At 41.6% G+C, this 113,745-nt stretch overlaps 6 protein-coding genes and 1 long non-coding RNA gene across 10 annotated transcripts; 4 read left to right on the top strand and 3 right to left on the bottom strand.

The window, feature by feature from the left end:
• Nucleotides 1–29,557: 29,557 nt before the first annotated feature.
• paqr7b (progestin and adipoQ receptor family member VII, b) lies at nt 29,558–33,271 on the bottom strand. The gene is made up of 2 exons (XM_028580325.1): nt 33,106–33,271; nt 29,558–30,655 (listed from the first exon to the last, which is right to left on the bottom strand). The coding sequence occupies exon 2, from the start codon at nt 30,647–30,649 to the stop codon at nt 29,591–29,593; it is 1,059 nt and encodes a 352-aa protein (XP_028436126.1). The 5' UTR covers nt 30,650–30,655; nt 33,106–33,271; the 3' UTR covers nt 29,558–29,590.
• A 3,916-nt stretch (nt 33,272–37,187) lies between these two features.
• On the bottom strand, nt 37,188–40,832 carry stmn1b (stathmin 1b). The gene is made up of 5 exons (XM_028580632.1): nt 40,741–40,832; nt 39,558–39,604; nt 38,071–38,243; nt 37,733–37,924; nt 37,188–37,636 (listed from the first exon to the last, which is right to left on the bottom strand). The coding sequence occupies exons 2-5, from the start codon at nt 39,571–39,573 to the stop codon at nt 37,577–37,579; spliced, it is 441 nt and encodes a 146-aa protein (XP_028436433.1). The 5' UTR covers nt 39,574–39,604; nt 40,741–40,832; the 3' UTR covers nt 37,188–37,576.
• Nucleotides 40,833–40,919: 87 nt separating this feature from the next.
• On the top strand, nt 40,920–42,944 carry LOC114557247 (uncharacterized). The gene is made up of 3 exons (XR_003692774.1): nt 40,920–41,110; nt 41,749–41,893; nt 42,733–42,944. It is a non-coding gene; the product is annotated as an uncharacterized LOC114557247 (long non-coding RNA).
• Nucleotides 40,944–46,108, bottom strand: LOC114557245 (uncharacterized). Of its 2 annotated transcripts, XR_003692773.1 has the most exons (10): nt 45,967–46,108; nt 45,564–45,678; nt 45,212–45,425; nt 44,460–44,736; nt 44,142–44,319; nt 43,917–43,993; nt 43,462–43,470; nt 42,393–42,564; nt 42,211–42,299; nt 40,944–41,955 (listed from the first exon to the last, which is right to left on the bottom strand). XR_003692773.1 is itself a non-coding variant. In XM_028580630.1 (8 exons), exons 1-8 carry the CDS (start codon nt 45,973–45,975, stop codon nt 42,676–42,678), a joined length of 1,323 nt encoding a protein of 440 aa, XP_028436431.1. In that variant the 5' UTR covers nt 45,976–46,108; the 3' UTR covers nt 42,497–42,675. The 2 variants fall into 2 exon arrangements, 1 of the variants encoding a protein (XP_028436431.1); XM_028580630.1 differs by lacking the exons at nt 40,944–41,955; nt 42,211–42,299 and having other exon boundaries at nt 42,497–42,941; nt 43,284–43,470.
• A 2,841-nt stretch (nt 46,109–48,949) lies between these two features.
• serinc2l (serine incorporator 2, like) lies at nt 48,950–55,789 on the top strand. The gene is made up of 10 exons (XM_028581526.1): nt 48,950–49,168; nt 49,852–50,013; nt 50,184–50,371; nt 50,477–50,556; nt 50,708–50,845; nt 51,039–51,208; nt 51,303–51,393; nt 51,985–52,135; nt 52,229–52,438; nt 54,150–55,789. Exons 1-10 carry the CDS (start codon nt 49,130–49,132, stop codon nt 54,286–54,288), a joined length of 1,368 nt encoding a protein of 455 aa, XP_028437327.1. The 5' UTR covers nt 48,950–49,129; the 3' UTR covers nt 54,289–55,789.
• A 3,689-nt stretch (nt 55,790–59,478) lies between these two features.
• Nucleotides 59,479–100,486, top strand: hivep3b (HIVEP zinc finger 3b). Of its 3 annotated transcripts, none has more exons than XM_028581317.1 (9): nt 59,479–59,738; nt 87,697–90,055; nt 90,230–90,516; nt 91,332–93,350; nt 93,619–93,764; nt 97,686–97,861; nt 97,998–98,099; nt 98,858–99,516; nt 99,673–100,486. In XM_028581317.1, the coding sequence occupies exons 2-9, from the start codon at nt 88,048–88,050 to the stop codon at nt 100,309–100,311; spliced, it is 6,036 nt and encodes a 2,011-aa protein (XP_028437118.1). In that variant the 5' UTR covers nt 59,479–59,738; nt 87,697–88,047; the 3' UTR covers nt 100,312–100,486. The 3 variants fall into 3 exon arrangements, with proteins under 3 accessions (XP_028437118.1, XP_028437120.1, XP_028437119.1); XM_028581319.1 differs by having other exon boundaries at nt 98,861–99,516; XM_028581318.1 differs by lacking the exon at nt 59,479–59,738 and adding an exon at nt 82,065–82,111.
• A 5,357-nt stretch (nt 100,487–105,843) lies between these two features.
• On the top strand, nt 105,844–108,588 carry LOC114557364 (endothelin-2). Its single transcript, XM_028580794.1, has 5 exons — nt 105,844–105,901; nt 106,649–106,805; nt 107,457–107,570; nt 108,340–108,405; nt 108,504–108,588. The coding sequence occupies exons 1-5, from the start codon at nt 105,844–105,846 to the stop codon at nt 108,586–108,588; spliced, it is 480 nt and encodes a 159-aa protein (XP_028436595.1).
• Nucleotides 108,589–113,745: the final 5,157 nt, after the last annotated feature.

A 113,745-nucleotide genomic window follows, 5' to 3' on the forward strand; every position in this document is an offset into this window, starting at 1 on the left:
TGTTGTTTGAGGGAAAAGGAAATACATATTAAGGTTTGCCATTGAGCCAAGGATGATAAGTAAAGGATCTAGTTCTGGATTAGAGGTCATGACTTAAAATGCAGTACCAAAAGGGGGGAATTTTAGCATGCATGAAGAAATGATAGCTTCAAGAACTGGCATCTGTGACACATGGGAGAAAAGTCTGGATAATATTTTATTTAATTAAACATCCTTGTTTGAGGTTGTGTGTATGAAGGCCTTTCTCCCATAGGTCTGTGTTGTTGATAAGTCATTGGGCATGCTCAGGGATGCAATTCCATGTATACATTGCTTTTCTAGTTTGGTGGGCTGAAAGGAATACACTGCACTTAGTGTATGCACTGAAATTAAGGAATATGCCGCTCAATGCAAATGTTTGTCTCTGTCAGACAACAGTGAATATCTATGGTATGGAGTATGAGCTGTATCAGGCTTGGATACACAGAGAGTGCTTGTTAATAGGATTGTTGGTTTTGGTCTTCTCATAGGATTTGTTGATAATAATAGGATGAAAGGATGAAATAGTATCAGATTTATTCTTTAAATCTTCCAAATGAAGCTATACTCAATTCAACACAGAGGAATCAGACTCCAGCTCAGACTATAGCAGGTGGGACACAGACCACTTCTGGGAAAAGGATGACCTCTGCATTGCTATCGCAGTGCTGCAGAACGCTAACAAGAGGCACATAAATGCTTTGCAAAGAAATTATGCTAATGTATGCAAGTTGTTGTCGGGAGTAATTATGAAAGAACAAAATGAGGGCTTTGAAAGTGAAAGTATAAAAACAGAGGAGCAAAGTTAGTCTCAATATAACAGCAGTGGCAGAACTCCATTTAGATGCGAAAGAAAACCATGCTGTTATGAACTATTTAAAACCAGGTGTACGTGACTGCCCTCTGCACTCCAGCATGAGGTAAAGATGTGAATAGCAAAACAAGTCACAGATGCAGAATATGGTTGACATCTCTGGAGAAAAAAATAGTATGTGAACCTTGAGTTTTTTTGTTCATAAATATGTGAGCAAGATGAAAACTGAAGCAGATTTTCTTTTCCTGCGGCCGTACAAGACTTTCTAGATGTTGAAGTGTACCTAAAAACAAGTCTAAAAGTATTTTGCCATGCTATTAGCCTTGCAGTGCTAACATCCTGATCTTAAGCAGGTTTGATGTTTACCATGTTCACCATCTTAGTTTAACGTGTTAGCTTGCTAACATTCGCTAATTAGCACTAGTAGTACGACTGAGGCTAATGGGAGTGTCATTAGTTTTGCAGGGATTTGGGCATAAACTAAAGTATTGGACAAATAAAAAAAAGTGACAGTGTGTACCAAAAATCCATCCGATAGTTTTTGCAACACGTCCTTACACCTAAATGACAAAATAAGTTGATTGCCAATGACTCCCAAAACGACATATATGAGAGTTCTGTTTAACTTTGTGATTCGCAACACATGACCATGGTGGCAGTTTTAATCACATGACTGTTTTATTTCGCGTTACCATTGCAGTTTTAAACCTTTTAAACATTAATCACACATTGTGAAACGGACTAAGTAAGGGTTAGGAAAACATCAGGGATTGGTTTAAAAAGTTTAAAAAAGAAAAAAAAGTCACATAAAACTACTAAAATGTGGACGTAATGACGTCATGGACGTACCTACATCACAGACATGGGTCCAAAAAAGTCGGTTAATTTAAAAAAGTGACCGTGACCAACTTTTGGGTTTCAACCAGGACACAAACCCCAGTCTCCTGAGTGAAAGACCTGTGTTTGTTTGAGCCGTCCGTCACGCCAACTTGCCTCCTGATGTGGAGTTGGCGCTCTAATACTTTGTCCCTTTACTTCCATTTTTGCTCCCACTATAATTACTATGGCCACTAGAGGTCGCTGCCTAACAAAAAATAAAATAAAAAGTAAAGATGGGTCGTTCTTGCTCCTTGCACAATCAACCTATTTGGTTGTTTTCTAGGTCTGAGATTTCGGGACATTTAATTTAAAACCACAAATGCCATCCTAAGGGTGGCGCTAGAGGAAAAGTCAGGGCATCACAAAATTATTGGTTTAATAATTATCATTCATTCTCTTGGCATCATGGATGTCTGCACCAAATTTCATGGAAATCCATCTGGTAGTTGCTGTCATTTGCACTGTTTAAAGAAAGAGCAACTCACGCTCCCAAGGCTCCTTTCCACAGAAACTCCTGACCTCCAACAAAACAGTAACCAACTCCCATCCAAAACATCTCTGGGCCTGTTACTGCATCTCTCTCCAATATTAATAATAGATTTAAATGTTGTCTATTGTTGCTGTTTAGTCCCTGTATTCTATCATTGTGTGAGAGATATCAGGTTCTAGTCTTCCGTTTTGAATTTTGATGCTGAGGCTTGACTTTTGTTTACATGTGGATCATGCATTTAAGGGATCCTGTATTAAGATTTCAACCCAAGTTGCCCTGGCACTTCTCTCATGATGAATTCATATGCCCTCTTTGGGTTGAACAGCATATTATTGCATTATTCAAATAACAGAGCTCCTATACAGAAACAAAATTTGCATTCACATTCACTTCAAATATCTTTCCCCTACACTGCATATATTTCAGCTCCCACTAAAGCAGATGTTTATACAGTTGGACTTACCGTATATCGGAGTGCACTCCATGTGCTCAGTTGTGGAGCTGAGATTAGTGTACAACAAGCTGTTTACTTTTCTTCATGATGCTTTCATGTAACATCTAAACCATCCTTTTTAATGCACATTCATTAAGTAATATACAAGGTGGCAAACACAGCCGTGGATGTGAGAAAAACGAAAATACTGCACTCTCTTTCTGATGACTGAACCCAGGTTTGACCTATGCTCCCTAGGACGTGAAGAGGTTGTTCATAACATGATTGAAATGACAAATAGGACAAATTAGCATCCATATAGAACAACTTGCCTCTACAATGAATAGCTCGGGGATTTACATGTACAAGCCATTTGTAATTGTTCAAGTGCATCAAGGTTAGTGCCTTTGGTCCGGATTAAAGGGTAACTTCGTTTTTTTTTTCAACCTGGACCCTATTTTCCTATGTTTTAGTATCTAAGTGACTGATGGGAACAACAATCTTTGAAACTGGTCCAGTATTAAGCAAGACTGCTGCTGTCGACACGTGTCTAACAACATTATGGAAAGGATTTCTAAGGAGGTCGACCTTTCTGTTAAAGAGTAAGATCCTTTTTTTAAACATAAAAACATCCGCAAAAATTGCGCTTGCTAAAGCCACCATGTAAATAAGAGCATGTAAATAAACAGTAATTTTAGAATCACATTCATTACTCAAGTAGAAGTATAGATACTAGGGTTTGAAAAGACTTCTGTAGAAGTTGAAGTATAAACTCAAGCTTTTTACTCAAGTAAAAGTGTAAAAGTACTAGTTTCAAATCTACTTAAAATATAAAAATAAAAGTAATGTAAGGGGGAAAAAAATGCCATTAAGCTTAGCCCACACCCCAAAGGGGCCTATAGTGCACTACCTCACCTCCACAAAAAAAAGGAAGCACCTTGTTCAATTGTATGTATGTTCAAAAATTTAAAACAATAAAACGTTGATCTTAAAAAAAAAAGGAGCACAAGGCAACATTAAAAAGCAGCTTGTGTATTGCTAAGGCCACAGGGTCAAAATGAAATGATTTATTAAAAATGTAATAACAATAACTTATAACAATAACTTATTTCAGGCTAAGTTTGTGTTTTTCAGACAATGGCAGCTACAGTCTGGTGTTAGAATCCTCTACAGTGAAATACAGACACTTTTACACTGTTTAGCTGTCAGCATTTTAACCGTGTTTACTCCAGCTGCTAGCTAACGGTAAGCTAACGTTACCTGCTGTCGAGTGTAGTGTTAACTAGCGTCCCGCGCGGCGATGTTTCAGTTCCCTCTAACGTCCGTTTTCTGAGCATCAGAGAGAAGCGCAGGCATTTAAGTGGCACCTAAATAAGGCACAGAAATCCGCATTGCTATTTGGTCCAGTAGATAACGGTCGTTAAGGCACCAGTGCCGTATTAGCACCGGGTCTGTGCAGGTGCGATGGATCACGTACAAACCAATAGGGTGTTGGAATGGTATATGTTTGTATATATGTATATACTTCTCATCCAACTACAATCAAATTTACTGTATGGCACAATTTATCTGGATAGGTTTTTTTTGTGTGTGTGTTTTTTTGAACGATGATAAGCCGGAATGAAAACAAGCCAAACTGAAATAAGATTAACGAGGCTATTTTTAAAATGTAAAGAGTAGAAAGTACAGATAATTGCGTGAAAATGTAAGGAGTAAAAGTAAAAAGTCTGCTGTAAAATAATTATTCCAGTAAATTATAGATACCCCCAATTTCTACTTAAGTAAAGTAACAAAGTATTTGTACTACTTGACACCTCTGATTCAAGGTCAACAGAAACAAAATAAAACTATAAAAAGCCATTTTGGGTCGTCTTTCCACTTTTATAACCATCACAAGTGTTAGTGATGGTTTTGGTTAAAATAAACACATAGTTTACAGATTTACATGTGAAAATATGTTTGCTCTATACATGCTAAAAGTGTTGTGGGTCTGGTGGGTTTAGCACTAGCGATCTCAGAGCTGTTTCTGGTTAAACGAAAAGTTCTTAAATAGGTTCTCTCTGTAGGGATCCTTTCCATAATGCTGTCAGACACTTAGAATATCAATCCGAGCCTGCAAAAACAGCACTTTTAGTGAACAAAATTGTTCAATTACCAATTTCACAAGATTGCTGTTTCCATCAGTCACTTAGACACAAAAACATAGGAAAATAGGGTCCAGGTTGAAAGAAAACGTAATTACCCTTTAAATACACTGGTCATTTCCTAAAAAGTGGTTATACTTACATTCTTTTGTAAAGTACAGTGCAGTTTTAAAACTTAATTTCTTCCTCTTAAAACTAGAACAGCACCTTATATTTTAGTAAGGAAAGAGAGATATTCAAATTGCTGCCCTCCTTGTTAGTCTCCTCCTGATTCACTACAGAGGGACTAGAATCGGCGAAGCATCACTCACTAAATCATATTGATGGCTTACAACAAGTCAGCGGAGGTGTGGAAAAACAATTTACAGAGGGAGGAAGATGATGCAGATAGTTGCTCCTATCTGAAAGATAAAGCTTGGAGAGGCTTCAGAGATCATCCAAGAGGGTGAGAGAGGGAAAAAAAGACAAGATTGAATACCCAATGAACTAGAAAGATTGGACACTTTCTATTCCCCAACCTGGAGTCTAAAAACACAGACTCCCTCAGGAGGACCGAGAGGGTAAGAGGATGGTGGATCGGCTAAAGAAGACATGGCTTAAAAACCAGGTGGCGAGGCTTGGACTTGCGGGTGGGTTGTACTCGAGCACAACAGATGGTTGCAAGTGTTGAATCTTGAGAAACAGATGAAGCATTAAACTCATTAAGCCTGGCTCATGGGTCAGGAGTACCATGCCAAGAATGAGAGAGAACGCCCCCCAAAACTAAGAAATCTGTGGGGGGAAATTATTTCAAATCAGTGGGAGTTACTGAACTTCACTCTGTTACAAGATGTTCCAAACTTTGCGCTTAACCAAGTATCATTCCACAATTTGTTATAAATAACACAATTCAAGTATTGATGTATTTATGCAAGCATTACCATCAAAGTGGCATGTTTATATGTTTTCCCTCTATTTCTCTGACATTTTCTCTGGGGCCTGCACACTATTAACTATGCATTACTATGGCCCAATTTCCCAAGCATCATGAAGCTATCACAGAATCATTTGTACTTGCAGGATTCTCCATAGCAATGCCATTTATACTAATCAGAACAGAATGCAAGCTTGATCAGGGTTAATTAAGGTGGCAAAGAGCTCTGTGTTGCCAGGTCTACCAATCATATTTGCAGCGAGCTGTCTGTAAGCTTATGCAATATCAAGCAGCCATGTTGTTTGCACAACTAAAGCAACTTGTAATTGCGTGCAAATAAGAATGACCTGGGTTCAAGGTGTGAAGCAACACATTCTGATCACCACAAGGCTCTCAATGTGAGAACTAGATGCAGCACAACTATGTACTTAAAAGTGTCTTAATGAAGTGACCCCTGTTTGTGGAAACTTGTTGAAAATGCCAAAACGACTTTTGCTTCTCAGGACATTCCAAACTTTTATTAAAGTTATATGATTCATGTTTGGAGTCAATCCTGCAATCCCTCCTCTTATCGCCCATGTTTTTATCCCGAGTTCCAAAAACTTTCTTCCTCCAATCCTTCAATCCCGAGTCAGGTCTGATGTGTTGCTCTCCTCTATTCCCTTACCTCCCTCAGCCATCTGTCACAGTAGGGTCCTTGCTGCCAAGCATCTCTTTTAAAAAGCTCATACTGTCGCACACTCACCATTTTAATGGTTAAATAAACTATTTCGTGTTGTCCTCAATCAGTTCCAAAACATTTGTAGATCCTGATAATAAAGCAGTCCACACACTTATTCTCATTCAGAGTCATTCTAACATGCACTGGAGTTGACAGCGCTCGTTTTTCACTGTTGTATTCTAATGCTCCTGAAATGTCTAAATTTTTCTACAGATGATTGAATCTTAAATGCAGTATATTCAGGTAACTATCATTAATAACTTAAAAATAGTAGAACAGTAGAATATTGCCCTAAAAAACAACAAGTCCTAAAAAGGCAATCACATTAACATATTTTGCTAAAATTGAGTTAAGAATTGTAAATGTAACATAGAAATGTGTAATTTCTATGAAAATAGCTTTTTGAATTTCCAGTAACAGGTGAGCTAACAACCAAGCTAAAGCATGGGCTGTGCAGTTACTGAATGTTGGCTTTATATACAGCTGCAGTAGACTTGCTTGGTCATCTTTGGACTATAGAACCAACTATCGCACATATACTGCATCAGCCACAGAGAAACAGCTGACTAAACAACTATAGTAAGAGAGCTAGCTGTTGAGATAGCCACAGCTAACCTTAGCTAAAAACTAAATGTACTTTTTTTTTCCTTTTATCTTGAAATGAAAAATATCTATTTGATGAATGTACATATTTGTAATTTAGTTAGTTTTTCCACATAACTTAATGAGGAAGTTGCTACATCCAAACATGATGGAGAAAAGAAACGGTGGTGGTTTTGCTAAGGATATGCTAATTAGCTTAGCTCTCAGTAGCTGCCATCTCAGCATTTGACTGAATTCATGTGATTTGGTAAGATTGAGCTACCTTTAACTCACATATTTAAATATTCTAAATTTTAAAGTAATTAATTATATTGATTTATGATATAAATAAATAAATGGATTAATTCCCATGAACTGTAAATAATCTCTTTGAATCTCATGAATACTCTTCAAATGCAGAGTGCAGCTGCATTTTGTAGGTGAAGACATAACCTTTCTATCCGTTATGCTCAGCTTCAGTGGCTCGGCTGCTCTCTGTAGGGCAGACTTCACGCTATGGGTTTGTTTCGGCATTATATATTTTATCCAAACATAAACATGTTGTTGAATACAAAGTCATTTGTTTTAGTCAACATTATATTTCAAGTTTTGAAATATATATATATATATATATATATATATATATATATATATATATATATATATATATATATATTTTACATGCTTTTCAATGCAGGGGCCCTAATTTGTGACCTACTAAGAGTAAATCATTTGGATACACATTCACATTGCGATTCCAATTTTGCACTTAGCTATTACATTAGAAGTGAAACTCCAGGCTTATTCAACCGTGAATATGAGTGTTTGGGGGCTTGATGTCTGCATGATGTATTGATTCCTGTTGCACTTTCAAACTTCAGCTCTGTGTTACTGGTCATACCTTGTAAAGACTGAAAAATTATTAGCTTATGTAAAATATAAATGGTAGTGATATGGCAGTGAATAATTATTCTCATGTTGAGCATTTAATGGAGGATGGATTAACAGCATATACTTCGTTTAATGTAGTATAGAATGATGTTGATTACATTTTCCCATCATGACCTTTTTGTGTTTTTTTCCTCATGTAGTGGCTACCACTGAGAGTTAAAGTCAAAAACAGAAAGTGTTTGTTGTTTTGAAGCAATAGGGAAGCAGCCATTTATAGGAGCAACACGTAACTTACAGCCCTGTCAGTGATATATCCATATCAGAATATGCAGCTGCAAGTTTAGTTTTTATTAAGAATGTTGTGTGTATTCAGATAGCATTTTATATTCAGCTGACACTGTATTCTGGGACAACAAATGTGCCATGTTTTTGTCTATGATTATTACAAACCTCTGAAAACAGCCCCACATAGCATGCTGCTCCAGGAATAATAGTTTGTAGAAATCCTCCTTGACCTTTGCCAGAATGCTTTAAGGTAGGCCTTTAAAAGCTTTGAAATGTTATTGTCCCAGATATACAAACTAGTGCCTGATTAAATATTCTGTTTAAATTCCCCTGTGTTATCATGAATGGAACCCTACTCCTTATCACCTCGTGCCAGTCCCCTTTATAAATATTTACCCCAGAAAGTTGTGCCTGCAGAAGAATACCAATTCTATGACAGCAGACCTTCACGCCAAGGGAGAAGATGCGTGTGGCAGGCCGCTGAGTATTGGATTAACAGCGAGTAAATTAATACAGCATCTGTTCTTCCTCTCATTCACTTGGTTTTAATATGTTTATATTCTACGTATATGTGTTCCAACTGCACTCCCATCTGTGACGATATATGTTATCGTTTGAGTTTTTTGGGCAGTGGCCATTGGTTTGATGGACACAGTCAGAACTACATAATTAAAAATATTTTAAAGCATTAACCTGTAGACTTGTGACATTTGCATATCTCTTTAATCAAAAGGTATACAAGACAAAATTTGATTACAGCTGGATGAGCAAAAGTAAAACGGTATTCCACCGATTTGGTTCTACTCTTCCATATATGTGGGGGGCTTACAGTTTGAAAATCATTAAAAGTCAAAATTGAATCAACAGAGGCTGAGATATCTGAGTTGTAGTCCTTAGCTTGGGTCAAGTTCCAAAAGCACTGCATCCTACACTTCCTATAATGCAATGTGATAGCAAGTTTTGGTAGACACTTCCCGCCTGTGTTTGTAACAAGTCCAAGCTGAGATAACTGTATGACATCACTATGACATCACCCGGGGTGCAGATGAAAAACTCCCTTCAGAAATCACAGTATTGATTTTACAACTGTTTCCACAGACTGAGTAGGACTTCCCCATGACGAGTACACTGATCTTGATGTGTAAATTCTAGTTTGCCCCTTTAAAAAAGATAAAGTTGTATTTTATCTTTATTTGTTACAAATTAATGTAATTTGAAGATCATCTCACTAAAGATTCTTTCCTAATGAAAAATATGGACTATAATAACTTAACTTTTGTTTTATTGCTCCTTAAGAAAATTATGTTACATTTTACATTTAGCATTTATCACATTACATTTAAATGCATATCAAGGAAATAAAGCCAAATACATCTGTTTGCTGTATCACACATCATTAATTAGGGAGGGATAACTAAAATATGAATATACACTTTGAATAAAGAGCTGCATTAACTCAAATATGTTGTTGCCAAGTCTGGTTTCACAACAGCGAGTTTACTTATTTGCTGCTCCATATAAGTTGTCGAACCAACTGTCAACTGTAGCGCAGGGAGATGACTCACAAGTGCACGTGGGTGTGTGCGCCGCATTAAACCACAAAGAGTAGCTCTTCACACAGCTTGAAATACATCGTGGTCCCTTTCAAGGGCATATTCTTTTAGAGGACTCTTGAGTTTTCACCAAAATGCAAACCACTGTTACCTTCATTGCATAGTCGTTTATTTCAAGTGAGCATATCATCAATCTTTCATAAAAATCTACAGCCTGATTTATTTTGGACTTTAAAGTGCTGCAATACATTCTTAATAGCACTATAATTAATCTTCAAATTTACTGCAAATAGAATGCAGCCAGGCCTCAATATGCTAATGTTTCAGCAAGTACAACATTTTGTTTTCCACAGCCCCCCCAAAAACAAATATGAATGAATGTTTTTGGCATATTTTTATCATGTCTAATTAATAATTAGTCCCTTGGCAGCAGGGGCTCCTAAAAGTTATGTCTTAAAAACATGAATTGCACAAAACTGCTACTTTAGATAACTGTCCAAATTAAGCTCACAAATTAAGCACAAAATCAAGATTAACACAGATTGTATGGGAGACACATTAAATGCCCATCGGGACAGGGCTGGACTGGCCATCTGGCATACCGGGCATTTTCCCGGTGGGCCGGCGCACTTTTGGGCGAAATCGCAGATATAATTTATAGGCTTTTTTGAGGGGGGGGGCAGGGAGCGTTGGCCCATAAAGAACTGACAGCAGCCCATTGGTTAATTTTATTTATTGGCACTGGCCTGACCCAATCAAATCCAGGAACTCCCTTCCCCACTCCCGGCCGCAAAATTACGAATTCCACTATGGCCACACCAAGACCCGCCCTACAAAGCAGCTTGATTGGTTGGGGTTAGGCATTTGACCTTGAGTGGTTAAGGTTAGGTTAGCTAATTGATCAGGGGATAGGACCTGAACAAATGGGGTTACGTTACCTTGCGTAAGCATGGACGCCTGGCCAATAAATGCTATTGAAGGGCGGGTCTTGGCGTGGCCATAGTGGGATACTGTAATAGTTATGCTTATGCTGGAAGTTTCCACGTTAAAATGGACAAACGACCACCAAAGCACAAGGGAGGTGCATAGAAAAAGATTAAGAATATACAGGCGGATGCCTCATAATGTGACATTTCTCACGTGTTTGGGGCTGTAGTAGCTGCTTCAATATCAGCATTACCTCCTGTAGAGTAGAGGAAGGAGGAGAGGTGCCTGGCTATACAAAGAAGCAGAAACAACATCATGACAGGGAAGAAGCTGAGGAGGAGTAGAGTGACCATGACAGGGCCATGGGAGTGAGTGAGGAAATGATGGAAGAGAGAGTAGTTGACGACGTGGTAAGGAGTAGGACTAGGCAAATTAACAGGGACTCTCAGGAAGGGAGGCGGTTTGTGTTTGTGTGTGTGTGTGTGTGTGTGTGTGTGTGCGTGCGTGTGTGCGTGTGTGTGTGTGTGTGTGTGTGTGTCTCACGTCTTAACAACAACAAGCAGTTTGGCTGTAGTTAAGTTAGTGGCTGTCAGTTAACCTAACTGCTTCAGCTTACATTGAAAATGCTAGCGGTTGGCCTGTTGGTTAGCTGAAAAGTCTGTGTGATATAAAATTAGTGTTGATACAAGCATCAGTGTTCCTTGAATTGCTTAATTAGCTAATGTTATTCAGTAGCATTTGCAAAGCCAAAGGTGCTTTGTGGAATGCCTGTATCAGTTAAAATTAACAGTGTTTTTAAAAGTTGCTTAGCCAATATTAAGCAAAATAGTAATAATAACAATAATGGCAATACAATATCAAATATAAATAATAAAATTAAAATACAAAAGTATATATATATATATATATATATATATATATATATATATATATATATATATATATATATATATATATATATATATACACACACACACACACACACACACACACACACACACACACACACACACAAATCATAACTCTAAGAATGAATGAATTATTTAAGTGTAAGATCAACAGATAAGTCTTGAGACCCCTGTTAAAGGATCCAAAACTATCACATGAACGCAGAACACTAGGCAACTCATGTCATAGAATGCACGCATATTTTAAGAGGACTGTCTGCAGGGAATGTGTCTGACCAATCACGGTGAGTGTGGGCCGCCTGGGCCAAAAATGACAGGGAGGATTTTTTTTGTCCCAGTTCAGCCCTGCATCGGGCTAGACACTGCCGTACTCCCACAGAACTATCAGGATAATTGGGATGAGAAGAAGTTCTTCACCTCCCTCCAGCATCTCTAAAACTCTCTCTAACCAAGTTTAAAAGTACTGCTCCTTCTCATTGGAGAGGCTGGAGGAGAACCTTAATCAGAAACAGTGTGACAGTCCCAGAGTTTTTATCAGCGCTGACCCTCCTCTTTGTGATTTAGTTACTGTGCCGGCACTGTCAGCCCGAGTGCCATCTATCAGCCTGTGTCGATTCACAGAGCCGGGAGCTCCACGCCACAGCGATTGCCTCCACCTATTCCTTGTTTTTCCTCAGACACTTCTATTTAGATTTTGTCAAGATACACTCATCACATTATATGCATTGTTTCAGATTGATGGGCACAGGGGGGTTCTTTTATTTTTTTATATATCTTCACAGTCCTTTTGTTAATACTCCCAACTCACATCCTCAACAGATAAGAAAAAGGATGTGTTACACGCACACAGGGACTCAGAGGTTTGGATTATTGTGGGCCAGTTATTGTTTTGAATGAAGAAGCCAATATGGATCTGTGTACAACGCCACCTGTGGCTCCCCCTCACTGACTGTTTATTTCAGAGGGACATCACATTTAACTCTCTGATACTGATTTCTCTCTTGAGACAAGTAATGACTTCATATCGCAGTGGTAAAAAATAAACAAAAAAGCCTAAAGTAAGGCTTTGTAATTGCTACAAAATTACCCTGGATTGCAATATGAATATGGTGAAGGTAAGTGGCTGCAGATAAATGATAGGCAATTACTTCAAAATTACTCACCCCCTGCTGTCCTGCCTGAGGGAGGCTAGCATATGTAGTTTCCATAACATTACCAATTATTTCAAGTCACGTTTCTGGCTATGCAAGTCCAATATTCATTCTCCTTAAGCTCGGATTTGTTCTCCTGTGGGAAATAGCTGGCTCTCTGCTTAATGCTCCACTATGTTTAACATCTAGTATAACTTTGTCTCTGTGCTGGGCAGGTAGCATACAAAGGCTTTATCAGAGATTCAATGTGTTTATTTCCCTAAAAAAAGAAAACGATCCGGAGGTTAAAGAAAAGCCATTTTGAAAGAATATGTTTAAATTTTTGTCAGAGGCTTATGCAGCCACAATGGAGCCAGATCCATTGATAGGCATTTTGGGCGGCACATTGAATAAGGCCGATAAATGCCAATCACAGGTGGTTTCATTATTCAGCTATACTGCAGAAGTGGAAAAAGGACTCTGAACATCTTTGAGGTGTGGCTTAGAGAACTAAGCAATGTCTTACGCTTGAAAGAGTTGAAGTATTATTTTAATAAAAAAACAAGTTTGGCATCCAGTTAAGACATATGTGGACAATATTGGCCAGTGAATATTTACCAAGTGTTCTTATTAGGTGCAAACCTTTTTGTTTATCACTACCGAACCTTCTTTCAACTCTTGATAATCTTAACTGGCTATTGAATGTGTGACCCTTTTATAAAAACTAAAATAAATATTTAAAAAAAAGATGTGTTTACACCGTAAATCCTTCATCAGACCATATAGACATCTCTTTTTAAAGAAGGTAGCATTTTTTTTTTTTTTTCAATTGCCTCTGGTTGCAGTTAGCCTAGGGCATTTAAAAAAACTAAAATCTGTTTGTGGGGGGTGGGAGAGGGTTTTTGTTATTGTTCAATTTGTGTTTCTCTGTTCTGTGCACCATCTGATATTACTTGTCACACATTGTGGAATTTGTTTTGTGTGTCTGAAGGTGCTAATAAAAAGTTGATCACAAAAAAAAAATCTGTTTGGTGATGAGTCACCTGTTATCATCATTACTTTTTATATCCTTATTGCAGCCACTACACACACAATTACCCATACTTTTTTTATTTTGCTGTGACAGCCTTTTCTCCACATTTGGTGCACAACGTCTCACACAAAATCAGCCTCCCACCGGATGCTCAACTGTTGCTGCATAAGCCGTTTTAGACTGTAGAAAAGGGATCAGAGAGGGTTGCCAGTTTCAAACGGCTCTCAGTTCTTTTGCTCTTTGAAGAAGAGCAAGTCTATTCAGCAACGTTGAGCCAATATACCATATATAGTAGCACCATTTCTCTTTATCATCACTGTACCTCCCCAAAATTCAATTTAACAATTTCTGTACTAATCCTCAATGTGGATGTAATCCCTGAAAAAAGTCACACAACAATAACAGCCTATCCAATTGCGTAATCCAAGAATTACACTCAGTTACAACTGAAAACGGAAAATAGATAACTCTGTATATCTACAGTAAGAGCATTGTTCTATCTTGCTAAGGACTTTCATCATTCACTTGGAGAAAGAAGTTATTTTAACCGCTCCATCAAAAAACAACTCTTTAACGTTGACTTCCAGTATTGAATATTGTAAAGATATTAAAACTGGTGACTGTAAGCAGACTAAAATTGGCTTCTGCTTTTCTATAGCAACGAGCGTGAAAAGCTTGTTCAAACATTTCTGTCTGAAAATCGAAACCAGCGCTGCAGGTGCATGGGTAATTGAATAGTGTGTATCAAGGAACAGAGATGAGCAGAGGAAGTATATAGATAGGTCTCAACAAAAAGATCCCGAGCCATCTGGAGTCTTTTGAGAAAACTCATACTGTGGCGGAGGAGGAGGAGGAGGGAACTCTTCACCAGGTGATGGATTTTCAGAATTGGAACATAAAGACTCTTCTGTGAGGCACAATGTGAATAAGTGAATAAAGGAAAAGATACACTGGGTAAGAGGATCAGGGGCTTGACATTTTGACAAGCACATAACCATCAATACTATATTTTTTTCAATATTTGAATCAGCCATATAGATTATGCAAATCCTCTGTCCCAATTCCATACTACATACTGACTGTATACAGTATGTGCAATATAATCAGTATACTGTAAGATAGGACACAAGACATCAATGTACTTAACTGTTTTATACAAACAAGAAATTATACAATACTTGTGCTATGTCATTCAAGCTGTAACTTTAGAATGTTCCATCCATCCATCCATCTTCGTCCGCTTATCCGGTGTCGGGTCGCGGGGGGAGCAGCTCCAGCAGGGGACCCCAAACTTCCCTTTCCCGAGCAACATTAACCAGCTCCGACTGGGGATCCCGAGGCGTTCCCAGGCCAGGCCATGTTGGAGATATAATCCCTCCACCTAGTCCTGGGTCTTCCCGAGGCCTCGTCCCCAGCTGGACGTGCCTGGAACACCTCCCTAGGGAGGCGCCCAGGGGGCATCCTTACCAGATGCCCGAACCACCTCAACTGGCTCCTTTCGACGCAAAGGAGCAGCGGCTCTACTCCGAGCTCCTCACGGATGACTGAGCTTCTCACTCTATCTCTAAGGGAGACGCCAGCCACCCTCCTGAGGAAACCCATTTCGGCCGCTTGTACCCTGGATCTCGTTCTTTCGGTCATGACCCAGCCTTCATGACCATAGGTGAGGGTAGGAATGAAAACTGACCGGTAGATCGAGAGCTTTGCCTTCTGGCTCAGCTCTCTTTTCGTCCACAACGGTGCGATAGATTGAATGCAATACCGCACCCGCTGCGCCCGATTCTCCGACCAATCTCCCGCTCCATTGTCCCCTCACTCGCGAACAAAACCCCAAGGTACTTGAACTCCTTCACTTGGGGGTAAGGACTCATTCCCTACCTGGAGAAGGCATTCCATCGGTTTCCTGCTGAGAACCATGGCCTCCGATTTAGAGGTGCTGATCCTCATCCCAACCGCTTCACACTCGGTTGCGAACCGATCCAGTGAGTGCTGAAGGTCGCAGGCCGATGATGCCATCAGGACCACATCATCTGCAAAGAGCAGCGATGAGATCCCCAGCCCACCAAACTGCAACCCCTCCCCACCCCGACTACGCCTCGATATCCTGTCCATAAATATTACAAACAGGATTGGTGACAAAGCGCAGCCCTGGCGGAGGCCAACCCTCACCTGAAACGAGTCCGACTTACTACCGAGAACCCGGACACAGCTCTCACTTTGGTCATACAGAGATTGGATGGCCCTGAGTAGAGACCCCTCCCCCCATACTCCCGCAGCACCTCCCACAGTATCTCCCGGGGACCCGGTCATACGCCTTCTCCAAATCCACAAAACACATGTAGACCCGTTGGGCATACTCCCAGGCTCCCTCCAGGATCCTTGCGAGAGTGAAGAGCTGGTCCGTTGTTCCACGACCAGGACGGAATCCGCATTGTTCCTCCTCAACCCGAGGTTCGACTATCGGCCGAACCCTCCTTTCCAGCACCTTGGAGTAGACTTTACCAAGGAGGCTGAGAAGTGTGATACCCCTATAATTGGCACACACCCTCTGGTCCCCCTTTTTAAAAAGGGGAACCACCACCCCAGTCTGCCACTCCTTTGGCACCGTCCCCAGACTTCCACGCAATGTTGAAGAGGCGTGTCAACCAGGACAGCCCCTCCACACCCAGAGCCTTGAGCATTTCTGGACGGATCTCATCAATCCCGGGGCTTTGCCACTGTGTAGTTGTTTGACTACATCAGTGACTTCCGCCTGGGAAATCGGCGACAATCCCCGTTATCCTCCAGCTCTGCCTCTAACATAGAGGGCGTATTAGTCGGATTCAGGAGTTCCTCAAAGTGCTCCTTCCACCGCCCTATTACCTCCTCAGTGGAGGTCAACAGTGTCCCATCCTTACTGTACACAGCTTGGATGGTTCCCCGCTTCCCCTCCTGAGGTGGCGAACAGTTTTCCAGAAGCACTTTGGTGCCGACCGAAAGTCCTTCTCCATGTCTTCTCCAAACTTCTCCCACACCCGCTGCTTTGCCTCTTTCACGGCAGAGGCTGCAGCCCTTCGGCCCTTCCGGTACCCTGCAACTGCCTCCGGAGTCCTCCGAGATAACATATCCCGGAAGGACTCCTTCTTCAGTCGGACGGCTTCCCTGACCACTGGTGTCCACCACGGTGTTCGTGGGTTACCGCCCCTTGAGGCACCTAAGATCCTAAGACCACAGCTCCTCGCCCAGCTTCAGCAATGGAAACTTTGAACATTGTCCACTCGGGTTCAATGCCCCCAGCCTCCACAGGGATGCACGAAAAGCTCCGCCCGGAGGTGTGAGTTGAAAGTCTGTCGGACAGGGCCTCCTCCAGACGTTCCCAATTTACCGCACTACACGTTTGGGCTTACCAGGTCTGTCCAGAGTCTTCCCCACCCCTGACCCAACTCACCACCAGATGGTGATCGGTTGACAGCTCTGCCCCTCTCTTCACCCGAGTGTCCAAAACATACGGCCTCAGATCAGATGAAACGATTATGAAATCGATCATTGACCTTCGGCCTAGGGTGCTCTGGTACCAGGTACACTTATGAGCATCCCTATGTTCGAACATGGTGTTCGTTATAGACAATCCATGACTAGCACAGAAGTCCAACAACAAACAACCACTCTGGTTTAGATCAGGGAGGCCGTTCCTCCCAATCACGCCTCCAGGTGTCTCCATCATTGCCCACGTGTGCGTTGAAGTCCCCCAGCAGAACAATGGAGTCCCCCACTGGAGCCCCATGCAGGACTCCAGTCAAGGTCTCCAAGAAGGCCGAATACTCCGAACTCCTGTTTGGTGCATATGCACAAACAACAGTCAGAGTTTTCCCCCACAACCCGCAGGCGTGGGGAGGCGACCCTCTCGCCCACCGGGTAAACTCCAACACAGCGGCGCCAGCCGGGGCTTGTGAGTATCCCCACACCCGCCCGGCGCCTCACACCCTGGGCAACTCCGGAGAAGAAAAGAGTCCAACCCCTATCCAGGAGTATGGTTCCAGAACCGAGACTGTGCGTGAGAGGTAAGCCCCACCAGATCTAACCGGTAGCGCTCCACCTCCCGCACCAGTTCCGGCTCCTTCCCCCACAGAGAGGTGACGTTCCACGTCCCCAGAGCCAGCGTCTGCCGCCCGGGTTTGGTCCGTCGAGGCCCCTGACCTTCACTGCCACCCATGTGGCATCGCACCCGACCCCAACGGTTCCTCCCACAGGTGGTGGGCCCATGGGCTGGAGAGATGGGAGCCACGTAGCTTGTTCGGGCTGTGCCCGGCGGGCTCCGTGGCAAACCCGCCACCAGGCGCTCGCCCGACGAGCCCGCCGTCTGGGCCTGGCTCCAGACGGGGCCCCGGCTTCCTCCGGGCAGGGTCACTCCATCTCTACCTTGCTTCTTCATTGGGGTTTTTGAACCATTCTTTGTCTGGCCCCTCACCTGAGACCACTTTGCCTTGGGAGACCCTACCAGGAGCACAAAGCTCCAGACAACACAGCCCTCAGGTTCACAGAGACACACAAACCTCTCCACCACGATAAGGTGATGGTTCACGGAGAAGCTTTAGAATGTTACTTCCAAAAAAAAAAAAAAAAAAAAAAAAACTAAATGATTAGCCTACCAAAAGCTAACAGCTATTTTTTAGTTTTACATTTTGGAAATGCGCTTATTCACTTCCTTGCTGAGAGTTAGATGACAAGGTTGATCTCTCTCTGTAGGGTAAATTGACGCTAGAGACAGCAGGTGGTTAGCTTAGCGTAGCTTAGCACTACGACTGAAACAGCTAGCCTGTGTTAGGTTGTAAAAAGTTAAAACCATGCTTATGTTTTATGTTTTAAATAATAAATTGTATTCTGCAGTCAGGTTATGAAAATAGGAATGGAATCTAGAATGACTAGCCTAATAAGGTAAAAACAGCTGGTTATTTCTCTCCCCCTCTCTTCCTGTCTTTGGTTAAATTGATTAGGTTAAAACCAACTATTAACATATGAAGAGAAACGTCTCTTTGAGTGTCCAACCTCCTGGTGCCAAGTCTGGGTTAGAACAAAGGAAATGCAAACTCTGTAAACTTGAATATAATCAGCACTAAATGATAATCAACCTTAGTCTGTGACCTGGAGTAAACCTAAAATCAGAGGTGTGTCCTTAATCAGAGACCCACAATTCCACAAGAATATAATTCGGAAACCGAGGTGAATTCGGGACTTCAGCTTGTGACCCCGCAAGGGAAAGCTGCTGGAGTCCGCTGTTTACAGTGTATTTGTTTTGTCATGTCGCATGGCTGCTAACTGTGACCCGACAGGGGAAGCATGTTTTGCAGTCTGCTGCTGGCAGTGTTTTATGTTTGATTGTGTTTTGACTGTCGTTTTCATGTAGTTTCATTAAACCTTTTGCTTAACTTTCAATTCGACCCCAGCCTCTCCTCCTTCCTCCAGAAATCAGAATGAACACGTCTTTTAGATATTCTTAACACCTGTCTCTCACCAAGGGTAACAAAATCCATCTACCAGCACCTCTAACGCTCATAAATGAGTGAATTGTGTTTAAAAAAAAAAAAAAAAAAAAAAGTGCACAAAGGACAGTTGTTTTTTACAGGGGGTTTATGTGCCCGATTTAAACAGTTACCAAGCAACCAGCAGAGACTCCAGAAAGTTAATGTTACCGTAAAACCACAACATGTTTTTACACTACGGTTTTGCACATGCAGACACAAACAAGGTGTAATGTGTTAATTAGTGAGTTTTAAGGTTGCTGGGAGGCAGATTTTGTTACCTTTGGACAGAGACAGACTAGACGCTTCCAGTCTTTATGCTAAGCTAACCGGTTGCATACGTAGTACAGACATCTTTTTCATTGTTTCCTACAATGTCAAAATATTCCTTTTTTTCCCCAGTTATGAGCAGCATCAGCTGCTTCCTTTGTGCAATGCATTGTGGGAGAGTTACATCGACTCACTCAAAACTCAAGCGAGTACCAATAGGCTCGTTCGAGATGAACTGCAGCAGCCGGGGGCGGTGACTAAAATCCGCTGTCAAGTCGGACAGTTTCCAACCGTTTCCAGCAGCCTTCAGGCTGAACAGGAAGTGACAGAAACACTGTGGTCCAATTCTGATTTAATAAAATGTTATCAGACCCATATATCAGTTTGTAAACAGTCTCCATTTGTTTTAAAAATGCTCTACATGCGATCTGTTGCTGATTTTAATTAACACACTGTAGATGATCTGTAATCTGAACAGATTTTGTCTCTCTGACTTCTAAACATAACTATCAGCCACACGTGTTCTGTACAGAATAAGCCTTTGAATCAGACAAATAGCAACTAAAATCCCTCCAAATCAAAATCAATAAAACGTTTATATAAAACGTCATCATGTTGAGTCGATTCTGAACCAATCAGCTGTTAGATCAGCTGAGATGCCGGCATTTCCCAGCATGCCCTGGGTCCGCCTGGGTCTTGCAGTCGGTGGAGAGTGCGACTGCGACGCCTGGCTCTAAAAACTGCGGCCGCTTTGATCTCGTGAGGTTATCGTTGCCCACGTGTGCATGATGTCAGAGCAAGACGGGATCATTGGGCGGCGATCGATTCTGCGTAGTCCTGGCTCATCTCGAACAAGCCTATTATTTTCCTGTGTGAACACAGTATTGATCTGTCCACACTATAGCTTTCAAAAGACATTTAAAAGAAAGGTTTAGCATGGCTGTTAGCTCAGTTGGTGGGGCGGGCGCACATATGTAGGAGTTTATTCCTTGACGCAGAAGGTCCAGGGTTCGAGTCTGACCTGTGGCGGTTTCCTGCACGTCTTCCCTCCTCTCTCTCCCCTTTCATATCTCAGCTTTCCCATCCATTAAAGGTGCAATATGTAACTGTACGTACACACCGCCGCCGACTTGAGCTGCAAAGAAGCTCTGGACGCCCTGTCGAGGACGCTTGTCAAAAAGTCCGAGGAAGCTGTTTGACGCTTTGGCCGCTCTGACGTGGGAGCATTCTTCGATCATGTGCAACACACGATTGAAGAAAAAGCACAAGCAGCCACTGCACGGCCAATACACTGACACTAGAAACCTTTTATAAATTACATATATAAGGACATCATTTGTATTGTTTGTTGGTCACAGCGGTGTCTGTTAGCAGTTAGCCGCTGAACCGCAGCAGAATGCAGGCAGAGCGAGCAGCCGCCAGCTGTTGACCCGTGCAGGACTTCACTGTGAGCGGACTGTTTAGAGAGCATGTGACGGCACGTTAACTGGTCCCTATACGCAAACAACGTTACATCATAAATGATAGGAGAACCCAGCAACGGCGATTATGAGATTTCCCTCCAATTTCATGGAACTAATGTCTTGGTAGCAACAAAAGTTTACATCGTATGTTTCTCCAGAATCAGCCAGCGAGAAGGACGTCTATATTCCGATTGGTTGCTGCCGTTTGCCGCTGCTTGCCGCTGAACCACGTCATAGCTCATTACCATAAAGTTGACCAAAGTTCAACTTTCTGATTGACGCTCAAAACGCTCAAAACGCTCAAAACGCCCAAAACGCGACGCCGACAGTTTTGACGCTCCTTGCAGCTGAGAGAAGCCAGCTTCCATTGAAAATTAATGACTTCCGGTATCTTTAGACGCCCAAGTCGGCGGCGGTGTGTACGTACAGTAATATTGTATGTAATACTGGCAACTAGCGGTTAAAATAGTTACTGCACTACCAATTCAAAATACTGGAGAGTCGTCTCCCCCGCCCCCTCCTGCCCAGACTCAAAGTTCACGGAGGTTGCCAGGCTGAGACCGCAGCATTCACAACAATGTTGCTAGACGCTTTTCTCACATAGCCAGACATTACTCCACAGCACAGCGGAGTAGCTAACGGTAGATGCTGGCTATATTGACAGTCATAAAAGCCCGTGCTCACGCGGAGCTCTGTAACCAACTGACAGATACACTTTTTCGGCTTAAAATTACAGTATGGACTGCTAAAAACACAACAACCTCACTGTCCTCTCCACACGCCAGTCAGGCACACTTCCTCGGCTTAGAATTACAATACGAAACGCTAAAAATACCACTACCTTGCCGACGGAACACATTGGCTTAGAATTACGGCAACAATCGCTAAACACTGCAAACTCAAAGTCCTCTCTTTCCGATTTACAGCCCCCCTCTCGTGGCTTAAAATAACTCACCGTTGTCGGCTGCAGCCGCTGAACTACACGTTGTAAACAGCCATGGGCTGCTTGCCTGGTCCTCCCGGTAACGTTAGCTAGCAGTTAGCATGGCGGCGTTAGCCAGGACCAGTCGGGATCACTTTACTGGCTATGTCTCAATTGTTTTTGCGAGTAACCAACTCGGGTACTCTAGCTATATAATTCAATGTGAGTACACAAATGTTGAAATGACAAAAAATGCCCATCCCTAGTAGCTGTGATAAATTAGCCTGAAGCTAATGCTTACCTGTTCAGGAGAAAATAAGCCAACTCTGCGTCCTTTTGGGCTCTAAGCTGTCTCCATCTTTCAAATACATCTCCAATATTTACCAGGGGGTTGTTACGTCTCTGGTCACGCAACTGTTAGAAACATACTGTTTTCTTTTTTTTATGTCATGTAGAATCCATCTCCGTTGATCCTGTTCGTTTGTTTGCTGCTTTCATGGCTGTACTACCGTTACAGCTGTAGCATGCTGGGTTTACGTTTTTACAGGTATATCTGGCAACCCGGCCTGCCTGTCAAACTGGGCCGTTGATAACAACACACAGATCAAAACATAAACATAAATTCCGTCACGGAATGTAAATTTCAAAAAGAAAAAATACTGACATTAGCATTGTTGTCAGAAAAGATAGTATTTCAGTTTAACATGTTTCCTAAATATCTGATGAGGCATTGGTTTCATTTTTGGATTAATTACATTACAAATATTACATATTGGACCTTTAAAGGCGGAAATGCCCAAAAATAATCTTTAAAAAAAAGAAAGAAAAAAGGTTTAGGTTATTATTGTGAAGAAATAGTGCTTCAGAAGAATGGAGTACTGGCTGGCATGTCTCCACTTGAAGTGAGCAAAAGGTTATTTAAACAACATCATCCACAAAACATGTATATCTACCCCCCCACCCTAAGTTGCACTACCACAAGCCTGCTGGGAGTAAAACACAATGTCCAAGCTGCTTAAAGTTTCCCACTTTGTGGTTGTCTAATGTGTTGGGAGTCTGTAACCCTGCTGTATACAGAGAGGTTAAGGGGCAGGAGGAGGGAATTCATTATCCTTGAGCGGCTAGACTTTGGCGAGAGAGAGAGAGCCCTTCAGATAGGGCATACGTGCTTCCTCCTCACCTCCGCCAGTATCTCCACAACCAGCTCATGATGAATAGGCCCGATCAACGGCGAGCTGATTGGTGAAACAAGTAGCATCGAGGCTACAGCAAAGATGAAGAGGAGGTAAGAAGTGTCTCTGTTGGAACAGACTGAATCTATTACGTTTGTAGAGCTACAGTATATATCAATGCCAGCAAGGACAATGCAATGTTTGTGAGATTATAAAGACGGACGCTGATTATCTCGTGATACTTTGTAAGTAGCATTAATTAACAGACTATACAATGAGCCAGTGCCTCATTAACTTAACCACTGATATGCTGGAGCCTCACAATTTACATGTCTGATTCATCTACCCTTTTATCTATATTTCATGCTTCTATTTCTTTTAGCCTTTATTGGTCTATTGCAGAGTGTTAATCTGTTTAACAATACACAGTATGATGACTGAAACAGAAACACTGCTGTGGGACAGGCAGAATAAACCAAACACTGTTAAGTAGGCCTACCCATTTTAGTTGCTAAATGCGACTCCGGAAAACAATGGCAATCAACACAATGCTGAAAGCTAAAAATTAAAGAGAGTTGAGTGTATTGAAGTATTGAATAGCCTATAACATACAAAGTGTTTCTAATTTTAACCCAAGTATAGACATCCAAAAACTACAAAAGGTCAGGTTCCTTTTCTTAGAAATGCAAATCTGTAAATTAGAAGAAGAAGAAAATTTGAAAAAAAAAAGTTGTGAAGCTGCCATGGAATGTTTGAAAAATCCGAAACCACTCATATCTGTCAGTTAAATGTAAAACTAGAGCTAGGAAACGGTTAGCTTAGCACAGAGACTGGAAACAGGGGGAAACAGCTAGCTTGGCTCTGTCCAAAGTTTTCAAAAATTCTGCCTATGAGCACCTCGTGCTATAAGCGTTTGGACTGTTTAATCTGTACAAAAATCTAAAAAAGGAAAGTTGCGGGTTATGCACTATTTCTTGACTAAAGGCAGTGACTTCTTGCCCACCATAAACAATGCAGGTGTTATTACACTTTTGTTTTTGTACAAATTAAACAAATCATATGTAATGTGTTGATTTTTGAGCTTTAGAGATGCTGGTGGGTGTATTTTGTTTACTTAAGAACCAGTCAAACTCTTCACCTCGGTTTCCAGTCTTTATGCTATGCTAAGCTAAGCTAAGCCAACCATCTCTGGCTTCAGCTTCATATTTACCGGACAGGTATGAGAGTGGTATCGATCACAAATCATCAAACTCTTGCTAAGAAAACACATTTTCCAAAACTATCTTTTTAAGTCGTCACAAGAGTAATGGTAACAGTTTTTTCAAAACCCTCCATGACGTTAGGTGAATCGGGTGTATAGACAGCATCAAATGTTATCTGGCTTTTGTTTAGTCAACCAAACAAACATTTTAGGCCTAAATAACTAATAAACATTTCAGTCTTTTCAATACACTTCAAATAGACCATTGTCGTAATGAGAAATAAATATAAATAAATCTACTGTATCACGTAGAAAATTAGGTTTTAGGGGAAGAAATATGTAAGTGCTTTTGTTTATACTTTCACATGCACCGACTCTAACATTATTAGTTGTGAGTACATTACAGGGATTGGAGGACAGGTATTACATTTTCCATTTTGATTAATTTCTTATTTACAGTCTGATACAGCTTTGTTCAGTTCCTCATGTGATTACATCCCTCATAACACAGTGATTGTCCCAAAGCTTTTCTAGACGTAATAACAAAAGCCAGAGACCATATGAAAATGCCACAAAAACAAAGGATGTGGAAACAAAATACCTGGCAGCACAGAAGAGGTTCATCAAACAGAAAAAAAATAAATAAATGGAAACAGAAGTTGGCTGTCTGTCACCTGGCAAAAAGGGGAGGTGATGTAATAACTCTGAACAAAGCTGTTCCCTCTAGCAAGTCAACCCTTTAATTACAAAACACGATAGGGACCAAGGCCACCCAATATTACCACAGCAACCTTGATACAAATCGTAAAAGGCAAATGAAGCGTTTAAATGAAAATTTTTAAAAAAAATGTGAGGAGGAGCAATAGCTTTGCAGCACAACTTGTAGAGAGAGTGACCAAGACAGAGGGAGAGGAGCGAAGCTGAGAGCGGAGGGACGGTGAGCTGCTCAAGAAACAGGCATATGAAAATTGATGGAGTCTGGGGAAGCAATTGATAGTTAGAGGACAGGAAGCAGGCTGTAAGGCAATCATCACTATCTCTGCCATTTGATTTAGGACCGTCTGAGTGTGTAATACTGCAAATTAATCACATCCAGGGTATATTTACATCAGGACTCCATTCCTGCCTTTAATTTCAATGATTCTTCTCAATCACGGGAAAATGCACATTAGAGATATTGTATTTAGTGCTTCCACTAACTCACGGTGTGTGTGCCTGTGTGAGTGAGAGAGGCATTTATGAATGCTCCTGACAAATATTAACAAACGGAACCATTCTATGTAAACCCACACACTTCCATATATTTAGACTAATGTAGGAACAAAAAAAAAAAATACATGTAAATAAAAAGTAAGCATTAACACCCAAGCCACCCCATCCACAAATACAGAACATGCATGCGCTGTGCATACATAAACAATATGCGTGCCACCCACAAGGCTGCAGCGTGAGCAGGATGCCGCACCAACTATTGTTCCCAGAGGACCATCTGCATGAATAACATTAGATTTAATCATGTAATATTATTCTTAGTCTATTAAGCAAATGTTTACAACAATAATTAACTTTTGTTCATTTTCACTGAAGGTTTAATTCAACAAAGGAAATGGCATGTTGTTTAGTAAGTCAGGCCGCAGAAGGCTTGTAATGAATATTCTGACATGTTACAACAGCAGGGCATCACTACCAATGACATGCATTTATAAAGAACTGTCTTGATTTACCTGCAAGTTCAATTCAATTTCAATTTAAAGTGCTGTGATACAGTTTTTTTTTATATATATATATATATATATATATATATATATATATATATATATATATATATATATATATATATATATATATATATATATATATATATATATATATTTGGGATGCAGATCATTTGTGCCCCCTAATGGAAAGATTTGTTCTTGTAAACATGTTTTTTTTTTTTTTTTTTTATGGGATTAAAATAAATCTTGTAAGAGTTATTGAGCACGCCCAGAAGAACTCCAAATTATGCTACTTTTTTATTCTTTCTAGATACAATGTGGGGTTCTTTGCCCAAGAAAAAAAAAAACGTGCTTATCTATATTTGACTTATGTTCAACCGTACAGAGAAGAGAAGCCATCTGGTTTGCATTTTAGCCACTGTTACCCAAGACCGTGAGCCCAACACAATAATACATGTTTCTACGTGCAGCAGTAAACAGCCCAACAGGGTCAAGTTTGAAACATATATGCCATCTAATTTAAATATTACCATTGGTTTATCCACTGTAATTCAATGAATAATGTATGCTCGTTACTGCTACTGTTGAACTTATTAGACATCTGAAACCATTTCCTTACAGATTTACAGGATGTTATAAACAGGTTTTTTTTGTTCAACAATCAGAAGGATGCCTTTACCAAAAATGTCTCTATAATATCTTTATGTGACCAACTGCTTCTTCGTTATTAAGGCTCTTATAATTAACAGCAGTCAGTTACTCTAGCAAAACCCTTCAGACAAAACAATATAAATACTGTACATCTTTTGCATTTTATAGAATACTTTTTTTTACCTTAAAATACCTCTTCAGAGTCAGTTTTAACTGAGATGAGACAATCCTCTCAATATGCTGTAGGTTTTTCTTTGCGGATAAACTGCAAGTGTCCTACCGAACAGCAAGGCTGCCCTCTGGTGGTTTAAAAAGCATGATTAAAAGACTAACATAAGACATGTCTGAAAAACAGGTCGATTTTAGAGTAGACTTGCCTTTACTGTCTATTATTGATATTTGCCACCTTATAACCTGCCCAGGGCCATTACTCTGTCAGCTGGGTATGAGAATAAAATTAACTGCCTGTTGTACATTTTGGCGACCATATAACATTACTGGTGAGGGTACAGGTTAAAAAAAAAAAAAAAATATATATATATATATATATATATATATATATATATATATATATATATATATATATATATATATATATATATATATATATATATATATATATCTGCATTCAGAACAGTTGTATTGTCTGCAAAGTGAAAAGACAGGCCAACAAGGTCTACGTTCTCCAGTTAAGACATAAACCAATCTTGTATCTTGACACGCGTCTTTTGTGTGTTGGGAAGTAAAACTTAAAATGTAAGATTTACAATGACATACGCTTAAAATTAGCCTTCATAAACCCTCAGTCTTACCAAGATTTTAAATGTCAATTCATTTGCTAATGCTGCATTTTAAAATGACAATGTAACAAGACCAAAGTTAATTTTCTCTCTCTCTCTCTCTCTCTCTCTCTCTCTCTCTCTCTCTCTCTCTCTCTCTCTCTCTCTCTCTCTCTCTCTCTCTCTCTCTCTCTCTCTCTCTCTCTCTCTCTCTCTCTCTCTCTCTCTCTCTCTCTCTCTCTCTCTCTCTCTCTCTCTCTCTCTCTCTCTCTCTGAAAGGAGAATTTCAAGTTACCGTAACACTTTATTTTCTTAAATACAACAGAATATAAGTACAGCCAGTCACACAAATTTTTTATTTTTTAAGAGGCAGAAGACATCCTGGACTCTTTTCACCCTGCTTTCATAAAAGGGAAACCTTGGGTGGCATCAGAGGCTACGTTTACACACAAATTCACTAATACAGTAAAGAGCGCTGGCCATATTCCAGTTAACATCTTAGTCAAGTCTAATTGGCATGCAACTTAGATAATCTATGACAGAGTATCCATGTTGCGACATACAGTCTATTTAGCAAAAAATACATAATGTGTACTATCTTCCTGATTGAACAAATCCAGGTTTACTCCAATACATGGGCAATAAATTATTTATATTTTTTGGCTCTTTTAACGGTCACAAACAGGGCTGGTGAGACTCACATGCCTCATTGGACAATTGGATCTCATTAGCCTTTAACTAAGACTTTTGATGAAGTATTATATGTACAAAATTAGCATTGTGCGTGAGAGCCTCAACCAATTCATAACCATGCACAACAAGGGAGGGGTCTTGAACAGGTTCCTCCAGGTTAGGCCTAATTGGAATTTATGACATTTCCAAGAGTCAACACCAAACCAGAATAACCACATTAACAGCACAGACACCTTGCTCCATGCATGTAAACATAGCCAGTGTTGTCAGCTAGAATATATACAGTGAGGATTTCAGGCAGTGCACGATGAGACCAGGTCAGTAAGTCCACAGTTGAAAGGTTCATATTTAGGGGTGTTGAGGTTCAGTCTCACCGGTACTATATTCGCAGTCAGGTCAAGACATCATTTTTAATCAACTTCTGACAGTCTGTCTCTGAATTCATCTCTCAGTAGTACCGTCACTGAAGCAATAACAGATTCATTGGCACATTAAACACCATCATGAAGAGAGAGTGCTATAATGAATATAGATCATTTCTGACATTTAAAGACTTTGTGAGGTAAAAAAAAAAATCTAAGCAACATCATCAGTGAGCCATATCTGAGATATTTGTATAACAAAAGTTATCAAACTAAGAAAAAGAAAAATTATGTATTCATAGCCATTTAAAGTCTGATAGGCAGCAGGACAATGGACACAAAACATGCATCAACAAAGAGACATCAGTAATCTTCCATCCATAGCTCTACCAATAATGAGTGCCAGCCTCATTTTCAACATAATTCACCAGAATGTTAACACACCCCTCCAAAAAAACTCCTTTTTAAATAAGAGGTACAATATTTGGTTTTCAAATTGGGTTCTTAACCTTCCCAGAATATGTTCAAACATTAGTTTGGCACAGTGTAAATGCCTTGACACCCTAAAGAGAGGGGCAGAATCAAGTGTCAGAAAAGATATCAAGACCAGCAACTTAACTTGAATTGGTATCTGACTGAAATATACAAAGTGTCACGGGACTGTAAATTGTAAAAACAAAAACAAATGCTTGCATGATTTGAAATGCTACAATTTGATTAAGACAGATTATTCTAAATACAATTGGGTAAAAGGCATCTTAAGAAACTCATTTTTCTGCTCACCTTGACAGAGAGCGTATTTCGTGTAGGGTGAAGTAAAACCACATTCTTTTAGACAATGACTAATACCAGACTAAGAAAAAAGTCTTTGCCGTGTTTAAGTACTACCTGTAGTGCTACAGACAAATGATGAGCGTCCCTTTTCTTCATTGTAAGTAACAAAAACACACCCTTAATCACTTCTTTTTTTTTTTCTTAGATCACTGTAGTTTGGCAGATCACATTAAGAAGAAATAATAAGTCACTATCACAAACTGATAACTTTCATTAACAAAAACACTTGAATTATTTTTAAATAAATGGTCACTACAGAGTAAAATAAATGACTTTTTTTTTTTTTTTACACTCTCATGTCAACTCTTACTCCTCCTTCTCGTGCAGAGAGGCACGGACACGATTGCGCACATAAAAAGCGGTGAGAGCACTGCAGCAGGCAGTGAAGATGAAGAGTGCAACGGCATCGTGTGCGAGATCGCCGTGAAGGCGCTCGTAGAAGGGACGGCGCTCTGTGAAGTCTATTTTCAGCGCTTCGATCTGCATCAGGGTGCACACCACCACGAATATGTGAAAGATCTGGTGGCCCTGCCCGATGAAGTCACACCTCCCAGGGAACAAACTCTCTGGGTGAGGGCAGCAGAAGAAATAGGCGCTGATAAGAAAAAAGACCATGTGGTAGAAATGGTACGTCACAACTGGGTCTGAGCAGCCCTCCTGGTAGCAGCTGTAGATGCGGTGAACCACAGGGCTTATGTCTAAACAGTAAGCCAAGGCGGAGGGCACCACTTGGCAGAGCTTGAGGGATAACTTTGACAGCTCGGGGCTAGCATACTTGCCGTAGCAGCAGCCGAAGCAAGTAAGCCAGGCCAAGAATGCTGCAGCGGGTAAAAAGAGCCCTTGCACTCTAGTGTGCCACTCTTTCTCTATGGCGTAGTAGTAGTGTGCCAGGGCACTGCCATACTGGTAGACAGCCACCCCAACATAGTCGAGGAAGTAGAAGCTGTAGAAGGAGAGCTCGGACTTGGCAGAGAGCAGATGAGCGAGAGCGCTGAAGGAGAGGTAGGTGAAGGCTGCCAGGAGGACAATGAAGAGGGGCTGGGCGTGAGGGTCTCGCAAAAAATCCACCGTCTCCGAGATCTCCTGCCACTTCACCAAGATGATGAGGGCGGCCAGCAGGTGGGTCCACACATTGAGGGACTCATTGTGCCTTTGGAAGAGGGTGAGGAAGTAGTAGCGCCAGCTTTGGTCTGGCTGTCTGTAGCCGGTGAGGATATGACGCTCACGGAAAACCCAGGGAACGTCGGACACCTTCACAGTGCAAGGCAGCGTGGGGAAGGCCGACTCCAGCAGCTGAGGGATCTGACGCAGCTGCTGCGCGTTGATAAACAGGCGACCGATCTGCTCCATCACCACCGTCGCCATGGCAAACTGGAGGCAGGAGGGGTGGAAACAATGAGCGAACAGTCAGTTAGTCTCTATCTGTCTGGCTTTGAGCTACTGTCGTCTCCAGGTCCGTTTGTGTGCATCTGCACTTGTAGTTACTGTGTGTGTGTGTGTGTGTGTGTGTGTGTGTGTGTGTGTGTGTGTTCCTGCAATACTATCACAAAGCAAAGAGGAGTGCATTAGTAGTTTGGTCAATGAACAGAAATAAAAATGAATAAATAGTCAATGAATCATTTACTCAATTATCATGCAAAAAACGTTGAATTCTGGATTTTGTAAGTTCTAAACTTCTAAACAGAATATCTTTTGTTTTGTACGGTTGTTCAAACAAAACGTAATTTGAAAGAGTCACCTGTGGCTCTGGGAAATTGTAACAGGCATTTGTGCCGTTTTCTTACATTTTATAGACCAAATGATGAATCCAAAAAGGTAATCAATAACTTAACTGATCATAAAAAATAATCATTAGTTGCAACCCTAAATCAAGCTTAATAAAAACTTCTGGTCAAATGGATGGGAGTGGGATGCCCGACATCACCACCTTTTTAAGTTGTTGTGGCTGTGGCTAGAAACCGTATGTCTTTTGGTTGGATGGTTGGTGCTGGGCAGGTGGTGTACAGTGGGCTTATTGCTGAAAGGCAGGAAAGCTTGATGAGAGTGGAGGTATGTGCCAAAAAACCGGAACAATAAGCCATAGACTAAAAGGCTCTATAGAGATTAATTGCCGTGTTGAGTGATAATCCTGTTTGTTTGACACTGACGGCGACCCCATTCCCATTAGTCATTTTGGTCCATTGTTAATAACAAAAAATGCTGATAAGTGCATCTTTGACTGTTTTCATTTGAATGAGTGAATTACCCTGATGTTTTGATTATTCATACATCATGGATTCTTCTCAAATTGTAGGATATACCTTTTACAGTAACCCCCTTTCACACATGCAGTCTTTCCCTGAAACGTGCAGGGGCATTTGCTGCATGTGGTCATGTGTTAATGGGAGTAGGGGTCGATATTGAGGTGACAGTAGTTGTGGTGCTTTGTTTCTGTTTTTTTCGACTGACCGTCTGTGTCTCTGATTGTGTCCCCAAGCCTTTAGCTGCTTTACAACATGATGCATCTCTTTGAAAGACTTTTGCACGCTACAGGACGCTCAGGTGCAATAAAGCTCTGACCTTAGCTGCCCTTATAGTCATAAATTCTGCCAATGAGGTCTTTGTTTTCAATTTTCAGCATCTGATTTCAAATGGGAAATTACTTCCTGAAGACTGTAGCACTCAACATAGAGTCAATATTTCAAACAGCATCTATGTTTAAGAGGTTTAGGAAGGATTTGAAAACAGTTCTTAATACAAAAGAGAGTATTATTTTTATAGCATTACCATACACACATTACCATTACCATTAGCATTACCATACACACATATTATATGTTTATTAATAGATAAAATAACCTTTTTGGCTAATTCCTTTTAAGACACACAACAAGATATGTTGAATGTATCATATTATAAATGGTAGATAAAAGGCCCGACTTGTGCTTCCAACGCCATTTTCACTCAAAGAGTTGCAAAATTATCATAGCACTGCAAAATGAACTGCAAAATGACTCGGACCTGACCTGTGGATGATTTGGAAACAGAAAATTGTGTTTGTTGTACAAATATAATGTTGTTGTACAAATATCATTTTCTGTTTAGTAATATGAACTGTACACGCTGTATTGAATGTCTTCAGGGCTATAACCACTATGAGAGCAGTATGCACACTGGGACCAGGGTTAAAATCAGTTAGCCTGCACATACTGATTTGATTGTGCCCACTTCAGATCTTTCTCGGTTCAAGCACTTCACTTCCCAGAGATGTTGGGAAGGCAGAGACAGCAGCCTTTACATAGATCACGCTGTGTGTGATGAACACAGGCCGAGGTTCAGGAGGAAAGGCGTGGATGGAATGGGAAGAGATTACGTAACATAACCAGTTTTGACGTCCACACCCTCCGCTTCAAGCAAGGGTTGCCATCCTTTCAAATATTTATGGGTGAAGACAAATGCTGTACAATAATAAGGAAGGATGTTTCATATTGTATGTATTAAAGCCCAGGCCTACATGGGCCTGTTGCAGCGAATTCCCACAAACAAATCCGCACCTGATATACATGTCTGTTGAAATTTGAGATCCAGTGTCGGAAATTAATTTGAATTCACCTTTCCTCCGAGCCTGGAGGGCTGCTTCGATTCCCCGTGTGCATCACAAACCGGTGCCGTGTGCTGTTTAGTGTCGAATTAAGAAAATACCGCCGCACATTCATGAAAACTGACTGGCGTTCGAGGAAAATCTGAACGTATTTCACGCCGTGCCACTTTAACATTTCACCGGGAAAAAAAATGCATGGTTTTTAGAAATGAAATTAATCAAACTAATAAAGCGGACATACCTGTAGCTGGTAGAATCAATCCAAATACTTGAGTTTAGCAGTCGAAGAATGGTTTGGAGAACATAGATAACATTGTTTGAAGGGGTGAACGGAGAAAGGATGACCGTGACGGGAGCAGCGCCTGGCGGCTCTCACCGCGTAGCTGCTGGGGAGGATACATGGCTGCTTGACGAGCGGGTCTTCTAGCCAATCAGAAAACGCGGTGCTGCTCTTTCCTGCGGTCGCGCACATTGTTTGGACCAATGGCAGCTGCCGCGTGGCCGATCAGCCCACCCCCGCTCTTCACTGGAATTCTTCCACTGTCATCTGAATGTATGGCACTCCCATGAGGCATTTCTCTCATATAGGACCTCTTTATATCATGGATGTACAATAAGACCGCTTTATATACAGTCTACGATAAAGACCCGTTGGTTATCTTATAGTTGACTTATCAAACATGTATAGCTATAGCCGACCTTTTTAGAAGTCATGTAATGTTTCTAGTCATACTGAACTATATTAATACTCTACTGTACGATAGCCTTATTTTTGAATACATATTTAAATAAGTTTACTTTATATAGGCCTGCTGCTTTTTCTTGAATCATAATGCCATTAGGTGTTATTCTAGACTCAAACATGACACATTCCTGCTTCCATCTTTGCACATATGTCCATGTGGAAGAAGTAAAAGTCCTGAATTCAAAATGTTACCTCAGTAAAAGTACAGAAGTATGATCAGCAAAATATATGTATCAAAAGTAAAAGTAGTAGGCTACCTACTCATAATGCAAAATGGCATATTACAGAATATTATATTGTTCTGTTTTTATCACTGACAAATACATGTAAGAGTATTTTGATTTTGTAGTTCGTCAATGTGGAGCCAATTTTAGATACTTTGTATACTGCTATACTGAATCATATCATATAAACAAATCAAGCATTTTGTAATGTAAAATGTAAATAGTAACTGAGTGTCAAAGAAGTGTCAAATAAAAGTAGTGGAGTAAAGAATACAATATTTTCCCCTGAAATGTAGTGGAGTACAAGTATAGAGTAGCATTAAATAGAAATTCTCAAGTAAAGTAGCATGTCAAAAGTGTGCCTAAGTACAGCACTTGAGTAAATGTAGGCTACTTAGTTACATTCCACCATTGCATGTCTCACCTGAATATATGGCAGTGTGTCTATGAAAACAAAAATGTCAAATGGATTTCAAAGGTTGAAGGGGATTCCAAATGTTGCATATAGTATTCCTTTACGTGCATCATTTATACAAAAACCCTTGAGAACTAACTGGGATGTTAAGCCTGTAGAAAATGAATTGTGAATTGAACACAGTGACTTAAATGACCTATACAAATTTAAAGTCCCTATATTCAAATAAGGGTCAGATAGTACCTCATGCTTGGTATTGAAACAAAGAAGCATGCTATCATGTTCAACAACTTTCCTCTGTCAGTGTTTTGGCTTCTAAGTTAACATCAAAATTACAGTGATGACCGACTGGATCTCATTTAGTTATCAAAACAACTTAACTTGTGTGGTCAAATCAGTTTTATGGCCTCGGCCTTTCCCTTGTGTAGCGTTCAATTACAAAGTTTCCTTTGTTAGACTCAGTGTTTCTTGAAAGATCTGCATTGTTCCCTGATTCAAACCACCCTGTAGTGTATATTCCCACCAAGAGAGATGGATTCAGGATACGTCTACGATAACATTGAATATGTTTTGGCCTCCTGGGTATTTATCATAGACTGTATAAATGCATTCATCCCCTCTAGGATGATGGGTCTTAACCTGAGGCAGGGCCAACTTCAGAGAGCGAGTTTCAACGGAAGCTCAGAGCATGATTCTTATTATGGAATAGAGCTAAATTGATGCCGATAATACCTGGGTGAAGCCAGGAAAAGTCATGATCATGAGCAAGATTCCAAAAAAATCCAGCACAGGCTAAGAAAGAGATCTTGGAGTCGAGCCAGCCATTGTCTCCTGTGTTGTTGCTAAAGGAACACTGCACTATGGGACAAGCAGCTTTCTGGGCTGACAAGTCCAGCAGTTTCTTCCCAACACATGACAAAGACGGGATTGTGCAGAACTGTGTGTTTGTGTTTGTGTGTGTGCATAGCAATACAGACTCAGTCCAACCTCCACATCCAACTACTGTATGTGTAGATTTCTATAGGATACGCTTCTACGAACATTGTTATACTGTGAGCACAAAGTATTCAATCGCCAAGAAACTTGTAAAACAATCTTTTGTCAGTTGGTCAATTTTTATTTCTTATTGATGTTAGCTGAGGAAAAAACATTGATCCATGAGTGCAGCTGTGTGTGACTTACTATCTATGTGCAAACATTTCCGAGCATTTTATATTGCACTTAATGAGCCTAGATCAATTATCAGTATCTTTTAAATGACACTGGAGTTCATCTACATCAAAATCCTGAGACCATAATGACAATATAAACAGACAACGCCATATCAGTGCCTAGTTAAATGTATTAGCTAATAAAATAAATATTTTTCTGATATCCAACTTATTTTACAGTCTAGAAATGACAGTAATCAAACAAGTTGTGCAGCTTTTAGAAAAATCGCTGAGCACCTACACCCACACACACAACGGCTGTGTACTCAACAATGAACAAATGCCACTTGGCACTGAGTAGTCACTGAGAGACATTTACAACATGGGTGGCAGGATAGACACTGACTGCAAGTCTGTGCAAGATGCAAGCAAGTGTAAAGACACCTTTAAGGCAAGATTTCTGATTTATACACAAAACTTTGCAGTTCATGTGGCATGCAGGTGCCTCACATCCGTCAGAGGTCCATGGCGTCTGTGGAATGAACTGCCTTAAGGATTGATTCATAGAGTATTTGCAAAATGTCATCTCTTGTTAATCACCAAAGACTCAAATCATTTTGTGTACTCAACACGTGAAACAGATAAATGTATCTAGCTGTAAAAGAGCTAAAGAACTCTTGAGTTTGGGCCACCATGTCGTCTGCGCATTTAAGACCTTCCGGAAACATGTTCACTCCAAGAATATGTGACAATGTAATAACTCTACAACTTGTAACAGTCAGTACTGGGTCCATTTAGCTTCTTGTGCATTATTGTATCGCTGCTCACAAGTAATGTCTACTTGTGACCCACTTATTAGTTTCATATGTATGAATGTTATGAGCAGGTAAACTAACGAGTGATCTTTTCCCTGGTTTATTTAAAATGTTTTTTTTTTTACATTACAATTATTTAGTACTTCACAAGAATTAGTATGCAATGTTTTGTTGGCTTGGGCTACATTGATTATGATACTGCCAGCACAGAGATAGAATACATTCTTTTTATTTTTATGATGTACTATGATTTCCAGCCCTTTTAGTCCAAATGAAGGCTTAGCTCAACTGTCAACGCCAAACATGACAACAGCAATGGAGTCCGGCAGCACCTTTCATTCAAACATTGTCTCTTAAAAAACGTCTTTCTTCTAAAAATGTTTTTGTGTGTCATAATTAGAAGCTACTTGGGTTGTGAAGGAAGATGGAGTAATCCATATAATGCGAAAGGCACGTCATTACTAATTCTGTGTATTGAGTGCGGCTATATCTGTACAAATACAGACACAAAAAAGGTAAGGTTCTTCACCTTACCTTCTTTGTAATCAAGCACATCTCACTTCACTTTAAAAAATCCCTAATTGTACCCTTTTTGGCCTATGGCTTCACTGTAGGACATGAGTTGTGAGCAGTTTAACCTGTGATTTTGTTTCCTTCTCAAATGTATAGGCCTATCATTATTTCACAATGTATTTCTTTTCTTTCTTTTATCTGATGACCTCTCAGATTTATCTTCAGACCCCTTGAGAAGTACTGCTTTTAACACTGACAAAAGTATCACTAAGACTACCTGACTGCCACTAGGTGTCAGCAGTGTCAAAGTGTTAGGATAGGATACTATGCTCTGTAGCCCTCCTTTGATTCCAGTTATGTAAATGTCCAACTCGTGGTATAGGAAAAAAATTATTGGATCTTCAAGATTCATGAGGCACAAATGTGTTTAACACCCGACACACATCGCGACAGAAAAAGATTAAATTGTGAATATAGACTTTAATGGTTGAAACTTGGTATTGTACAGTATATTCACACATGCAACGTTACCAACAGTACAGAACAGTATTGTATGATGCATTTTAACAGTATGAAGTATAAGGACCAATTTACTACAACAGAATGCCTCTTAATGAAAAAATATAGCTTATACCAAAAAAACTAGTCTAATCAGCTGCCGATAAGAAATCTACAAGACAAAATCTACAAGACAAGCAAAGAGAAATCAGACTGTACTATATCCACACCCAATCTAACATTGTGTAACCAACTTTTTATTTAACAGCACAATCAGAACGAACACAACAAACAATACCATGAAAATCCCAGATTAAAAAATAAAGCTTATCTTTCCAGATCATGAACAAATTAATTCTCCACTTCTTTCATTGTCTCCTTGTTCTTCCTCACTTCCTCAAGCTTCTTGTCCTGTTAAGTGTTTAAAAGCAGAAGCATCACAACACTGTAGTTTTCATCATTTTAACATTAAACATGATATAGTTCCATGTGCAGTTAGGAGCTTACCTTCTCCTTGAATTTCTCATTGAGAGCTGCCATCCTTGCAGTGCGGTTCTCTTTGTTTGCCTCCATCTTTTGATTGAGTTTCTCTTTCGCCAGCTTGCTAAAGTTGCATTCTTCTTCTATGGCCTTCTGGATGACTTCCTTCTCGTGCTCTCGTTTCTCAGCCAAGTGTTTCAGCACCTCAGCCTCGTAGCTCTGACATAACCACAAAAGAGAACATTTGCAGTAAAAAAAAAAAACCTGAATCCTAAACTCACGTGCAAGGCTTTACAGCTGAGTCAGTGGTATTCACAGTGGTAGTTTGCTCACTTGTGTTAGTAATATGTTATTTCTGACAATACCTTGCGTCTCTCTTCTGCCGCTTCCAGTTTCCTTTTAATCTCATCCAGTGATGTTTCCTTTTTCTTGAGAGGGGTTAACGGAAATTCACTCTTGGCATCTGGGGTTGAGGGGCTCAGGATGACCTCAAATGCTTGACCAGAAGTACGCTTGTTCAGCTCCTTCACTTGGATGTCTGCAGATGTGTGATGATGTGAGGTCAGAGGTCATGGTCACAACACAGCAATATTTTAGTTCAATACCAATATCTAGGGTAGGGTATTGTTCAAAACATATCAATACCAGTACCAATACCGCAACTTTGATACGAGTTCCTGGCCGATAACTTTTTTCCATACCAATTTTGTAAAAATCTATTTCAACAAAAATAAATTACAACATTACACATTACAGCAATAATCTTATTTTTTTCAGCTCCTACTACGTGATCCCCGCCTCTGTGCGTAACGTAGAGCTTTTTTCCTGCGTGCCTCTACAACGTGTAACGTTAGACAGCCAATCAGCAGCATTATTAAATCTTGGTAAGAAGCATGCTGCATGCTTTTTGGCTCACGGACGCTGATGAGATGAGGTATTGAATGACAGGTCATTTTTTGATACTTAATACTAAGGAGGTAATTTGGTCGATGAAAAGTATCAAATTCATACCCAGCCCTACCAATTTCAGATAGTTTTAGTTAACGAATAACAAGCAATTAACAGATAACTTTGTCAAGTAATTCTTTGGATCAACCAATTGATCTACTACACTTCACTTCCATCCATAGATAATGCTTCCATTGAGATTCATTGTCTGACGGAGGGTAATTAAAGGAGGCCGAGCCAGCCTCCTTCTGCCTTTTTAGGGGTCACTGCTTTGTCGGAGAGGTCAGAGGAGAACAATAATCCCAGCTGTGTGGCAGCATTCTGCGTTTCCAATGAAGGGGAAATCAAAACAAGATGTGGCAAAACAAAGATTGTTTTTATGTATTGTATGAGTGCTGTTTTGCACATCTTCCTAACTGGACGAGCGAATGTCAGATTGTTTAAGTGTTTCTCAATAAGGATGTCCTAGCTTGTACCGTGCGTTAGCGAACAGGCTAAGCAGCGTGTTGCTTGTTTTAAAAAACTGCTCACCCTGGATCTATTTTTGCAAAGTTTCGAGCACTTCCTTGACCTTATTGGTCAAAATCAACTGCAGATGAAATTGCACTCCAACTATATAGAAACAAGACTGACAAAAGGTAACTTACCTTAGCAAATGTTACTAAGAGGAAACCTTATGTTATATCTACATTCACTCCTTCAATTAAGCTACTGTGACCCTCTCCATGACTGTAGTTGACTTCTGGTGAGAAGCTTTCCTGGTTTAGTGGTTATACTAACATTTTTTGTTTTAGTACCTTACATTAAAATTAAGGTGTAAAAAGGTTTTTAATTTACCTTTTTTATGTACTATTGCATACCAAGGACACTCATCTACATAACAATTTGCATAGTTTACACCTACCTCCACAGATTTCCATTTCAGCAGAAATTCTTGCTTCTTTGATACAACTAGAAGAAAACATGAATAAAGAGATTATTATCAAGCATTACATGTCTAATTGTACAAACTGGCTCAGCTTTAATTTCACTTTGGTTAAATGGTCACATATGACATAATGCTACTTTTGCAGCATGCTCATGTTTTGATAGATCATCGGTTAAGCATTCACTGCCTTTTTTTTATAAAAACAGTTAGGTTTTCGTAGTTTCCCTGCTGCTTTGACTGATAGTACCAAAACACACATTGTTTCTGGCATATTTATGTTGTTTAATTTGGTGACACATGGATGCAATTAGTCATCTTCTCTCAGTGATTTCAATTTAATACTATAAAAAAAAATTGAATTGAATTGAATATCGTTTTATAATGTCAGGTTACCAGTTGCATGACATGACTTGTCAGGCAGAACAAGCTCTCCACCTCACTGATGTTTAAACTCCAAGTACAATATTAGCAAGTGACAGTCACACAGTGGAAGGGTCTCCGGCATGGCAAGACCATGATGTGAGTTAATCACGGGTGGGGTAAAAACTGATGATTGTGGGGCCTACTGCTGGAGAGTGCACACATACATTTCTGCAACATGTGTTTTTATAAAAATGGCGGGGGCGGGGCAATAGAAATGCTGTGCATTACCTTATTAAACATACACACTTAAAATACTAAGGCGATCAAAGCCCCTAAGTAATAAAATATGATAGTGACGATAAAGAGGAGGAATAAATCAGTTACTGACTAGACCAATAGAGTTAGCTAGCTAACTAGCTAAACTTACATAATTACATGATAATGTCGACTCAAAACAGATAACGTTACAGCCAGGCAAACTTAGTGTAACGTTATAGTGCATTAATTAATCGGCTTATAACGTTAGTGTATGGTAAGAAGTTGGAACAAATTAACCCTATGGTAACGTTACAGCGTTTGAATTCATTTTAAAATACTTTTGAATTTGACATTAACGTTTGATTTAACATTACTGTACACCGGCCATTGCAAAAACAAAGTCCGCTAATTACTACCTTTAAAATTGTAAAAAAAAATACCTTCAGACTTCATAATGCTGATAACAGTGTCCAAATTGACCTTTAACTCTTTGTTTGAATGGTCTGAAAGCCTTGTTAAACATTCGCATTTTTCTCACCGTCTAGTGCCTCTCAGGTTGAAGAGCAGACCTTCTTCTTGACTTCTTCTCTGTTCAGACCGCCAACATCTGCACCTTCGCGCAAAAACCTCCTAACCCCAACCGTCACCAGAGCTCTTTGCATTCATTGGCCCAAATCCACCAATCACAGAAGTTGTTGGAACTGTAAGCGCCAGGAAGCAACACCACGCCAGAAAAAAACAAAAAAACAGACACAAAGCTGGCAGGAAACCTCGTGGCTGTGAGAGCAAAACAATCCTGACAAGATTACCTAACGTCACGTAACCGTAAATTAAGACATCCACATTAGCCCAATGTGTGATTATAGATATGCAATTCAGTAAATGGTACATTAAAAGGAACCTGGCTGGTAAGTATTAGTTTAAAAAGGTAGAGCAAAATGGGCTTTTCACTGTGCCTCGATGTATAACAGCTGCATGATTACATGAGTATTGCAAAACCAACCAATAGTTTTGCCTTAAATCCCCTTATTAAAGCCCAATATACAGATGTTTATTATTTAAAAAATAGTATAGTGTAATCAAACTGTATTACAACCAATGCTGTTCATGAAAATAAAATGTAAGATTGTATGCTGTCTTGCTTTACATTACTTCGGTGTGCTTGAAATTACAATGGTCACAACACCATTAACACCCCCAAGTTATAGTTGAATAATATTCCGAATTCAGAACATATATGTTTTAGAGTATATGTTTTTTTTTCTATCAGTAGATAGTGTGCACATTAAACATGAACTCACATAATGTGCAAATTTAACATGAACTCACATGAGGCATTTTACAGACAATGCAAAGTATGTAGTGTTATCACATTCATCAGTAGTTGCACTATGCAGTGTTGTACGGTTTTGTCACAACATGATAATAACATGATAACTCATGCATAAAAAAAATAGAAAGGGGGAGTCTCAAGGATTCACTGAACCTATAGATAGATGTTTACATCACTGAATATATTGTCCAGCCTAGTTCTTCATATCCACAGGGAGTTTCTGATCCCAAAGCAGCTCAGCATGGTTCAGACTGCCGCTTCATTGAACCGGGACACTGGCGATGACCTTCTCCGTATCTGGCCGATCATTTTGTGCACACAGGTCCTCTGGGATGGAAATCTTCAAAACCTCATCCAGGTAAGGTGACGGGTCCACAAAGACTTTCTCAAAGATGAGGTCCATTAAGTCATCCACATATCCTGTGCAATATTCCACAAACACAAAGATTGGGTTTATGTACTTTATTTTTTTCAAGGTGGGTCACAAAACAAGGACTGAAAGTGTTATGACAACTTTTAAAGAATTGATATTTTCTCTCAAGTTTATTTGTTTATTTTTACTGTTTCTATTGTGTGTTAAAAGTGTCACAAAACTAAAGTGAAATAGTAAATACAACATGTACATTACATAGGTTTTTGGGTGAAAAATAATGTGATAATAAATGGAACACTTACGGAACGTCGGCTTTGTCTTCACTGGTTTTGCACTGCATTCTGCCATCCGGTCAGCATTTTCATTGTAATAAAGGCCAGCCAGGTAGAGTCTTGAAATGCAGTAAAGACAAAATCTAAAATGTAAATAATGGCAGGGACTGCATACATTTTCACAAGTTCTGAGTAACTAAAGTTTTATATACCTGCACAGCAATCCAAGAAATGGAAACTCAATGCTTTTAGGAGCAAAACGTGGAATGGCCCGATGGAAATCCTCCAAAGATGAAGTCTGGGGGTGGGGGCTCAGTTTTGAGACATCCTTCAACATCCTCTTATTTGTCATCACCTTCTCTAGCTTGTAGAAGGCAGGAGTTCCTAAAAAAGGAGGAAAACAATGTTTATTTTACATCACAACACTATATTATTTTATGAATTAAATGAGTAGGCACAATTACAAATCTTTTATAGAATATTTGTTATTAGTAATTAAAAGAAGAGTAGTGATAAAGTTTTGGTCTTCTTTTTGTCCCTGGTTTGGCGCAGTGGATGCAGGCACTTGGGGAAAACTGGGTCCTCATGTGTGTGGATATCCAGCACATGGTTCAGGATGGAGGTCCATTTCACCACTCTCTCAGGTCCAGTGGTCGATGATGCTGCAGTCCAGTACATGTGGTTTTGGATACTCGGCATCCACTTTATTAGTTTTTCACCATCCTTCATCTTGGCGAATGCCTCCAGTTGTTTTGAAATGTCTATAAATGCAGATTAAATACATTTACTTTTAATAAATTAACCCAAAGTAGGACTTCAAGTTGAGTGATTTGTTGCTGTGTCGCATATCAAAATCAATGTGTCGTTTATGTTTACATACAATGTCTACATGTCTCAGACTGCAACTGTAAGAATGCAACATGCTTCCCATGTTACTCATACAATATGTGCAATCCTAAAGAATATTGTGCATATGTACCCAATGCATTGGATTTAGCAACTGCTGTGTGTGGATTAGACAGGTAACACTGCTCACCCATACAGTCAACACATGCTTTTGTGCGTTTTCCCTCTCATTTGCACATGAACATAAGGGAATATACCTTTCTCGATGTGCGAGACGTTATAGAAATGGGTGATGTTGCTTTCCCTCAGGAATTTCTGTACTTGTGGATGACGGTTGCGGTTGGTGACAATGCAATCCAGAGTCACACCACGTGCCTCCAACAATGTCAGGCTCCTCTTCAGACCTTCTTTTTCCATACTGTAGCTTCCACCTACCTCATTGCTCTTTCCAACAACAAAAAATAAATAAAAAAAATATATATAAATAAAATATTAAAAAGTGTTACATGGACAAACATGTAAAAAAAATAATTTATACCATGATCTGGTTGAATTCTCGAATTTTTGAATTGGCTGCAGGGTGTCTATTACGTAAGGGTTTACACCCGACACTTTTTTATGGACACCCTGCAGCCAATCAGAATTGAGTATTCACCCAGACCACGGTATAAAAAGTGATATAGGACACTTACTAAGTAGTTCCGTTGAAACTGTCTGTTTACTGTTCCCAATTAATGCGCTACATTAAAAGAAAAATCTTCTATCTGGCAGAGGCAACCGTCCTCAACTGCGCGTCAGACAGTTCTGGCCTCCACGTTGTCCATTAATTCCTAATAATGGCACCAATTTTAACCCTTAAGCATGTTAAAATTGATTTTCATCCTACTCACCTGAACCAATTGGATATCAACGACGGTGTTGGTCTTGAGGTCCATCATAGTGTAGTTACCAAACTTAGCAGAGTGCCCTGTGAATGCATTTAATCTTTGCATTACTAATTGTATGGTTATTATGCTACTTATTGATTGTAGCGTGTGGCATTTGTTTTTAATGGCATCCTTGATACAGAATCAAAAACCTGTCCAAACTTTACAATCTCAATACTATGGAAGTACCTGGTGACACAGCCTTCATGTCACCACCAACTATCACTTTGTCCTCTTCACTGAGCCGCTGTAGAATCACATCCTGTGATGTTTTCCACTTGTTCACAACAGCTGGCTCGATGAACATTTTTGCATGTCGACAAAAGGTATCATACTGGAAAATCTGCAGTTGCATTGCTTTGAAGATCTGAGGATTGATTAAAAAAAAAAAATTACAAAAAAAGGTTTATGCAGTAGAATTTCCTATTAATTTTATCCGAATCAGCTGCTACGGATTCAACAACATTACATGCTATATTCAACGACTCAGGAGTGTTCTTCATTCACCTTTTCAATTTTGAAGAAAGATGCTCCACTGACATACACTGCCGCAGAAAGCTGGAGGTTCCCGGCTGGAGTACTTCCCAGAACGGGTTGGCTATTCCAGTGTCGCGAGTACTGACAATGGGGGCACAGCTGTTCCACTGATAGGAATGTACCAATCCTTCGGGTTCGAACATCACATGCCCGCTGGCACACAGGACACACCTCAAACAGCTCCATAATGCAGGTCTCGTACACTATGTATTTCTTGATCTTATGGGTGGGACTGGCTGCTTCACCACTGTAATGGAAAAAAATAGAGCAACATGTTATGAGCTATGATATGGCTTAGGCTCTCTACGGCAATCCATCTATCTAATTACTGTATCTATCTATCCATCTATACACACACACACCTAGCTAAATCCTACCATTAAGGTAATATTGGTGGTTTTTGGAGATCTTGAACCATATTGCATTATACAGAGAGGTGTTTGTTATTTAGCCAGCTCTTATTGATATTAATGGAGTAGACAAAATAACAGAAACACCTCAATCAGTGTAATACAGTACAATTCAGCAGCACCACATACTTCATCCTTCAATGTGATCGTAAAGTTGAATCAACACCTGTCTAAAATAAAGTTTCAACAATAATTGAACATTATAACCTCCAATAGTTTTTAAGTGCAGGACTGCTGAATTAGACTGAATTTGTTCCAGATAATAAACTGGCAACTATTACACACACACTTAGGGATATTTGAGTAACTCACAGCATGTCTGTAGACTCTGTTAAAGCTGTGACCGACTCTGCAGGGTCACCGGCTGGATCCAGCTTTTCTGAATCCACCATTGGATAGATGCCCTCAATTAAATCTTCCTCTTTCTCCTCCTCCTCAATGGCCAAACGAGGTCTCTTCGACGGTCTCTTTATTGTTGTGGATGTGCCAACACCAGAGTCTTTGCAGGACACATTAGCCTGGACATCTGTAACAGATTTGTTTTTTAATTTATGAAACTAGACACAATACACATAGCAATGTTACATTAGCGCATAGCTACTTCAGGCGAACTGCTCATAGTTAAACTTTATCAAAAGTGATGGTAATATGTCAGGCTACAAACCTGTAGTTCTGTAGTGATGCCTAAGAGTCTGCAAAGACAATTGTGTACCAGCATTATCTCTCGGTGGTGGGTCGGTCTGGCAGGCAACGTCCCTCGTTGCATGTAATGTGCTGGACTGTATGCAGGAAAGAGGTTACATCGACTTTATCGTAGTGTAATGTGTAGTTATGGCAACAGTTACAATTTATTTGTGTAATCATTTTCTGTTCAGAGAAACAAATTTATTACACGGGTCATTTGACTTGGAGTGTAATTTGTGCCGTGGTTGTGACACACCAAAAACTTATACTCAATAGTCTATGAGTTCGTTGTGATGCAAAAGGCGACATTTTTTAATCCAACTTCAATAAGCTATAACCTGCAGCATAAACAGTAAAACACCAAGAAAAGTGGCTACACTTACAGCTTCCATGTTTAAATGGTCTCGGACAATCGGTATATGGCATGGATTCCGATGGATTCTAGCTGGATGGAGAACTTACTTTTCCTAGGATGGCGAAGGAATGTCCCGTCCTACTCAGCCTCTGATTGGCTTACCTTAACCTACTTCCTGGAGCTTCAGCAAGGGGAAACTCTCCAAAGGCAGCTAATAGTTAGCCAGTGTGTTGCAAGCACAGACTTTAATATTAACAGTCTATGGTTACAAGGTAGCATGTTGGGGCAGGCTACATTAAATCACACAGAGACCAAGTGTCCCAAAATGTTCCCTGTGTATACTTGCTCAGTCTGTTGCTTCTCCTGTGCAGTAGGCCTAGCAGTGAAAAGGTTGTAGGTGTAAATGTTCTAAACATTTACAGTAGGCTATGGCTTGTTTGTCAGACCTACATTAAGCACGCACAGTATTTAAATTGTACTGTAAAATTATTATTGACTGTTGATTAATCTGTTGAAATGTAAAATGTAGTTTAAGGAGCTCATTAAATTGAATGGCAGTAATTTAAAACGGTGGCTGAATGATGCAAACTGTTGGATAGAGGAATCAACATTGCACAATTTTAAAATGCACATATAGCCTACTGTATGTCTGTAATCCACATAATGTGGAAGGCAAAAGTGTCAGCAACATACATTTTTCTTTTAAGTCATACTTCTTGAGCTGGCAGGACAAAAAAATACTCTTACGTAGTAGTACTTTGGGTGCAGTAAAGTGAAAAGTTTTAATATACTTTTCTTTTCAAGAACCACTCAGCTGTGTCTGAATGATAAGAAAAGTGTAGTGTGGACTGTGGAGACAAAACCAACTTGCTAGATAATGGAGTGAGTGTCTGGCACCGACATATTTCTTGTTCCAGGTTAGATATTAAAGGGTCTATTAATAACCCAATCACTGTTGAAATCCCTGCTGTGCTGGTGCAATACGAACAGCAGGGTCTTTGAAGAAGCTTCTGTCCGCACCTGACAGTCTCTTTCTTGCTATCCAAAACGCTCAGGTTCTGAGATGCTGAGCAAGAGGACAGAGGGTAGGTTTCAAAGTCCCCACCTTTTCTGTCCTGTTATCCACTGGGCTCTGCAGACACAGTACTATTTTGGATTAGCAGAAATAAACAGTGGCACAAGACATACAACAATGTTTAACACATTAATAACACAAGGATGTGTAATCATTCCTAAAAGTGTAGCATCATTTTATTTTTCATCCTCCTCACATCTCTGGCCCAGCATAGGCTACTAGGTCTTTTATGTTGTAAAGCTTGTAATTTGAGGTAATCGTGAATACTTTTATTTTGAAAAGCAGGAATTACTTGCATTTACACACAAGAATAAGAATATTATAGGGACAATAAGTATAAAGACAGTGTTCACATTTGTACAGATGGATCAAAAGACCCACTAACAGAAGCAGGGTATGTAGTTGCTGTGCTGTGACTAGCTTTAAAGTGGGATTTAGCAAAAGAACATCTGATTTCTTGAATGTACAATTGAGTTGTTTGCTATGTTGATGGCAGTAGAATGGAGTAAACAGGTTATTTGCAGAAACGTAGCAGCTTAGTGATTCTGTGTTGGCCCTTGCAAGCAAAAAGTCAGGTACTGTTAGCTAGAGGTCATCAGGATCTTCTTTATGACGTCTTTACAAATTTGAGAATAGTTAGACAGTGGGAATATAACGTTCATTTGGGTCCCAGGGCATTCAGGTATCCTTAAAAATGAGAGAGCAGACAGGTTGGCAAATTAGGCATTCAAAAAAATTATTGTTGAAGGCAATATTAAATTATCAAAAGAGGGAAACGCGTGCAGAGAAAGGTAAATCAGCAGTAGCAAAATCATTGGAAAAACACAACAAAAGGGAGACATTTACATTCAATCCAAAAAGGAATAGGTAGGCTATGTTAAGAAGTAGATGAACAAAACAAAGAGCAAGTAACAAGGAGACTGAGAATTGGACAGACAGTAACCTAAACAGCACACATCACATTATGGGGAAGCATCCAACTGGTTTTTGTGATCATTGTAAGGTAGCAGAAACTGTAGAACGTTGCACATTTCACAACAGGAGCAGAAGTAAAGAACATACTGGAGTGTGGTGGAAGTGGACAAGACAAGCCCGAAAAAGCTACCTCTCCTTATGACCTGTCTCTCTTAGTTACGCTGTTATAGTTACGCTGTTATAGTTCTAGACTGCCGGGGGACTTCCTTCCTTCCTTTGACACACTGAGCTGCTCTCTCCTCTCCCTTTCTATTACTTTTACTATTACTATTTGTGTGTATCCAGTCCCAGAAATGCTTGTTACTAATCCTAGCTTCTGGGGAGTTTACTCCCCGGAGTCCTTATGTTTTTCCCCCCAGCGTATTTCCTTGGAGAACGTTGGCACCAAGATCCTGGTTCCAGCTGTCGCCGTGGTCCTGCTGCACTCCCTGCCGAGCTCAGCGGTGCCCTGCAATGTCATGCTTCTTCTGGCTGAACCCTGCTGCTTCCTGCTGAACCCTGCTGCTTCCTGCTGAACCCTGCTGCTTCCTGCTGAACCCTGCTGCCTCCTGCTGAACCCTGCTGCTTCCTGCTGAACCCTGCTGCTTCCTGCTGAACCCTGCAGCTTCCCGCTACATCCAGTCACTGTTCCATTATTAATGTGACTATTATTGCCACTGTTCATCACACCCCCAACCGGCCCGTCAGACACCGCCTACCAAGAGCCTGGGTCTGTCCGAGGTTTCTTCCCAAGAGGGAGTTTTTCCTCGCCACTGTCGCACTGCTTGCTCTTGAGGGAATTACTGTAATTGTTGGAATTGTTGGGGCTTTGTAAATTATAGAGTGTGGTCTGGACCTACTCTATCTGTAAAGTGTCTCGAGATAACTCTTGTTATGATTTGATACTATAAATAAAATTGAATTGAATTGAATTGACAGAAGGTGCTTGTTCAACTTCCTAATAAGAACAGGACAGAAGAGGAGGAGCTAGCTAACTAACTCCAGAAGATGGCAGTATAGTGCAACATTAAGTACGCAAGCTGCCGAAAAGAAGAACGAGAAGAAGGAACAACTCTCAACTGTTTGTTTTGGTGTATAAGCTATTGACATATATAAAAAGGCTACCGTACACCAACAATTATTTCAACATTTTAATGTAAAGATGGGGGCTTGTCTGGCATTGTGCTCTTTAGCCAGCTGTGTAAGTATCTAATTTCAATACGTATATTAACTTAGATACTAATGGAAGGCTTTATCTCACTCTCGTTGTCCTAACGTTAGCCAAGGAATTAACGTTAGCTACGTGACAGTCTACCACTGTCCGCGCTTATTAACCTTAATCACTTTACGTTAAATACTAGCTAACCGTTAGCTAGCTGTACTAGACATAACGCTTCAAATTTCAAGGAACTTAGCTAGCTACCTTAGCAAGATAACGTAGCGAATGAGCAGAGCCATTGGGGGATCGAGGAAGTGTCAGAACCGCTGAGAACAGGCCATTTGCACTAAAGTTAACGTTACAAACATTTAACCAAGATAGGTTAGTTTGCTAGCTAGCCAGAGACCGAGTTATTGACACATACAAATTTAACTAGCTCATATGCTATGGCCAGTTCTATTCTAGGACAACAGCTCCTGGTCTGGCCGATACAACACTTAAAAACTTAAATAGGCTTATCCACTTGGATCCAATAGTGGAAATTCACTATCACTTTAAATAATTTACCAGCCCAGTATTTCCTCTAATGGAACAAAACTTGGTATTCTGCCAAAAGAAGTTGCCTACATTCATTTGACTTATATCTGATTTGAAAAGCTATCCTGCCCAAAGCTTTTAACTCTTGATTTCCTCCCACTCCTTTGTCATCCTCTATCATTTAACAGGCCTCCTGTCTGTGTGGCTCAGCACCATGCCTTCTGTGTGGCTGCTGTCCCTCCTCCAATAACTCCACCATCACACGGCTGGTTTTCTCCTTCTTTTTGCTGCTAGGGACATTGGTGTCTGTCATCATGATCCTTCCTGGGATGGAGACACACCTCCGTAAAGTAAGATCACTGTTCCTTTTAATGTGATTGCTTGACAGTGTTCAGGGTTGTATTGAATTAAAATGTGTCGCTACATGCTGTTACTTCAGATGAAGTATTGATATTCTCTCTAGTAAATACTTTCTGGATAAGCTTAATTACATGTCTTCTGACCTTCTGCTGTTTTGCAGATCCCCGGATTTTGCCAAGGAGGAAGTGCTATACCTGGTTACGAAAACCAGGTTAATTGTGATGTCATTGTGGGCTACAAGTCTGTGTACCGCATGTGCTTCGCCATGACTTGCTTCTTCTTTCTGTTTTTCGCCATCATGATTCGTGTCCGTAGCAGCAAAGACCCACGTGCAGCTATTCAAAATGGGTTAGTGCTTTATTGGGTTTCTATGGAATACATGTATTGAGGGATGTTGGGATGTGCTACTTCTGTCTGTCTGCTGTACTGATGGCGAGTTTGTGAATTTTTCAGGTTCTGGTTCTTTAAATTTCTGATCCTGATTGGGATTACAGTGGGTGCATTCTTCATCCCTGATGGAACCTTTCATACTGGTACTTACGTGCTCTGTTGAATTACTATAATCAGTAAATTGTATCTCTTTCTGGAGCAGACACTGACTTTGTGATTTATCAGTAGCTCAGGTATACAGTAGAAGAAATATCTAGGAAGCTGTATCAGCTGTGTTTCCTTTCCACTTCACAGTGTGGTTTTATTTCGGAGTAGTGGGATCCTTCATCTTCATCCTAATCCAACTTATTCTTCTCATCGACTTCGCCCATTCCTGGAACAAGGTGTGGGTAGAAAATGCTGAAAATGGTGACAACAAATGCTGGTTTGCAGGTACAGGATTCACTTAAAAGAGGTGTTTCTTGCCATGATATTCTATATCTTTGTCAAATGATAAATTATACACTTGACATAATATTTGAATAGATAAGAGAGATCTGCTCTGCTGTCTAAGTCAGTAGCACACTTTTATATTTGTTGTTTTAATCCATTTGTGTAAATGTACGTATGTCCATGTAATTTCCAGGCCTGCTGTCTTTCACCGTCCTCTACTACGCTCTGGCTATCACCGCTGTGGTGCTGTTCTACGTTTACTACACACAGCCTGACGACTGCACGGAGCACAAGGTCTTCATCAGCCTCAACCTTATCTTGTGCATCATCATCTCTGTTGTCTCCATCCTGCCCAAGATACAGGTACCGTGTGGACCAGTCTAAAGCCATGTCCATCCATACTAATGCGGATACATTTGAAAATACATTTAGGGTATGTTTGTCCTGTTTGTTACAGGAAGCTCAGCCACACTCTGGTTTGCTCCAGGCTTCACTCATTTCCCTCTACACCATGTATGTCACTTGGTCTGCAATGACCAACAATCCAAGTGAGTCTCCTCTTGAAATACAGTTGCAACTCTTTTCAGTAGCTTTTGGTTACATGCTCAGTTGTGATTATACTCGTTTGTTTTTAATACACAAATCTGCTGATTATCTGCTGCAGCATTTTGGTCATACTGGTGAGTTTCCCTGACATGCTATAAGAACAAAGAGCTGCTTTTTCCTAATAGTTAGCACACCTTCCCTGTCTCATGTCTTGTGATCTGCCTTTCCCAAGTGAATGGCAACAACTGGCAAGCTTTCGGTAACTGTAGGGTTAGTTTTAAGCGTACGTAGGCATTTGAGATCCATTTCCAAAATGCATCTCGACAACCCACATATAATTTAATTAAACCTTTCTTTTTAAAAAATGGTCATAATTTGTGTCATTCTGGAGAACTATCTCTTTTGCGGTTCAATGATGTTGTAGTCTCGCATTGCCAGAACTATCTCCACAGTGCTGTTTCAGTGCTGTAGTATGTTCTAGCTGCTCAACTTGATATGTTACGGTATAGGGGGAAAAAAAGGCTCTGGGTAGTTTGTATTTCTTCAAACTAATCAATCGTCTTGTCTAATGTGTGTTTGCTCTGATGTCTTAGATCGCAAGTGTAACCCCAGCCTGTTGAGTCTAGTGTCAAACGTCAGCACCACTGAACCATCTGCTGACGGTGCCCCAGGACAGGTGCAGTGGTGGGACGCTCAGGGCATTGTTGGTTTGATCATTTTCCTCTTCTGCACTCTCTATGCCAGGTGGGTTTAAAACTATTCCAAATTCCATTTTATGTTCAGTTTTGTATTATTTATATTTTTGTAAAACTGTCTTTCTCTCTGTCTCTTCTCTAGTATCCGTTCGTCCAGTAACACCCAGGTAAACAAGCTGATGCAGACAGAGGAGGGCGGAGGTTCAGGTGGAGAGGGTGTGGTGGGAGAGGGCGGCATACGCAGAGCCGTCGACAATGAGGAGGAGAAAGTCTCTTACAGCTACTCCTTTTTCCACTTCCACCTCTGTCTGGCCTCTCTGTACATCATGATGACTCTGACCAACTGGTACCAGTAAGTCTCTCTCGCCTACAGAGTTAAACATGTAACGCAAGAGACCTAAACGTTAGAGACTAGGCCTTTTTACAGCAGACCTTATGTGCACAGGTATGTATAATAATATGAAAAATAACTGCATTCCACTTAGTTCCAGGATCCTGGTAATGTGCATGCTTACCAGGACACTTAATTGAAATGATCCCTCATTGACAAAATTAGCTTTTTTTAAATGTCTGCTGTGAAAATTGGACGAGACCGGTATCATAACTCTTCTTTGCTTCGGTCAGCTTTGTTTGGCGCAACTCCGTGCTGCCTTCAGGGAAACGGGACGTCAGAGCATCATCTTAAATGAGCTCTGTACCACGTGAAGTTGCGTTCAGATTTAAAAAAAATTAAATAAATAAAAGCAATCGCCCCGACGTCCTGTTCTATTCTTTACCCCCCCACACACACGCACACACACACACACCTAATGTAGCACAACTTTATATTATATTTATATCGTCAGATCGTTTGTAGAACACAACGTTTCCTACTGGACCTGAAGGCAGCTTAATTTCACGAGAGAGAAAGAAAAGCGACGTGCGAGATATATCGACTGTGCTTTGTTGTTTGGCAAACATTTAGCTGTTCCCCAAACTCCCGGCCAGTTCAGGGCTTGTGTTTGGTGTTTTAAAACTTTCTTATGGAAGCGATAGAGGCAGTGATGTCACCGTTTACTGTACGGGACTCTCACACCTCCACAAAACACAGCGCGATGTGGGGTTGCGTTTCTCCAAACGTTTTTTTCTGCTATTTACTCGTAACACAGGCGATAGCACACCTAGACTCTTCTAACCTAGACTCTTCTAACCTAGACTATTCAAAGCATCAAAAAAGGGCTCTCACTAACTTTCAAAGGTTGTAAACTTATTTCCATTCGGCAGTAGGTGTCGTTCTTCAAGTCGTTTGTCATCGTGTGTGTGTGTGTGTTATTCTTCTGCTTTTACCCCTTGATAAGTGCCAGCTTGTTTTCTGTTGGAACATTTAGATTTGAATGACAAATATATTTGAATTGCTAAGCTGTTTCTGATTGGCTACTGTAAAAACCTGTAAATATATAAAAATTTCTATTTACATGGCTTTTTTGATACCTGGGAAACTAATACATGTGTTTGTCATTCAATTATTTGATTTTTTTAATTATTTTTGATAACAATAGTAACAACAATAATAGGCCTATATCAGGGCGTAATCATTAATATTCGGGGCAATTAGCCTACATAATATTTGATGGGGGGCATTAGGGACCTGGATAATGGATAGGGGGGCGCTGGCACAAAAAAGGTTGAGAACCACTGGTCTAAACATTGTTTTACGAGGAAAAAAGTGCATATATATTTAAACGCACAATTCTTTGAATATGTCAATGACAAAATGATCCGTTTTGAGACAAACGCACATCTGTTTGATGCTTCTGAGATGCCCAAATGTTCTGAAATCTGTAGCTTTCAGTAGTTGTTGCACAGGCATTGTAGTCCTCCAGTACGTCCACCAGAGGGCACATTACTTCACCTGAAAGTTAGCCCTTCCTTTAACACAGTTTGAATGCCACTTTCTCAATCAGCCCGATTTAGGAAAAGAAAAAAAACATGTAATCGCTCCTACAGTGCAGTTTTTGTCAGTACTCGTGTTATGTTGAGTTGATTTGACTAACTTGTACTTTTCCCTGTGTGCCCTCTCTCAGGCCAGACACCACTACCCAGGCCATGCAGAGCAGCATGCCAGCTGTGTGGGTGAAGATGAGCTCCAGCTGGCTGGGCCTGGGGCTCTACCTCTGGACCCTCATCGCCCCTCTCATCTTCCCTGACAGGGATTTCAACTGAGTACGCCTTGTCTTCTAGCTGTATTTGGTTGTTTTGTTTTCTTGCCCAGTGCATTAGGCAGTGTGAAGGATGCTATGCTATGAAGAACTGTAAGGATGTTATAAAGGAAATTTTTTTGTATTCCTCTTTCAAGTAATTGCCTCTGCTGTTATTGTGATGTGTTGTTTTACTTCTCTCAGTATGATTATTTAGCGTGGCAGTCACTACAGATATTTGAAGTTATTTTCTTTGCCAATGACTCACCTTCTTTGGCAGCGCCCTACCTTCCACATGCAGTCCGACCTATCACAAAGACTCAACAACAAGGCACTTTCTCAATACCTCAGACATTTCAGAAACTGATTCCCTTTTAAGGGCCTGTGAGATCTGACTTCTCTGATTGCCCAGGTCTGGAATCCCTGATTAGCTGGACTCTTTAAGTGCTGGGGGCAACAAGGGGAACCCTCCTTCTGAGCCCCAGAGTGAGTTGAGTGTGAGAGTCAGATAAGACTAATATGACACGCCCTACAGATCATAACAGGGCTTCCCTTTTGCTGCAGGGCTGTATGCAAATTCCACGTCATTACTCCTTATGCCAGAGAGTTTTAATAGACCAAAAGTCTAATCGCAGCTCTTCCTCGTCTACTCCAACATAGAGTAATTTGTCTCTGGTGCTACGCCTTTCCATGTCTGACTGTGTTTGGCCTTGTACAACCACAGGCAACAATCTGTACCTGTATAGCAGTCTGTTTGCAGCAGGGAGACATGTATTGATCCATAGCAGTCAGCATCATGCGATGTGCAGTGGTACGCTTCAGGAGGTGATGGCGTGAACCCCTCAATATTTCCAGAATGTTGGAGAGCATGTTATTGAGTTGGTGGTGGGGGGGATTTATCAATTGTTACAGTGTAAGAAACAATAACGGCGCATTTCAGAAATGATCAATTGCTGTTTAATGGTATTGATTTCTTAGTATGTTGATGGTTGTGATGGTGGTACAATCATTTTATGCATTATGCAGTAGTTACCTCAATTTCAATAGGAATGGAATAACTTAAAATAAGTCTAGTATGTTTTGTACTTGTGAAAAATTGTTGGTACAATCCTGGAACAGTTATCGTTTGGCTGTTATTTCCTTTTCAAACATTTCAGTGCCCACGCATATGAGTTTCTCTGGCAGCATATGAGTATTATGAATGGAGTTTTTTAAAATGTTTTTTTTTTTTATTAATTTTCTTCAAACATTTCAAATGTTTTGTACATTTCACCATTATCGCACTACTGTATTATTTAGGCAGAACAGGTCATAACATGTAATATTTCGAAACCCTATTAAGTGCCTTTTTGTAGTCTTCATTTAAAAAAAAATTAACACTAATGCTGACGTATGCTTATTACGCCTTGCCTTGCATTGTGCTGAGTCAGTAATTACACTCAAATAAGGCATAGCCCTATGACATGAATTAATATTGTAATTAATGTATACACACTTTTTAATAAAGATGGAAATGCTATAACTCACTCTTTGTCTTGATGGAGCCTCAATAGAAGCCTTGCATTTGTGCCCCATGAAAAATGTCAGATACATAAGTAAAATGATCCTCATCAGTACGCTTTATAGATGGAGAAAATATTTGATAAACGCACTTGATTACCTTTGATTTACTTTGGTCCAATAATACCTGGTAAGGTAATTAACATGATACAAACATGAACATTTAGGGGGATTCAGGTGCCCCATGGATGTTACGTAACATCTCCCTATCTCTAATGTGTCACCAGGGTGCAGATAGTGTGTATCAGAGCTGGGTACAAAGGAGGGGCTGACAGACGCTTCACATCATGTTCTGTACTCTGGGTGAAGCATCATGTCTAAATGACATTTCAAAACAAGCAAATCATACCCTATGCTTCTGCAGATACTTTATGTCTGATGGATTCTCTCTCACTCCCTAACACACACACACACACACCAGCCTTTAATTTCTTGCCCCTTAACGGAGTGTTTTCTCTGCCAGTTAGCTTCCTGTGACAGAGGTCCAAAGCTAAATTTAAATATATGTGTATCCAGTAAATAATTAAAGCTCCGACCAGATTTTTGCCCCTCTTACCTTACTGTAAATTGCATCAGTAAATGTGTCTGACGTGACCCTTGTTCTGGTACAGAGACAGAGGAGTGTGTGCCATTGCTTGCAGCCTCTGCTGTGTTATTTCCTTCTCGCCTGGCTGGCAGACAAGGCCTGTTGGTTTTGGCTGCTACAGTCACTCACACCAGTTGGCACTTTCTGGAACTGTTCAGGACACACTACCTCCTGTCGACTTCCACCCTCCCACAGCGCCACCCCCCTCGCTCAGCCTATCCTGACAATCCTGAGTTAATGGATTGTGTCACAGTTAAGTTGTGAGAATGAATTCTCATTTCCTTTGCATGTAGTGGAGGAAACGAAGACTCTCCTGACAACTGTAGGATTGTATTTGCAATTTGGCTGGAGATTGAGAACAAAAAAAAAAAAGCATTGGTGCAAATGTGCAAAAACTAAAGCAACAAACATCATGAAAACACTCTTGTTTCAGCGCTGAAAGTAGTACATTTTTTGTGTAAACTCGCTGTCCGTCTCAGTGTTCCTGCACTGGACTTGTCTTGAAGCTGGAACACTGCACGTTGCATGAATGTTTTGCAGAGTGGAAGTTCTGGCGTGCATCTCTTTGTAGCAGTGCACTGCACACTGGCCTGACACATGGCTTCACCTCATGGGTCAGACGAACGGGTCTGACGAGTCTTGCGCGATCATCATCGTCAAACGGCACAGACGCCGTTGTAAACCGATGATGTCCCTCCTCTAACAGAAACAGACCAAATCTTTGGCGTTTTGATCTTAATTGTTTTAGTTTTTATTGCTCTGGCCAATCGTAACACAATCACGCTTTACTCTTTAAAGAACTGCCCTCACTCTTGTAAACTTACCACTTGCTTTTTAATTTCTCTGTCAGTGATTGAAGCATTTATAGAAGCACCAGACAGAGTTTCACGAGACTAAAGAACTCTTTGCACTATACTCTTCCATTAGTCCCATCTGAAATTTAACAGCCTCTGAACACAGCCAACAGCATCTGAGAACAAATTAGCTAAGTGTCATAAACCTCACTTTTATTTCCCCTGTTATCATCAGGTGTACAAATGTGAACTCGTTTTTTCCTCCTAGGACAGATTTAAGAGGCTCTCTGTCTTTGGCCATTGGCTCCAGTGTCATAAATCCCACCTTCATTTCCTCTGTTATCATCAGATGCAATTTGTCTCTGTAATAAGAGATCAGAGGCTGTAATGTGCTGATTATGAACCACTTAGTGTAGCTCTGCAGCCATGCTTGGTTAGACATCCTGGGATTTTTAATTGCAGATTGACTGAAACAATGGCTATCGCTTGCAATGTCATCCCTGACCTTAATCTTTGCTTCCCTTTTCCCACATTAGTCTGCAAATGTCAGCTTTAAGCTGCATTTTGCATTCACTTGTTAAAAAGAAGGTCACTCTCTACGGTGAAACACACAGATAATTGCACTGTTTTAGCTTGGTTCCTGATGTTGATTTGGATAAGCATTGTTTTGTAAGTGTGCATCCCTGACCACCTCTTTGACAGAATGACTGGAAATGCCTGTCTAAGGTGTAATTGGGTTTTAAGAGTGGGATCCATGCCCATTAAATGATGTGCTGCATGCAGGGGAGCTAATTGAGTTTGAGCCCTGCTGGCATACTGCATGTGCACTGGAAACATTTACCCAACATTAAACCCCGATTAGGCTTATCAGGATGGGAAACCTGTTGCTGGATGAAGGGAAGTGAACATGCTGATGCCTGTCACACTCATTGTGTAGTTTCTCTCCAGCGAGCAAAATGTGGGAACTAATAGATCTGCTTGTTTCTAATACATTTTTGAACTTTCAGCGTTTTACTCTCATTTTGTTCAATCGCTTCTATTCTCTCACTCTGGCCACAGTGCAATGCAGTCACTAAGCTGGAAAGTCTGAGTGTGTTTAAGTGTGTGTAGGGCTCTCCTGTGCGCATGCTCCCCCTCAGCTCAGAGGAGCAGTTAATGCGGTTATATAAGAGTCAGTGCAGCCGGCGTCTGCTGTGAGCCAAATGCCAGGCCAGTCTGGTTACATAAGCCTGTCAGAGTCATATTGTAGCAGTACGGAGAACTCACACCACAGCGAGTCCCTGCACTCCCTCCGATCGTCTCCTGCTCTGTCTCTCACTTCCCTCTACTGTCTTTCTTTGTTCTCCTCTCCTCTTTTTTAGACACCTCTCCCCACCTTCCCTCCCTCCCACCTTTCCTCTACTTTCCTTCCCTTTCCTCTTTGCTGCGGAGCTGTTCTCAACACCGGGAACAAAGAGTTAGCGTGCTGGATGTAGATAGCTCTGAAAATATGAGACAGAAAAGAGTGGGGCTAACTGTACAATAACTGTATTCTACAACAGTTCCCCCTCCACTAGACATCATAAAACATATCACTATTGTCCTTCTATGTATTTTATTTCTACTTATTATTTATTACCTGTGCACCGTGACAGTGATGTGATGCCAATCCCCACCACCTTTGAGCTCTGATGTCCACTGGACTTTAGAGCACCATTTGATCTCAAGGATACCAATGCATGCAGCACATTTACCAGGACTGCTTCTCTCTGTGGCCTTTACTGGATCGGACCCGCATCACTCCCAGACTCTTCTGTGCCTCAGGTATGAAGAGATCAGGTCAGTCAGAAAAAGAGTCATCAGATCAGCAGGAAATTCACTCAGCTGTTTGCAAAACACCACCTGTGACCCTTCAACGGTTCACACAGTCATCCAGGAGCAGTTCATTGATTTGTGGCCCCAGATCCTGACCTCCATTAAATAGCCTATATCTCCTGTGTGTGATGCAATGTCAGCATCTCTTTAGGTAGGCTATTCATTCTTGTGGTGTAGCAGGATCGTTTGTGTGGCGGTATGAGTCGGTGGGGATGAAATATTGCTGCAGAATCAGAGAGAAATCTGAAGTAAACCAGCTCAGAGCATGAGGTTGCCTGGCTAGTTAGAATTAATAGCATTAACCAGGAAACGGCTCCTTTCAACCAATGGCTGCCTCTGCCACCTCATGATTATTCACGCAGCGGGCTCGACGCGCCAGCCCACTGGTGGAGGCTGAGAGGGGGGCGGCGCCCATCGGATCTGCCGTGCGGGGTGGTGCGGAGCCGCCGAGTGAGTTTTGCGTAGGGCGAGATGTTGTTTTGCTGTGGCGATCAGCTGAATGTGGCATCGCTGTCAGGTCTGACACAACAGTGGGAAGCACCCCGAGCCCATCCGGCTCTCCCTTCCCAGAAACGCGGGCACGGAGAGCAGCTCTATCCAGCATCGCATTCCAGGAAATGCGGACTTCTGGTCCTTTCGCTACGGGATAAATGGCTGCAGCGCCCGTACTGTAGCAAGCTGGTAAATATTAACCGTAATATTATTGCCTGTTTATTGCTTAGTTTCCGCTGTGTTGCTGCGGTTGTCAAGTTGAGGAGTGATATGGTGTGAAGTTGCGCGCAGGATCCTACCCGTGTTTTACAGTAAGAGTGTGTCATGAAGTTGAGTTGCCTCGTAATGTGTTATGATGATATGTGATGGAAAAAGGCGAAGATGAGCTGCATGCAGCGGACCACAGCAGCAGCAGTCAGTTCAGAGGGATTTTGGAGACTCTAAACTAGTGTGTGTGTGTGTGTGTGTGTGTGTGTGTGTGTGTGTGTGTGTGTGTGTGTGTGTGTGTGTGTGTGTGTGTGTGTGTGTGTGTGTGTGTGTGTGTGTGTGTGTGTGTGTGTGTGTGTGTGAAGTAGCGGCAGAGGCGCTGCACACACAGTTGACAGCATATGCATCATACCTTCATTCAACCCGTTTGTCCTTAATAGCATATATCGGTTGAGGAGAGCAACAGTGCGGACTGTCACACAGATTCCCGAATCAGGCCTTTAAACTTTGTAGGCCTACTTTATTTGTAATGGGCTATAGACTTATTGCCAATTTTTGAAGGGATGACATCATGCTTTTGTACTCAGCTGTAATATGATAGATGTGTGAAGTTAACCAACGTTAAGTCCCTCTGTTATTTTGACTTTTTATAGTCAGACTTCCCACACAGTGTTCACCTTTACAGTCATAGTTACGTATAATGGCAATAATATTGCAGTAGGACTTTTGCATCCAGGCACAATGAGTGACTGTGTGATTATTGTCTGACATGTTTATTATGCTAAATAGTGTCCTCACAACCCATTCCCCATCTACTGTAGCAACATGCCCAACAGAGTATGAAAGTCACATTGAGTATTTAGCAGTAGTTTTAACCTTTCATCTATCTATCTATCTATCTATCTATCTGTTGATCCATCTATCTAATTATCAACTGCTCTTAACTGTCAGTAGCTTGAGTCCCTAAGCATGACTGTGAGTATATTGATATAACATATATTACATATCACATATACTGTAGATATTACATCAGGTGAAGAAATCAGGAAACTAAGAAGTTTGTCATGAAGCAAAGTCATTTAACTTTTTGTGTCTCTAATGCCAGTTTGACAGGAAGTGAGGTAGCCTAAGTATAGCACTTGAAGAGTGATGCTTTCTGCAGATGAAGACCACAGTCGTTACGCAGCTGTCTGCCCTAAAGCCGGGTGCTGCTGAGAAATGTGGTTTTATATCAGTGGAGGTTCAATATCTCCTCAATGCAACTCCACATCCAGTCCAAAGGAATGTGGATGGTAAACAATAACAATAGCAGCAATGCTGCAGTGTCCTTCCCCGAGCTCTGGCTCTCTACTGTAACAGCACAGGAATACAGTAAAGTGTCAGACCATGGTGGTGAAGGTAGATGAGTGGAGAGAGGCCAATATGCAATTATTTCTTATTGAATCAGCACAAAGTGGCAGCCTTACAGTACTCCACTGGCTTGTATCAAGATCACTTGTGGTGCTTGCTGAAGAAAGGTGCTAGCTCAGCAGGCACCCAAGGAGAGCGCTGCTCCATTTCCTTGCACATTTCCAAGATTGTTTGACATTGTGAAGCATTTTATTCATTGAAAAGAATCTGGGCTTTGGGGATTACTGCCATTTATGGTTTAAACATGGACGGGGATGAAAGCTAGTCAGCGCTACTTTGATGTTTTTATACCATTGTAACTTGGCTGAAATCTTAGAAGGGGGCTTGTAAAGAGTAATTACTACTTTTTGAAGCTGGAAGTGAATGTGAGTATCTGTATAGCTGTACAACCTGTGTTCATACTTAGCAGTGCCAATTCATTACAAAAAGCTCTGGTATTCAGAATCGCATAGCTGTAGACGTGCAGTGAGATTGTTCAGGTTCAATAAAAGCCAAACATCTCTCTCAGCACTAACACTGATTAGTGAAGACCTCAGTAAGTTAGTCAGGCAGGTTTGTGTGTGTGTGTGTGTGTGTGTGTGTGTGTGTGTGTGTGTGTGTGTGTGCGTGTGTGTCTCTTCCTGGCACAAGCAACACACTACATGGAAAAAGACAGTTTTCTGCCAATTAACACAGAAGCACTCAACACCTCATACAGAATCCCTACTTTCACTCACGTTGCATAGCCACTCCACTTCTCCATCTCTCACACTGAGTCAGCCATGCAGGTGGCGACGTGTTGATCTAAATGCATGAGATGCCATCGGCAGCGAGGCGGACGTGTGGAGTTCCCGCTCAGACCTTCAGACACACCTCATGCAGATAACAAGGTCTGATAACCACGGCCACACTGGAGCAAAGGATCAGGCAATGATCTATAGTATTTTTTATTTTTTTCACAAGTAAAAGCGACAGTTTAGTCTGAACCCTTGATGTGAAATTCTTAGGTGTTACACGGATAGTGTGACCCTGAAGAAAAAGTGAACAAGTGTGTCAGTTTGCAGACTGTTCTGCTTCACGCATGACTGGCTTGACAGATTACTAGGGTTGGGTACCGAAAAGCCATAAACGGTACTAACGAGACCGAATTTTCGGTGCCTGACTTTATTTGTTTTCAGAAGCATCGCTGCACGGGACGCTACGTTACCGTTAGCTAGTAGCTGGATTAAACACAATGGTTAAAATGCTGACAGTTTACGTTAAGCGGTGTAAAGTGTGACTGTATTTCCCTGTAGAGGATTCCAACACCGGGACGTTAACAGTCCGCACTGCAGCTGCTGTTGTTGGAAAAACAACACATAAGGTGCATTTACTTGAAACTCGCCAGCCTCGTGGTGCATTCAAAGTTATTGTAAAATACCTTTTTCCCATCTGGTACTTGTTTTTGTCATTTACCAGCAATTTACTGGTGAAATAAGTCATTGTAAGTTATTGTTATTACATTATTAATCAATCATTTAATTTTGACCATATGGCCTTAGCAATAAACAATCTGTTCTTTAATGTCGGCAACTGTCGTTTTGTGCTCCTTTTTTATATTTTATATTATATACATCATAAATATATTATATATGTATTTCGGTTCAGGCACCGTTTAGGCACCGGCACTGTTTTAAAAGTATCGTTTTAGCACCGGTATCGGAAAAAACCCAAACAATACCCAACCCTACAGATTACACATAGTATTAAATGGCATGTGTGAGCATGTTTAAAGTTTTGTTTTCTCTGCGTGAGCATGCAAGAAGGATGGCATTATCAGTCTCCTACAAGAAAAAATAAACACACGCACACAGAGTGAAGGCTGTAAAATCCTGGTGGCTGGTGGACACAACCTTTTCACGTCCCTGCTGATGGTCATTAATTCTGTTCTCTGAAGCACCCAAGAAGAATAGACCCACTGTAGTGCTGGGAGACCGGAGTGAACCAGGAACAAGACCTTTAGATACACACTTGTACAAACACACGCGCACACACACGCACACACACACACACACACACACACACACACACACACACACACACACACACACACACACACAAAATGCAAAATGGAGGCCAGGAGTGCCAGTCTGGCAACTTCACAAATGCCCTACTAGCCTACTATTTTTATTGCACGCAATCAGTTGCATTTTAATGTATTCTGAATAGATGTCTTTTAGTCCTGTAATCAGTGGTTTTGCTTTTTTGTCATTTGGTCAGTGTGTGTGTGTTTTTGTGTGTCGGTGGTGCAGATGTCTGTCAGCGTCTGGCCTCGACTCAACCTCTTGCCCAGGCCATTGTGTTGGCTGCCCCTTTAAATGCAGATAGAATTTCCTCGTGTTTGCCAGAGAGCAATAGTCTGGACTGTATAGGTGTGTTTGTGTGCCTGCCTGGTCCAGGTCATGTAATGATATATGTGGACGGTGATGTACAGGTGGCACAGGTTTTGACAGGGAGAGGACGCACAGCAGAGAGGTTTCTCGTTCAAACACTCCTCTTCGTAAGAGTTAATCATTAGCTACTTTGGCACAGTTGGTAGCCAACTGGAATGTCAAGGGGTAATCCTGCCCTCAAAATAGGCCACAAGTTTATTACATCACTTACACAACTTTTTACTTGGCCGTAATGTGTCACTCTGACTAGATTTGCATTTTCTATTGTTCTCTTCTGTATATCTTATAGGCCTAATCAGTTTTCTTCTTGTATCAACATTGAGGGCATTTTTGTGCAGGTGTTCACTTTCCACAGTGGCCAGTGTTGTGCAATAGTGATTGTAAGCTTCTGCGCTGCTTACCACAGGTATGTCTGTGAAGGGCTCAGCCAGGGTCTCATTGGTAAGGCTTGTGTAACGCTTGGGCCCTCCCAAGCGTTACACAAGCCTCTTGGGACTGCTTGGGACTGCCCAGAGAAGTGATAACACACGTAGTAGCTTCTCAATTACTGGATATTTATATTTGAATGAAGAAATTAAACCTCGCCCTCAGGAGGTCAGGCATGTAGCTCTCTAGTAAGGGTTCTGTGTTGCCTTGACGGATTAGCTATAGATACATGCCCCAGTGTGCGCATTGATCGTTGATGCAGGCGAGGAATCATATTTCACAACTAGATATCTCAGCCTCTTCCAAATCTCTCTCCGGGTCCCATGATACCCGTCTGACCACACCCCTCAGCACACACTGCATCTGCACAGATCACAGTCTCCAGGTGTCTATTCACCACACTCATCTGTGTTGATTAACTAACACCTCTAAAGTAAACTTTTGGTTACCAGTGTAATCCCCGGTTCTCTGATAACCGAGTGGTGTCTCACTGCACTTACACCTCCAAAGATAATTGTTTATCAGATGCCATATTGATATTATATATATATATATATATATATATATATATATATATATATATATATATATATATATATATATATATATATATATATATATATATATATGTATATGTGTGTGTGTGTGTGTGTGTGTGTGTGTGTGTGTGTGTGTGTCTGAGAGGATGAAGGAGAAGAAGAGAGACAATAAAGTAAACTTTTCTTTATGTCCTATACTGGCTTCATTTTTTATTTTACCTCTTTAGAGTCCTCTCCTCTCCTCTCCTCTCCTCTCCTCTCCTCTCCTCTCCTCTCCTCTCCTCCAGTTCCTTTTCCTCTCCTATCCTTTTGTCTGTCTCATTTCTTCTTGCTTCTTTTCCAGTCCTCTCCTTTTCTCTCCTCTCTTCTGCTCTTGTTTCTCTTCTCGTTTCTTCTGCTTCTCTCCTCTCGTTTCTTTTCCTCTGCTGTCCTTTTCTCTCCTCTCTTCTACTCTTGTTTCTTTTCCTGTCCTCTCTTTACATTCGCTCTCCTCCTCTGTTGTTACTTTTTCTCTCCTCTCCTCCTCCTCTGGAGTCCTTTGTCTCAGCGTGTACAGCGTCCCTGCAGTAAGTGCGAGTGAGGATTGGAGGGGATTTCTGCTCTGTAAGGGGGGAGGGGGAGGTGTTTGGGAGGAAAATCCTTCCAACTCAGCCGCGGATCTGCCGAGCAAATCAAGGCAGCAGGCGATGCTCCAGCACAATCCTCCCTGGCCATGTCACTGTCACTGAAGCAGAGTGGTTGAACTAACACCTGGACCCCCTCCTTTAGCAGCACTCTTTATAAAGCTCTGTGAAATCTATGGAACAGCCTTCAGTAGAATCCAGATGTGTTTTGTCTCTCTCACAGTGCTGTCAGTCTGCGTTGTGCCATGTTCAGCCTTGAGGAACGCTCTCGTACCTGGCGTGCCTTCATGCAATGAGATGTGTTGGCTTGCGGGGAGCTCTGAGGCATGCTCCTTTTGATATTCTATGCCAAGATCCATAATCTGACATACGAAATATATGAAACAAGTTGGCCTGTATGTGTGCTGTGCAGTGGCACACACGCATGTGCATGTGTTGTTATTTACCACCTAGTCCCTGTAGGCAAACTGTGCGCTGACATTGTCAGGTAAGGTCATATAAAGAACTGATTTTAGATGCTGTTAATTATGCAGCATTGTGGTCCACTGCCATCACTTGGGAAGGTCATTTGCTCATCATCCCATTAAAGGGCACAAAACTCTACAGATTTTGGTCTGTGTGTGTTGCAATGGGGTAAGATTTTTCATTTTTGTTGAGGTTTTGCAAAGCTACTGATGCTGTGCTGACATCCTGTTTGAGGTTAAAACTAACTTTAAAAGGGTACAGGTTTCGCAGTTGTCTTCCATTTGATGTCACACTGCAAAAAAAAGTGTATTTACACAAGACGTGTTTGTGTACACTGTGTAGGTATGTCTCTGCATGTTTATGTATATTCTGTGACTGTTTATGTGTACGAGGTTTTTGCTGATGCTTCCATATTGCAGCACCTAAGCGAGGGCGTCTGTTTCACCTAATTGAAGGACAATATTTGCATGAGCATTCCTACAGACAACTTTCCTAGCTTGGTCTAGACAGAACACAGGCTACCACTGTACTTCAATAAAATCAGAGTGCCTGTCATATTCTAGTCTAGCACTGCCAAACCTATCTCTCTACACTACGGTACATTTGTACTGTGCCAAAGTGGTGGAAGGGTCTTTTATAGCCGGCTATTATCCTGCATAAGATGGGGAAAAAGCAGTTTGATTTTGTGAAACCAATCAGAATCACCAAGTGTAGGCCTAAACTTTGCAAAGCACACTGGTTCTATGGCTAAATACTACTGAGGATTGGGGAATGATTCTGAGAAACACGGCACATGGCTAATTAAATTCAGCAAACATGTGGGGGTTTCCCTATTTGATATTTTCTTATCGAGACAGCAACAGTGACAGGAAGAGAGTAAAGACAGGGAATATAATGCAGTCTGTTAATGCCAAAGGCTTATTCCTGATCTTTTGAATCAGATTGGTCTGTGAGTAACTTGAGTCTAGAGCTGAAACGATTAGTCGATTAATCAATCAGTCAATCGACAGACAAACAATTAGTATTTTGAAAATTCATTGGGATTGTTTAAGTCATTTTTCAAGCAAAAATTATGGGGGCGGGGGGGGGGGGGAGATGCTACATATTCCCTGGTTCAAACTTCTCAAATGATAGGATTTGTTGCTTCTCTTTGCCGTATAAATAATAGGACTTTTGGTCAGACAAGTTATGTTACGTTTTTGACATTTCATAGACCAAACGAATCATCGTCCGATTAATCAACACTAAAAATAAACGTTGTTGCAGCCCTATTGGCGCTACTGTCTGTCGCATCAAGTTAACAGACTGTACTGTCCCGGCAGTAGGAAAATAGCAAATAAACAGAGGCCCAATTAAAGGATTGTTTCAGTAGTTTTTCCATGTTTTGCTCATTTACTACAAATTACTTATACTTTGCATTACAACTAACCATTCTGCTAACCATGCTACTCTGTTTTAGAAATGTTAATATTGTTAACTATTCTCAGCATTTACAATATGATATGTTAGCAGAGTGTTAAAACATGCTTGAGTTGTGTCATTCATCATTGTGAATATCAAGTCTGCATTCATTTTAAACTTGGTAATTCATTTTGGTATTTTGGTCAGAGGTGAACAGAAACCAGCTGTATAATACATCCAAACATTTAAAACTGCATAGCATTCAAAAACAGTCATCAAAAATATATTAAGTACATATGATTATTAGTAAACAGAAAACTGCAATTTGTTACAACTTAGTTTCATTTTTGTAGCTCTGGTCATTGCTTCTATAATTTATGATAACATTATACCCACTTGTGTAATTGCTGAGATCTCAGAATCCAGCGAAATCGCTAAGCATAGGTCCAGCTGAGCAACCGCAGTCTACTGTACTACTGATCTTAATGTTAGTCTAAGATTAACCTGTATTTGCTTATTTATATGTCTGTCTCAAAACCCTAATAATCCTTGATGAGACAGAGTTTATCCACCAGCCTCATAGTCAAATTAAAGGCATGACAGCAGGTGAATCACCTCGGGCAGGATTAAGCTCCACAATGCACTGCAGCCTCAGTGAAGTAATCCCGTGTCACATTTGTCACTCTATCACGGTGGATTAACAGATGAAGACTATTGGTCAGGGGATGGTGCTGCTCAGCATGAATCGCTCTGTTAAAGGAACTTGTGAATGGAAGGCTTGGAAAACGGTTTGTTTGATATTGTAGATGGTCTGTCACACAGAGCTACAGACACAGATTTGCACCGGGGTAATTGTGAAAATAAACAGATGTTGAAAAGAAAAGAAAAAAAGCAAGTGCCGCTCGTCACAGGGCTAAAGCCAAGGTTCTCAACACTTTTCGGGGGGAGCAAGATTCAGATTCAGATTCACTTTATTAGCCATTTGCAGTGTAACCTGCATTGGAAAAAATGTGCAAGTAGCTCAAAGTGCAAAGTCAACACAACATAAAAACAGACAAACAAAGCCACATGAAGCCTCAATATTAAAAATGCTCAATATAAAAATGCTGTACAATGAAATCCATACATAAATTTAAAGTGCCTAGTTTAAGATGCTTTGTTCAAAGCAATCACAGCTTGTGGAAAGAAACTGTGTAAATGGCGATCAGTAGAACATTTGGCAGAACGATACCTTCTCCCTGAGGGAAGCATCTCAAAGAAAGCCCCTGCTGGATGGCCTGAGGCATCATTAGCCAGTTGTAAAGCTCAATTCAATAGTCTAGCTTTATATGTGAACTCCAGGAGCGGAAAAGTGCAGCCAATAATTCTGCTGGCTGAGCAAACCACTTTATTCAAAGCCTTCTTCTCTTTTTGAGTGAGATTACCAAACCACACAGTAATACAACTGGTTAGGACACTCTCAATTACACAATTGTAAAAATTCAATAAAATCGTAGTATTTTGAGTAAACTCTCGAAGCCTACGTAAAAAGAAAAGGCGCTGTCTCGCTTTCTTAGCAATATTAGTCGTATTAGAGCTCCAATTCAAATCATGAGAAAGAGTCACACCCAAAAATTTACATTTCTCAAAAAATCTGCACATCAGAATCATGAATAGTAATAGGCAACTGAATCCTATTGTGACAAAAATCAATAACAAGTTCACACGTTTTTGAAGTGTTCAAAAGCAAGTTGTTTTCATTACTCCATTGAACAACATTCTCCACCTCCTCGCGATAATGAGATTCATCGTTTGAGCTGATCAGCCCAATGATAGTTGTATCATCGGTGTATTTGATTATGACATTATTATCATGAGATGCTGCGAGGTCATGAGTATACAATGTAAACAGCAGGGGGCTCAGAATACACCCCTGCGGTGAACCAGTGCTAACATACAGCTCATCTGAGATACAACCATTGATTTTGACCCTTTGTGGTCGACAAGTCAAAACATTTTACATCATCAAGTCCAATACATTTCAATTTATGAATGAGCTTTGTTGGGACCATTGAGTTAAAAGCTGAACTGTAGTCTATAAATACCATTCTAGCATATGATTTATGTGCATCTAGATGCTTATAGACAGAGTTTAAAGCAAAAGAAATGGCGTCCTCAACACTTCTGTTTTTCCTGTATGCAAATTGTAGTGGGTCCACAGACACAGGGATTTGATCTCTGATAAAATCCAACACCAACCGCTCAAAGGTTTTCATCAGGACAGATGTGAGTCATTCATACACGTCACAGGTGTCTTCTTGGGCACTGGAATTATAATTGATCTTTTAAAGCTAGCTGGAACAGTGCACTTCTTCAGTGACATGTTGAAAAGATCTGTCAGAACAGGAGCAAGTTGCTCGGAGCACAGTTTAAGGACACGAGGAGGAATACAATCCGGTCCAGGTGCCTTCCTAACCTTCGTCCTGGCCAAAACCCTCTGGACATCCTCTTGAATGATGTTAAAACTCTGCTCATTACAAGCAGGAAAAACAACAGGTTCAACATTTCCGATTTCAAAACGACAATAAAACTCATTTAGTTCGTTTGGCAAGGATGGATCAACATTAGTGATAGATCCTCTTTTAGGTTTCCAAGCAGTGATAGAATTTAACCCTTGCCACATACATCGTGGGTCCCCCTCCATGAAATGACCCTCTATCTTAGCTCCATAAGGTCGTTTAGCAGCTTTTATGGACCGCTCCAAAGAATATCTGGACAGCTTATAAGCAGCGGCGTTACCAGATTTAAAAGCCACGGCCCGCTGTTGCATTTTCCTATTCACATCCGCATTGTACCACAGGTTCTGACTAGCATGCCGTTTTATTACCTTTCTTGGAACACAGCAATCAATGCAAAAGTCAATGTACCCAGTCACTGCATCACAATACTCATCCAAGTTTTCTGAATGGAACACAGACCAATCAGTAGCATCAAAGCATCCTTGTAGTTTCACTTCACTCTCCTTCGTCCAGCACTGAACAATACATGACAAGGGTTTGATTGTTTACTCCTCTGTATACATGTAGGAAGAAGTAACACAGAGGAGTGATCGGATTTTCCAAAGGCTGGTCTGAGACTGGATTTATAAGCAGATTTTACATTACTGTAACAGTGATCCAGGATGTGCGCTCCCCTACTTGGATGTTTAACATGCTGATAGTAGTTGGGAAAGGCAATTTTAAAATTACATTTGTTAAAATCACCAGCTACTATAGCCACAGCATTAACCTTGGAATTCTCAGAATGGATGGCTTGTGGGTGAAGCCGAGGAAAGAAGCGAAATGAAGGCAAATAGTTGAGGCTAACACATTAAAGTCCCACATATCCATCAATCCATTTTCTATACTGTACCCTCTTATCTTGGATCTGCAGCATATTCTGGCACATACTGGACTAGAGGCACATAACAATAAAGTTAAACTAATAAGATATTATACATTTTATATGAATAAGGATTTACAGCCACAACTGAGACAAAAGCTTTGACTTTGAAATGCTTGGTGGCATATGTTTTGAGGAAAAGGACAGAGAATGCTGTAGGAAGCTCTTCCTACGTTGGCGATGTTACAGTGATTTCTATTATGTAATCCTCGTCCTCAACAACCTCAAACAGTCAGCAGTCCAGTGTTTGCACCCAGGTAGTCCTCCTCCCCTTTCTTCCCTGCTTTGCACCGTCAGCACAGTGCTAGGGAGCAACCCCAGTTTAGTCACTGCAGACTTTGATTTTTCATCAACACTCTGCAACTGTAATATGCTTAATGGCACTGCGCTCGCCCTCTTAGGGACCCTGTCTTGCCCCGAAGTCATCTGATTGACAGCTTGCCGGGCCAGTTAAGAAGCTAGGGGGAGGGAGAAGGAGGTTGTGGTAGGTTGGGCACATGGTGCTTCTGGTGCATCTCTGGCCCCAGGGTGAACGACATATTTCACTCTGACACCCGCGCCCACAAGGAGACCAGGAGTTGCACGGCTTGAAAGCATGTGACCAGCTGAGGTTCAGCTCCCTCGACTCCTCTTCTTCCTTGTTCTCCAGGACTCTCTTTCTCTTTCTTTGTCTCACTACTAAAGCTGGAGTAGTGTTTATGTAGCTATCTGATAAGCTGATCAAGAGTCTTTGAGAGCACAGTAGCTGGAGCAGCGGGGCTGGGTTCCCACTCTCTGCCCCTGAGTAGGGTGTCCATTACTGTGGGAGTGCCTAAATTACACAGACGAGAGAGCTCAGGAGAAACCCTAGTGAGAGTTTTGGAGAGAGAGGAGGGGGAGTGGAGGGTGTAGAGTGGAGAAATCAATTTGTCGCTGAGCGAAAAGAGATGAGACACACATACATTGTTGCAGGTGTAAAAAAGAAAAGAAACATGCTCTGTGCGCTTACACCATTTCAACATTGTATTTATGACAAGCGGTGTAACAAGATTGTAAATTTTGAGTTAACTTCTTGAGCTAAATTCCCTGGGAGTTTTTTTTTATCAGTGTAAAAGCATAATGTTTCTTTGTCCGGCTGTGAGATGGATGGTGTCTCCGGTCATGTGAGAACGAGCTGTCCCTGTTGCTAAGCCTACAACAGTCTTTCTTTCATTGGTCATGGTTGTGTGTTTTGGCTTGCATGATTGGTCATGTTGTTATCAGCATTACAGATACACAAGTCATAGGTTGGATGGCATACTCGATGGCTTTGGAGTGGCTGGAAGGATTGGGAAGAGGGTGACATTTTCACACTTCTTTTGTTGCTCAAGTGCAGCTGCAATAACTCAGAAGATGTAGTTTGCTTTGCAGAGAGTATCAGTGTTTCATTCCATCAAGCTGTGTAATGCACTGTTTATTGCTTTTCTGTGTAACTACAGTGTTATCAGATTATCCTCAGTGCAGTTTTTCATGGTGAACATTGTGTTTCGTTGTATTCTGCCAAGTCTTTACTACTCTAGTCTGTGTCATCAAACAAGTCTTTATAAAGATTTTCAAACATGTTATCCCTCTAGACTAGGCCTTTAGTCTGAGGGTGATATTTATTATGTGTATTTATTTCTATCCTCTATCTAATGTCAGTAATTTCATGCTAGCGGGCTGGCTCTGTGGATGGCAATGTGGTTCTTTCAGTTGGTCCACGACTTAAGGCCATACTAAAATATATCTATTGGGTGGATTGCCATGATATTTTGAGACTTGTTCCAAAATGATAAAACCTACTGACTTTAGTGATCCCTTGACTTTTCATCTAGTGCCACCATGAGGTTGACATGTTTCATTTTGATTGAACTATCTTGACAGCTACTGTATGGGATGAATTGCCCTAAAATTTGCTGCAGATGACTTTTCATCTAGCGTTCTCTACCTACCTCGTTCAGGTCAAAACTTCAATTTGTCCAATACTTTGGTTTATTACCAACAGCTGGACTTTGTTTTTACTTCTAATTAACAAATGTTAATATGCTAAGAGGCTAAACTAAGATGGGGAACATGGTCAATATTACCCGCTAAACATTACCATGTTAGCATTTTACACTGTGCGCATGTTAGCATGCTGACATTAGCGTTTAGCTTAAAGAACTGCTTTACCTGACTACAGCCTCATGGAGGCGCTAACATGGCTGTAGACTGTTAGTATGAAAATAATATTACTTCAGTAACTCATTATACTTCTCGGTCACTAAATATTGCTACTCGTAACATTCATTGACTTTATTTAGGATTGATCTAGTAACATACTTTCTTTTGTAGCAACTCAACGCTGGCAAGTTTGTAGCGTTTTTCTCATATCATCCATATTATATTATAGAAACCAACGACACCAACTGAACCTCAAACTGAGACTTATGTTGATGTCTGAGGGAAGGCCAAACCTGTCAATCATCCTTCTTACAGCCGAGTGAAATGGCGTCTCTTCCAACCAAATGCCTGTTGAGTCTTGCCAAACCACAATGAGCAGAGTGAACACTGTGGGCTGACAATACCGGGTCTGCCAAGACCTGCCTAATGTGATTTTGTTGTGTTTGTGACAGTTTGTGTATTTGGTAGCGTGTGCATTTGTGTGTAAAACCCAGGAGGGTTCTCACTGAATCTGAAACAGTCCTGATCTACACTTCAGCTGGTAAGCTCACTCTTCACTGTACCTCCTTCACTTTGTTGCATTTGTTTAGATGCCGGTTAACTTTGATGGTATGCACTGTTTGAGTTTTGTTCAATTTGTAGTCAGAGTGCTTCAACGATGAAAGTTATCCTACTTGCCGTCCCCAGATTAGATTTTCTTTGTTTTTAGATTAGATTTCCGCTCTCACTGGAGGGCACATCTTGCCATTTGTTTAAGTTTTGTGGGTTAAGGCTTATGATTGTCTCATCTGCTATTTAAATGTACTATAAACACATTTCTATTCTTCCAGAAAGTTATGCTGTTAGTCTGTCAGTTTTAGGCTTTGCCTAAGTAGCTGTAGCTGTTTGATTTATTCATCTCTTTACTCATGAAATTTTAAAATTCCATGTAATGACTTTAAAAAGGGAAATCATACTGTTTAATGTGTATTCCTTTTTATAAGGCTTCATCATATTAAAGTTAAAATAGCATGATTAAAGCCACTAATTAACTCTTAATAATTACACATTTAATTAAAAAGAGTTAAATAACTTTCAATCCTTTATTTGGATTCAGCTGTTCTCTAAATACTGTTTTCGTCGTGGAAACTTTGATTGTGCCTGTCAGGAGAAACTGCCTAACTGAACCTGTCTGAATCTACAGCTGCTGACCACAAAATGTCAGCTGACAAGCTTGTTAAACATGCATGTCATCCAGCTTTCACTTCACTCCAGCTCTCTAGGAAATGAATCAACTTCTAGTGACTTGTTGATTATATCACTTACAGTGTGAACGTAAAGTCAGTGTTTCAGAGACAATACTGTTTATTGTGAAGGGAATATAGAGGAATTTTAACCTGGAGGAAATCAAGAACCATGAAACACTTTTTTGAAATAAAATTGTGCTCCGACCTCAAGATATTATTACTTTGGCGAACATCAGTGTGGATTCAGTTATCCTCAGTTGGCGGGCAAATCAGCAAAGCAATATATCAGTTTGAACACATGACTACATGATACAGTATAGAAATAGAGTTACTCCCATTAAACCGCAAGCTGTACAACTGTGCAGTGTGTTTGAAAGGTTTGTGGTTAAAATGGAAAGTAATAATAATACTTTTCATATATGTATACGTCACATTCCTGTCAAAGTCCTCTCCAATTCTTTCTCCAATTTGGAGAATTGTGTTGAAAGAGAAACATAAAAGAGGTGCAAAGCTGAATCATCTGGAGCAGGGTGAACTGGACCATGCTGACCACAGTCAATTCAAAGCATGGAAACTATTGAAATCCCATCCCCTTTTTTAAAGTTTCTTTTAAGAGAAGATAATCCTGGATGGTAAGCAGCTCATAAATGCCTCTATAAGATTGTGGTAAAATGAGGTCATTTCAGGTTAGCGTAATATTAAATTACTATAATAGGCATGTGGTTCCAGCTGTCAATTACTGTATATTGCTTGTTTTACAGCAGGTTTAAACAGGTAGTACCCAATCAGTTCTGATAATTGAAGTGATTTGCTTCATCATGCGACTGCTTGACACCCAATCTGCAGTTCTTCGGTGGGAAAATGTTGTACCTGTAACCTGGCATGACAGAAAGCTCTTACAGTAAATATCCTCAGTGGGGAAACATTCTCTGAGGTAACATAATGAGCCAATGTGTGTGTTTCCATACAGAAAAGCCAGTGAAGCCTGGCTAAGGGCATGTTCAGAGACAGCGCTTCAACCTGTATTGGATGACAAGTCGGCCGTACGTAACCAGGCAAGAACTAACAGGAAATCAATGTATCCAGCCACCTATCCTACATCGATACAGTGTCTCACTTTCTTGCCATAAGCCTGCTCATCTCGCCGTCTCTTTCTATCTCTCTCTGTTTTCTGGCTGTGTCTCTGCAGTGTGCTTCTTTGAAAGCCACAGCATCTCTATTTTAAGGATGTCTTTGTTTCTCTGCTTTGTATTCAAATGATCCGGCTCACACAGGCAGGAGGATGCAGCTCTGAGGACGAGCAGGTTGGTGGGGAGAGGGGGAAAGAGAGGTGGCGAGTCAGGTTTCTCCTCCTCTTACCAGATCTTTATGAGGTGATGACAGCTAAAGTAATGCCCTGCTAATTCCCCTAACGCGGGTCATGTGACCTTTGGGGCTCGCTTACCTTCCAGAGCAATTTGAACGGTCTGGTTGGACAGGGGGAGAGGAAAAAAGTGTTCATCCATGATGTGTGTGTCATGTACTGTATTTGAACTTATTCAGAAGCAGTGTGCAGGAATATGGGTTTGTTGCCGTGCCCTGGAACCAGACGGTGTGGCCAGACTAGACTGCACCTCCCAGCAACAATGAGTACAGCCAGTGACACATTTCTGTCTGTCTGCTAACGCAAAGTGGGCCAGTTGTTTTTTTCAATAGGGAGGGCCATGTTTGACTTACTTATGAAGGTTTCCCCTAATTCTTTTTAGTATTGGAGCTTTTTTTTCCATAGCAAATAACTTCTTTTTACAGGAACAGTAAAGATATTGAACCCCAGTGTATGTTTGTTTGTCCCTGGCGCTTTGTTACTAAGCAGCGTGCAGGTATTGACACTCATCTCGACACCTTAATCCTTCTTGACATGTGTTTACAGTACAGTAAGGCTCTGTATCTTTAGCACTCTGCTGTTGACAACTGTTACTGTGAAGATACGATTAATGCAGTGAAAGCAACATGATGATTTAACATGTTCAGTGAGAAACAAGATCGAAGAATACATATGTGACACTGGCAAACTGTAGAAATACACTTGTATGTAACTTTGAAGCTACTTAAAGGCTTTGATCACCCAGATAATGCTGAATGTTTTGGTATCTTTCCATGCACAAAGTTTTGCTAGTATTTGGTTTTGAGATATCTGTCTCAGAGATTTCCACCTCCACCAATACAATGGAGGTACGTTTTGTTGTGGTGCTCACAGCAATGAAAGGTTGCTTTTAGAAAAAGAATCTACAGCAACTTTTCTCTTTCAAAAAGAACAATTTCATTATATGGATAATTCATTGGGACTGTTTAAGTTCTAGAAGGTGCTTCTAAGGTATTTTCCAGGTCCTTGTTTCTGTAAAGAGATAATAATATTGATGGAAAAATATGTTCTGGTGCAGTAGAACCAACCCTTTAAGAGTATATTTAGAAGAAATATTGGGAACTTCAGGGGTTTGGGAGGATCAGATATGAAAGTACAGCAACCAAAAAAATCAAGAACCAGATCCCTTTTTTGTATTGATGTCCACAATTATTTTAGAGAAACACAAAAACCTACATGATATGCATGCAGTAAGCAACCTTCAGTGTAGTTTATAGTTAACTTGTATTCTGTACATTCAGCATATCAGTTCCACACATTCACACAAACACACACAGATTTGCTAAGAGACTGTTTTTAGCTGCACTTGATTGTCGTGTGTGATTGATAAGCTGTCTCACTCAGCCCAGGAGCTGCAGTCTCAAGATATGGAGGCTGCACACCGCGTACACATTTGACAGCCTTTCTCAGTTGGCAGATAGTCACTACTAGTAGGTCGGAGCCATGTATTGAGAAGACGAAATGACCATGTTCAAGAGCTCTTTCTCTGTCTCTGTCCTACACATTTGCACACACTGGTTTCTCCTCTATCTTGTTATTCTCTGTCTCGCACTCTTTCCCTCTCTCTCCCAAACACACACCTCCACTCTCAGAGAAACAAACACATAACAGACGGGTTATGGCACATTGCGTTTGTATATGTGCATTGGGTTTGAAGGGCAGATGACGAGGTATTGATGCACCAGGAGAGCCTCTGTTGACAGGCCACTAATGCAGCGTGGCACCGGGCAGAATGGGCTGCAGGGGCAAGCAGCGGAGGAGGGAAAGTAAACTGTAAACCGACACTTAGGTTGAATGGAGTTGTTTGTCACTGTGGGTAGCAATTACTTGGACTGGCCTGGCTTTGAGTAAACTCCCTGATCAGAAGGGCGTCCCTCTGCCAGGCCTAGAGAGCGAGGCAGGGAGGGAGGCCGTGTTGATACATTCTGCGGCCCGGTCCTCGTGTTTGAACACACTCAGGCTGAGCTTCCACCTGTTGACTCTTCCCCGTGTCTGTGTTTGTGCAGGCAGCGCTGAAAGCACCAGCAGCTCCAACTTAACAGATTGAATGCACATAGTTACAGGTTACCGAGATGTGCAGATAAGGCACGGCGCCGGGTCATGCACAGTGTTAACTGCAGTGCTTGCTGTACCTGCTGCAGCTTCACACAGGATGCAGTACAGCAGCTGCAGAAAGAGGAACTAGCTCAGGGTTTCCCATCACTGGAGAGGAATCCACATGGGTGACTTCATAGAGAAATAGATAACTTCAGTGAAAACAAAAATGACTGCACTGAAATGACTGCTGTCTTCAAATGAAGAATGACGGCACACGTGCACAGCTTACCGGCATGTACAGTAGAGGAAGATTTCTAATTCTGTGGTTCAGAAAAATACACATTATATCATGTTTGCATTGGATAATAACAAAACATTTTTAACCTTAACCTACCAAAAAATGATTGAGGTTGAGCTTCATATTTGTCCCCTCTCCAATCACCTTAACTGCAGATCGCCCCATCACAGGCACAGCCCATTCTTTTCAGTTGCACCATGACTTAAGAGAGCAAATATAAAGCAGCCGACTGTGAACGACAGGTACAGTAAGCTGCGTGGGAGAATTTGCACTGTGATCTTGACATCCACGCATCACTGAAACTTGTGGGCGCAGGGAGGACAGCTTTTGAAAATGTCAGTTCCTCTTTCTATATTTATCTGCTCCGGCTCCCTCCACCTCCGACCCCATGCTTTGTCACTCTTTTACTTCATTTGCACACCACTCGTGCTGCGTTGTGATGCTTGGTGTCGAGCTCAAAGGCAGATGAGGTTTCTTTGACAGACACTGTGTATCTGTTTCAACTCTGTTACAGTAACTCCCTATGAGGCCCCGGAGTCTGTTTGTTCACTGCTGCTGTCCCTAATGTGTTTGTTTCATGTCAGAAGACCATTTTGCCTTTGAGGCAGTGAATCAAAACTAATGCTTAAGACTCAGAAAACACTAATATTGTATAAATAGATGGGTTTACACTGCCGTCGCAAATTGCTAATGATATATCCGCTCTATATATGGTATCACTTACCAATCAGGGACTTTACTCAGGGCCAGGCTACTTTCCATAATGACTACCCACAGCAACCCTGGAGACATGATTTCCTGGTAACCTTCCGCATAATATACATGAAGTTTACTTTGCTGCATATAAAGACAGTGACGCTTATTAATGCTACAGCACAATGGAAAAGGAAAATATAATGAGAGTGTGTTGCGAGGCTGAAATTGAGAACTAAATGAGGGGAGAGTGGCTGCAAAGAGGGGATTGTACATTTCTGTGTCTCAGAGAAATAGAGATAAATAGAGAAAGGAGAATCAGAGAAACCCATCAAGATAAAAAAAAGAAAGAGATATGCTGAGTGAAACAGAGGGTGGTCAGTCTTTCAGTGTTTTACAGGATCAGATATCACATCTGCTGAGGATACATATCGATTGGCATTAACAAAAGACTAGCATGCTCAACTGCATTAGCAGGCCGGTTGGTTGCATGTCTAAGACCGCTCTCCACTAGCTTTATTATGACTGTGTATGTTTGTGTGAAAATACATATGTATATTTAAATGCCTAATCCAAATATCTAAAACAAGTGTGCTGAAAGTTGGCATAAGGTACCTTTGATTTTTGCTTATTTTCTGATCAAATATTTCCTGATTTAAGCCAAGGTTTTCTTAGTTATAAACGGACTAACTGTAATGATAAACTGGTGGAGTATTCTTTTAAGCACAGTGATGCTTTGAGCTGAAGGCTAACATACTCATGTTAAACAGGTATAATGTTTACCATGTTCACCATCTTAGTTTAGGGTGTTAGCATACTAACATGAGCTAATTAGCACTAAACACAAAGTACAGCTGAGGCTGATGAGAGTGCCATTTTTGCATCATTTTGCCATCAACCAAAAGTGTTGGACAAATTGAAATGTTGATCTGATGATGGCGCTAAATAAAAAGTCAGGGGATAACCAACGTTATTACATTTTATTCTCAGTGGGACATAAATGTCTGTACTAAATTGTATTGAAACCCATCCAATAGTTGTTGAGATATTTCAGTCGGGACCAAAGTGGTGGACCACCCAACCAACTGACAGACCGACATTAACATCCCTAGAGTCACGCAGTCATAGGGATCATATCAAAAACATTTGGGCATTCCTCCAGGTCTGTATATGACATTAGTTGCACAATGCTCCCCTGTCTGCTTAATAACACACACTCATAACACTGTTTGTTGGTGCTATCCAGTCATGGTCTTTTCTCAAACTGAAAGCTGTACCTTGGAAGAAAGGATATGAGGTTTATGTCAAACTTTTACAAACTATGTCAAATAAGATGTATTAAAGTTTCATGTTATTACATTTTAGAGTGGAGTGTGAGAATGAAGTGATGATACAGCTACATTTAACCAAGTAATGACTTGGATTTAGTGGTTTGGCATGCTGTTTCCAGACTTTTTTTTAAAATAAATGCAAACAGGTAGAGCAATACTGAGCAATAGTGGCTTTTATACACTAGGTGGGCTCCCTCTTGAAATAGGTTTTGTTTCTATCATAACACCACAGTCTTATGCACAGACAGGGGTCAGTTTACTGGAAGACCACACATCTGAAATAATTTGCCCTCAGAACAGAGAGCACCCTTTCTGCATACTCCCATATTTGCCTGTTTTACTGCCTGTGTCTGCAGTTTATAGGGTGAAAGTCCAAAAATATGTCATCTGTATATCTGTAAATCCGCAAACCATTCATTTGGTCTAAATTATAGTCTGTGGCTGCTCCAAAACAACATGGAGTTTCTTATAAAACATGATGTGTACATTTTAGGTGTTGCTTGCCTCTGCATTATATTGTATAGGCAGGTGTTTTTCATATATGTGAAATTATGACATGTAGATATGACAGGGGAGACCTTGTTTCCATTAACTGAAAATGAGAACAGCTTTACATAATGCGAGCCTGACATGCTTGGGGCCAGTGGGTAGCATATGGGTACCATTTGCATTACGAAAGCTTGCTTTCACACCTTCGTGATCGTTGCACTTCCCATTTTGATCCCAGTCTTCAAAATGATTATCTTCTCTGTTGGCGCTTGCACGGCTGTTCAACTTAATGCCTGCCAGCTCCCTCTAGTTCCTAACCAGACTGTGTGTGTCTGTAGCCCGGTCCCCGGCTTCGCTAATCGTTGCGTCTGTGTAGAGCAACTTTCCTGTCAATCATCGCCACAGTGGCAGTTTTGTTTCCGGGCCTCTGCCCCCCCCATCCCCCCCAACCTTCCCGTCAGAACCGCTCAGTCTGAAGAACAGAGGACAAAGGGATGACGGATGGGTGAAGGTCCCTCGCAGGGAAGTACAGTATAGAAGGTGTGTGCTGTAAAGGATGACAATGAGCACATTCAGGCAGACACAATACAGTGCTTCGGCCCGCAAAGCCAGCAGCCTGTGAGAGGAGCCCAGCATCAGTTCAGCACAGTCCCCTACAGCAGTCAGCAAGCAGCCGCACAGAGCCAGGGGTAATCACCAAGTCCTGAACAGCACTCCTATTGACTGGGACCAAATGAAATCAGAGCGGAAACACAGAGCAGTGGAAAAAGAATTTGGGGGGGGACATGTGAACAACAGCACAGGAGAAGAGCAGAGGGGTGAATTGATAAAGAAAGCAAATGAGCAGGTGCATGGTTAGATGAGGTTGAAAATACAAACTGAAATAAAATAAATATAGTTGATAAATTAGAGTAGGAGAGAAACATCCCGTCATCTGGCTGCGAGGCCCACCAGACCACCACGTGTTGCTGGCCTGTGGATCCATATTCCCTCTGCCTGACTTCTGATCAGCAGCCCAGCCATCCACTTGTTCTGTGCGCCGGCTCGTTGCTGTGTGAGTGTGTTTATTTTAGAGCGTGTGACTCACACTTCCTGTACTCTGCCAGTGAGGCAAAGCTCTATAGAACAGCAGGACCTCCATTCATTCTTTATTCTCTCTTTCTCTCTCTTTCTCTTTCTCTTTCTCTTTCTCTCTCTCTCTCTCTCTCTCTCTCTCTCTCTCTCTCTCTCTCTCTCTCTCTCTCTCTCTCTCTCTCTCTCTCTCTCTCTCTCTCGTGTTGCACCGCTGATAGGCCTAGCCCAAGTTCTGCGTAATGCGGGGGCTTGCTTGAATGGATCCCTCTCTGGAATTCATTTACAGATGCAGCACAGTGGCTGGGAGTGGAAGATTAACGTAAATGAAACTTGTTCTTGTAGACAGGCGGTTTGTCCCTGCTGCTTTTTTCTTCACCCGCCACTACAATAAAAAATAACTTTGCTGATAAGGAAGTGATAACTGCAAGGAGTAGCCCTCAGGGTTCTGTGTGATGGGAAAACCCATGTAGGACCTGTTTGTATTCCTATCCGGTGTGACGCCACCAGCAGCTGATTGAGTGCGAGTTCAACAGCAGCTCCTGTCCTGAACCTGTTTTTTTTGTTTTCTTGGTTTGTTTGGTTGCAATATGTGACATTTGCCATCGCTGTGGTTTCACAGAGGATGGTATGATTTTTGTGGAGAGGTTACTCATGCTATGAGAATATGAGTCGCTTTTAGTTCTTGCTACCGCATCTTGCTACTCCTCCCTTTACATTTGTACAGTAGAAACATTCATTTGCTGTCGTTCCTTCTCCCTCTCTCCATCACTCTTTCTTGCCTCACCCCCAGCATCTCTCTCTCTCTCTCTCTCTCTCTCTCTCTCTCTCTCTCTCTCTCTGCAACACACCCACTCAAACAGTCATATCTGCTCTCACTCTTTGGCTCTCCCTGCTTGTCTCACAGTGCCTGTGAAGCGTCTCTAAGGGGGAAGACCAGACTGCTCTGTTAGGTAATCTAAACTCTCTCTCTCTCTCTCTCTCTCTCTCTCTCTCTCTCTCACTCTCTGTCTTTCTTTCTGTATTCCTATCTTATTTACATCCATCTCTGTCTTCCGCTCTCTCCCCAGTCTCCCCTCTCTCTTTCATTACTTTACTTGTCAGCTATCTGGCAAATGAGTTATTAAGTTATTGCAGCTGTTCCAAGGGTGTTTACATTTGATCGTTTTTTATTTCAAATCTGTCATTTGGTACCGTATAATCTAGCACCTTAGCACCCAGAGGAGTATTTTGTAAGTTAAAAGACTGAAGTTTTTGAATGTCAAAAACTCAGTTTAAGGACAACATACGTGAGTTGTTTTTTGCATGTCAAAGAGTGTCACTGAATTGTATGGACATTATTATATAATGATTCAAATTCACAGACTTATTTAAAGTTGGAAAGAGTATCCCTTGTGGTACAAGATTCCTACTCACTGCCTGTTCTGGAAGAGGGATCCCTAATCTGTCGATCTTGCCTGAGGTTTCTCTTTTTTCTTCTCCTGAATTTCAGGGAATTTTGTGGAATTTGTTCCTTATCCGAATCCAGGGGCTAAAGATAGAGCTCCTCTTCGAACAGAGGTAAAGCCCTCTGAGACAAATGTTGGACTGTATAATTTAAATTGACGAACTAAGTGACTATGAAAAGATGATTTCCATCCGTGAATGTCTTGGCCGCAAATAAAATGATGGAAAACCCGGTAACCTGCAATGTAGTCCAAGTTGTGGTCAGTTTGCTTTTACAGCTGATTATGTCACCAAAAGGACCAGATTTTTTTCTGCTGCCAGAGGTATTATTAAAACTCTCAGCGCAATCTTCTGCCTTCGAGGTGTGCATTACCCGGCTCTGCTGTTGCCACTCATGTTTGTTTGAAGGCCGGTATTGACCTGCAGTTCACTGGCTTGTGTTTAATCAAAGTGAACACGGCGACGGTTGTGAACTGCCAGTCTTATCAAAGCCCTGTGAAATCCTTCTCTACACCCTCTCGCCTCAAAGGTGCAACGATCCCGCTGCATCCCGCACAGAGCTGAGAGAGTGAGTGAGAGCTCTGGTATGTGTTGTTTTTTCAAGCGCCGTCCTCCTTAGCGAGAGGCTTTAACTGACAGCAGTGATATCCCCGGGTGAGTGTGAGGGTTGGCCTCTGAGGGTTTTGGTTCTGTCTGGGTTTCTTTCTTTTCCAGTCATTTACTATCAAACCAAACTGTTTCTTCCTGGGGTTTTGTAAATGGTTAGTGTGACCGTCTAGGATCTGTGGTTTGATCGACAGCTCTGTTTTTGGTGTCGGTGGACTGTGGTTTTAACTTTCCATTTGCCTTATACAGTACATAGGGTATGCTGCAGAGCCTCCTGCAGTATCACATGTTGCATTGCTTCATTGAGATCATGACCCTTGCGGTTTAAACTGCTGCGGACGTTACTGTATGTGTGTATCTGCTGTCATGTCAACCCGTCGTCGCTCAAAGGGGGTTAGATGTCAAGGGTCATGCCAGCTGGCCAGTGCACGCCGAGGCCAAGCATTTCCCCTCCTCACTTCCTGCTGCCAGTGTGCGTCTTTAGTCAGAAAGGATGCTGGGAGATATATTTAGACCTCCAGCTCCCTCTCCATCTGCCATTGCTCAGAGTAGGCTGGTTTCCATGGGAACCTGCACCAGGCTACTGCCAGTAAGAGGGAATGGGAAGAGAGAGAGAGAGGTGTGTGTGTGTGTGTGTGTGTTTTGTTTGGAGGGGTATGACAGCAGATTTTTTAGAAAGCACTTAAGAGGGTTTATCTGTTCTCAGGGCACCAGGTAATTTAATGTTTAGCCCATATTTGTATCCGTCATTACCAGCTGCATAAATGCGTCTGGGTATTGATGAGGAAATGAACACAAACTCTGCCCGGCCATACTCTCCTCTGCATGATAATGAAGTTTTAACTGTAAAACTGCTGCAGAGCTCCTTCGTTACGTATTGAGCAGGAGTTGAGCTAAATCTTTGTTTTATGGGATTTACAGTATTAGAAATAGAACTGCTGGACTTATTAGACACAGCAGAGATGATGGAAGGAGGCAGTGTGGGTGACGGCAGTGTATGTGACAGCATATGTGTACGTCTCAGGTACCTGCATCAGTGCCTGTTTCTGCTGACAAAGCCCCTTTGCATGTACACACACACACACACACACACACACACACACACACTTTGCTCACTCATTCTCTTCTGTGTTCTCTGTGGACCGGTCGTTAATCACAGACACCAGAAACTAGTTTACACAACAAATCTTGGCATACGCCACCAGACTACTCTGTGCAGCATCATACAATATGTCATGCCAGACTGGAGGTGGAAAAACCAGGGGGGTGAAATGCTCCAGTGTTCACAGTTTGTCGTTGCAAACTGCTACTAATATTAGCTTTGTGGTTTTGATCTGACACCTCGAATCAAAACAACATAACACTGTTTAACAGCTGCATCAGTGGCTTCCTGCTCCCACCTCAGCCTAAAAATAGAGCAGAGTAAAGAACGCCGTTACCCCACCCTCATCAATAAGGCTAGACAAATTTACATAACCTGTGTGCTTTACTTGAGGTCTTATCATTGTCAACGGATTTCTATTAGTGTCTGTACTGTATAAGCCCATAGTGCTGCATGTAATAGGCGCCGTTGATAACAAGTCATCTCTGTGGAATGAGGATGATGAGAAAGGAAAACCCCTCGTCTAACAGCAGGAGGATCGGCTAAGGGTAGGTCACCTCAGGGCACTGCAGCTGATTGGCTGGTAAGATGTGTCAGAGCTGTGTGTTAGTGGTTCTGGGGAGAATAGTACTGTACACTGTATGTGCTCTGTAGGGTGTGTGTGTGTGTGTGTGTGTGTGTGTGTGTGTGTGTGTGTGTGTGTGTGTGTGTGTGTGTGTGTGTGTGTGTGTGTGTGTGTGTGTGTGTGTGTGTGTGTGTGTGTGTGTGTGTGTGTGTGTGTGTGTGTGTGTGTTTTGGCTTGATGTAGGCTAGACTCTGGCTTTCCTTCTTTCTGGCAAGCCCCTGACTGTGTGTTTCCCCGCTCAGAGCTGGCAGTCTAGACTGCCATGAATAATGTAAGCAATGCTCTCCCCAACCTTCAAACCTTCTAATCGCCCTGTTTAAGGGCTGCATCAACAGCTATGCCAAAGATCATTAAACTTACACTCTGATAACCGACTACATGAGCAAAGACCTTTATTACAGGGGGCTTGAGGAAGACAATTTGTCTTGCTCTTTGTGCTTTCCTGCTCAGTCCTGCTATGTTCTATGCACAGCATCAACCTTCTACTTTACATCCAGCCCCATTCGCTTTTTACCTATCTTTACTAACTTCGTTGCCCTCTCTCTCTCTCTTACTTTTTTATTGTCATCTATTTTTTCTCTCTAAAATGGAACTCTCTTCAGTCAGGATATGATGTATAACACCTTTGCAAACTCCATTCCCTCCTGATCTAGCTCATCTATATGTAATTCTAGAGAGTAATGTGTCTCTCTGGCTCAACAGTTCAAGACAGAAAAGGCTGCCACCAGATACAAAAGTCTTCCTGTACAGCTGAAGAAAGCAAGCAGATGACAGCAAATGAAAACACAGAAAAGTGAAATCTAATGTATTTAGAAGTTATGCTGCCTAATTGCTTTGTGTTGATGGTAAAAGTCTGCTGTAATCAAAGCATTGGAAACACACACTAAACAGATGATCGGCGCTCAGCACATGTGGGGGAACGTGGAGATGGAACCGATAATCTGTCAAGAGGAAGACTGATTCTCTTTCTCTCTTTATCCCGCTGTAAACTAGCTCTAATGAAGGCTGACTTCGCAGTGTGTTTTTTTAGACATATGGAGAGAGCAAAAGTGTGGCTCATTAAAAAAAAATCTGTCAGTGCTGCTTTGCCACTGGTACCTTGAGCTGCAGTCTTCTGCTGGGCATGTTTATTTAGCCACTGGATCGCTGATTATTTTCTCTCTTCCCCACCTCTTCTCACGTCATTGTGCACTCTTTCTTACTCCTACTTCATATGCATAGCTCTAATATTATAAATACATTTTCTATCTCTTATTTCCTTTCAGAGGTGCTCTGTATCAGTTCCAATCCCTTGATATATTCTCTCCTTATATGCTCTTTGCCATAAGAGGTGGTGCACTCTGTCTACACCATCAAAGAGATCTACAGCTGTAAGGTGAACACACGGTGTCCTCCTTCAGTAAGCGCTGATCTGCCGAGTCTGACAGAATCGGGGGTGCAAAGTAGTGTCAATGTCTTGAGCGGTGATTGATACTCTGGATGAGCCTGTGCTGGAACTGTCTCCAGTTGGGCACGGCTGCTCAGTGAAAATGTTATGATTGTCCCCATCTAATTCCCAGAATGTGTTTTGATTGGCCGCAATACAAGAATCCTGTGTCTCGAGTTGAGACAGAGTGCAGGATTTGTAGTAAGTGGGGAATATTACAGAACATACGTCTTGATAAAAGAGGAGATTTCGTCGTACCCGCAGTCTCCATGATCAGCTATATTGGTTCCTCATAAACACAGCTCTCTAGTAGTGTGTGAGTGGGAAATATTACAATAGATCTATCTTGATAAAAGTTTTCACAGTACCCTTTCACAACAGGCTTCAAAACAAGCAGCCACTCTTGGCCCCTCATAAACACTGCACCCTGGTGGCAGTGTAACCGCAGAGTGTGATGGGCGTAGACTGAAACCCAGTTGCTGCTGAGTCCCTTTATCCACTAGAAAACAGCACCCCTTCCATTTACCCCCTTCAGCTTTAGTGCCAGATCAGATAAGCATAGGCTATATTTCTAACATTTGTTTTGACTCCTTGCCCTGACACTGTGGTCTCTTCTGTTGGTGCCTGTGCTGTGGATGGTGCCCATCTGGCCCTGAGCTGCTCTGACTCCTGCAGAGCGGGCCAGTCGTGGGTCAGATATGAATCAGATGTGTCTGTTTTGAGTAGAAGTCTCAAATCGAAAGGAGTCTAAATTTTAAGGACGTATTTAAACATGCACATACCAGATGTCTGTGTGCTCAGATCGCCACCATGCCAATAACAGTACATATTGACCTCACATTTAATAGATTCACAGTAGGTGTGCCTTTGTCTCCTGAATCACTGCACGTTTTCTGCTTATTAAGTGTTGAAGCAAGGAGAGATGAGAGCAATAACGTGTGACGATGCAAATACATTGCTAATGTTCTCATTACAACATTAACCCCACTCAACACTACACCCGGAAATTTAACCCTATTTGTCATTGTATGATATGTGGGGGAGATTTTTAATAGGGAGTTCGATAATAGGACACTGATGATTTGGCCTTCTGCTCTACCAACATAACTCTTTTTCAGACTGCATGGCAGGGTTTTGGGAAACCCCTTAGGATGTCAAGAAGCCTAAGTCATCGTCACAAGGTCCCCCTGTGTTTTGCTGTGCTGTTTTTCAGCAAGTGAAGAGAAGAAATAGGGAACAGCACTTTGTCATGCTGTAGCTCTTTGTGACAAAATCTAATAATATGCTTATATTTTTGTAACTCCTTCCTTGTCTTTTTTTTGTCTTTCTTTAGACCTATTCAGAAGCTAAACAGCTAACACTCTTGACAAACAACCCAGAAGATGCAGAAAAGACCTTGGGAGGGCTGTTAGAATGGCTGAGGCTGGACAGAAGCAGAACTGCTTTGTACGGAGAGATGATCCATGTTTACCTGCAACCATGCAGCTCCAGGGCACCTTTTAATGATGCCTCATTTGGTCCTCTTGAATAACTCTTGGCCCACACTGAAAAAGGCCCTTCGTTGTGATTTACAACTCAGTCTGTCGATGTTCCCCTGCATCTGACCTCTCTGCTGCCATGCGGTTAGCCCCATGAGGCTCCCAGAGCCCCTCCTTGTGTGTCTGTGAGGCCTCCTCCCCACTCTATGGAGGCTGAGCCCAGCCGTCCGGCTGATGGGGAGCGCTCTGGAAGGCAAGAGCAGCAGCATGTGACAGCTGAATCCTCTCTGGGATCTTGTCCACCTCAGCAGCCCCAGCAGCCTCCTAATCCTCGCCCTGTACACAGAGCCTTGGGCCGCCTGCAAAGTCGCCAACCCAAACGCACTGATCTTCTGCTTCGGTTACAGCAGCAGCAAGCGGTAGCATGGCAGCATTCAGACACCCCAGGTCCCTCGGGAGGCAGCTTCTTCTCTCCAGCTTCCACATCAACCTCATCCCTTCCATCTACGTCCTCCACCCCGGGTGAGCATGGTCATGGGGTCCCATCTCAGTCCAGCCAAGACGGCCTAGAAGGGGTCAGCTCACCCAGAAAAGGGGAGAAGAAACCCCCAAAACCAGGGAAATATGTGTGCACTTACTGTGGCCGTCCATGTGCCAAGCCAAGTGTTCTTCAGAAACACATCCGCTCTCATACAGGAGAAAGACCCTACCCTTGTGCCCCCTGTGGCTTTTCTTTTAAGACCAAGAGCAACCTGTACAAGCACCGCAAGTCCCATGCCCATCGCATTAAAGCAGGCCTGGCGTCCAGTCGTGATGAGCCGAGCTTGAGTGGACCAGAGGGCAGTGTTGTTGGAGAAGACCCTGAGGAACACACAGAGGGAGAAAGCACTGAGTCTGAAGAAGAGACGGGCCAACACAGAAAATCCTCCGCTAAGGTGATGTTGGGCCAGCAAAGAAAAGGTGGTAAGGAGCTGTTGGGAGGCTCAGAGGAGAGCCAGAAGCCGGAAGACTCCCAGGCTGTCAAACAAAGGCTGGCACTGAGGCTTAGTGAAAGGAAACGTGGCCCGTTGGCTTCTCCAGATGACCCTCCTTCCTCTCTCTCCACCTCATCTTCCTCTCTAGGCCCTGGCAGTAAAGGCAGCACAGAGTCTGGATACTTCTCTGGGTCAGGCAGCACTGACCTGTCCCAAGTTAGCCCTCCCAGTGCCAGTGCCAAAACCTACGCAGAAATTATTCTAGGGAAATATGGAAGGATGGGAGGGCAGCAGCGCAATCCCCATCAGCAGCAGCCTCATTCTTCACTTTCCTCATCCTCAGGAACGGAGGAGAAGAACATTCCTTTCACTGTACCCAAAACCCAAGTAATAGAACACATTACCAAGCTCATCACTATCAATGAAGCGGTAGTGGACACCAGTGAGATTGACAGTGTGAAGCCCAGGCGCTCCTCTCTGTCCAGGAAGAGCAGCATGGAGTCACCCAAATTTACTACCCCTAAAGATCCCTACACATTCGATCCCAAAGGAGAAGCCCCTGGCCCTAGTGGTTTGAAGCAACTCCACAATCCTGAGGCAGATCCATCAGGTGCCCAGGAGCTGTCAGCGGTGCCTCTTCTTAGAAGCCACTCAATGCCATCTTCTATCAGCCAAGGAGAGCCCTCCACCTCTGGCACCATGTCTCCCAGAGGTTACCGTCTCTGCCAGTCATTCGATGAGCAGCAAGCGTTGGTAGCAGAGATGAGGGTTGGCCATGCCCAACGTATGCTTAGGCGCCAGCCTGCCATAGAAGTTCCACTGGGAGCTGAGCTAATGCTGGAGGAGGCAGGCCCCACTTCCTCCTCCTCAGCCAGAGGTGCTGAACAAGCCAGGCAGCCACAGCAACAACAACAGCAAAAGAGTCAGAGCCTGTTTGAATGTGAAGCATGCAGGGCCCACTTCCAAAACAGTGATGGTTACGAGGCTCACAAAGGCATCTGCACAGGACAGCAAACCCTGGACCAAGAGAGCGGGGATGCAAGTAAAACATGCAGTAAGGATCGCCCCCAGATGATGATGCACTATAAATTTCGAGCACTGGCCATGGCAGTGAGGAAGAGGAGAAAAGAGGAAAGTCTGGAAGAGGATCCTCCCAGCCCTGGATCTGTAGCCATGTCAGGCAGCTCTGCAAACCTCATTCCTGTGCCAAGCAGACCAGAGCACAGCCAGGCCCACTCAGGTTTGTTTATGTATTACCTGCGGCGGCAGATCAGATTATAAAAACATTAGCAATAAGTTTCTTATTTGTCATACCTTTTTATCTTCTTTTAACATCTGACAAACCTGAATAACTAAGGAAAATATATTAATAGGTAGTAGCTTCTTCTTTTTTCTTTCTTTTGTTTGTTTTTAGGTGTTTCTTTACAGACTGAGCCAAAACAACAGCAGCAGGACAGGAAGGGTGTGTCTGTCATCCAACACACAAGCTCTTTTGAGAAGCAGGAGAGTATATCCATGGAGAGTCAGGAACCAGACCTCAGAGAGGGTCAGCAAACACAACAACCCGAGCCAAAACCATCACCCTCGACATCTCGCCTCATCCGCCAGCCAAATATCCAAGTGCCAGAGATCCTTGTTACTGTGGAGCCTGATGCTGACATGCCATCTGTGTCGCTGCCAGTGACGGCATCCTCATCAAAGGTACGTGATTATTTAAAGCTACATTGTGTAAGAATTTCTCCCATCTAGTGGTGAAATTGTAGGTGACAACCAACTGAATATTACTTTCTAGCCCTTCCCATTCTGAGCGCATTTCAACTCCTACGGTGGCCGAACCCGAAATTAGCTCTTAGTATCTCCATTGTTTACACGCAGCTGTTCTAGCCACTCCAATTGGTCTTGTTGCTTTGCCTGTCACGTTGTCGTTTTAAAGTGCCCATATTATGCTCATTTCAGGTTCATAATTGTATTTTGAGGTTGTACCAGAATAGGTTTACATGGTTTAATTTTCAAAAAACACCATATTTTTGTTGTACTGCACATTGCTGCAGATCCTCTTTTCACCCTGTGTGTTCAGGTCTCTGTTTTAGCTACCGAGTGAGGCATCGCACTTCTATCCCATCTTTGTTGGGAGGCGCACATGCGCAGTAGCTAGGTAAGGACCACAACTTCAGTTAGTACAAGGCAGGATTAGCCGGGAGACTTCTTCTAAATGACTGCACTTCTAACTTTGCGTGGAATACCTGCAGAACAGGGACATATAAGTAGTTCTTTTGTAGATTATGGTGAACTAGTGTGTGTTGTAGCAGTGTTTTGCCATTGAGAACGAGCTAGCATGCTAGCGCTTTCCTTGTCTCGGCTGCTGACGTAGAAAGCCCTGCAGATTTTGAACAGCTCACTGATTTAAGGGTGTTTTTTAATTTCAACATCCTAAAAAACATTATGAGCAGGTGAGCATTCAATATCGCTTCATCTTACATGTTCTGTTAGATAAATAAACTATTTATCTATCCTAGGAGGCAGAGAGAGTGGAGGAATTCCAGTGGCCTCAGCGTAGCCAGAGTCTGGCCCAGCTTCCTGCAGAGAAGCTGCCACCAAAGAAGAAGAGACTCCGCCTGGCAGAAGCTGCCCAGTCCTCTGGAGAGTCGAGCTTTGAGTCTGTGTCTCTGCCTCGCAGCCCCAGTCAAGAGAGCAACATCTCCCACACTTCGAGCCTTTCTGCTTCTTTTGAGGACACAGCAAGATCAGAGCCTGCTGTCTGGGCCCCCAGTAGCCAAAGCTCCCAGATGTTAATGGTGCCATTCCCTTCCTACCACCAAAGCCACAAGGAGATGAGGCGCTCAGCCTCAGAGCAGACCCCAGCCAGCCCCCAACAAACAGAGCAGGTCTCAGAGACCAGAAGTAAGTCATTTGACTATGGGTCACTGACCCCTCAGCCGTCTACATCCTCCTGGAAAGAAAGGAGAAAGTGTCTCCTTGTGAAGCATGCCACCTTAGGTGAACCTGAACAGGAGGAGGGGGGCAACATGAGTCAGCTGTCCAGAGCACAGAGTCCAAAGCCTGGGCCTTCCCGCTCCATCCATCCTCCTCTCTACTCAACAGAGGCAAGCTCCCGATTCAGCCTGGAAGCCACAGGGAAAGCCTTGCAGCTGTTACAGCCACAAATATTTCCGCCCTCTCAGGATGTGCTCCCTTTGCAGCAAACGTTTTCCCCAGGATCACTCTCCCAGCTACTCCCTGTCACCACAGCAATCTCTGAAGTACTGTCCACTCAAACCATCCATAGAACCTTCTTACATTCACAGACAGTACCTTCACCTATACAGGTACACCCAGCGCAGATCCACATGGCAGAACATTTCGGTATACCAATACATCAGGTTCCTGCTCTAGTTCCTCTCCAGTTCTCATCTAGGACTAGAGCTAGTCAGGCTCTGTACTTGCCTTTTCCTCCAAGACTTACTGCGCATGTTCCTTCCCCTCCCACTACAGAGAGCAGACCCTCCATCTCTTCCATGTCTTCTGCCCTTACATATCAATCCCTTGTAAGAATCTCTTACCACCACCCACGGCCTGTCATTGCCACATGCCTGGCACAGCTTACACCAGTAGTGTCCCTTGTGGTGCCAGTGCGGGTCCAGACCCATATTCCTACCTATGCCAGTGCCATGTATACCACCCTGTCCCAGATCCTGGCCTCCACTCGCTCACAGGAACCCATTTCTTGCACAGCTATGGTCATCATGGGCCAGGTGGAGCGGGACAAGCTGCAAAGGTCCTACTTGAAGGTCCCCTCCCCAGACATCAATAGCCTCCTTCCCCTGTCTCTACCCACAGAGCTGGCCTCAGGATCTGGGGAGGGATACGGTCCACTGGGGGCTGGAGGAAGTAAACGCATGCTTTCTCCTGCAGCCAGTCTGGAGCTCAGCACAGAGGCCCAGCGTCACCAGAAAAGGGTAAAAGAGGAGGAGGAAGGGGAGCAACATAAGACAGGAGAGAAAGAGGAGGATATAGAACAGAAGGTAAGACAGGAAGAAGAAAGTAAAGCCACTGGGAGAAAACTGGAAGAGGGGGAAAAGAATCAGCCAGAGGGGGGAGAGGTGACGACTGTGAAAGCGGAGGGCGAGCAGGAGCAAGTACCAAGGAAACATACTAGAGAGGAAAAGGAGGAAGAAGAGTCTACTGAAAAGACAAGTAAAAGAAAAGAGGAGGTGCAAGTTGTAGAAAAGGGGGTTGAAAGGCCAGCCGCCCCTTCGTACCCCAGCCTCCACGCCTCCACCTCAGTCAACTGGTGCTACCTGAACTATGTTAAACCCAACCCGTCTACCCTGAGGGACCCCCGCAGCTCAGTTTATTCTACCTGGAGCATCAGTGCTCACAACCCCAACTTGCCGGGCCTCAGCACTAAGGTGGCGTTGTCTCTGCTGTGCTCCAAACAGAAGCACAGCTCAGAGACGTACACCATGGCCATGGCTACAGCCCACGCCAAAAGCAAATTGGTCCCTGCCAGTAGCATGACCCCGCGTGTGTCAGAGGTAAACATAATCACAATATACACTTACTGTACTATAATTTAACACCACTCTGTTAAAGAGACCTTAATCTTCTATAGAATATAATACAATTATCTTTTTAGCTAGTCTGTTGGTTTTACATATAACCCCCATTAATGTGCTTGACGGTACACTCGTGATTTTACAAGTCATGGGGAGTGTAACTGGGTGGAATACTCTTTTAACAGTAAAACTGTTAACATTTTATTTTAAGTTGTTTTGAATTTGTCAATGTGTGTCTTGAGTGTAGCTACATGCCACCCCACCCAGCCCCCTCACTAAAGTAAAGGATCAGCAGCAGCATGACAAGGAGGAGAATAAAGAGATGGGAGAAGAGGAAGAACCCTCCACCTCCAAACAGAGCGATCCCTCTCGTGTTCGCATCTTTGAAGGCGGGTAAGAACTACAAGAGTGAGGCTGTTGAAGTGCTGTTAGGATAATCATTTATCAAAGAATGGACAAAATCACTGGAGTTCTCTTAAAAGTTTGTTTACTTGCAGCAAGTAGAGTCAGTTTACAGCACTTCAGCATAAGTACAGAAAGTGACTGAAGGTTGTTCACAACAGTGTCTTTTTAAAGGAGTTGGGAGTCAAGTTAGTTATTTGGTTCATGCAATCAGTAGCTTTTCTGCCGGGTCATGCCCGGCATCTCCTCCACATTATGCGCTCTGTCCTCCTGTGCTCTTTGCAAGGTCACTCAGCTTTCATGATTAACACACGAAAGACTGAAATACTAAAACAGAAATACTAAAACAACAGTTTGGATGCAAATGGTTTAACAAAGAAACTGAAGTAAAACCGTTTCAACAAGTCCACATCTTTTAATTCAAAATTCAATGTTTGTGAATAATTGCAAGGCCTCATAACAAAAGTAATGTGCTCTTTCGTCACAAACCAATGCCTGATGAAAGCAGAACACCAACTATGGAGAGCTGACAAGAGTGCACAGAGAATTACAGTAACAGATGGGAGTGAAACCAGTGAAACCTGCAGGGACTTCATTTGTACCTGCCGCCAAGCTTTTTCCTCTTATTGCTGGCATTTGTGTCTGTGTTTTAGAAATGTTAATATGGAGAGATAACGGTGAAGAAGGGGATAAGGTTGTCTCCAACTTCACTTTGTGAGACTCATTAATACCTGTTTTTACGGTTGCATAAGTTACTGAGAAGACATAGAGGAACAGTGTGAAGCCATCTGCAAGTATCTCTCATGGTTGTCATGTTTGTGTGCAATGCGTGCATGTGTTTGTCTTCAAACCTGTATGCATTTTTACACTTTACTGCATTCACATATTCACATATTTGTGCTTTCTATAAATGTCAGATTTTTTTCCAGAGCAGACGCTCTCATCTTTCCCAGGATTACTGTGTTTAGAGCTGAAAGTTTCCCCACATCTGTTCACATTGAAGCAACAGTAGAAATAGATTAGAATAAATGGGAGAGCAGTAAAAGATGAAGTTGTGAATCGAGGTAAAATGTTCCCAATTAGCGAGAATTTCAGAACACGCTGGTTTTCCTTTTGATGGGAATGTAAAATATTTTAGTGATATAAGGAGACGTAAGAGATTTTTAGGAATGGCCTTTGCTTATATATATATATATATATATATATATATATATATATATATGTATGTATGTATATATGTGTGTGTGTGTGTGTGTGTGTGTGTGTGTGTGTGTGTATGCACATGCACATTTAAGGGCTGTGTTTTGTGTTAATGTGCAAACAGACTGAGTGTGAAGGAGTCGTCTGCCTAACAGTAGATAAGGCACTAATTACCAGTCTTTATCATTTGCAGCCACGCATTACACATATTCAGAAAGAGCATTTACATCCATTAACAGCCTACCGCTTTCTCCCTTCTTCACGTCCTCTGTTTCACACCAACTCTCGTCCTTCTGTTCGTGCCTCCTGTGTCACTTTGGCAACTCCTCCAGTTTTACTTACCTATGAATTATTTTCACTTCATTCTCCCCCAACCTCGTCTGTGTCCTCTCTCTGTGTACCTGCACCCCTATGTTTTCTCTGTGCATGCAAATGAGCACAGATCTTCACTCTTGAACACAGCACAATGTTTTGTACCCTGACTCCGTTAGGACTCATTATCCCCAACTCCCTTTTATCAACCCTTTGAAATCATGAGTGTGTGCCACTCATTTTATCCTGGAGAACAAACAACACTTTTTTTAATGAATATGCATCATGCGGCTTTGTTAACGTTCCAGTGACTTGCACGATTTCATCCTGATCCAATTTCAGAGATCCCTTTAAGAAAGAGGAGGGCAGGGGTCTCTAGAGTTTATTAGTATCACACTGCTAAAGAAACAGATATTGCACCAAGGCAGCTTTCTCTTCATGTCTTAGCAATCAAGCAAGCATAGCTGCTCCTTGTTGGTGGCAGCAAAGGTCCGTGAAACATCAGCTTTAATCCCTCTTAGTGAGCACAAGCTGAACTGTCTCCTGGATTCTGTTAAAACATGCAGATTGATTTCCATGGTGTAAGTGGTTAACATGGCAGATTTGTCATGACACTTTAACCACAGTGGTAAATGGTCATAGCAAATTCTTGCGAGCCAAATAGTGATTGAAGTATGTTTCAGGACCTGCACAATTGCATGTTAGTGTTATTCTGTTCTCGCTGCTTTGAAATTCAATGGTCTTATCAATCAGTCACACCACTTGGTTGAAAGTGGTATTCTCTTCACCAATCTGCCGTGACGGCCGTAACGCTACAGCACAAGCAGGGGCAGATTGTCGGTTGAGTTTACCGAGAGACGTGCTGCAGATTTGATGTGTGAAGTGCAAGTTCTGCCTTGATTTTCCGGAGATGTGGGTGGATATTTTTAGCAGTGGCAAGAAATGCATGCCAGTAAACAGTAACCAGATCCTGAATGAATACAACATAATGCCACTGTTTCACAGTTGTGTAACTATTTGTTATGATTTGCTGGGGCTGCTTTTGTTATACAACAGGGAGCATTCACAGCCTGGGTTCTTGTAGATGTGCATATCCTCAAATTAACACAACACAGTCAACACACATTTGATGTTTACAATTCAGAGTGCATTGTATGTCTTTTCATGAGTAGTGAGAGCAGATGGAGTTTTTCATAGAGGACAATTCATTCAGATGTAAAATGTCTGTGGTCAACTGTGTCCACAAAAAGCCTTTTGGTAAACAACAAGATTGCGTATAAACAGTGTTTTTATAGACTAGACCTAAATGTGTTGCTTGATTTTTATATATAGTGTCTATTTTAGGTTGTTGGCCATAGCCAGGCTTCCCTTCCCTCTCTTTAGCTGCTGCTGTTGTTGGCAGGGCCACCCGATCGCAGCAGAATAGCTGCTATTCTTTGTGTGCCCAGGGTGTAGTGGGGGTAACGGCCAAGGGACTCAGTGCTGCTGGGGTTTTGGTGGGGCTTCCCCAACCCGCCTCCATAAAGAAAGCCTTGTTTCTCAGTTTCCCTTGTTTGTGTGTGTGTGTGTGTGTCTATTTTGTGTGTGCATGTATTTGTGCCATACACAAACCCACATCCACATTCATCATTACTATTAAAGCTGCACTAATCAATATTTCTGTCTGAGAACAAGTCAAATGGCAGTAATGTGAAGGGGGTCGTTGTAGTGACGAAGCCACAGAGAATTAACACCCAACTGTGCACTCCCCCTCAGCTCTACAGAACACTTGTTTTGGTTTTTCGTCATCAGCCTTGTTTCCAGCAGCAGCTGTTTTCAGGAAAAAAGCTATATAAAACCACGGTATGCTACCTGCCCAGCACCAAACGTCAGAAATGCAAAGTTAGCAGCTAGCTAAAAAAGCCAAATATTTTCTAAGGAGTTGGTGGAGACCAAAATAAAGGTAAAAGGAGAATAATATTAGACTCAAATTTGCCAGGTGGCCAGAAACACGACTCCAAATTAATCCTAATGTTGCTCCATAACTGCTGGATGTGTAAATACATAGGCAACTGTTTGCTCACAAGTTCACCATAAAAACTTTACAAGATGAAGATATGTTAATGCTGTGTTTCCAGCTTGTTCCGTTGCCCTAAAGTGGCCAACAACAAAAAATAAATGAATACAGATTTATAATATATATAAAATAATATATATACATTTCACCACGGGTGGTCAATGAAGAAGCTAGGTATTTGTGCATTCAGTTCCTAAATGGTACCACACAGTGAAATCAGTGGTCTACATGTATATAGAAAGTAATTGTACAATTTCAGATTTTGTGGTGACCAAATGTTTTATTATTATTATTATTATTTATTTATTTATTTATTTATGTTTCTTTCTCACTCTCTCTCCTAGGTACAAGTCCAATGAAGAGTATGTTTATGTGAGAGGTCGCGGCCGGGGCAAGTACATATGTGGAGAGTGTGGCATCCGCTGTAAGAAGCCCAGTATGCTGAAAAAGCACATCCGAACGCACACCGATCTCCGTCCTTACATTTGCAAACACTGCAACTTTGCCTTCAAAACCAAAGGTAAGAAGAGAATTTACTAAGTCACTACAAACATGATTCATGTTGCTATTCTTTCCATTATATCATAGCAATCTACTTTATTTTGCACTTCCCTTGTCGTGGACCATTTTTATGTGCTTTCCTTGTTCCTTCCTAGGGAACCTTACTAAACACATGAAGTCAAAGGCTCATGGGAAAAAATGCCAGGCAATGGGAGTATCCGAGTCATCACTGGACGAGCCAGAGAGCGAGGAAACAGGTACTTAAGAGGGGATGGGGAGGCACCTCACATATTTCCTATCCACTGTAGAGAAATATTGGTACACAACTGGATGAACTTCTGCCTCTGAAGAATTATAGCTGCTCAGCACTGACAGCTTATGCAACACCATGTTCTATTCTGCTCCCTCTGGCTTGTATAAGAAATATGAAAATGTAGAAGATAAATAAATGAAGAATACAGAGCATTCCACAGTCTCCTGATGTGCTCCAGTTTGGCAAGAATACCTTGTTCTGAAATATGTGTTGCTGGCGTATGACAATACGCATTCCGACACTTCTGTCTTCCTCAAAGCCAGCCACCTCACGATTTCCTCCCTAACCTTCCTCTGCTAGCCCCCCACCCACCCTCTCTCCGTCTCTTTCTAGCTGACAGACTACACTCATCGCAGCCAAGGACGCGCCATTTAAACTGTCTTTCCATTCACAAGGCTGTTGAGATAGTTTGTGAATAGAGACATGGTGCTATTCAATTAAATCCGGTCTTTTCATCCTCAGTCTATTTATAACATGGGTTTGATGGGTGGTGGGTGATGTTTGTCAGAAAGATACAGTACGCTGTCCTAACCTTTTGTGCTTGTTCCTGAAAAATTTACTTTTGTGTTTTTCCTGTCCCTAGTGTAAGGATTTTTGTCACCACTTTATACATTCAGTACAGGAGTTTTAAAGAGTATAACATGGATGTAAAGGGATGTAATTTAAAGGGCGTGTATGTGTTGTCCTTGTCTGTGCAAACAGCAGAAAGCGACGAACGCGTGTGTGGCTCAGAGGAACAGGAGGAACATCAGTTTTCCGACGTGGATGAGTCTGAGGACGATGACGACAACGACGACGACGATGAAGAGGAAGAGGAGTCCGCATCCCACGACGATCCACCGTCCTCTTGTTCGTCAGACACCCACCCATCGACAGCAGAGCATTCCAGCTGTAGTAGGCGCTCTCAGCAGGGCACTCCTGACCCTGAGCCCCCGGGCCCCAGTCCCAGCCTAGGCCAGGAGCCCTCCCCAAGGGGAGTTTGGCCCAGCAGACGAGTCGCATCTCCAGGCAGCAGGAGAGCGCTGTTCTCCCGCCGAGGCTGGAAAGCATCCCCAAGAGCCTTCTCCCCCAGCAGTGAGAGCTGTTCCCCCAGCCGCAGCCTTTCCCCACGTCTGGAGCTGTCCTCACCCATCCACAGCCTCTCCCCCAGGACAGAGCTGTCCTCGCCCAGACACGTCTCGGCCTCCCCTGAGAGAGGACCATCTCCCATCAGACCCCTTTCTCCTCTTTGTCCCATTTCGCCCAGCTGCTACCGGTCATCACAAGCACGGACCCCTCCCTCACCACTCGGGCTCCTGCACAGGACCCCTGGATACCTGCCGTGGGAGAGCCCTGGTACAAAGGGTAGTCATGTCAAACCGGTGAGTCTTTCTGCACAGAACTGCGCATAGAAATTTTAACTGAGCAACAGCAACCACAATGTATTTCCTGCACTTTCCTCCTAGGAAGATCTCTGTGTACAGTACCCTGTGTACATAAAATGTAGCCTAATGATGAAGTCTTTGCTCCCTCTACAGGTGAAAAGGGGTACAGCAGCAGACGGGCCAACATGGCCAGAAGCCAGCTTGTTTCCACCTGCTTTCCGTCTTTCCACTTGTGAGGGTTATCCTGGCCACCAAACAGCAGACAACATCTTCAGCCATCTTCCCATGCACTCCCAGCAAGCCAAGGTCCCCTATCTGATGATCCCCATCGGAGGGATCCAAATGGTACAGGCCAGACCTAGGTCCCAACCGACCACCCCCTCGTCCCCAACATCTCCCCCCTTGGAAGGGCCATCACTGGCCAGATTTGAATCATACTGGGGCGGGACCCCCAGAACCCAAGGGCTTAGGACTCCTGGAGACCACTGGTCAGAGCACCAGACAGCAGGAACCAGCCAGTCAGGGCGGTGCGTTCTCAGCACTGCACTAACTAAGTTGGAGACCACGGACTCAAAGCAATATGGCAGCTCACATAGCTCCGCTGAAACCCACAGTCCTGCTACTGAGACCACCAAACACTGCGTCAGATACAGTTCAAGAGTACCCCTCAGTCTAGCAGCCCCCGTAGCCTCGCATGTCATTGGACAGCAGTCAGAGGGGGAGGAGCCAGCGTCTGTTGGTGATCTGGTGGAGGGAGGAGCTAAAGAAGACGCCAGAACAGACGGCACTTAACGGTGTCTACACTTTGATGCATCATGCATCCCATTTTGCTTTATTGGTTGCTACACTAGTCTTTTTTTTTATTATTATGCTTCGTTTTTATACAGTTTTCAATACTATTGTTAACTTAAATGTTTGTTCTTTGGCAATATTCAGGTTTGTTATAAAAATGCACTTTTTTCTTTGTGAAAATAATGTCTACCTATATATATATATAAATTATATATATATATATATATATATATAAATATAAATATATCCTTCCTGTATCTCTATTGATACTGGTAATCTTAATGTCTGTTTAAATATATGTAAAAAGAATATGAATAAATTTGTAAATGACCAAAATCTTTAATCAAAAATAATTCCATTTTTTTTGTCCAGTATTACGCAAATTGTTACTTGTGCCTTTTCTGTCCAGGTTTGTGTTTCGAGATGTACAGTTACAGATAGACAAAGAGAAGGCTGTGAAATTTTATATCTGCTTTTTTGTGTTGTTCAGGAGGGTTAATATTTGGTGTTTTGATTGTTTCTGTTCTAAAGGCCATTGCGTTAAAGCCAGGGTAACAGAGAGAGTCGAGTCGTAGCGGTATTGAAGGAGAAGCAGAAGCGTGTCAAAGGAAATGCACTGAAGTTCTATTTTTTATTACAAAAGATTTTAGATTAGAATATATCTCTGTACAGGGAAGAGTGCTCCTTATTTATTGTTATTTGATGACAATGATCTTTTTTTTTCTTTTCTTTTTTTACTTTTTTTTTATTGGAAAAAGGATGTTTTTTGTTACATCTGTCTTTTTCATGATGTTCATGTGACTTGAATTGGTGGCAAAGATGAGGGATTGCGTTTGGCTGGTACCTGAGGATTAAGTGCCCTGCAGATTTCACACACAGCAAAATTTCTAGTCATTGAAGAAATAAAAAATGCACCAGACTCCCTTGAGGTTGTGCCTTTCTTCCATTGCGCCATGTGTACAGTATCATGCTTTTGCTCAAATGGAGTTTGACTTTGTTTTTTTGTTATAGTGCGTAGAGGTTTAGGACAAATGGTTATTAACCACATTGGATTGGTTTTCCACAAGAGAATAGTGAAGTTGGAACAAGGACAAAGAAATCATCATCATCACATCAAAACTACATGATAAACATCTTCAACTGTATGAGGGGTTGTTAACCTGCTTTAGGTAGAACACAAGAAGGTGTTACTGGGTGTGTGACTGAGACTGTATGCAGTCATAAAGAATAAACTACTTTGTGCTACTTGAGATAGATCTTTCGGTGTTATTTTATATACTCTGTGATGCAGCTCGTGGATGCATGTTGTATGTGGCATGGTTTTGTGGTATTTCATGGTCTTGGTTTGGTTGTACTTTGCAGCCCCCATGTGATAACGTGGTGAGCTACGGCCCTTTCAAATGTGTGTTCTCCCTTTAGGAAAGTTGTGTTTTCCAAGACGTTTTGTGTCAAAATGTTAAATGTTTCCTTTAAAATGCTGATTTTTCTTTAAAATATGAATTGCATTCCAAATCTCTGTGGAGACATAACAAAAAGAATGGGACAAAGATGCCACTACAGGTGGATGACCTGTTTCTTTGCCCGAATTGCTTTATCGCGGCATTAATTATCCAAGTGAACTGCAAGGATTGTATAGCATTCTTCCAAAAGATATTCCCCAATTTGGTGTTTTGATGATGGCGTGAGAGCGCTACTGTCTAACACACCACTCCAAAATGTCCCATGGGTGTTTAGTAGGGATTCTATTTAGTGACTCTTACTGCCACGGTATATGATTCACATCCTTTTTCTCATACTCACCAACCTATTCTCTGACCCTTTTGCCCCCGGGGCCATCAAAGCATCTGCTTGTATGATGCTTCCCCACTTATTTCTTTAGGTGTTAGGTTGTCATTTATTTCATCACCTGCCAGTATGTGGCCAGGGTTGAATAGCAAGTATAAACTCACACTGTCATAATTAAACTACTAAGCTTTTCTCTATTGTGGGAGCAACAAGACAGATGTATGCCTGTAGTAGTACCACTAGATGTCCTTACTAAATCACCAACACACATTGGTGTCATTTGACATTCTGGTTGTATTGCTTTTACTTTCGATTGGGGTCAAGAGGTGACACACACCTTTCCAAAGAAATTATTCTTATCTACTCTGAACCAACTTGAACTTGAACAACCTGTCTATCAACTTCAGGAACTATGGATGGTTTAAATGTAGATTAATTCACTGTTTCCTGAAAATGCCCATTTTTTAATATAAGGACACACATGTATCTCTTCCAGAGGCTGCTTTTGATTCTACGAAGATGAAACCCTCCATCAGTATATCATATAAGTGTCTAAACTATTTAAAGCACTGCAGTCTGGCACATCCAGCTCTAGGAATATAAAACAATATTCACATAAATGTGTCACTCCTATCCTTGCAGTGTTTTCCATTCAACAATGTTTAACAGCACAGCAAGACGTGGATTGCGTAAAACTGACTCAGGCACAGCCTGCGAGTGTGTTGACAAAAAGCCAGAACATGATTGCTGCTGTGTCTTGACATTCCATAGAAAATGTTACAAAACAGGCAACGGGGAGGCGCTTGTATTTTTAGACACCTATATCAAAAATAATTTGAAATGAATGATCATTCTTCCTCTTTTAAAGCCCTGTACATGCTGACCACACAGAGCCGGAGGGGTTGGAGGGAGACTGTATTTTAAGGAGTTAACTGAGGAGGTAAGATTGTTAATTAAAAAAAACACCTGCTTCTAGGACAAAAGCTGGCAAAACACATCCGGTGTGGCTGAATGACAAAAGAGACTCTCTGACTCTCACTTTTACTGGCTATCCATTTTTTGGGACTGCCTAACGTGATGTGATGCCTGCGGAGAGGGACACATCTGTGCTCCTGAGGGAACTGAACCTCTGGTGCAAGAATGTGTTGAAAAATCTATCCATTGTGATGCACTTTGGCAATGTCATCGCCATGTCACAAATTGCACAAGTTAGTGAGTGGAAAATGTTGTTGTTGTTGTTGTCTCCCTCCACACAGGAAGTCTGTCAGATTATACATTAGACACTAGAATATCCTGAATAACTCAATAGTAGCTCAGTCTTCTTCTGGGAGTCTTGGAAGAAAAATGTAGGAACAGACTGAGGTGATTTGTGAACTTAAGCTTAAAGTGTAAGCACAAAACAGTCTGTGAAAGCAACACCAAAGATTATTTTGTACCTTAAAATAATGTTTCCAAAATCGTTTCAGTGGTTCATCAACTCATAACAGGGTGAACGGCAATTCTGCATTCGCTTTGCGGCCCTCTATCTGCTAAAACCGCACTACGCGAGTTTGCCAGATCGGGTAGCGGATCTGGAGTTCGAATGAGAACGGTAATGGACAATTCCGCTTCCAACCTGTAGAGGGCCCGAAGAGGAAAAGTTCTTTGGTGTTGCTTTAATTTGTCCTCTTCTCTGTTTTGCAACATGTTTTCATTGGCACATGTTGTTGTGCACGGGACATGCCCTGTGCACATAGGAAAAGTACAGTCTGCTCTCTTCTGTGTTCTATATGTTCAGGTGTCAGGTTTCATGGAAAGTGGATTATAAGACTCTTTTAGTAAACACTATCAATAGAAGGGTTTGTGACAAATGAACAGGATTTTTTCAGCCCTTGTATTACTGAACAAACAAAACTGACTATGTGTTTAGGCTACACATCCATCTTACAATCTATATTCTTACCAAACACACAGCCTGCTTCATGCTCGTGTATCTCCACTGGACAAAACATTTAAAAGAAATGCCAGATTTACTCCTAATATTCATATTCTTTAGTCTAAATGCCGATGAGAAAAGTGACATCTGTCATCTTTAGGGAAATGAATGAAGTGAAGATAATATTCACGCCACTAATCTGAATATGCATTTACTGTATTTACATGAGTAAAGGCTGATATTTGGCTATCTGTATGACTCTGGTATGGCTGACCTGCACACTGGGGCACCATGTGGGTGGGACATGACATGAAACAATGCTACCTGTAGGCAGTGTTCCTAGTTAGAGCTGCACGCTTATCTGTGTGCGGGCCTTCACCGCCCATCATGGAGGCATCAATTTAGTCAAATGTAACTTCTTTTGTGAGAGTTACTACAATGACTGTTTTGGTTTTTTTTTTCCACTGGGTGCAGCGGAAACACCTTTTAAATTGATGTGGCAAATTTGTTAGCAAACAGTTGCTAATTTACACATCCAGTCGTTACTGAGCAATAGTGTCATTCATTTGGTGAAGTTCTGGTTGTCTGATGAATGTAAATCCAATATTCACTCTCTTTTAGCTCTGTTTTTGGTCTCCACCAACTCCTGAGGAAATTATCTGTTTCTTTAGCTGATAAAAACTCCACTATGTTCACCAGCTAGTCTCTAACTGTATCTGCTGTTTGGTGCTGAGCAGATAGTGTACAGTGTACATTTTTTTTTGCTGAAAACAGCTGCCTGCTGCGGCCGAAAACAAGTCTATGAGAGTGGTGAGAGTGAATCAAAATTGTAAAGCTGCAGACCTGAAACTTCTTATGAAGCTCTGTAAAGCTGAGGGGATTATTTTCTGAATCTGCAGATTGTCACATTGATTTTAAGTAGTCATTTGATTCATTGTTATTAAAAACACATTGATAATTTCCACAAAAGTCCAAATTGTGCAATAGATTTATGAGTTACTGCATGTAACTTACTTATAACCAAATAATGTAAGAAAAATAAATAAATAATAGCAAAAGGTTGTAAAATGGTTTGTTCATCCATATACATGTTGATACTGTTTCAGAATACATTCAAAGGTCAGACTGACTAGTGTCAGTCTTTGTATTAGTAGCTTCACAAGTTAAATGTTGAAAATGAAAATGTTCCTTTGATTTACATATTTGGGTCTGGATATCAGTATTAACCTTTCATTGATGTATTTGTGTTCCAATAGAGAAACTGGTTTAGGGAAAACCCAATTTAAAATGTCTCCATTGTATCCCAGCATATCATTGCATCTCTCTCTTATCGCTTCCCACGTGTGTTCCCAGGGATCACGTTGGGATCCTTTGCCTCGGTCCTCTTCCATCACTTTTTAGAGCATATTCATGTCAGGATCCACCAGCCTCCATCTCTCTATTCTAGCATATTAGGTAATCCCTCTGACCTTATCTCTTCCTCCATTCCTCTCTTCCTCCTGCTCAAATCTCATGTATAGGGAGAGGAAAGAGACTCATTCAAATGCAAGCAGCAGACATAAATGTCACTCAGCAGGTGACATCGGTGTCACAGAGAGGCTACAAAGCATCAGATAATCCTGGAATGTGTCACAGGTTGGAACACACTGGGGTCTGTGGCTCTGTTGAGAGCAGCCGTGGGTGGAGCTTTTGTCATGACATCATGTGGGGTATAAGAGAGTGACAGAGCTCAGACACCTGCAGACAAGCAGCAGCAGCAGCAGCACGTTAGAAACACAGCTGTTACTGTATGGATAATCTCTCTGCAGAGCTTCATCCATCTGCTATCAACTATGTCTACTCACACCAGCGTTCTTCTTCTCATCACTCTTTGGGCTTCCATAGAGGATGGTGAGTCTACTTTTTTTAATTACTTTTTTGACAATTTTATCTATTATATATATATATATATATATATATATATATATATATATATATATATATATATATATATATATATTTTTTTTTTTTTTTTTTTTTTTTTTGTATTGTTTTGGTGGGATATGCATGAAATTGACCTTTCTCAGTTATGCTAGAAGAGAGAGAAAAAAAACTTGCCATGCTACTTTGTTTTTGTCAGCAGTGTAGATTCATGCTGGGTTGCAACACTTTAATCTCAATCACACTGTGCACAATGGTCATCACAACATGTATGTTATTGCACAGGAAACATAAAAGCATCCATTTATCACACAAAAGCTGCCAATTTCATGTCAATGAGATTTTTTTTCAGTTGCTAAATGTTGACATACAGTTTGTAATTTACAACTAGTAGTAGGAGGAAGTGTTTTCCATATTTCATGCAGGCATAGCATAAAGGAATTAAAGGAATTTATGCATTACCATATAATAAGTTTGCTCACTGTTAACGAATGTAATGTGAATAATGAGTTTTGTAGAAAGAAAGAATCATTGATTAGCTTTTGTTATGTTCTCACTTGCAAATGATGTACATAGTAGACTGGTGATGTACACCTACTGTATCTGTTTTGTGTTTTGAGAAACCGTTAAAGTGGAAAAGAGTAAAGGCAGAGGCCACTGAGAGTTTGGAGTTGATGCTGCATTTGGATCACTGAGTGGCTCTTGGTCTCGCACTAGGTTTAAGTCTTCCGGTGATGAAACAGCCAGAAGTGGCGGCTGGTGACTGGGTCCCAGCACAGAGAGTGAGGACCAAGCGCTGCGCATGCAGCAACCTGTTGGACTCTGAATGCCACTACTTCTGCCACATAGATATCATCTGGATCAACACACCCAGGTGAACATGAGGGCACGCCATCTAGGGACACAAACGAGATACACACACACACACACACACACACACACACACACACACACACACACACACACACACACACTAGGGGAAAGAACCGATGCAGCATAGTATAGCGCTATTTTCTGTGGCAATACTGTATCGATACACGGACGCCAAGTATCGATCTTTTGTTATATAAATTGCACATGATAATTTAACCTTTTGGTACTAGAATGATAAGATCAATCGCGTTTCAGTCCACTAGATGAGACATTTCTTTTGTTAGACAAAACAGATGTTGACAAAGTTTTGCTTTAGGAACATAATTTGAAGTTGGAAAAAAGGTAATGAATTGCAATATATCGCAGAATATTGCAATATGTTTAAAAATGCAATAATATGGTATGGTGAAATAAGTATCGTGATAATATCGTATCGTGGGGCCTCTGGTGATTCCCACCCCTAACACACACACACACACACACACACACATGCTGCATACTTACTTTGAGGCCAATATCTACAAAATAAACATAGCCTGTCATTATCATTGTATAATTAAATGGGCCGTGGTGCAGAAAGGTATCAAAGAGCAAAGTCTGCAGAATGTTTATTTCATGTGCGTTGGCACTAAGTGTACCTTTCTATCTGCAGTAAGACAATAGTTTATGGGCTAGGCAGCGCTTTGTCCCGACGCAGAAGGTCCACTGGCCGCTGCAGCTGTGCCAACCGTGACGATCAAACCTGTACCAACTTCTGCCATTACAGGTGAGTTGGGGCCCGAGCATCCCACACAGCCTTCAATTATTAGTGGAGAGTTGTGAATGTTTTAACCCAGATCTGGTAGCCTCCATCCTAATTGCTTAGTTAGTAAAGGCATGTATTAGTGCCCTTTGTGGAGGACAAGGAGTCATTTCACTGCAGTGCTATTATTAGCCTAAATGTGTTTATACTGTATTCTGTAAGTCCTGATTGTTAGGGGGTGTGAGCACCAAGACAATACAGCTGAGGCCTGAGGGAGCACAACAATCTTAGGCTGGTGCACAAAGTTCACAATACTTGTTTCTGATTGGCTCTGAGGGCCGAAGGAGTAAAGTGCGTGGGAGTGTAAAAGCAATGAAAAGCCATGTTGAGAATTCTAGTTTCCTAGAAATAACAAACAAATGCTGTCATTGCCTAGAAAAATTGGTGAAAGAGAATGACAGACCGAGACAGGGGGCTTCGTGTGAGGCCAGCAAGGCCTCATGTTTAAACCGTGACATTTTGAAACCTTTACAAAAATGATATTTGCTGATGTGGTTCACTGTTTTCTTGTAACATAAAACATTTAGTGAACTTGTAAAGATAAGATGTTTTAGGTAACTGAGAGCATAAACAAGAATGAATGGATGCTGGTCAGATGCTCTTATTTAAGCGGGGTGCTCTAACCGCAGCAATATCAATAAAACATTTAAAGTGATAAACTGCAATTTCAGGGTGAGCCTGGATTTCAAAGGCACTGGTCATTTTTGGTAACTACACTGTTTCTTTTGTGCAGTCCTGAATTCATGTCATCAAAGAGATCTGCAAAGAGACATCAACTCAGCTTGCTCGGCACCCTAAGGTGAGCTTTGAATGACAAGATTACCTCAAAAAACACACACAACTTCACTGACATTTTGATCATAGTTTTGATTATGAGACTGACTTTTTGGCCCTCAGAGCTGCAGCCAGCAGTTCCAAGAGAGCTCAGGATTCAGCTGATTCAGACAGAGATGAATCCTCTCAGAGGAAGAGCACTCGCTGAACAATGTGCCAGCTGAGGCGGCGAGAGTGAGAGAAAGAGAGCAGCGAGCACCTGAACAAATGACACTCCTTTGATAGATAGGGGGAACAAAGGGCTGCTGAAAGATGTTGTCAGACGCAGGAAGGCCTGAAGCGCCACTAAGATGTCTGTTTGTACCCGAGAATAGAGGGTGGAAAACATGACAGAGTTCTGCAAACACATCATGGAAAATGATGTGGAAGATCAGCATTGAGAGGAGCTACTATCGTGTTAAGAGAACGCTGTGCCTGCGGTCATGTTTGACTCTGGCCGTCTGCTCTGTAAGGTTGTCTGTGTGTCACTATACAGACAGGCCAGGCCAGCACTGATATAGAAGGATGTACCAGAGGAAAAGGGATTTGCTTACTGTACATACATGTTCAGGAATGTCTCACATACATTGCATGTTTTTACTCATTCTTTTGTAAAATGTCAAATAAATCTTTTCATTTTACAATTATAGAATTACTTTTGTTATGAGTGATTTTGTGATGTTAAAAAGGTTTATTATATATATTATATAATAATGATAATAATAATATTGTATATTATTATATTTCTGTATTTAAGATGATTGTGTGCAAAAGTGTAAAGCAATTAGAATTGAGCCTGTATCATTCTCAATATCTGTCAAAGACTTAATAATAAGAATAAATGAAGACTAAAAAACAAAAAGAAAATGTCATCTTGTTTTTGTCTTATTTTCTAATTCATGAGCTTCTTTGTTTGCTGTATGAAGACACACTTTGTAAATGACTCATAAGAAACTAAACGTGAAGGATACTTTGAAGAAAAAAATAACTTTTAGGCGGCATGTGTGATTCTATTATGTGACAAGCAAACACATTTCTAAGTTCAAAAAGAGGCCTGAGACGGATGAATGGCCCAGGAATTCAAGGCTTGCATTAATAATAACTTCCCCTGCTACTCAAAGGCAGCACAGCCTGCGTTATCATAAGGATCTGTTGAAAGAATGCAGCATTTTGTGCTGCACATACCGTCCATGTGTGCCTGAATATGCAAGAAGAATTCAGATGAGGGCTAGAGCCGAAGAAAACGAGAGCTGATTTATCTGTTATCTAATGAATAAAGCTGTAGCGAACTGACCTGCTCTCTCAGTCTGATTAAATAACAATGATGCATGATAAGACTCAAGTGTTAATGTGGCTCTAATTTCTGTAGTAGATGTTCCTGCTTGGTTGCATTTCATTTCATTACTGTCATACTTCTTCAACTTTTTTCTGGAGAGACCCCCTGCAGCCATCTTTTGGATCTAACACAACCACAGTATGCCTTCCAGACAGTATCGCATATAAAGGTAAAGGTAAAGGTAAAGGTACTTTATTTGTCACATACACGTACATGTAGCAAAATTCATTCCCTGCATTTAACCCATCCCTCAAGGGAGCAGTGTCTAAGAGTATAGGCTGTCTGCATCCACAGCAGAATAGTGGACACTGTCTGACACAGTTATGCAATGCTCATACTTCAGTCAGCTGTGACATCTCACCTTTACATAAGTATTTAAACTGATTTGCATGGAGCCAGGCTAGCTGTTTCCCTTTGCTTCTAGTCTTTATGCTAAGCTAGCAGCTGCTGGCTGTAGCTTCCCACAGTGGTATCAGTCTTTCATCGAACTCTGCTTTAAAGCTTCTTCATCGCTACTCCAGAGTTCTGACAAACAGACACAAAAACTCTTTTGTTCCTGCTGCTATAGGTTTTGTTAATAATTCAATGTGAGATGTGGACTTCTGTGTAGTATGTATTTACTTGTGTCCTCCATCGATAGTGTCTGTTGTCTGTATGGCTTATGTGTTGTTTATGTTGCACTTTATTTGCTGCAAAACGAATTGCCCCTCGGGGATAATAAAGACTCCTTGACCTTGACCTTGACCTTGACTTGAAAAAAAAAAATCTTGTCCTTTACTTTTATTATATTTGATCTTTTTTATAATATACTTTAATAATGTAATTTAAAAGTTTTAGTGGGGGTTCTGTAAAGCCCTGTTTTGGCATTGTTGTCATAATGTTAACATATTTCAAAACATGCTTAAGATCACTTGCACACTATCTGTTTCATTCTTGTCTCTACATTACTCTTCTTACTGAACTCAATGGATTTCAATGGTTGTCTGTGTCCTACACAGCAAAACAGGAAACATTTTCAACATTCATGTTGGTCCAAAAAAACAGAGAGGAGAAATGGCAGGAAGTAACAGGCCAGTCTAAGGTCAATCATCGGAAATTACATGCGCCCATTGGGGGTTGATGATATGGTGATTCATTTTAACTTGAGGCATTTCTACATCCTAGTCGCAGAGTGGCACCAACAGCAACAATAAACAATAGCATACTGTGCTGTAAAACAGAAAGAGATAAAGATTATATGATGAACACGCAAATGCTGATTAATGATTAACTAACGTTAGGTAAAGAAATAAACACTCTTTACTGTGTCAGCTGAGAAACCACAGGCTGCTCAGTGGCAGAACTCTGTCCATGGTGCTGGAATAGGAAAGACTCCAGTGAACCATTTCACTGTTGCCACCATACGTACATGAAAATCACTGGTTTCCAGCAAAGCTTGGAGTGTCACCTTTTTGTCGTCAATCGACTGAGTGCTTTTGGAAATTGTAGTTATTCTAAATAACACAGTAAATCTCATGTAGGCAAATATTCAGCTTGTATCTTTGTGTATAAATAGGCCTTTTTCACAGCACACTTTTATAGTAGGAAATGCACATGTGTTACTAATTACACTAACAATGGCTCTGTTCTATTCAAGTGTTCCAGTGAGAGTGAGAGTGGGCCAGCATGCACAATACCAGGAAGAAAATCAAGCAGCTAAATGGAATTCAGCCATCATTAATTTCATTATTTACACCTGCATTTCCTACAGTGACAAGTCAAAATGTGTGTTGGCCTATTGCTTCAATGATCTCTCTCTCTCTCTCTCTCTCTCTCTCTCTCTCTCTCTCTCTCTCTCTATATATATATATATATATATATATATATATATATATATATATATATATGTGTGTGTGTGTGTGTGTGTATGTTTAAAATATGTGTTTGAGAACTTGTTTTTTTAACATTTGTCTGACAAAGCTGCAACATGTGTGTATGTAATGCACATCCCAATTTTGTATCAAGTGCATTGGCAGGAAGATGAAAGTAATTTTAGAAGTTTTTTGTTTTTTTTACCAAGGACAGCTGTGATGATGAAGGGTGGCCCTCAAATTGAGAACATATGATGCCATATAGTCTGCCCTACATGCTAGAAAACTTTCTGCATGCAACTGGTGCCTTTTTTGTTTATTTCCTTTGCCCCTGACCCTCAGACAGTCTGAAACTACCACTGCATTGTATCCACTTCAGCCAACTTTGAGCTCCAAAACAGGAAGTTCCTCTTCCCCGAACAAACAAGCAAACTCTCCCATTTTCTCCTCGATAAGTCCCTCTCTTTGCCACTGTCTGAAGAACTCTGCTTAGGTTGTTGTTTTCTATCTGGCATTGTGTTGTTTAGCTCACTTTAGCTGCTTTAAATCTACATTACGTGACTGTAGATTTGATCTATGGGGACTGAAGGTTAAAAGTTATTGTTCTAAATGTTGTAAATAAGAAAAGGAAAACTGATGAGATTTTGTTTTAATCTGAGGCCTAGTGGTTAAAATGCCCATACTGTGATCGCAACATACCCAGTTTGATCAGCTTTGAGACTTTTTTCCTCTCACCTCTCAACTCAAACAATCCTCAAACATTAGCCTATACTTACTTTTTTATGTCTCACAACAAAGGCAGAATAATCTCTCCATAGGGTGCTTCCTTCTGCAAAATGTATTTGTCCGAATAACAAAAAACAATACTGTATTTAGCTGGTTTGTAACTCTGTACACTGTGAATTTAGGCAGTTAAATAGTATTCAAAGACACATTTTTTTACAGATGAATTTCCTGTCTGTCTGCTCTCTTAATCTTATCGTATGAGATTTTTTGTATTTTTACATACTGTACATGATTAAATATAAAGTCAAATCACAATGGAATGTGTTAATAAATATTATGTATGAGGTATAGGGCAATTCTTCCACTTCAGGTACAACATGTACAGTGAGGAAAATAAGTATTTGAACACCCTGCTATTTTGCAAGTTCTCCCACTTGGAAATCATGGAGGGGTCTGAAATTGTCATCGTAGGTGCATGTCCACTGTGAGAGACATAATCTAAAAAAAACAAAAATCCAGAAATCACAATATGTGATTTTTTAACTATTTATTTTGTATGATACAGCTGCAAATAAGTATTTGAACACCTGTCTATCAGCTAGAATTCTGACCCTCAAAGACCTGTTAGTCTGCCTTTAAAATGTTCACCTCCACTCTTTATTATCCTAAATTAGATGCACCTGTTTGAGGTCGTTAGCTGCATAAAGACACCTGTCCACCCCATACAATCAGTAAGAATCCAACTACTAACATGGCCAAGACCAAAGAGCTGTCCAAAGACACTAGAGACAAAATTGTACGCCTCCACAAGGCTGGAAAGGGCTACGGGGAAATTGCCAAGCAGCTTGGTGAAAAAAGGTCCACTGTTGGAGCAATCATTAGAAAATGGAAGAAGCTAAACATGACTGTCAATCTCCCTTGGAATGGGGCTCCATGCAAGATCTCACCTCGTGGGGTCTCATTGATCCTAAGAGAGGTGAGAAATCAGCCCAGAATTACACGGGAGGAGCTGATCAATGAGTTGAAAAGAGCTGGGACCACCGTTTCCAAGGTTACTGTTGGTAATACACTAAGACCTCCTGGTTTGAAATCATGCATGGCACGGAAGGTTCCCCTGCTTAAACCAGCACGTGTCAAGGCCCTTCTTAAGTTTGCCAATGACCATTTGGTGATCCAGAGGAGTCATGGGAGAAAGTCATGTGGTCAGATGAGACCAAAATAGAACTTTTTGGTCATAATTCCACTAACCGTGTTTGGAGGAAGAAGAATGATGAGTACCATCCCAAGAACACCATCCCTACAGTGAAGCATGGGGGTGGTGGCATCATGCTTTGGGGGTGTTTTTCTGCACATGGGACAGGGCGACTGCACTGTATTAAGGAGAGGATGACCGGGGCCATGTATTGCGAGATTT

Source organism: Perca flavescens, chromosome 6 (genome assembly GCF_004354835.1).
Source record: "Perca flavescens isolate YP-PL-M2 chromosome 6, PFLA_1.0, whole genome shotgun sequence".
In the NCBI taxonomy this organism is placed as follows: Eukaryota; Metazoa; Chordata; class Actinopteri; order Perciformes; family Percidae; genus Perca; species Perca flavescens.

Coding starts and splice junctions, on each gene's coding strand:
- paqr7b (XM_028580325.1), bottom strand. CDS start 30,649: ATGGCGACGGTGGTGATGGAGCAGATCGGTCGCCTGTTTATCAACGCG.
- stmn1b (XM_028580632.1), bottom strand. Junction 37,925..38,070: donor CGGCAGAAGAGAGACGCAAG/GTATTGTCAGAA, acceptor TGGTTATGTCAG/AGCTACGAGGCTGAGGTGCT. Junction 37,637..37,732: donor ATGAGAAATTCAAGGAGAAG/GTAAGCTCCTAA, acceptor AACACTTAACAG/GACAAGAAGCTTGAGGAAGT.
- LOC114557245 (XM_028580630.1), bottom strand. Junction 45,426..45,563: donor GCATCACTACAGAACTACAG/GTTTGTAGCCTG, acceptor AATCTGTTACAG/ATGTCCAGGCTAATGTGTCC. Junction 43,994..44,141: donor CATGAAGGCTGTGTCACCAG/GTACTTCCATAG, acceptor ATGCATTCACAG/GGCACTCTGCTAAGTTTGGT.
- serinc2l (XM_028581526.1), top strand. CDS start 49,130: ATGGGGGCTTGTCTGGCATTGTGCTCTTTAGCCAGCTGT. Junction 50,557..50,707: donor TGATGGAACCTTTCATACTG/GTACTTACGTGC, acceptor TCCACTTCACAG/TGTGGTTTTATTTCGGAGTA. Junction 52,439..54,149: donor ACTCTGACCAACTGGTACCA/GTAAGTCTCTCT, acceptor GCCCTCTCTCAG/GCCAGACACCACTACCCAGG.
- hivep3b (XM_028581317.1), top strand. CDS start 88,048: ATGGAGGCTGAGCCCAGCCGTCCGGCTGATGGGGAGCGCTCTGGAAGG. Junction 90,517..91,331: donor TGACGGCATCCTCATCAAAG/GTACGTGATTAT, acceptor TATCTATCCTAG/GAGGCAGAGAGAGTGGAGGA. Junction 97,862..97,997: donor CTTTGCCTTCAAAACCAAAG/GTAAGAAGAGAA, acceptor GTTCCTTCCTAG/GGAACCTTACTAAACACATG.
- LOC114557364 (XM_028580794.1), top strand. CDS start 105,844: ATGTCTACTCACACCAGCGTTCTTCTTCTCATCACTCTTTGGGCTTCC. Junction 105,902..106,648: donor TTGGGCTTCCATAGAGGATG/GTGAGTCTACTT, acceptor GTCTCGCACTAG/GTTTAAGTCTTCCGGTGATG. Junction 108,406..108,503: donor AGCTTGCTCGGCACCCTAAG/GTGAGCTTTGAA, acceptor TTTGGCCCTCAG/AGCTGCAGCCAGCAGTTCCA.